Source organism: Hesperophylax consimilis, chromosome 9 (genome assembly GCF_061612785.1).
Source record: "Hesperophylax consimilis isolate HC1 chromosome 9, BYU_Hcon_1.0, whole genome shotgun sequence".
Taxonomy (NCBI): Eukaryota; Metazoa; Arthropoda; class Insecta; order Trichoptera; family Limnephilidae; genus Hesperophylax; species Hesperophylax consimilis.
This window is the reverse complement of record NC_142844.1, coordinates 11,318,437-11,462,615: the sequence shown is the minus strand read 5'-3', so window position 1 is coordinate 11,462,615 and position 144,179 is coordinate 11,318,437. Positions and strand designations below refer to the sequence as shown.

At 34.5% G+C, this 144,179-nt stretch overlaps 2 protein-coding genes and 1 pseudogene across 3 annotated transcripts; 2 read left to right on the top strand and 1 right to left on the bottom strand.

Moving 5' to 3' along the window:
- Window positions 1-11,005: 11,005 nt before the first annotated feature.
- LOC149420909 (uncharacterized) lies at window positions 11,006-11,775 on the top strand (annotated as a pseudogene).
- A 27,638-nt stretch (window positions 11,776-39,413) lies between these two features.
- LOC149420908 (uncharacterized) lies at window positions 39,414-42,202 on the bottom strand. Its single transcript, XM_089635143.1, has 2 exons — window positions 41,455-42,202; window positions 39,414-41,284 (listed from the first exon to the last, which is right to left on the bottom strand). The coding sequence occupies exons 1-2, from the start codon at window positions 42,200-42,202 to the stop codon at window positions 39,414-39,416; spliced, it is 2,619 nt and encodes an 872-aa protein (XP_089491269.1).
- Window positions 42,203-71,699: 29,497 nt separating this feature from the next.
- Window positions 71,700-119,347, top strand: LOC149420907 (facilitated trehalose transporter Tret1-like). Of its 2 annotated transcripts, XM_089635280.1 has the most exons (9): window positions 71,700-72,019; window positions 81,462-81,597; window positions 94,447-94,661; window positions 98,440-98,584; window positions 103,660-103,813; window positions 105,119-105,291; window positions 106,822-107,017; window positions 115,449-115,632; window positions 117,360-119,347. In XM_089635280.1, the coding sequence occupies exons 1-9, from the start codon at window positions 71,984-71,986 to the stop codon at window positions 117,549-117,551; spliced, it is 1,431 nt and encodes a 476-aa protein (XP_089491406.1). In that variant the 5' UTR covers window positions 71,700-71,983; the 3' UTR covers window positions 117,552-119,347. The 2 variants fall into 2 exon arrangements, with proteins under 2 accessions (XP_089491406.1, XP_089491407.1); XM_089635281.1 differs by lacking the exon at window positions 81,462-81,597.
- The last annotated feature ends 24,832 nt before the right edge of the window (window positions 119,348-144,179 follow it).

Below are 144,179 nucleotides of genomic sequence, written 5' to 3'. Positions count from 1 at the left end.
TCATAATTTACTTACCCCATTAAACAACGATGAGCACACTTGAGAATCGCTACATTGTGATGTGATAGTATATGTTTCTAAAACTGATCCATATAATACGGTGTGAATAAGCTTAAAATAGAGTAAAATAATGCTTACTTATGGAATGTAATACGACAATTGGGTTTATTCTCTTTTTCACATCTATTTTTACAAGTTTTCATATCACAAGTCAACATTTTGCCGTGTTATTTCGTAAAATGAACCGATGATGCCTCGACCATAGTTCGCACAAGAATGATGACGTCACGTTTTCAAATTTCACTTGAGGCCATACGCGAGCCCAGCCGGCTCCAATGGAACCGGTATGGGGAGTGGGGATAATACGCTTTTAATCACTTAGGGCAGGTCTACTAATATTCATATGTCTATGGTTTTATACTATTTAGAGATTTATTAAATTATTTTATGCCAAAACTTTTCATCTCTACCATGGGAGTATATTAATAATGTAAACGTTAGAATCGTTCGTGTTCATCCCAGGGTTAAGGTAAAAAAATACCCACGTAAATCAAATACAATATTTTAAACTAAAGACCAAAATAAAAGAACGTTTGTACTTTATTCCAGGTATTATTTTGTTTTTATTCCCATCGCTCACAGTCAATAATTTTTTTCTGAGAAATTCCACGGTTTTGTTTATTCGTATCAGTCTCAATTCTCTTCCCGACAAAGATGGATACACAAGGCTTCCTCCTCCAGATATTTGTTTATTTAACTTGTTTCACCAGCCTTCCTCGACTTATTGTTTTTCCCGCTGCTCCCGGGAGAGTACAGACATACCGGAGGAATGTCCCCTACAAACAATGGAAGATATTATTACACAAAATGTACATACCGGGCTATGTACATTGGAACTACGTATTTCTTGTTTGATCAAGGTATTTATCCAAAAATTTCAACGATTTTCGGTTGTATCTTCTGTAACATTGTTGATATTTTTATTGTATTTTGCGAAAGAGAATAAAATACTCCGCTATATTATCAAATGTTTTATAAAACGAAAGCTAGTTTATCTAAATATATCAAAATCACACATCACTGTACTCGCACACGTTTATCTCCGAAACTGCCAAACCGATTTCGATAAAAGTTTGTGAATGTGTTTGGTTGATTCCAATTTTAAATAAAGGATAGTTTCGGACCCAAAAAGAAATGAAAAAAATTCTCGTCAAAAATATATGCAACCACAAATTTTAACTTCCCTACCTAGAAGGCGTTGTCTGTGAGAGGACAAAGTCTTATCTTATAAAATTCATTCCAAATGATTGAGTTAAATTCCAGCTGGTTTTTAATCTTAGTAAATAAAAATTCAGCCTGCTTATGTTTGTGCTTGGAAAACTAGAAAAGTGTTTGACCGATATCACTGAAAATTTCAAAGTTTGTTGTTATTGGTGCCAAGAGTGTTTAGAGATATTTAAATGGTAGAAGAGGTTGGTTGAATACTTATGCTAATATCTGTGCACCGTAATGAAATACGGAGTCGATGTAATGTAGTTTTTTAACAGTAACATTGTGGTATACATTACTGAATGGTGGTAGAAGTCGGAGGCGCCCGAAGAAGACATTAGTAAAAATATATAAATATATATGAATGAATGTTTGTGTGTTTGTCCCCTTTAGAGTTAAAAATTACTTTTCCAATTGTCGCTAAAATATCAAAGATTGTTCTTATTTTAATTGTTGTGTATATTTTTTTAGTTTTTAATCCAGCAGGACTAGAAAGAGAGTGCGATCCCAGTCTGCCTGTAATAACATATATAATATATTTATTGCTATGCAAGAAAGAAATAAGAATAATTACATGAATAAGATACATTATCAAGGAGGTCGCCGCATCAATCGCTCATTAAGTGGAGAGCTGAGCTACTCGGAAGCAGCCTCGACAATGACGTTTGTTGATTTTCGTGTCCTGCCCCAGAAGCTAGCTAGTCGGTCGAAGTAATGAGTGCACTGCAGAACCTTGGTAGTTGGATAATTTGCCTGTATGCGTTGTTGTAGCACATCCTCAGCTTGTCCTATTAAACTACTGGATATTTTGTCCACAGTTCTGACGTGTATAGGTCAGTGCAGTACCTCTTAAAGAGCAATTCTCTAACATCTCCGTTACAGTGGTAGAAACGCCTTGAGAGCAATCCGGCACTTATACTGATGCTCTCATTTATCGTTCGATTTATTCTATATCCTTCATGTCTTCTCTGTAGATATGTCCCAGATATTTAACCCTAGAGCTTGAGTACTCTACGCATATTTGCACAAGTCGTCTCATCGCTTTAATCGAAGATGCCAGCAGCACCATGTCATCTGCGTAGTTAATATTATTACAAGATTATCCGCATATATAGCAACCAATTCGTGAATCGTTGAGCTCCTGTAAGTGAAAATTTATGTAAACATTAAATAGAGTGGGAGACACCTCCTTGCCTGACTCCGCTTTTAGGGAACGTGTGTCTTATAGAAGCTCCTGCCCATTTAATGCGGTTATTCACCAAGGAAAATAAAAATTTAAATAGCCAGGACAACTGCTGCTGGGAAATCTCTCTGTATGAGTTTTTCCCATAGTAAGTGGTGGGAAATACGATCAAAGGCCTTGCTTAGGTCGAGAAAACACCCACAAACGTTGGTAGTAGGCTATTGTTTGTTTGACTCCATAAATTGCCACATAGGTTGATGATGCGCTATTGAATCTGAATTTATTATCCAGTAGTTATTAAATTTATTTCCTAATATCGATACATCCAGTTTATAGAATTCCAGGATTGGCATGATAACAGTTTGAGTCGTGAGTCTAGGGCGGCTAGAACATTAGCCGATCAATATAATAATAATATATTTTAAATATGTGCTCAGTACTTAATATTTTAATATTTTATTATCTTATTTTATTGTTACAAGAACAGATATCTAAAAATTTAATTCATTCATTTAACCTCAAATAATAGAGGCCGCCAAACCTTATCATAGCTATTACATACGCTATTTAGAACTGGCGAAACAATAACTAATAACTAATATCAGCTCAAAAAAATGTATTTAAGTGTTCCTGTTAATATTAACAACATTTTTCATAAAGCCTACTAGCGAGATCATCAAAATTACAATTGTTATGATCTTTCACGTGAAATTTGACGAGGTGTGTAAGTATCCCCCGTAAGTGTGCTAAATATGGCCAATAACTGCCAACCCACAGTATTGCCTACCGCCTACTTCCTACCGAGGCCTACCAGGGCCGCAGAAAGAAGGGGAGGTGTCGATAATATCGTAGCTACTAGTATCCATCGTTAAATGTTACGGCGGGATAAATATCGTAACAATCGATATTTATCCCGGGATATTACCCGGCCTACGGCACTTTAGCAGTCTTGTACGAGTTGCTGCGCCGGATAGCTACGGGCAATAAAGATCCCCGCAAACTACATTTAATACAACAAATGCTAACTGTATTGACAAGCAGATGTGAACTTGTCGCTTGTAATCCCACTACAAAGCGTGTCGCAGAATAACCTTTGTTTACATTCTCCTGACTTCAATAACAAATAGGATTGGTTATTGAGTATAATACTAAGCTGCCTTCGTATCACACTAAACTGATATATTTTTATGTCAATGTCAGTATTTAAACTGCGTTTAGTGAAATTTTTTATCGTTGTAATCATTCAAATTTATAAATCCATGAAACGTATTTGAATTCAAGATGATCACGGGTCCTCGCTGTGTAAAAACATATTTACTTTTCATAATGTGCTCCAACAAAAGTACTTGTTTATGCATGTACCAAAGTGTAATGACATACATCGACTGTGGTTTGGTAAAACCCTTCAAGCCACAAAATGAAAACTTTACAAGAGACAGTAAAAATGAATATTTACGAATATGTAAAACTAATTAAAAATCTTGTATCTTATATGAAAGTGGTTATTTGTTTTCTTAAATTTTATTGATAATATTGGGAAATTTGAGGTTTTTATAATTTAAATTACCTTAAAAAATACTTATAAATTAAATTTTAAGTATATAAAATGCCTTCATCGTCAAAAATTACTTTACCATGTTGTACTTAGAACTATTCTATGCGAAACCACTGAAAAGTGATATTCCCAAAAATATGGTTTGAAGGGTTTTACCAATACACATCCGATATAATAATATAATATCTTAACTTTACAAAAAAAACTGTTTGTCTAAAAAAAGAAATTTTAAAACCATTATTTTCAGCTCGAAAAGTCCATTCTATTGAAAAACATTTAGATTTACATATTAATTTCAGTGTAAAAAAAAGTATGATCCCATCAGAGGTATTAAAATAAAGGGTTACATGACTACTTTACATATCCGTGAATTGCAGGTACCAATCATTACAGAATTAAATACGGGTGGAATAACATATGGACGAAATTATACATACCATAATATTTGGCTGACTTATTTAGCGCCGGTATCGAGAAAAATCACCTCAAGGGCCATGTAGAGAATTACACATACTTAAATTACATAAGTCAAAAGAAACCTAACTTGAGCACATTAAAAGTTATTTTTTTATGAATACAGCACATGATTCCCAACCGTCTGGAGCCAGTGCGACTATGGCATTCCCAATTGGGGCATGTTGTGAGACTGAAGGTTATGAGGAGAGGAAATCGACGGGAAAGAGGAAAGTTATGGAATACCTGGCCATTTGTGGTATGGTGGGGGAGTATCTGGTCACCAAACACGGCTAAAGCCATTTCAAGCAACGTTTTAATTCTGAATGGTGGTCTTGCACCAGGGCAATACTCAGAATATTTTTCACTCAGGAGCGTTCCGCAAGTATACTTTATATTTATTTTAAATGAATAAATTGTGAAATAAAAAATTAATCTAATAAAATTTATTTGATCCCGTGACCTTCGGCTTGCTAGTCGAGAGCTTTACCCTTCGTCCACTGCCGCCGTCGTTATAACTTAAGTTAAAAGTAATTGTAATAATTCCATCGGATATAATTCTTTCCATGTATAATGCCGTTCGTGTCTAATTGTGGTAATATTGGTACGTGAAATTCACGCCTGTGCAATTTCGTTCTGACACCATAAAAATGGTAAGTTTTCCTGTTTTGTTTTTATATAATATTATTTTCTTGAACAGATTAAATGCTACCATTTACAGATGATCAAACTCATATTAATATTATATTTTTAAAATGAGATTTATATTTTTGATAACGCTGAATAGTTTAGCCAAGAGTTTTTTCCCTTGTTAACTAAGGTTACTCATATTAAAGTTAGGTGTATTTTGACATCTAAACATTTAACCCGAATTTACTTCTTCAACATTTAAAATAAAACTCTTCTGTCTTTCTTGGATGTGGTACCTAGATAAATTATTTGAATTCTCTCTGCAAAAGTCTCCGTAAGAAAATTTGTATAGAGTAGGTAAAATTTATATATTCGTAAAAGTATTAATTAACAAAAGGAAAGAAAACATATTTTTTTCCCTCATAAAAATGTATACGAAAACAAAAACATCGAAGAATTCCAATAAATTTTCTAAATGTAGGAACATTTGAGTGAACTAGGCCAGTAGAAAATTTCTGAGACTATATTGAAAGTTCTCCGTTTTCCAATGTACAGAGTAAAGTCGATCTCGTCAGAGGAGATTTCTTTCAAACTTTCATACGGGAATATCGAGACTTCCGAACATATATTCCGTCTGGCGTGTTTTTCTATTGTTTCCCCAATTTATTTCATGTATACGGATTTACAGATAAATTTGATGTGACTTACATCATGGAAATATTGAAGCATATCATGGGCTGTGCGTCTTTGAGAACGATACATAAATTTTTCTGATGGTGACTTCATGAGAAAACAGTATTTCAGAAATCTGTAAATTCAATCATTTTCACACAGTAATTTGAGCGCTGTTACGTTACGATAATGATGATTGATAAAAACAAGTAATCCAATTTTTTTTAGAATGGTTAAACGCATGTCAATATCAATCAGTATTTGTATGAATCAGTGTTCCGCCGTCCTCATAAAATATTAGCTTTTAACTGATACTTTGTTGGAAACCCGGTCAGTTAATTTTTTAAAGGCCTGCAGTCCCGTTTTTAACTTTCAATAAATTTTAGGATTTTTTTTAATAAATGATTTGTTGTTTACATGTTTATATGTTTTACGTATTGTATTGTATCGTTTTAATTCTTAAGTGTGCTAGTTTAAAACATTTTCTTTTTTATTTTCCTGAAAAATAAGTTTATTTCAATTTTTTTTGTAATTAAAAGGACTGTATAGATAAAATTTTAAATTTTGTATTAGCACCGCACAAGATTCCCAACTATTCTTAACCAATTGGTATATGTTGTGAGGCTAAAAGTAGTTGAAGAAGAGAAAGGTGGGAAAGTACCTGGCTATTCATATTGAATTTATTCATGACTTTGGAATGTTTTCCGCTCACTAAATACAAAATTACAGGCATTACATATCACTAATTTATATACCGCACATTCGACTCATCCTGAAAAGATTTTTTTTTAAGATTGTGAATAATATAATGCACTTCATGTTGAGACCTAAGTTTCTTATTAAGATTGCAAATTGTAAAATAATGTAAATCATTATATAAATTGTTACAAGTACTGTATTACAATTATTCCAGGAACTTTTAAAACGTTTTAAATGTAAGTAACTATCTTTGTGCTATAAATCATTAGTTAAATTGACACAAGTTACAAGTACTGTGTCACAATTATTACAATAACTGTTTAAATCGTTTTAAATATAAGTAAATATCTTTGTGCTATAAATCATTAGTTAAATTGTTACAAGTACTGTGTTACAATTATTGCAAGAAGTGTTTAAATCGTTTTAAATATAAGTAATTAGCTTTGTGCTATAAATCATTAGTTAAATTTTTACAAGTACTGTGTTACAATTATTGCAAGAACTGTTTAAATCGTTTTAAATATAAGTAACTATCTTTGTGCTATAATTTTTTTTTTCTTTCCTTTTTTCGTAAAATATATTTGCACACAGTTTTTTACATGCTCTTCGACTAACACATGTGTAGTTAAATCGTTACAAGTGCTGTGTTACAATTATTGCAAGAACTGTTTAAATCGTTTTAAATATTAGTAACTGTCTTTGTGCCATAAATTATTATTTTATTTGTTAAAAGTACTGTATTGAAATTATTGCATAAACTGTTTAAATCATTTTAAATATAAGTAACTGTCTTTGTGCCATAAATTATTAGTTTAGTTGTTAAAAGTACTGTATTGCAATTATTGCATGAACTGTTTAAATCTTTTTAAATATAAGTAACTGTCTTTGTGCATTAATTATTAGTTTAGTTGTTAAAAATACTGTATTCCAATTATTGCATGAATTGTTTAAATCGTTTTAAATATAAGTAACTATATTTGTGCTATAAATCAGTAGATCTGGAAATACCGAACCTTTTCGACAGCAAGAAAATATCGGCGATTACTTCCTTTTCAACTTTGGAAAAAAAATAACTTCCTGGCAATTCGTTTTATTGCCGTGTCATTACTCATAGCAGCAGGAAATACGCACTATCACTCTCGGCTTCCGCCCCAGGGGAGGATGCAATATTTTCTTCTGTTTTACCACAGACATGCCAGAGATTATATTGTGTTATTATATCTACAAAAATTTCGCAGGATTGGTTTTCAAGACAAATATAATTTCGACATTTTGTTGAATAAATAAAGATTTTCTATCTCTATTATTGTATTGCTTCATGGAAGTGGTTTTTTGGTTTATTTCTGTGCAAATTTATAACGTTCCCACTTATTCGTCGGTTGTTCCAGTACTTCATAGGTGATCCAACATGAAGAAAACTACCAGATTGAAATGAGATGTCTATATGAAGAAAGAGAAGCTTTCATATTATATAGACGTAAAATGAGTGCATAAGGGTATGAGTGTAAGTTACACAAGACAAAATATTATTGGAACGACAGAGATTTGAATTTAGTATACATCACTCTTTGAGCTCTACTCAGTCCTCCCTTCAACTCTCAGACTAATCGTATTTCTCCACTGCAAGTTTTGCAGATTTGCTCGGAACTCACAGCACCTGCCTACATTTGATATCTTAAAAAATTCTCCTAGCGCACTAAATATATAAAACATAAATTGTATTCACTGGGCATGAATATAATGTATGTTACTATTCTAGCTGATTGTTTTGTCACTTAAAACAACTGTTTTTTTCTCAAAGCGCGTCGGAAATGGCTTATTAAATATTATAATTATTCATTTCAAAAATTCATAGGTAGTTCTATTTCTGATTCTCATATTTCTTATTTATTAACGGAAAATGTTTATTTTTCTGGAAAATATCTATTAATTTGTTTAATACCAACGGTATAAATATACCGCATACAATAATTACATTGTAAACAGAGACATACAAATTGTAAATTTACCCTAGACGCATATAAAATTATGAGAAACACTTACATGCAAAACTAATAGGTAGACATACATACCTACATCGATATATCACGAATATTTTTGTGTTTGTTTATGATATAAGAGAGAAAAAAACGCAATTCTCTTAATATGAACACATTACCCAGTGAGACTGTACAATTTACAAAAACATCATTTTGAAAAAAAAAGTAAGTTTTTATGAAAATAGTATCCGCCGGCGCACGGAGGGCCGCTCGGCATTTTAGCACGCTCTCTAAGGGTTAATCACAAAATGGTGTCGGGAAATACTTTCTCATTTGTTCGGAAAATTATGTATTTTTGAGTGATTTATAATCATTCCATTTGTTTTCAAAATACATATTATGACGTGATCTATATTTATAGTTTTACACATAAATGGTTAGATTCGCTTGTAGCTTAGTCCAGGGTGCGAGGGTTCCAGAAGATCAGAATACAGCAGAATATGGCAGAAACGAGAAGATTGGAATACTTCGTAGCTGGAGCCGTGACCCTCGCCAGACCGGACAAATACCCCATTCGCATTTTCTAGTTTGGCGCCCTCTGTTTTACGGCGCCCGGAGCGGCCGCGCGAGATAATCACTATAGTCGGTCCGCGCTTTATTAGAATGACAATGCGCCACTTGGACCCCGGCCAAACAATATCCGCAAAGTGTCACAGTAATTTACAAAATCGGACGGAGCACACAGCCCCTTATCCGGCGGTTGTCTCCCATTACCGGAATCAGCCGTGTATCCGTCGTAATGATGTAAGCTGAGCTAAGCACATATTTACCACTCACGTGCTGGTACATAAAACATGGCCCCCACCAATCACCATATCCCCATACCGCCGCTTAAGACGGGGTTTAATGTTTAAATTCTGAACAGGAGTCTTAAAGGCTAATGAAATGATATCATATTGCACACTAACACAGCCAGACACAACTATCATATATATATGGCCGGATTGGATTCACTCCTAATTGACTGGTGTGAAGAGCTTGCCGTTGTAACGTCTGTCAAAATAGAAACACAACCAAGAAACAGAATTTTATATCACAGCAGAGCTTTCAGTAGTATAATAACGGTTTTGTCCGATTCGCGATACAGCGGGCGTCTTCAGACTAGTCTAAATGTATACAGCTGTTTTCTCCGTTGCAACGTCTCTTTCTCTTTTTCGTAAACGTTGCATGCAACAAAGAAGGGGTTACAATGTTGTTCTCTCGATAAGATGATCTTGTTGCCAATAAAATTGAACCATGATAGCCACCATGGTAGCCACAATAGATTTGAATTACTTGTAAATCTAAAATAATTTTCCACCAAAAATACCTGCAAAGTGATAGAATTGTTGAATTAAAAGCCATTTATAGTTTTAATTGAAATTGTTAAGAAATCGAGCGATTTTCATAAAATTTTATAAATGTAAAATATAAAAAAGACGATTAAGAATTTAACATTTCATCGCATCGAGAAAACTCTCAAACTCAGGAAAGATGTTTTAACGAGGGGAATTTATTCTCAATTGCCATTATAAAGCAATATTTGAATTCAAAGCAGGTAGGTGCATTAATATTCAATTAGATAAATTGCTGATCAATATTCAAGGGTGGTTTCTGTTTGGCGTCGGGTAAAGAGAAATAATATCACTTTAGCTGGGGGCTGGTCAACAAGGGGCTGTGATTGTGCTCAATATTAGCCAGTAATTGAATTTTATCTTCAGGCAAACAAATATGCAACGCATTTTTCCAGTCTTGGAATTAACGTAAGTTTAGTCAAACTGAGATAATGATTGGGAAAAGATTGGTTGGAAAGTAATGGTCGCTTATAAAACAGGTGAAATGGGCTAACTGATAAGACAAGTCTGGAAAATGTGGAAAGCCTATGTCCAAAGACGAGACAGGAGAGAATGACCCCAGAAGGCTCACGAAGATAAAAAATGGACTTGAAGTTTTCCATATTCACTACTGTATCACTATGTACATATGATTATGAATATAAATGATTCGGTTAAAAACTGTCGTGTAGGCTATACTTTTATAAATTGATATACTTTTTATTATATTTTATTTTATGTATTTATTTTACGCCTATTGAGGCTTTTACATGCATATAAAACAATATTCAACAAAATTATACTCGTAAATAGTGCAGGAAATGACTATTTAAAACACATGTATAAATAAAAATATTGTTGAATTTGATCCACACAGTATGTAGGTAGAAAATATAAAAACAAAAAATCCAAAATTATTTTTTTCTAAAAAAATATCCCCCTAAATTTAAATACTGTCATTTTAAGGGGTTATATATAGTTAGAATTTTCAAAAAGACGATTTTTATTTTATTTTTTTCGTAATTAACATTTATTTAAGTACACACAGAAATTTTCAAGTCAATCCGGGTATTATTTTCGAAGTTGCACGCATATTTGTAAAGACGTGTCAGAGCGGAGACGGGGACTCCAAAACGTATTCGGGGGTTTTAAAAGTTGCACCTTACGGCGATCAAGAAGTTATGAAGAAAGAATGTATTGGACACGTACAGAAGAGAATGTCCACGCGACACCGAGATTTTGTGAGTAAAACTGTGGAAACAGTTGATAATAAAAATGAAAAAAACTCTTGGTGGAAAAGGCAAAATTAATGGTAAAATTATCAACAAATTGACAGTTTATTATAGCTTAACAATTAGGAGAAATGTGATTCCGTCGAAAAAAATGCATAATGCTATCTGGGCCACATATTATCATTATTGCTCAACGGACAAAAACCTCAACACGAGAAGTGCCCGACCGGACCATAGTCATGGTGCAGTTGGCATCGGGCAGTAGCTGCCAATGAATTACCCACTTTCAAGCATGATCATTCGTCATTACCACAAGATTTTGCTGAGGTTATACTTCCCATTCATACAGATCTCAGCAATGAGAAATTATTAGAAAGATGTGTGGGTGGTTTCACCCAAAACAACAACGAGAGCTACAATCAACTGATATGGAAAATCTCTCCAAAAATAGTTCAGGCCGGTTCCAAAACTTTAGAAACGGCTTCATACATAGCTGCTGGCATATTTAATGAAGGTACAACATCATTATTATATTACATGAATGCAATAGGGATTTTCATTCATACGCCGAAAGAGAGGATAAACAGCGCGTGGCCGTCTCCGACCGCAGAGCACATGATAGCACACGAGAGGGAAGAATGGTCCACAGACAACACCAACCCGAGCTATTAGAAGCTGCCGATAGGCAGAGGGGGTATTATATGGCCCTGGAATAGACGACTCGATGTAAATGGAAAAAAATATTTTTTTTACTCTATGTAAAGTGCCTTTCAAACTTTAAACGCGTTTTTCTCAAAACTGTGTTTTTAAAGTCGGTGACCAAGATTACTCGAAAACGGCTCAACCGATCAGTCTTAATTTTTCACACAAGCATTTTAAGTATATTTTAAAGTTATTAATCGAAGGCCTGTTCCCACTGATAAATACATTTATTTTTATAAACAATATAAGGCCAAAATTTTGATAAAAACTTGATTTTTTTTGTGAAGCCGCCATTTTGTCAAAAAAAATTATTTTGCTCTGTCCTTCGATAAATTAGAGAAATATTTATTATTTTAAAGAAATCCGTTTGGTTTTTTCATTTTAGATGATCCAGTGCAAAGATATGATGGTTACCGCAAGATGCCTTTTTTGAGAGGAGCTTCTGGAGATCAGCTATAGCAGATTTCAAAATTATTATTTTTACAAACAAAAATCCTTAAAATACTGTTTAAAGTTACCATAATATGTGTATGAATTTTCATTTTAATAAATTAAAAAATCTTCTCAAGAAAAATTCTTAAAAAATCCCTTTTTTGCCTCCTGACTGTATATAACCCCTTTAGTAGCTTTATCAAAATATTCCCCTACTTGTTGAATAAAACTTCAATAAGGTATGCTTATACCATAATGAAATATTATCTTATAATGAAATTGATGTAGGTACTAAATATATCAACAACATCGGAGTATTTGTTAGCTGTTGAATCCGTCGCAAAGGAGTGTAATATTGGGACGTTGATATAGAATTGCTACAATAATATGGTAGGTACTGTCTTGTAACTGACCTGCTCGGAGTACGAAAAGAGATTACACATAGTAAATCAGAGGTATCAAACATTGAATTAATGATTTTATGCAAACAGGTTAAATCAGAAATGATTCTACGATCAGATAATTTTATTAAATTTAATGAAAAAAGTACTTTTTCAAAATATAGGCATTCTTTAGGAATGCAAATTTTAAAATTTATATATCTTAAAAATTTATGTTGGATTCTTTCAATGGCATGTGAATGAACCTCATAATTTGGGGACCAAACCGTGGAATTGTATTCTACATGACTCCTTACTAGTGACATATATAATGTTTTTATAGTATTGACATTATTGAAATCACTAGATACCCTTAAAATAAATCCCATTTTAATTAATTCCAAATAACATAATCGTATTTTACTAAAAGTTTATTAGGAAACCTATCAATTCATTCGTTAAAGGCCTGAAATCCCGTGTTTTGCCGGATTACGAATAATTTGAAGAGATTCTTAATAAATTAGAAATCCTATTATATACATCCTCGGTGTATGTATTATAAAATTAATCAAAATTTCAAAAGTGAAACTAACTTATTAAATACTTTAAATATTTTTGTCAAATATATGTTGCTCATATTTTTTCATAGTACAATGAATAAGTATGTTTTTAATGTGTTCCGAGTTCTAAACAACTGTGTTCGATGAGATTTTAGCAGAATTCAACAAGAAAAAATCTATAAATATAGTACGTCTAAAATGTGTTTACCTAACCTAACCTCGATAGTTTAAGATCTAGCATTTTGCGGATGTTATTTTAAATTACTTTTACCATAAAAGTATTAAAACTACCCGAGTGTCATAAAATATAATTTATAAGGGTGATAGAACATCGTCACTCAATTTCTTAATCGGAAGGAAACAAATAAAATATTACAAACAATGTTTTCCATTATGTCAAATAATATGGGAAAATATGATTCCGTCAGCAGTTAGAAACTTGAAATGGTTAATATATGTATTTAATCGGTTATTATAGATATTTGCATCGATATTGCTTCGAGAGAGCTTCAGCCCTCAACAATTTAATTAACAATATAAAAAGTTCTTTGTTGGGTTTTTTACGTTATGCTTAAGAAATCAGGGCTGAACCAAGGAGAATATTCATAAAAATAGAGTCAGTTTAAGAACTTGTTTCGCTTTGACACGAACACTGCAATATTTCATTTATTTCAAATTGAACAACTTTTTAAATATAACAAATTAATATCATCTGGTATCTATTGAAAAAATAGCAAATAAATGACATGAAAAAAAGAATTCTATTGTACTTTTTGTATATAGATTTAATCCATCAGAGCAAGTCTCCCACAGATTTCAATTCTAGTCCACTGGCCTTAGAACATTTTGTTTACTTGTAGAAAAGATAGGAACATTGATTCGATTCAAAGGTTGTTCATAAAAATAAACGCAAGGCACCCTCGTATTGAAATTTTAAATGAAAATAAAATTTACCAAGCGTTGTTCATAAAATAAATTCTAGGTTGCCTCTATATTGAAAATTAATATAAAAAAAGAAAAATTCACTGTACATAAATTTCGAACCTTTAGGGGCTGTTAAAATTTCTACGGATACAGCACGGCGACGGCAGCGGCATTTCATTTTTTTAGTACTTGAGAGGGAGACATATGAAAATGACTACATTTTTTCATTGGGCGAAATAGACATACGTACATCCTTGTCTCATTTCCATCGGCTCTTTCTTACACACTATTATTTATTGTGTAAGATAGAGCTGCAGCACTTTTGTGATGAATAACGTACGTTATTTGTTTTCTTTGTCCAGTAGCCGTAGGAGTTATAAGAGCACCCATTGCCAAATCAAAAAATATATATACCTTTTTTCTAATTCATGTTGAAGAACTTTAGTTTTAACCTTCAACTTCTTACTTTACTTACACGGTTTGTTTTGATGAGGTGAACAAGACGTACATATTTATGACATATATAATTGACTACAATTTCTTTGTTCAAAAAAAATTAAAACAAAATATTTTTGACACTTCTCGATTAGTCGTGGCCCTTTCTGGGTATATCCCTGTTTCTGTCTCTGTCACGCCCTACGTCTTCTTTTCATCCAGCTTCCTTCCTTCTCAGTGGCGAGGCGTAATCAATCATTCCCGATAAATAAGGAAAAAGACTTGTCGTTTTGTCCCTGTTCTGTAACCCGTGAAACGGCGTGTGACGTGAATAAGATATCATGGGAACGATTGGATAAAGATTTCCCCTGGAAAATAAAGGTTTCAACTTTTAAATTGTGGATTGATTTGTGAAAAATATAACGGACATGCTTTTTATTTTGGACATGAATTTGGTTTATTTACTATTAAAGAAAATATTTTCGTTATGTATCTCTGTGAAGACGAATGAAGGCAAAATGAATAGTTAAAACTTATTCCATTATTTTAAATAGGTGAAAAAAGATAAGTATTTGGCACCCACAGGTAGGTAATTTTCCCGTCTACTGAATGTTTGTTAGGGTACCTCTAAAATAATTGATAAGAGCCCTATTACGTTTAACAAAGGGCCGAAAAATACACAACGTGAATAAGATCAACTTTAGCTTTTAATCATGAAATCAAATATAAGTTTCCAACGTGAAAGTAAATGAAGGTATCTTTAGGTTTGTTAATCTTATATGTGGTTTTATTCTTATATTTTATAAGGGAAAATTTAACACATTTTTACTCTATGTGCGTTTTCATCATTGGTTATTCATTTTCAGGGAAAGTGTCCCAAACAAAACCAATAACAAAACTAAGGGATAAATAGTATGGCTTAATATATCATCAAGATCAACAAACACAAAATTTGAATATTCCTTAAAGTTTTATATAATTATAACTAGAATTAAAAAATTGTCATTTAAAAATTATTATCACCGTACGAGACTTAAACGCCCTGTGATTGGTCGGTGAGTACAAGCGGGGTGCGGACAAAGTTGTGCCAAGTTGCACTGCGCACTGCATAGACTTGTACATGGTTACCACTGCAATATACAATCTCGCTTAATTTTTTTAAATAGGATTTGTTGATTTAATTCTAACCCAAGTGGGATTGACTGACAAAACGAGGTACTTGTGACGTTACGCGTACCCGGCCGGGTTTTTAAAGGCTTACAAAAATAATTCAAATTTAAATTTGTATCTTAAATTTGTACAGTAGAAACGTGTGCGAGTCTATTCAAATTTATGCTCACTAAGAAACTAACATTTTTGAAAAATAAAAAATGCAGTTTTTAAGTTGTGAACATTCGTATTTTTTTTAAATTATCTCGAATACCATACTGCTTTATTTCAAATTTTTAAATACATCAGTTTGTCATTTGTTAACTCAACTCTCAACTGGGTGATGCCCAGCATTACTGTTAACTAAATTAATGTTTTGACTTCGAAAATGTTTGGCTGAATGATTTTCAATTTAATATAATACCAACTATTTAAACATCAACATAAACCACTCAGACACCACATCCAAAAATCCAATTTATCTCTCTCAATATAGCCTTCTAAAGCGGCGTAATTTTCGCATTTCGCTGACTCGGATCATAATTTCCGCCATATAATTTGCACAAACACACTCGAGAATACTCTCGGGCTAATTTAGCAAAATCCACTTGTCACTTGTTCCTCTCTCGACGCTCCCAGCACAAAGCACAACAATTACTGGAAAAGAGCTCCCGAGAATAATGGGGCTGACGCCCGCGCAATAGTTCAGCCTCCTCCTCCGAGAGGCTCACAGACTCGGGCCGGAGACTCGGGTCCATTGTCGGAGATCCATTGTTGAATCGCTCAGCCAACTTTTATGTTAGCGCCGAGTTGCAATAACGTGGAATTTCTCGAGCTGGAATACGCAAAATACGTAAACAAAAACATCACGCCGCGCACCGCCAGCCAGACTTGGGGTACTGTGATTTGCGTATAAATTAGGCGCAATATGTGAGCCGATGTCTTATTTGCGCCATGGAACAGCGGGGTTCTGGGAAAATCGAAACAAATTTGAAGTTAAATCTTTCAGAAATTTATATTTGAATATTCACAGACAGTAAAAAAACGGTACAACTTTTGTAGCAAAATATGTTTTTCATTTTCTTGCTCGCCTATTAGATTATTCTGTGATTTAAACCTACGTGATATTATCCTATATCCTACGTGAATACACGATACAAATAAGAATGGTACCTATGTTTTGTTTTATTTGGTCACAAACCTGTTATCAAAATGTCAAAACATGTTAGCATGACTATCAAAAACTTGAGTTTGGTCGGGAGTCATAACATAATCCTACTTATCCTTGTCGTAAAATGCCTCTCAAAATATTATATTACGCACAGCAAAAATTGCAAGAATTTTGTCTTTAACAATTGTGATGTCAATATTTATTAAGGATAATTTTCAGTTGTAAACGAGTGCATTTTTTCTAAGGTAATAATAGTGTAAAAAAATCTATCAATGCTCCTAAATTATTTGTAAAAAATTGTATTTATTTTTTTAATTATAATATTTTTTTTATTCTTCACATTAACATATTTTCGCTCAGGACCTATGTCATCTTTGGGAATGCTGTATGGTGGATCTTTTTGGGAAGAGGTAGGAGTGGACGTGGGTCTTGAAGAATTTCATGTTGTAGGAGCGAGGAAACACAGAGGCCGGCAAATCGTTCCACAGCCAAGTTGTTGAATTCAAGAAAGAGTCGTAGAAGTGACACGTTCTCATGTGACGTGCGTTTGGCGTGTGACCCGACTATGGACCGGTGCCAAAGGGATCAATGACGCAAGCTCCTCGGAACATCTTCCATTGCAATACCGGTAGAGGTGACTGCCAATTTCAACAGTGGGGCGTACTTGTGATTTTAACAGGGTTATGTAATATTAAGAGAAAGCTACAAGCCAAAAATGTATACATTCTTGGTATATATTGTAGGTAATAGGGATTAAAATCGCTTGACAAACTAGTCTAGAAACGTTCGATTTCAAGCAAAAAATTGTTTTTTTACTTATTTTGTAAATAATTTTATAAGAAAGCAAAAAAGTTTATCAGGTGAAACTATCTCATACAATCTTAGCTATAATAATTTTTTTTTTTAAGTTGTTTCTTTTACGCGTTCATACATTTGTATTGAAAAAAATGAGTAGTTAACATTTATATTTTTTTTAATTGAGTAATTAATTATTTTATTTGTATTCTACTCAAGCGAAACGATAGGAAAACCTTTTATTTATCTAAAGCATATTTTTTGGTATTCACAATGAACACCAATTTATCAGCATCTGAGAGGCTTACTTGACTCTGGCTTCGACGAAGCCTCCTTGCCTGAGCTGGTCACTTAGAGATACACCAAGCATATCAATGGAAGGTCTTTTGGGAAAATTGCTTCCGTTGAAGGAGACTGGATTGTCATTTGGATCCCCTTTTTAACGTTATCAGACAAGATTGGGAAATTAAAACATTAAATTTGACTGGCTATTAGTCTTATAGTATGTTCACATTATATTTTTTATTAAAGAAGTACATATAAAATGGGTCTCTACATATAATGCGATTTGATTGCTACTTTTCCATGATAGCTTGAGGTTGCAAGAGGAGTGTACGGTACATTATTGTGATTATTTATCAGTAATTAATAATATTATAAGTTCATTTATTATATGCTGTAATAAGTACATTGCAGTGAAAATGTATTAAAAAATACGTGTTTATTAAGTGTGATATAAATGTAATAGTGTACTGCTACTAGTTATAACGTCAATAAAATGAAATAAGTAATAAATATATATGTATATATTTGAAGCAGTTTTTTATAAGATTGTCTGTATAATAATTTCGTGCAAATGAAGTATTTAATTTTAGGTATGGAAAAATATATTTAATTCAAATTTGGTTTTCAGTAAAAAAATAGTATTTGTCTTTTTCTTTCATTGTTTGAATTTTTGCGTTTTTAATGAATAGATATTTTAAATGAAGATACTTGAAATTCTGTGAAAAAGAGTTGAGTAATCGAAAGGTTTTTTAAAATATGATATTAATTAATATTCTGTGTAGAACTCCCACTGGGATAAAGTTAGTTTTATATGCTGATTCACAGCTATTTATAGTATATTGTGTGATGGACTCGCCCTGGGATAATTTTTTTTTATTGTTGATTTATTATGGTTAGAAAGAATTTTTCAGTTGATTTCACGAAGTAAGGGTTTACCAGATGTTGGCCTTAAAGCTGTTTTAGAAACAAGTGTTTAGATTTATTAGGGTAGAGAAAAAAATGGGAACATGCACTGTATCGTCAGAGACCTCCGGGATGTGGTTTGAATTCTTAGATTTTATTCAGTGGAGAGCGAATTTTCAAGTTTCATCCTTTGAACAAAGAGTTAGACATTTTACTGGAGAAGTAACAATTTATTGGTTTTGAAACGATTTAAAATTAATGTGACAGGTTCTAGGGCCATAATTGATGTGTTCTTTTAGTGCGTTTCTGTTTTTGAGTACACGAAATTTCGAGAATCCAAAAGAGATAAATTAGATATCGCATACGGAGAGAGGCGTCGCCACATGGGAAGGGGGGTCTGGATTTGAAAGCGCGGGGAGACGGTCGGAACAGTCAGCGTTGAAGATCGGAAGGAGGAAGTCGATAGTCGGTGGTTAGAAAAAGCGGTTCAAGACAGTGAGCGTTGAAGATCGGAAGGAGGAAGTCGAGAGTCGTGATTAAGGAGCCCGGGCGGATAGACAGTCAGCGTTGAAGAACGGAAGAAGAAAGTCGATAGTCGAGGGTGAAAAAAGCGGTTCAAGAGAGTCAGGTTTTGAAAACGTTGGGAGGCGGGAAATAGAGTCAAGGGGGTCAGAGTTTCAAGGTCTGGGAGACGGTCAGGAATAATCAGGATCGGTCAGCGTTTTAAGATAGTCGAGTTAGTAAAAACTAGGAAGCGCGTCAACAAGAATTAATCGTCGGGACGCGAACACGGCTAAAATCATTTAGTGTAGAAGGTGCGGTTTTCTAACAGCATGAGTATTTTACTGCATGTGACTGTGTTTGTTTTTTTATAATTATTTGGATTGTTGACACTAAGATGTATCGGTAAGTCTATTATAATCTAATTATTAACACTTATTTCCCTAATGTAAACCAAATAATCCAATTGTATTTTGAAGTAAGGGTATTTAACTTGAGTACTATAGGTAATTATGTTGAAGTCTTGAACGGAAGAACTTGGGACAATGGTCCGGACCTGTTAGCAAGGGAGGCCATAAATCACCTATTGCATTGAAGTGACCGGGTCTTGGCTATTAAAAAAGGGACGAAGAGCGGTTACCCTGAAGCCGCTTTAGATCATTCGACAATAGACATTGTTTATGAGTTAGACAATTTTTTTTCTGCAATTTAAAATGATTTAAAAATTCTCCAGTAATAATATTTAGCGATTAGGTTATACGGAATTTATAAAATATATTTTATTAAATATAACTTATTCAAACATCACTCTTTTCATTCATTTTTCAATCGGGATAACGCAGCGGATTGAAACTAGCCGCCGAGAGAATGCATCTGTCTGGCATTCCTATTCTATCAAGTGAGATTTTCATCTTTCATAAGTTTGGCGGGGACGAGGTGTACGAATTTTCCGTAGGCTGTCCTATCTTATCAAAGCGACAAAAGCGAAGGGAACGAAATTTGTAATTGGCTTGCCTAATAGGGACTTTTGTGTTAGCAAAGTCGATAACCCTGGATACCGAGATAAAGTCTATTTTAGTATAGCAGCGCCGGCTTTTTCCCCTGCTATTGGTGTGGTTGAGTTATTCCCGTAAAAAGCACCGGTTTCTGTCGAAGGTGTTGGCGGACCAGCCTTAGATAGTCACCCTGAATAGACCCCTGTTTCGAGTATTTTCAGCTGGTGAGAGGACGCTTTCACGGAGTTCAAATCGAAGGGAACGAAAATTGCTAATGGGCTTTCCTACTTGAGTTAGCTGGTAGACGAAGGAACGAAGCGGATAAGGGCTATGCTATTCTTGCCTGGCGTGTGGGGAGGATTTTCTCGCTGACAGAACGAAGGGATCGTGACGAATATGAAGTTGTTTCGGCGCTTTCTGACGTCCTTCCTGTCAAATTCAATAAGTACTTACCCCACTATAGGAGGAGAAGTCATCCAGAATTAGGTTGGAAATTGACTCCGACTGAAACCGTTTGAGCTGACGAAGATCGGATGATTTCAGATTCACGACCTGATGATTCCAGTATCCCTGATCCTTAGCGCCGGAAGTCGAGGATATCACTTTCTACCATTCTTTGATATTTGAAGCGAGCGGAGGGTGACAAACGATAGAGCGAGTGACCATGACTTTGAAGTGGGGTAAAATCTCCCGTCTAGGAAACATTCGTTATGTCGGATGGACGCCCTCATCCAAATTAAATATTGACATGACTATTTTGAGTGTGGACGAAAGACTTGAAGTATGTTCTGTATTGTACATATGATAAATATGTGTCATTACCTCTACTGGAACGAGAAGCTGTATAGACTGGAGCCAGGAGCTATTTGGAGTAGCGTGACTGCAGAGGCGAAGTCGAACAAACTGAAGCTGAATTCATCATTATCCTTACGAGCGTAGACCAGAGGGGTGTTCACGGGACTCCCGAACTCCTGACGTTGCTGATGCAAACCACTTCAGTATATGTTTATGTTTGAGGTTAGTAGAGTGGACTCCTAACTTTCGGCATGCTGGCGAAGCTTAACTCATCATCGATTTGGGGGAGGTTGACGCGACCTAGACCTCGCGCTACCCACGTGACCCAAATGGTTCCTGACACCAGGCAATCATGCCACCGGACCGGAGCAGCCCCTTGTACCTAACGGTATAAGATGAATCTTCATCATTCATCATCAACATCAACATCAACAGTTACCACCAAGGACCCACATTCCACCTTCATCACCCTCCGGCAGGAGGCAAAACATGTCATTATTTCATCTGTCGCTGAGCGATATTCAATTCATTTCTGGAGGTGTTGGGATTGGACCATCAACTTGGCTGCTCTCGAGCTGGTCACGTTGATGGATGGGATTTGGACGGAGACCAATCGAAAGCAACACATGTTTTGTCTCTAGCTATTCCCGAAAATACCTACTCATAGAAATAACTCACAAACTAACAATCCCTAGTCAAATCATTAACTTAGAATTTTGTGAATCTTGAATTGAATTATCTATAGCGAATTTCATGTACTTGTAATTAATTGTCTCATTATATTAGCACTTTATCGACTGCAGCAACCGGAAACGTTTGGGCGAGCAAACAAGGTAGGAAAAGGTAGTTAAAATCAGGGTAGTCGGTCATTGTTTTATTTTCAAACCATACAGAATGTAACACGCCTCATCTAAAAAGAACCAAAGTTACCACAACCAATTAAAAGGATCCTTCAATGAATTAATCCCTGTCGAAACAAAAAATTGACACAACGTGACATATTAATTCGTTAAGATTGAAGGGTTGATAAACCGCGAGAAGTTGCAAATCAAACGTAACAAAATATTAATGCGTTAACAAGAAGCGAGGGGAGCCGGGAAGAACACTACAATTGTAAACATGATTCAACCAAAAATAAGATCTCTGTAACTGTGTGTTATCATAGATAGTCTGATGATGTAAAATAATAAAAAAAAAACAGATTAAATTGTTGATATAATTGTGAATAGTTGAGCAATATTTGATAATTTTACTTGCCAATATAATATTATATAAATCTCTCCTTATTGCAAATAAGGCATTGATGCAGGGTAGTGTGTGGAACTCTTATATAACGGGGGTGAAAGGGAGTAAGGAGTAGAATGGGGAGACAAGGCCCGCAGCCGTAATGTGAAAAATCACAGTCGTTCTGGTGATAACACAGCATGACGACGTTAAATAATGACTTACAATATTTCAGTTATAGATGGCGGTAAATACCACGGTTCGGGTCTCGGATTGAACGTTTCTATAGTTTTTCACTGAATATTGAAAAGATGATACCAATTATTGTTTTGGCTTACATTTAATGTGGTATTTGTTATCATATTGTATTATTAAGATATGTAATACATGACATTTAAGTTTATTTATTTATTTATACGCCCGTTTGGCTTTTACATACATAGTTCATAAAAAAATATTCTGAAGATTGTAAGTTCACAATAGTAACGGTAATAATACATATTAACCATTTCCATTTGACATTTTATAACAGCAAGTAAATAGTAAATGCATACAATAATTATTTGTAGGTATAAACCTGTTGTACAAAAATAAGAATATGTATAATAAAATATAGAGCGTTTGACTGGTTATCGTGGCCTGTTAAATCGAGGGCGTTCGGTCTGCCATTTTACATAAATATTTTAAATAGTCTATATAAAAAAAATATTGTGAAGATTATAAGTATAGAATAGTAAAAGCAATAATATAACCTTCACCATTTGACATATAAAAGCAAGCAAAAAGCAAATGGAAACATGATAGTTTGTAGGTATAAGCCCGTTTTAAGAAAATAAGAATACGCCTACTACTAAGGTATAAAGACGAAAATTGTTTATAAGAATGTTAAGTTTAGTAATACTAGGTAGTAGTTATATTAACAAAATATGTATGCGACACATAAAAGCTAGTGTATATATTTATTCATTCATTCAATTATCTATTCACGAACTAGCGGGCTCCATAATCCATCCAGTTCGTAAATTGTTGAATAAATACATAAAAAACATTTTTACTAAATGATTACAGTAATTACATGTGAAATAATAATGCATTTGTAGTAATTGCAAGAAAACTACACCTATAATTGTGTCAATCTTGAGGAAATAATTGCACATTAACAAAAAAACAATATCTTTTAAGGCGGCCAGAAGCGAAATTAAGGACGTTTTTTTAATATTCAGATTATCAAAATAAATTAATTGCATTGTGGAATATTTTATGGTTTAAATGTATATTTACGTTTAATGTAACTAATAATAAATATAAATTATATTTCGTTAAATTTTTTAATGTTCAATGAAAATATTCTATTTAATGGCAGCATCGTTTTTCCGAGCGGTATTACCTTGACTATTATGAAATTTCTTTATTATTATTATAACTTCTTTGCATCTCGGAACCACAAAACTCCTGTGCCTGCCTTGTGCCTGCATGCTCTTGTGAAGTTGTCAGGAACATAAAATACATTTTTTTAATAGCATCAAGAATACAAACATGACCGTTCAGAAGATTATGTGCTCTTATGAGCAAGGCAGTTTTTCTTCTATTGACGAGGCTATTTATACCCAGTATACTGGACAAAAAGACTGATGGATATAACCAGGGATAATAACCGAAGTCTCTAAGATATAAATATCTCAGAAACTTATATATTTTATCTCTCATTTTTATAGCGCGGCCTTATTAAGAATGTCAGTTCAAGGGAGCATCTATTTTTGAAAATTTGAAAATGTTATCGGATTTCTCATTTTTGTATTTAGTGAATACCGCACAAGAGTCCCAACTGCTTCTAATAATCTCGAGCCTGTGAGAAAATGGCATCCCCCTATTTGGATGTGTTGTTAGGTTAAACGTAGTTGGGAGGGAAAGGAGATGGGGATGAGGAAGGTGGGGAATTACCTATTCAGTTCTAGTCTCTGAACACGGCTAAAACCATTTAGGCAAAGTTTCAATTTAAAATGGTGGTATTTCACCGAGACGATACTGAGATTACCTTTCACTCTGGAACCTATCACAAATATACTATGTTTTATTTTGAATAAATAGATTATAAAATAGTACAAATTAAACAAATAGAATCCGAACCCGCGACCTTCAAATTGCTAGTCGGGAGCTATACTCTAATTCATTAGCAATACTGGCATTAGAGTTGCAACAATAAAGGTTAAAAAAAAATTTCAAAATTTATAATCCTCAACACAAATAATAATTCTGATACAATCCATAACAATACCTTACAATTTTTTTCTTTTCAGAAACACTGTTAGTTACAAATTAAGGGTAAACTTAAAACAATTCATAATCTGCTCTTTCATAGATGGCGTTAATATTTGGCCTATTTAAATAGCGCCGTTTTCGTGAGAAATCACCTCAAGGGCGCTGAAATATTTTTAAGTATAATTACTGTCTTATTATAAGTATGATTATTCAAGGTAAAAGCATTTTTTGCAAGGAACGCTCTAAAAAATTAAGATAAATTAATTGTTTGCGCTCGTACATACAGGGCCGGCCCTGTGAGGGCGCAATTGGAGCAGTCCGCTCCGGGCGCCGAATTATCAAGGCCCTAATAATACCTATCACCTAACATCGCCCTTGAGATTATTTTTCATGAAAACGGCGCTACACAAAAATATAAAACATCTGAATATTATTGATTGTAGTGATCACCTAGGTCTACTGGTTTTGACAAGCGGCGCCCAAATTTTACTAATTTACCAAACCTTAGCCGTTTGGCGAAGGGCCGGCCCTGCGTACATACGCATTATGAATATAAATAAATAGTTAATTTATACATACCTTCTTATAATATTACCGATTGAGTGAAATAAAAGTTATTCATTAAAGTAAATACTTTAAAAATATTACATTTTATTACAATCTTCAGATAATATATTGTTTTATAAAACTGCAAAGTTATCTTTGTCAAGCTATAGTATACAAGAATATAACAAAAAGTTACAAGCAATGCGAACGTCATATCATTGAGAAGAGATTTATTCGAAATTCAAAAGCATTTCCTTGTTAAACCTCTCCTCACTGACATGAAGTATTGAAGGTTTCATGTCACTGAGGAAAGGATTTAGATTTAGCGAGAGCGATTCTCTTCAGCAACCGTACACCCACAACAATATACAACTTAGAACCCGAAACCAGAAATGTTTTAAATATAAGTATGTGTAATTGAGATGGTATGTATGCAGGATGAATCAGAATCTACTTGACAAACACCAGTGATTACGGATCTTATTTAGAGTTAAACAAACGGTATCCGCTAAATTGTCCTAACTGCTAAATTAACGGTGTCCACAACTGACTACAAATATTCAACCACCAATATTTGCCGCGGAACATTCACGCAAAGACAGTTATGTACAATTATTTGGAGGAGTGTTTTTAGTGAAATAATTTTACACAAAAATAGTCAATTTTAAAAATAGATAATAAAAAAAACAGTGAGGTTAGGTGAAGTTAACTTATGTTAGGTTAGTTGGTTAGGTTATGTTATCATATTACAAACAGTCTTTGGCGCCATTCATACATTTTATCAGAGTGTTAAGGGACGTACTTGACTTACTTTAACAGGTGATTAGTGACAATATTTGGAGTAAATATTGCGAATAAAACTCAGGTGATGTATATTTTTTTTCTATCGAGTAGGCCCTGATGCACCATGTATATTATTTTTTTCTTTATCAGCTTTGTAACTTTTGCGTTAGACGAATGTTTATTTTTTGTTGTTTTTACTGATTGTGTTTGCCATAGGATATTGCTGAAAACTTAGAATCTTTAAAGTATAACGCAAAACATCTGTGTGCCGAACATCAACAAAGGTGAGTTTTTGCATCAAGAGATACAAACTGATTTTCCTATCCGCAATGTATTGATCAACTAAACTTTATTCAACTTGAAACCTCGTTTCCATCTTGATGAAATCTGCTATGGAGTTCTCTACATGGATAAAATTAATATTAAATATTGGTGATTTATTAAAAACCTGGTCAAATTATTCGTATTTATGTAAAAAATGGGACTGCAAGCCTTAAACGAATAAATTGAAAGATTTCCTAACCAACTATCAGTAAATAACGATTGTGTTGGATCTCGGAACACGTGTTCATAAACATTCTAATATTAGATTTTAAATTAAACAACTCTTGCACTTTGTTCCACTTATTTATTTTCACCAGGACCGGTTTCATCCTACTACGGACATTTTCAGACTGGTAGTTGAAATTCTTATGCTACGGAATTTATACAAACTTAGGCAGGGGTACACAACATTGTCTGTATATAATGAATGATTATATTTTTTGTTAATTTAAGGTATTATAAGCTATTTTGTTAATTTAATGTACATATAGGTAATTGTAACATTTATTATTAAAATTATGAATGATGTTACATAGTAGATAGATATTTTTATTTCGCATGAGAATAAATGAATTTATATCATTGAAAAGGTTTGTGATTACTGATATTTTACTCAGCTAATGTTGAGATATTCCCTCCTCCCTGTTGCTTAGGGCTTTATTTACCAGTATTGATAATACTATGATAATTATTGTTGTAAGGGTTCTGCATATATTTGGGTTATTATGTTTTCATTTACATACTTAAATTACAACAATGTTATCGGAATTAAAATTATTCTGAGTGAATTTGAAGATTATGATGGATATATTAATGGTGATTAAGCGTTATGTTCTCACTGTTTATTCATGACATATTTACGATCAATTTTCTTCGTTAGGCGATTAGTTTCTAGTGATTCTAATCTATCTAATTTTTATCTTTTGTTGTTGTTTGCAAAAGTTGTTTAAATTTCAAATCCAATTCAATGGAATTCCACCATGAAAAATTCTTGCAAAATTCCTCCAAAAACTAGACTCATTTTAATATTGTTGCATTTTATCATTATATTTATCAGGATAAGCGCAACTTCATGAACATATTGCGTTCCAATACATTCTGAATTTACTAATAATAAATCAGACATGCACATTTTTCGCCTGTTTTGTTGTTAAAAATAAATCCAAATGCCAATTTTTTTCTCTTAGAAAAACATCGACGAAGAATGGGTATCGAAATCTCAGACGCAACCGAGATTTTTAAGGTAATAACGATGATAGATACTGAGAATTTTTTCACTGTGAGAAATATCTCCCCAAGGGCATAAAGATGACTATAAAAGCTGATATAAAAATATTTGCCTCTTATAGCAAGATTAAAGAACAAAGTCTTTCACAAGTAATATTAGTAAGTGTAGACATATTTAAAGAAAGATTCACCTGAAAACATGAAATAATGATTTTCTGTAGGTCTTGAGTTAATTTATTGTGACTCGGTCGAGAACTTGATTGAATTTTCCAGAAAATAAATGAAATATCTTCAAGATGTTGACTTTCTTTTTACTTTTAATCAAAATAAAGTCACGTACTAACTTGACAAAGAAAATAATCTCATATGTTTCTTCATGTTTGTGTAAAGTGCCCTCTAGCGCTAGAGTGCTAGCGATTTAAAAATATGTTTTTGTATTATAGTTTTAGGTTGTAGTAGTTTGGTTATTTTATGAAGCACTTTGTGACAATACTTGGTTATTTTTGATAGTGAATTATCAGCAACTCTGGCAATGTTAATGGTGAAACAAATGATTATATAATTTTTTTTACATTTATCAAAATACTAGGATAGATGCAGGAGACTATAAGTGCAGAAAAATTGATTTGTGTGCAATAAAAAAATTGCATTAAATACTGCACAAAAGTCCCAACTGATCACGTGCAATTGGAGCCAGTGGGACTCTGGCAGCCCCATTTTGAGCATCTTGCGGGGAGTTGGGAATGGATGAAAAGAGGATAAATCGGTTGGAAAGTGCCTGCCTATGAAGACATTTCAAGCGACTGCAAAGTATTGTCTCTGAAATGTTGTCTTTCATCAGGGCGATACTGACAGTATCTAGCATCCTGGAACGCGTCACAAATATACCATAAATGTATATATTTTAAATATGTGATATAATATTACATTACACAAAAAACTACGTGCTAAGCAGAGTTTTTTTGATAATTTGTTATAAGAATGACGTGAATAAATGTGAAATATTGAGTAGCGCCTGGCCTCTGCAATATTTATGCAATGCTGGCCGCTCAAGATTGCCTTAAGATATTGCGGATTTCAGGCGCGACTGATTATGTTACGCTGAATCGTAGATAACAGATATAATTTGTATGTTTGTTTGAATGGTACAAACGTTTTGGGTACGACTACTTACTCAACAATTATTTAGGAAATATACCAATTCAAAAAATTTTCAACAATTCCAAAAAACTTTATTCATCTGAAGTGTTGAAAACTCATATTTAACACTCGAATCTAAAATAAAAATTCATTGAAAGCATTTTGGTGTTTGTTTCTTCCCCTTTATAAACCCCAAACGAAGTGAACAGCAAAGCCTACATCCAGATGAGAGACTATATTTTTACAATTTTTTCCTAAAAACTAACTTACAATATATTTATCATTTCATTTAAGGCAAAAGTTGGGTATGAAATAAGCCGCCAACGGTCATAAAACCCGTTATTAGGAAATATTGAACAGCATTACTCGTTCTACGTAAAGTGAAAATACTATACCATTTTCTAAATCAGTTTTTGTTATTTTCATTTAAAATATTAATTTTGGGAGACCGTAGCCTAAATTTTTGAGAAAGATAATATTATAATCTTTTATTACATATAAATTAATTGCATACAAACATTATGTATGTACCAACAAAAATTCAATTTGTTGGTACATGCATATGCTTTCTATTGTAATCCTCATACATAACTCAGTAAATTATTAGAAAATGGTGTTTGGAAAAAAGGCTTCGTTTTGAAAACAAAAAAAGGAATGTGTGCATACATCAAAAATTAATTCAATGAAGAGGGTGAACCATCCACTCTGAAATGATGGTGTGGGTTAGTAGGGGTTGGGGTTGGGGGCGTGTTGGTGTTCCTATATCGGGTCAGGATTCATAATCTGCTTTTGCTTCGGCTTTGTAAACAAACAGTGTCGTTTCTGTTTCCGCGGTTTATTGCTTCTTTCTGTTGATTTGTAGCCACTGCAGCAAGGGAGTACTGCTGATGGAATAGTTAGTTCAGAGGATATGTTACACAGTTACGCGATGTGACAAAGAAGAGAGAGAAAATAACAACAATAATCAGTGACTAACCATCATGCCAGATTGATAGCAATATTAAGAATGCTTGGATTTCAAAAAAAGGCAATTTGCTGTAGGATCATGTTTTTTTTCTTACAATAGTTTAAGCACTAGTCGCCAAATGGGCCTCTAGCACGAAAATATAAATTAAAGTTTTATCAACAATTTTAGTTGGTAACCTCGATTCAGGCTTAGTCCTAGTGAGGTTGATTTTTATGAGGAATAACATATCTTCATACAGTGAGATGCAATAAATAAATATTTTTCAACATTACCAAGGATGGATGTAGATCGCTGACGATCAGTTCACGTGAACTAAATCTACTTAGTTTAGTAGACGTAACTATTGTTTCTTAAAAACCAATATCAATGTACGAGTGCCAGGTGCTGTGAAAGTATTAATCGACTATCCTTCTAGCACCATAACATACGAGTACGTGTATTTAAAGTATAATTTAAAAAACAATCAGTCTTTCGCAAAATGTAAATAATTAAGTAAATTAAAAAATAAATAAAACGGGATCTATTTTAAGAAAATATTTCATTCTAGTTTTTATGCTCATCGTGTAGACAATTCTGATTTAATCATTTTTAAAAGATTACTTGAAATTTTGTTGACAAATAAGATAAGTTTTACATGAGATGGTGATGTCTATTTTTATTATATATGGCGCCAAGTGGAATTAAATACTAAGGCATGAAGGGCACAACTAAAGATCTTATCAGATTTACTAACCATTCAGTACTTTCATTTCTTTTGTTCAGTTTGCAATATTTTTTGTGTATTTCAAACGTGCTATATATATATATATTTATATATATATATTTTATTTTTTAATTTTCCCTAAAAATAAATACTGTTTTAGTAACCAGATAAAATTATTTTTCCGGCAAATGCATGTAAAATAAAAATAAATTTTTAGAAATAGTAAAATTTTTATCACACGTGAAAAATTTTGTCGAAAACGTTAACCACATTCTCAATTTTAAGAAAAATACTTCAAACGTAAAAAAATTAGAGATATCGAAATTTCGAAAACACGTTCGTTTTGTTTGAAATTTTTTTAAGAAAACTGTAACTTCAGTTTTAGCTCGTTCATATAATAAAAATTAAGAAACAATTTTTTAAGTCAAACAGATTTTTACGATAGCGACGCAAAATATGAATTATTCATTTTGGCTATTTTTAGGATTTTATTAATGGCATCCAGTATTAATATTTGCGACAATCTGGAAAGAATTATAATTTTTCTTTCTAACATAAAAAAATTACACATTCCCGCATGATAGAAAAAAAAAGATAAAAATACTTTTATATAACATGGACGCCCGGTCACATATGACCCTAAAACGCTGGAGGGCAAGTCGAGCTCATTATTAACATTTAATTCTTCCCGCACATTTATATTATCTGAGGGGAGTACGGCCCGAGCTACATACATAGAACACAATTTCCTTTCTTGAGTCGCCCATGAATGCGGTAGTCGAGGGTTGATTTTGAATTATGTATTAAACAGAATGAGAACGCCTACGGGGGCTTAGCTACAATTTAATGTCCAGCTCACGGAAACGCCATACCAAAATACATACTACGAAAAATAAAACAAGCAGTTAAAAATCATCTGCATTGTATCTCTTGACATTAATTTTATTACAAAATTGAAGTTAGTGCTAATTATAAATTTCTTCAAACATCGATTAGATTAAATTAACTACATAAAATCAGCAAGGTAATAATTAATAAAAAATAAAAGTCAAAATATTTCACCAACAAATCTAGTTATAATATGTCTCGACGCCATCTACTGGGAAATTTAGCACTTATAAAGCCTTTCCTACAATATAATGTTGGTTGTTTACAGATGGGAAAAAATATAATAAGCAGTAATTGTTGATTGAAGTACTAGTACATATTGAATTATTTGGCGTTGGAAATAAGCCGACGTAGCTCAGTGGTCTCATAGCGCCTGACCGGATATCAGAAGGCACGGGTTCAATTCCCGTCGGCGGCATTTATTTTTACTAGGGAGATATTTTCAATTTGTATGGATATTTCAAGCGACTAATTATTGCTTATAATAATTTGTTAACAATAATTATGTTGTAAAAAATATAGATATTACTTCCATAGTATTAATTATTTATAAAATTATTTGAAATCTTCAATCTTTGTTCTTCTAAATGTTTCGATATCGCAACTATTCAGACTTTTAATGCGAGTATCTGCCGCACAAGAGCCCCAACTGCTCACAACTGTCTGAATACAGTGAGTCTATGGCTTCCCTAATTAGGGTTGTTATGGTGAGGGGATGGATATGAGGAAGGGGAGGTGAAGAAGTGCCTAGCTATTCAGATCAGGTCGCAAAAGACGGATAAAGCCATTTCAAGCAATGTTTCAATTGAATTGTTTTCTTTCACCATTGCTATACCGAATGTATCTTCCAATTTGGAAAGTGTCCCAAATATACTAGTTATTATTTGTACACAGTCATCTTTACCATCTCTTTCTTATTGCCCTAAGAAACCAGTATCAGTTATACCATTAGCAACAAAACAAGTTTCAGAAAGTAGATTGCTTCTGCTGTCAAAAGACAAAAGAAAATAAACAAGTTTGAGCTTGAATTAAAAATGTTATCACAGAGCTCTATTGAAAAAAATTACATGTATTTGCTGATAATGATACTCCTCTCGTGTATCATAGTTTTTGTACAATTCATATTATTATGGGTATTGTTGAGATCAATCCATACCTCGACTAACGGTTCCATAGATTTTGTTACGAGCAAAGAGCAGATATAATATAATATAGGGGAGGGACTTTCAAAACTAACCTTTCGCCTGTACAAAAGGTTCAGAGGTTAATTTTGAAAGTCATCCTAAGAAAACCATTGATATTTCCAACCACGCAGCTGTTTAACTCTTGGGCTATTAACTTAAACAAAATTTTCAAAAAGAATGCACAGTATGAACAATTTCTACAAAAATAAGTAACCTATCAAGATCACGTGGTAACTTAGAAATCCCATTGAGATATTATAACTCAATGTGCGGTACCATTATTATGTTATTATTATTATTATCAACAACGATAATTAATGTACATAATGCTATACAAGCAGATTATCATTTAAAAATTAACCGTGTTTTCATTTTGACACTCACCCCAAAATATCCGTAATAAATGATACACCTATCAATTGTACGCTATGATTATCACTATCAATAATTTTCTAAAATATAAATTATTACAGGTGCCTAAATAATGATTCAACTCTATCAACACTAAAATAACAACAATGAAATTTAAAAAAGAACATTATTTTCATCGGTTTAATGTCAAATGTTTAAAAAAATGTAGGTCATAGATATATTACTAGTGTACTGGACGGGAGTCCGCACAAGACTGTAGATTTGGGCGCCGGTTCCAAACTGTGTCTTCAACCGATGAGAATGCTCCTTTACGGCCGATGATGATGATAGTTGTGTAAATTGATGATGAAATCTGCATCCCGCACCTAGGCTTGATGAATGTTGGGCACTGGGTGTGCTGTCGTCTCTGCTCGCTTCTGGCGTTGGCGGTTTTCCAGAGGAGGGCCGGCTTGTCTTGAGGAGGTAACACCAGAAGGTTTTGGAGCAGAAGACTTGGCAAGGTGAGGCAGATGTTGGGCAGGAGTCACTTGTAGATAATAAAACGCTTGGTTTCGGTTGTAAATATGAACTAATTTTTATTTTATTATGTGGCTTCTTATATGCAATAAGCATGACTCGCACCCGACATTGGGCTGTGAGTAGAAAAGTGGTGGGGGATTCTATCCACGCCAGTAATGTGTTTATATGCCCCGGCAAAATGTTGCATATTCATTTTGCCGGTAGCATAGTCGAAGGCAATCGCTTGAATTTGCGAGTTAGAAAAGATTTTGAAGGCTTACATGAATAACAATTACATAGTTTAAATGCATAGTAGTTATAAGAATGTGTATCTTGACAACTAGATTTTTTGTTTGTCAAGATACTACAAAAAATAAGAAAAAAATTGTAAATAAAAGTGTAAAAATTATTTTGAGCGATCAAATTTGTAAAATATTGTTAAGTTAGCATTTTTCCCAGGTTCCCCGTAACATAGCGCTTAGAAAGAGATAAGATTCACTATGCTACGAGGTTCCTGGATTTTTGTACACGCAAAAAAGGTAAAAAATATTGTTCAAAAATGGTTATACATTTATGTGAAAAACAGCTTTTTTTAGTATCTCCTCAGCGGTAATACATAGCAAATAGTGTTTATTTAACTACCGCCGAGGGGATGTACAAGTAAAATACAGACATTTGCAACATTTAAAAATTGATTTTTCCTAGTAAATTTTACTTAGAAAAAATGGAACATCGATTCGCTCGGCAATGGTAGACGCGTGATGCGGTATCGATGCCGTTCGGGGTCAAAGTTTTCAGGCCGCATGGGCCGAAAGATATTGATTGATAGGAGAGTTTTTGTGGTTTGTGACACAACCACAAAAGCGTTTTTGTCTGGCTTGTGTACTCAGCCAGGCCCCGCTACTTTTGCCGGCCGGAGGAATCCCGCCGGCCCACCGAGCAGGCGCCCGCGCCCACCCAACTGCCTTTACCAAGGCAATCTTTCACGCAAAGTATTACTCAACACAAAAAATCCACGCTGGCCCCTACAAACCGCCCGCAAGTTCCCGAGACGTGCTCTCTTTTTAAGAGGAGTCACCGCTCACAACAAGTGAAGATGTTCCCGACGAGGATGCTCCCCGCTGACCACGAGGACTCCCCGGTCGTGGTACCGCCCGGCGCTCACCAAATTGCGCATCGCACTAAGACCGGGACCGTGCGCCTTACGATCCCCGCACCACAGCCCCGCCCCGAGGACCCAAGGACCCGGAGACCATCCACCACCACGGCTTCCACGACGCCCGACGCCACCGAGATGACAGAGCCCGCAGCAGGCCCCTCTTGGGCAACAGGACCCAGTCCTGCCCCCACGCGCCCCCCGATAGGGCCCAGCGTCGGCCTACGTGGCGCCCCCGAGACCGCAGCAGCCGATGGAGACGGCTGCCCCTCAGGATGGAGGCTGGACGAGGCCGTCCAACCCCGTGAAGAGGCCCATGTCCCCACGGGGACCACAACCGCTCCAATGTGGCAACCGATTTGAAGAGTTGCCCGAGGTAAGCGAAGGCGCCGGCGCGGCGCGTATCAAGCGTGCCAACACTAATTCATCTTTCTCCTCCGTAGGTACCGGCAGGAGAGACCGCGTTCCCCCGGTTGTGATGACCCTGGGGAACATGACACACGCGCAGATCACAGCTGCGGTCCAAGGACATCTGGGGGCTGGTAAGCTCTTTACCTTTAAATACAACAGGGGCGGCACGGCTAACATCTTCGTGCGCACGATGGAGGACCACCGCGCCCTTACCAACGGGCTGCGAGCGGAGGCTCGCGGCTTCCACACGTTCACGGCCGAAGCGGAAAAAATGAAAAAGGCCGTCATCAAGGGCCTGCCGCTCGTTGAAGTGGAAGAAATCAAGGCAGATCTGGAATCACAAGGATTCCCAGCAGTGAAAGTGGTTAAGATGACCGCCTCAATTGAGTATCCCTTATACTTAGCACACTTCAATAAGGAAGTCAACATGGGACAGCTGCGTGCGGCCGTCAAATACCTGTGTCACTGCCGCATTCGACTCCAGAAGCACAGGAGCAATCACCTTCAGCACGGCACCCAGTGCTACAGATGTCAAGACTTCGGGCATGGGTCCCGAAACTGCTCGCACACAGCAAGGTGCGTAAAATGCTTACTGGAGCATGCTTCGGCAGAATGCCCCAAGAAGACGAGATATGAGCCCGCCGCATGCTGCAACTGCTCAGGCCCGCATCCCGCCAACTACAGAGGCTGCCCCAAGCGGGTAGCGTACGTCGCCTCCATACAGCAGCGACCTGCCAGAAGGGGCCGCCAGTACCGCCAGGTACCCGCCAGTACCGCCAGTACTGACCTGCCAGTAACGCCCACCGGCAGAACAGAACCCGAGCAGGCCACCTCCTCAGCCGAGGACGGATGGACGCACATGGGCCAACATAGCCGGAGGCACCGCCCCCGCCCAACAGCAGCGCGAGCCCGTGCCGCCTCCACAGCCCCGCCCCCAGCCCCGCCCACAGCAGGAGCACGTGCGCGCGCCCGACTCCTCAGAAGACAACCTGAATTTGATGGACCTGCTCCAAGGACTCCTGAGGATGCGATCACAGCTCGCCCACTGCACAACAAGAGCAGACAAGCTCGTCATCCTGATATAGCTTCTAGACACCCTCGATGCCTAATACCGAGATGGTAAAAGTCCTCGTATGGAACGCATTTAGCGTGCGCTACAAGACAGACGAACTGCTCGCTTTGGCAAACGAACTAAACACCGACATTATTCTCTTATCAGAATCCCACTTGAATCCAAGTGTACCGCTGAGAGTGCAAGGCTTCGAGATTTATCGAGACGATCGAAAGGAAAGATCAGGCGGAGGAACCGCAATATTCGTACGGCAATCTATGACGTCCACAAGAATCCCCACTCCGAAGTTGAAGTACGCCGAAGCCACGATTATCGAAGTCACCATAGAGGGTAGAGCGAACACCATCATCTCCGTATACTGCACCCAACGTAACCTAGTGAGAGAAGATCTCAATAAATTGCTCAATCTGGGACCGATTGTTGTGATGGGAGGCGATTTGAACGCCAAACACAACTATTGGAATAACTACAGAGGAAATGCGAACGGAAATACGCTCTTTACACACATGCAGACAAATACCTATTCGATAATGGCGCCCGACAGACCTACGTACTACTCGCAACTATCTAGATATCCGAGTACATTGGATATAGTACTCGAGAAAAATGTTAAGACAATATCTCCAGTGCGCACATTAGACGAGCTGTCATCGGACCACCTGCCCGTGAGATTTACTATAGGCGGCACAACTTCAAGGACCCTCAGAAAACAGCGCAATTACAAGGATGCGAACTGGGAAGGATTCAAAAAAGAAGTCAACGAACGAATTCATCTCACTTCGGGAACTCTGCGCTCGCCACAAGAAATCGACGCAGCTACAAGCACTCTCACAGAGATTCTTCAAACAGCACAAGATACACACATTCCTCTAAAAGAAATACACCCATACACGATCAAGCTTCCCGAGTACGTTCTATCGCTCATCAAGGAGAAAAATCGCCTGCGACGCATGTTTCACCGCACACGCGACGAATATTTCAAGACAGCGTACAACAGCCTGCAGAGGGAAATCAAGACCGAAATCGCAGAACTCAAGCGCGAACTTTGGGACAAAAAAGTCGCATCACTCACGCCGAAGGATAATTCCCTATGGAAAATGGCCAGCGCGCTTAGACATAAAGATTTCACAATCCCCCCGCTACAGAAATTGAACGGCCCCGGGACGGCGCTTTCGCTACAAGAAAAAGCTGAAACACTCGCCGACGGGTTCGAGAGAGCCTACGCCGCTACAGACGGCTTTTCCGACCCGGCTACAGACCGGATCGTAGCTGACTCTCTACGAGACTTGAGGGAAGCAGAGCAGACAAACGCTGAAGATATTCACTTTGCTACGCCAAGCGAAATTGCTGTCACAATCAGGCGATTGAGAACAAACAAGGCGCCAGGAAGCGATCAAATTCACATCATTTTACTCAAACATCTCCCTCAAAAAGCCATCATCTACACAACAAAATTGTTCAATGCCTGCCTCATAACCAGGCATTTTCCCCAGATTTGGAAATTGGCGACCGTCCTGCCTTTCGCAAAGCCGAATAAAGATAGAACGCAGCCGACAAGTTACCGGCCGATTAGCCTATTATCTACGCTGAGCAAGGTATTTGAACAAATTATACTCAACAGGCTTGTACCACACCACGACGACAACAAAACGTTGCCAGACGAGCAGTTCGGCTTCAGAAAGTGGCACTCCACGACCCATCAACTCACCAGAGTAGCGGAATACATCGCAAGAAAATTTAACGAACATCGCTTCACCGCTGCTGCGCTCATCGACCTAGAGAAGGCATTCGACACCGTATGGATAGACGGGCTCGTGCATAAGCTGCACCGCACTAACACGCCCATATACCTAACGAGACTGATACAGGTATACCTAAAGAATAGATCGTTCAGAGTGTTCATAAGGAACGTGCTATCTTCAATGCGTGAGATTCCAAAAGGCGTGCCGCAAGGAAGTTTACTTGGACCATTTCTCTTCATTCTGTTCACCTTCGACATCCCCCGAGACGAGAGATGCAATCTGTCTATCTACGCAGATGACGTCAAACTATACGTTTCCTCGCTGAAAGCGAATATGGCCGCTATTTACCTACAGAGGGCGCTCGACGCGCTCGTAGAGTACTACAAAAATGGCGCCTGAAACTGAACGAGGCGAAAACTGAAGCCATCATGTTCACGAGAAAACGTGTAAACAGAACACCTGACTTTAACATCGAAATGGGAGGACACAGCATAGAATGGAAAGATGAAGTGACATATCTGGGCCTGACCATGGACTCCCGCCTCAACTGGAAATCTCACCAAGCGAAGATGCACACGCGCACGCGACAAGCGATCGGCATGATGAAGCCAATTTTCAATAGACGGAGTCCGCTACTTCCCAAAACCAAACTCCTCGTCTACTACTCGCTCATTCGTCCGGTACTCTCTTATGCGATTCCCGTATGGAGCAGCATCTCACACACAGACCACAAGAATCTACAGACACTTCAAAATCTCTACATTAAAATCACATACAACACGAGACTCAGAACAAACTTGAAGAGATTACACGAACGAGAACAAATTCCAACTCTATACAAATTCACACACAGACTGACTGAACGCTTTTACAAATCACTCACACTTAGTAAAAATCCACTAATACGAGACATAGGACAATACAATGCTCCGAGCGACCTGACATTCAGATACACACATAGACTACCTAAACACATCCTCATGGACCATGACCACATATGGCACATACCAGAACTAGACGCGGACGAATAGCGAGCAGTAGGTATTTCCTAAACTCCCGACTTTCTTCCTAAATATATAATTTTTATATATCTATTTATATATTTATATAATATTTTATAATTTGTATGTATATGTATGTTTATTTTCTATCTTCCCATAAGTATATATTAACATAAAAACAGACACACACACACATCTCAAAAATGCAGGACATCATATACCGATGTTACTGAAGGCCGCAAACGTTTCAAGTTGACGTTCGGCCGCTCCTTCCTGGGTAAGGTTTTCTGCGATTTTCCTTACTCCCAACGGCAAATGCGGAAGGACTCCAACAAAAGGGCGCAGCCGAAATTTCCTCCCCCCCATTCCCAACACAACACAAACAGACACGTATGTAGTATATGGCCGCTGTAGGTCGCCGCTGGTGCTGATGCTGGATGATGACACATGCAATTTTAGTAGGGTTTTTAGGTAACAAATTTTTTCCCTACCGAGAAAATACAAGGCCTCTAAGTCTATAAAAGCCAGGTAATATTTAAATAAACCCATATGAGGTAAAAATTGTGAGGCGCATATGACGCCGTTCTATTTGTATAGAGAACATTAACTTTAAATTCAGTAAATTTAAATGATTCACCACTTCATGGAATATAAGAATCTAGAAAAAAAAAAAAAAAAAAAAAGCATGGGCCGAAAATTGGAACAAAATGACCAGTGGCGGGGAGTGGTGATTTTGCCAGTGGCGTGGGGTAGGTATATTTTATAAATGTAAAACATTTTGTTATGAAATAAAATAATGTGGCCAACTACGTCCGTTACACTCCTCCCGTTTAGCTATGCTGAACTAAAAAATAGGACGTTTGTTGGGACAGCGCAGTCCGCGGCGGCCAGTCCCTCTGGGATGGTGTTGGGCTGGTGGTACAGTTGAGGTTGCATCGGTAGGTGGGGCCGGCAAGATTACAGCGAGCTTCACAGTGGGGCGGACGTAAATTCCGGTGCTCGTCTGGATCCTGGCGGTCCTCACTTGGCCGTCTGCAGCAGGGGTGGCATCAAGGACTAGACCGCGTGGCCAGCTGTTGCGGGGCATAGCGGGGTCCATGATGATCACGAGGTCATCCTTCTTGATGGGGATGACTGGCTGTTGCCATTTTTGGCGAGCAGCCAGGGTGGGGAGATATTCGCGGAGCCACCGTCTCCAGAACATATCAGCGAGTTGTTGACTGATACGCCACTGGCGACGGAGGCATACCTCCTCATCCTGCCTGTCGTATAGTGACAGATGAGGCCGGTTTCCGGCTCTTCCCAGCAAAAAGTGGTTGGGGGTGAGAGGCTCTTCGTCCCTGGGATCAACCGAGACGTGTGTGAGGGGGCAGTTGTTTACGGTCCACTCGGCCTCGGCAAACGCTGTACTCAAGGTCTCTTCGCGTGGAGCTCGTTCCAGCAAGATGGCCTTCAGGGGGTTTTTTACTGATTGCACCAGGCGCTCCCAAGCTCCCTCCATATGAGGAGACATTGGAGAGATGAAGTTCCATTCGATCCCCTTTGTTGTCAAATGATCCCTCATCCGGGTATCATTTTTGAGTGATTCGATGGCATCCTTCAGCTCGTTTTCAGCACCGTGGAAGTTCGTACCATTGTCTGAGTACAGAGCTTTTGGTTGGCCTCGGCGCGCCGTCATGCGTTGTAAAGCCATGATGGCGGAGTCCGTGGTCAGTGAAGTTGTCAGCTCAAGGTGAATGGCACGAGTAGATAGACATGTGAAGATTGCTCCATATATTTTCTCCCGATGTCTGCATACCGTGACTTCTATCGGCCCAAAGTAATCGAGTCCACAGTTTGTGAATGGAGGAACATGGTGGGCTAGTCTTGATGGCGGCAAGGGCCCCATCAGTGGGGGGACTGGCTTGCTCCTACTCATCTTGCAGGTGGGGCAGTTGTGGGCGATCATCCGAATATTTGTTCGCAGTCGCAGCACAAGGTAGCTGCCTCGCACCTCAGCCATCGTTCTCTCCGTACTTGGGTGATCGGCTTCCTGGTGATGATGTCTCACCAGAATTCGTGTATAGGCGTGATCACCATCTAATATAATAGGTGTCCGCACTGCTTGGGGCACTTTACTGAGGGCTTGTAATCTGGAGTTCATCCTCAGTAGGCCATCAGGTCCAAGGAAGGGGCTCAAGGCTTTGAGCCGACTGTCACTTGGTAGTGGATCTTCTTTCTGGACTGCATTTATGTCACGATAAAATGTTTCTTCTTGACATATTCTTGCCCATCGGGCCTCTGCTTTCTTGATTTCATCGCTTCTTAAATGTTTATTAGGTTGTTCGTGGCGTTTTCCACGACACCTTTTAATAAAACGGTGTATCCAGCAGGTAGTTTGAATAAGTCGACGCCATAAGGAAAATCTGTTGATGTCGGGCAGTGTCTCTGCTACAGTTGTTTTGATGCCAACATATTGAGGCCTCACTTCTAGGGTGCCATCATTAGGTTGAGGCAGTTTGCACCGTTCGCGCGGCCATTCTGCCTCGTCTGAGGTCAGGAAGGCTGGTCCACTGAACCATCGTCCAGAGTGCGAGAGGTCAGGAGTGTTGACGTCTCGGGTGCCGATGTCTGCCGGGTTCAGTTTGGTAGGGACCCATCTCCATTCTGCAATGTGGGTGAGCTCGTCGATCTCGCCGAGTCTGTTGGCCACAAAGGCGGAGTAGGTGCGTGGATCTGTGCGCAGCCAGCACAACACTGTTGTCGAGTCTGTCCAGAATACTGTTCGCGCAATGTTGCTGCGACATTCTTTCTTCAGTGTTGCTGCCAGTCTGGCCGCCATGAGCGTGGTTTGTGCTCAAGGCGGGGTATTGATAGAGGTTTCAGAGGAGCCACTTTGCATTTGCTGGCCAAAAAGGTGGGTGTGGTGTTTCCATCAACCTCCTCGGTATGGTAGGCGACCGCACAGCATGCCTGTTCTGACGCATCACAGAAGAGGTGGAGGGTGACGAAGCTCTCTTTGTTTTGTAAGCAGCGCCGAGGTATGGCAACTTTGCAGTCTTGCAGAAGTCCCAGCCAGTCCATCCACCTTTCGTTGTGTTCAAGTGTGATGATGAAGTCCCATCCGATGTTGGATCGCCAGACAGCTTGTAGTAGAATCTTCAATCGGACCGTGAGGCAAGCGACAAAGCCCACAGGGTCGAAAATTTTCATAACAATGCTGAGCAGCTGGCGTTTGGTAGGCCTGCTGATCAGTTCAGGATCGGCAGCATCGCGAAATGCGTATAAAAATCGATCGGTGACAGGATCCCACAGAACTCCTAGGATTCTCTCGGTATCTGCTTCTCCGCTGCTTATAGTGATGGCTGACCTGGCTCGGTCTATAAGCGGGATAGTAGCCATCACTGAAGTGTCGTTGGAGGCCCAGTTGGTTAGGTGGAACCTTCCATTTGACAGCACCTTGGAAACAGTAGTGATGAGTGCTGTAGCCTCGGTTTTAGTGTCGACCGCATCCAAATAGTCATCCATATAAAACTTCGTTTGGATGGCAGCTGCGGCAGCAGAGAATAATGTTGAATTCTCCTGGGCCACTTTGTTTTGAACGTACTGGGCGCTGCTTGGTGAACAGGTAGCGCCAAACATCATCAATGACATCGTGTAAGTACGTGGTTCTTGTTGAGGTGTAGATCTCCATAAAAACAACTGTGACTGTTGATCTTCACTTTTGACTTTTACTTGTAAAAACATCTCCTTGATGTCGGCGGCGAGAGCTATTTTTCCCTCTCAAAACCGGAGTATGTTTCCTAACAATGAAGTCAGCAGGTCAGGCCCAGTCAGCAACTGATCATTGAAGGAGGTCCCTCGGCAGCGGCTGGCAGCATCAAACACCACACGGATCTTATTTGGTTTGTTGGGATTCACTACGGCAAAATGCGGTAGGTACCATTTACGGGCAGAGGGTTTTTCTACCTCTCGATCCGTAAGTTCACGTGCGTGGCCTTGTGTTAGCAGTCCGTTGATTTTGGCTGCATAGGCGGTTGCCAAGTCCTTTTCCTTCAATAATTTTCTCTCTTTAATGCACATTGCCGATTGTTAGGCAGTGTGATATTATTCTCCTTCCATAAAAGGCCGGTTTCCCATCGGCCGGTTGTCAGATGATGGGTTGTATCTTCTATCAGCTGATTTGCACGCACTATGTGTGCGGTTACACGAGAGGCGGACGTGATCCCCAATGAGTAAATCGCAAAATTGTGTTTCATGAGATCACTCATGAGGTCGTCTCTGTGGCTCTCCTCACGCAGGGCCAGTGTTGTAGCCTCATCCTCGTGTTCAGGGATCCCTCCGCCATGGGTGACCCACCCCAATATTAATATGAATATTGTCACGTCCGTGACAATATTCGCGTAGAGTCACGAACGTCACGCACTTCCCTCGAGACAATAAGGTGTACATTGTCTTGCCCGATGAGAAGTGTGGGGGTGATGTAGCGGCCGTAGACCCTCTGTTCAGGTAGGCTGAGCTGCTGGACGGTGTTGGCTTTGATGACATACTCATCAGAGATTCCGGCGCCGCGTAGAGTGATTGGCACGCGGCGGGACGTCATGTCTGATGAGCACATGTTTTTTGCTCCGTGCAGCCGTAGCTCACGGGTAGGTCCGGTTGTGCCAATTTTCTGTGCTGTGGTGGCGTCAATAAGGGTGACAGTTGAGCCCTCGTCCAGAAGCGCAAAAGTTTTAATCTGCCGCTTCGGGCCCGACAATATGACTCCCACCACTTTTAACACGGCAATTTCGGTGTGGCGTCACATATTGTGAACATCTGCCACTGTATTGTTATTATCACGATAGTTCGGGTTGTGAAGAAGTCGGTGGTGGGGGTATCTGCACTCCCCCACGCCGCACCAGTCACTAACTTTGCAATATTTAGTAAAATATTTGCCATTGAGGCATACTCGGCACAATCCGGCACTTTTCACTGTCACAAAACGTGAATTTATGTCTTTTGCGGTGAAAGTGCGACATTCGCTAAGTTGGTGGCCATTTTCACCGCACTGGATACACCCGGCGCGGTTATCGAACTCGCGAACTTCACCGTAACTGTTTTGCACTTTTTCCCGGCTTAGATTATTTTCTCGATTATTACCAGACAAAATTTGGGGCATTCGATTATTACCAGACAAAATTTGGGGCTTTCGATTAATTTTCGCGAAATGTTGTTTTTCACTAGAATCATTGTTATAAGTATTGTTTTTCCGCGAGAAAAACCGTTCTGACGCGGCAGACGTGTTTAAACTGCTGTCACAAGTGTCACTTTTGTTCGAATTGTTTTTTCGCGAAAACTTTTCTGACTCGGCAGACGTATTTATGAAACTGTCACAGGTATCACGTTTCCAAGCACTGTTTTTTCGTGAAAACTGTTCCGTTGTTGCGAGCGTATGTTCACGGCGTGGGCGGGACCTCGCGGGGTCAACCGAACCGGACTTTGGGATGGCGTTCGCGACGGTTTTCAGGAAGGCGGAAAACTGGCAAATGGTAGCGGAGGCCTCGCCAACCGCAAGGTGGGCGGCATCTTCCCCACGATGTCACTGAGCTACGCTGGATTTGTCAGATAGCCATTATTGTTGAGGGAGCGGAGTGATGCCACCAGGTTTTGAACTGTGCCAGAGAAGTCTGTGATATCCTCCAGAGAGGCCTCAATTGTGAGGTGGGGCAGCTTCTTCACTTTGTCCAACATCAGAGCAGCGAGTGAAGTAGTCCTTCCAAATCACTGCTCCAGGACTGCCAGGATCTCCGAAACCTGAGCAGGGTCCATCAGAAGGGGGCCGACGGCTTCTCGGGCTTTCCCCTTGAGGGCCCGCTGTGGGCGGATCAAGTTTTCGCTGGAAGTCATCCGACATGTGGAGGTGGACTGGGTGAACTGTGCCCTCCAGGTGGGCCACTCCAGTGGATCTCCAGAGAAGGGAGGCAGGTCTTTGGCCATTGATTGTCTGGCAATAAGGGCCGCCATTTGTGGATCGTCTTCAATTGTGGGACGGGGCCTGTCCTGTGCCCTTGAAGCTCTGATGGCTTCTGTCAGGGCGGAGGCCAGCTGAGCCATGGGACTGCCATCATGCTGAACCCAGGCTCTGGTATGTTGGGCCGTCTCATCCGCCGTTTGTTTGGGCGGGAATATCGGCATGGAGCTGTTACTGGCTGTGGGCTGGCCATCTGGCCGTGCCGGCACGCCATACTCCTGTTCGCGCAGTGGTACGGGCGGCACAGTGTTATGTTTGCACATAGCTTGCAAGAGCTAACTGCGCAGTTATGTATGTCCACACGATTGCAGGAAACGAACCACGCACTGATGGCGTGTTAGATCACCAATACATACACGTACACCCGCGACGTCTCTGCATGACACGGGTCACGCGAGCTATCAACCAATCGGATATCGTAGAATACCCCTTCCACTTGCGCCCGAAGCAGGTCAAGTACTCGCGGCCAGCTGCCCACGCGCCAGTTCCCTGGGAGACGCGTAGAACGCAACATGCTGTAAGAGTCGGAGTTAACATTTGCCGCCAAATTGGTGTCACCGTAAATATGGACCGGCGTGCATTCGTTTTATAATGTGCCGCGTCTCTAGATTCAGTTTATCAATGTCAGGGCAATCTTCAGCCGACCACACCATCATGGATATGATTGTGTCATATCCCTGGGCCGCGGCCGTGCACCCGCTGCCGCCCACGGGGTTCAAACCCAGGCCGCCCACCACCGCTCGAGGCCGCTTTGTTGCCGCCCTCGCCCTGGGCAAAAGCCGCCGCCTTTCGCCCAGCATTCGTCCAGGCTGCTTCTGCGCCGCCCTGTAGGAGTCGTATTCCCGCCCTGCATCAGCCTAGGCATTCCGCTTACGGCATCAGCACCATCGTTCACCGCATCCGCCGCAAACTACACGTGAGCTAATAATGTACTTGTGTCCTTCAGAGCCTATAGATTCAATAGATTACCTAGTAACAAGTTAGGCCTTAAAAAGCTATGTACCTTTTGTAGATCTGTTTGATAACCTGTATTACCTGTACAATAAACATATTGTATCACCGACACATGTTTTATTGGGAGACTGACTATAATCCACACCCTGATTGGAGTATCAAGCTCTGCCGCCTGCCTTGTGCGGCGATGACTATTTGTGTAACTCACCTATAGTATATTGTATGGCTATAAACGCTAATATAACAACATGTCCAGATGGTACAGATGGTCCAGGCTGTGTCCATGGCACGTCTCACTGCTCCAGCAGTCCGGCAGGTGATCTCTGCATCGGCGCTGGGTACCCCGGGTGGGGCAGAGGTACGGGCAGCACAGGGCCATGAAGTCCAGGCTGCACCAGTACTGGGCATCCCTGAATGGTCCAGGGTGCTGGTTGCGCAGGGCCTGCTGGCTCTTGCTGCGCACGTAATGCGTACCTCTGGTCCACCAGAGGTACAGGTCCAGCTGGCACTTCACGTACGGCTTGCCTCTGTTCTATAAGAGGGGCGGGCGGTACGGGGCCAGAGGGTCCAGGCTGCATCATGTTTGGCCACCCTGCACTGGGCCAGGGTGACGAGGGCAGGGGACCGGCTGGCCTTGGCTGCACCGCTGCTGAGTACCTCTGGTCCACCAGAGGCACCGGGCTAGGTTGGCCGGGCTGCACCTATCCAGGGCTGTACCCTTGGAAGCGCCAGGGGCCTCCTTGGGCAGGATACCCTTCCAGAAGTACGGGTCTAGATCGGGCAGGCACTGCTGCTGCTGGTTCCTTGTACTTCTGGTCCACCAGAGGCACCGGGCTCGATTGGCCGGGCTGCGTCCATGCTGGTGGTGACCTTTCCGGGAGTTTCGAAGGTCCAGGAGGGGCAGGGGCTGCTGCTGTTGGAGCTGATTGAAGAGCTGCTTTGAGTCTCTCAATGTGCTCGGTTTGACTGCGAAGCTGTTGTCGCAATGACTCCATCGCATCCTCTTGAGATATGGAGGGCGGTGAGTCATGATGTGCAGGTGGTGCCATGTCAGAAGTAGTGCTGGGCGTGGGCATGGGGGTTACGTCAGGCGTGACGTGAACCACAGCCGTGGCCTGAGACCCAGCGTCCAGGGCATCTGCAGATGGTGTTGAGGATCCATCGTCTTGGATCCGGCTCGACCGTAAAGTTGGAGACATCCTGGTTGAAGGCGTGTGAGAATCCGGCTCGAAGGACCACTTGTACTGGACGGAAGCCCGCACAAGACTGTAGATTTGGGCGCCGGTTCCAAACCGTGTCTTCAACCGATGAGAATGCTCCTTTACGGCCGATGATGATGATAGTTGTGTAAATTGATGATGAAATCTGCCTCCCGCACCCAGGTTTGATGAATGTTGGGCACTGGGTGTGCTGTCGTCTCTGCTCGGCGTTGGCGGTTTTCCAGAGGAGGGCCGGCTTGTCTTGAGGAGGTAACACCAGAAGGTTTTGGTGCAGAAGACTTGGCGAGGTGAGGCAGATGTTGGGCAGGAGTCACTTGTAGATAATAAAACGCTTGGTTTCGGTGGTAAAGATGAACTAATTTTTATTTTATTATGTGGCTGCTTATATGCAATAAGCATGACTCGCACCCGACATTGGGCTGTGAGTAGAAAAGTGGTGGGGGATTCTATCCGCGCCAGTAATGTGTTTATATGCCCCGGCAAAATGTTGCATATTCATTTTGCCGGTAGCATAGTCGAAGGCAGTTGCTTGAATTTGCGAGTTAGAAAAGATTTTGAAGGCTTACATGAATAAAAATTACATAGTTTAAATGCATAGTAGTTATAAGAATGTGTATCTTGACAACTAGATTTTTTGTTTGTCAAGATACTACAAACAATAAGAAAAAATTTGTAAATAAAAGTGTAAAAATGATTTTGAGCGATCAAATTTGTAAAATATTGTTAAGTTAGCATTTTTCCCAGGTCCCCCGTAACATAGCGCTCAGAAAGAGATAAGATTCACTATGCTACGAGGTTCCTGGATTTTTGTACACGCAAAAAAGGTAAAAAATATTGTTCAAAAATGGTCATACATTTATGTGAAAAACAGCTTTTTTATATTCAGAATATTTTTTGATCCATATTTTTTTTTCACTGGAGTTCTTTCTTACTTCGTGTACCTATCTTATACCAATGTGGCGAAAAGAATTTTTGATTACGTTAAAATCGAATATACATATTCAACATATTATATAATATTGATTTTCTAAAATATTAATCATAATATCTCATGTCTTATGTTTAAACAGGAGAAATTCTATGACTTGCGTAATAGTAGCTCCTTTATGATAATGTGATTTTATGTTACTTAAAATATACTAAATCTTTTGATAAACATTTTATGAAAAATATTTTATTGGTTTTTACTGAGATACATTATATTGATAAAGACATCAAGATAGAAAGAATAGATGTAAACATAAAAAACGTCATCTCGGGTTCATGGACGCTATTCCAGAATTCCAGATGGAAGAAACCATTAAAGCTGTTAACGGGGGAAATTGCTTTACGGCGTGGCTAAACAATTTCACATGTCTCTTAGTACACTTCAAGGCGATCTTACGAGTGGTTCTGCTGATAACAGAAATAAAACGTAGTTTTTACAACCACTTAAGAAGTTGCATTAAATAATTATATAATACGAGTATATAATTTTGTGAATACCGCACATTGGTCCCCAACCGTTAGGAGTGTGTTGAGATGCTGATGGTATTATGGAAGGAAATGGGATGGGAAACAGGAAAAGAAAGGTGGTAAAATAATGTTTATTTTTTTTTTCTAATTTATATTAATGACCTATGTAATATTAGTATTCCGGGAAAACTTTTCTCGTATGCTGATGATACTGCAATCACAGTTCATGGTAAATCCTGGGACGAGGTCTCTAAAAATGCAAATAAGTGCACAATTATTGTCAAAGAATGGCTCAATCAAAACCTTCTAACTCTGAACTGTGAAAAAACTATATATATTCCTTTTTATAATACCAAAAAAGCGGCACCCTTAACTCATCTAAGTATAAGGTTTCACAAAAATACTTGCAATCCTGTCTTATGCACTAACTGTACAGAAATGAAATCGGGGAATACAGTTAAATATTTAGGAATTATAATAGACAGCCAACTCAAATGGACAAATCATGTAGAAAAGCTTGTAAATAAACTTAGATATTTAACTTATATTTTTAAACGTTTAAATAACATAGTAGATATCAAAAGAATCAAATTGGTGTATCATGCATTGGTGCAATCATCAGTATCTTATGGAATAATTGCATGGGGGGGATTTATAACACCCATATTAAGCCACTAGAAATAACACAAAAACTAATACTAAAAATAATGTTGCATAAAGATATGACCTACCCCTCCTTGCAATTATTCGAAGAGGCTAAATTGTTAGAGATAAGAAAAATTTACTGTACACAATGTTTAAAATATATATTTGCTCGAAATTTTCTTTTTATAAAAAATGAAAATCGGTCTAGTAATAGGGTAAATAATGTATTTAAAGTTCCACTGTGCAAAACAAGGCTTGCGCAAAGACATGCTTATTTTATTACACCAAAAATTTATAATGCACTCTATACCAATACAGAAATCAAATGTGAAAATATATCATCCTACAGGAAACATAAAAATGTAATAAAGTCTTGGATAAATACCATAGATATTAATATTTACCTGCTGTAACATCTGATCTTAATCTCTATTAACTTTTAACAAATCCTTATTAACTTTTATTTTTCATATTTAATCCCGTAAATACAGTAAATAATGATTTTACTATAAATATTTTCATTCTTTTCTTTTCAATTTTCTACAAAGATAAAATATGTATATTTAGAGTAATTTTAACTGAACTGCCTTAAAACACAAGTATACCCACGAACTGGCGATGCCTATGTGGGATTTTTTTGCTATCATACATTTATGCATATTATTATTTTTATGTATATGCTGTTTATGAACTCGTGTGTGTGTACGTGTATTGTGTGTGTATGTTATGTATGGTGTGTAATACACTATATATGTATACATATGTGCATGTGTACATATACTTTTCTGTAATTCGCATTGTTTCTTTCTTTTTTTAATATGTATGTAAAAAACATAATTTGTATTTTAAAACCATGTATGTAACAAAAAAAAAAAATAAAAAAAAAAAAAAAAAAAAAAAAAAAGAAATATATCTTCACCATTCAGGCACAATTCACTAAGCCCTAACGCATTTTTTAAAGATACCTAACACAATTTGTAAATAAAGATATTTTCTGTAATTTGTGAAAGATTGCGTTTTGTGGGTACATTTTTAAGCATTACCTGCTTTTTTAAAATTTGTTTTTGGGGTGTTATGCCGTGTTTCGCTAACTCCTTCTTTAGCCAACGTTTCGGACAGCATTGCAGTGTCCATCATCAGGGCAGATGTGTTATTTGAGGTTGTGTTAAAGTGTGAGCTTATGTATGAGGTTGTGATACCGTGTTGGCAGCTCCAACCCTCTGAGCAAACATAAACGTATCATTTTTTATAGGTGCAGATGTAGAGTGAAAAGGTCCCGAGATACTCCATCCAGCTCGCCTCGCACATTGTGGATCCTCTCCCTTAATAGCGCAGCCTCCGCTCTTTGGAATACTCTATCTGCTTTCCGGGATGTGATGTGTCTTTTTATTTCGATGTGTACTGGTACAATCGATTCTTCTTTACACCTCTTGAGAAAAGCAAGGCTGCCCAATAGATGGTTCCTTCTCTTTCTCAGATCCTCCAATCGTCGCACCAGTGTGTGAACTTCCTCCCCATAGAGGTTCGTCAAATATGATTTAAGATTTCAAAAGATATTTTTGTTATTTGTTTTTGGGGTATTATGCCGTGTTGCGCTAACTCCTAACCCAAAAACAAATAACAAAAATACTTTTGGCCGTGAAAATCTTAAATCATTGCCTGCTTGTTTAAACTTGTTTAGTAACATAAAAAGTATGTATTCAAACATGCAGCTAGTGCAAATACAAAAATTAGTGTTTATTTTTAACTATCTGTACCCCACCACGCGTTGCTGTGGGTCAGTCTGTCTGTGCAGATAGGTAAACAATTGCTCGTGTTGCTTTTGCGTCCAACAGATGGCGCTATTAAGGAAGTTGTTTTTTTCCTTCCAAAGCGCTCTAGAGGTGATTATTTATAATGATGTTTTTATCAGTGTTAAACTCCAGGGTAGCATTTGGACTTCTCTACAAAATATTCTCAAAACTGTCATAAAATAGGTATCTATTATTATTTATTTTGCTGATTCATTTTTTATTCATTTTCTTCATAAAACGGCTATGCACCAATGTATTACGGAGAAAATTATAAATTTGAGGTCATTGGGTCAGATTTACTATTTTGTGACATGCGACAAAAGATATTTGCTAAACTGTTTGTAAGTGAAGTTAAAATTTCGATGGTCAATGCAGAACCCTTATGCAGCTGACTCTATTGATTGGCAAATTCTGATAGGCCGGAGTCTTCGGAGCATAAAGTGTATATTTGTTAGGCACATATGAGTTAACCTCTTTCAGCTTAAGTGGATTAAGTATAGTTTCAGAGATTAGTTAAAAAAAATATTTGCCTAAAAAAAATTTCGGCGTGCTTCTAAGTTGTTAGAATCGAGCATTCCTGTCAAGAAGATACAGGAATGGATAATACTTATATTCGCTTATATATATGTATTATGACCGGTCAGTGGCTGAATTGGCATCACGTTTGGGTCCCACCTAGGCGTAGTGTGTTGAATTCATCTCCGTCACAACACAAGCAATATTTTCCGCTTACTGTGGTAGTAGGAGATTTCCAAATATTGTCAGGTTATTCTTAACCCGGAAATGTTATTTTTTTTCTAGGATATGGGTTTAGTCAGAAAGGGCCCAAAATAATGGAACTATATTCCAGGATACTTCGTATATTCTCCATATTACGATACAAATCCAAGCACAATGTTGGCGTGAGAGACGGTGCCAGATATTTATAACAGAGATTTGCTTCTAAAATCACGCCACGGTCTCAAATCTCATTTTCGCTTGTTAATATATCTTTTTATTAATATGGAAAGGGAACAAGAATGTGTCATTGGATCTTGTAAATGTGACGACACTGTATTTCTAGATGCTGAAAGGTAAGTTGTTCTGTTCTGATCATTTAATAAGTAAATCAAGATCATTCTGCAGAAGATTTTTTTATTTATTTTTATTTTTTTTTATTTATTCAGTGAATTTTATGAATTACAATTTTAGTGTACTTAATAACTCCCACACTAGGCTTATGCCCGTGTTGTGGTAGTCATAATTCTATAAATTACAATAAAACCATATGTTGTAGTCATAAAAAATAAAACATAATATAGAAGGAAAAAAAATAAACATATTTAAGGAAAATATAAAACAAAATATATGTTTTTTATACATGCAAACATACATACATACACATATATAGATGCTCATATATATATACAAATACATACATACATAGACATACATACATGCATACATAAATACATTCATATACAAAAATATATATACATAAAAAAAATATATATATACATATATATATATATATATATATATATATATATATATATATACACATTCATATACACACATACATGCATGCATATATAAATACATTCATACACATCTATATATGAACACACACAAACGTAATGTGTATTCACATATTACATACATAAATATACAGATACATGGTTAATTTTATTATAATGGTTAGGAACTCATGTATTCTTTAAAAAAGGCTCGTCCCCTTTCAAATATCCAGTTTTGGACACGTATAATAAAAAGGGATATAGTATTAGTTGATTTTATGTCCCTGTCCAACGCGTTGTAGAATGGAATAGGTGTGTGATTTTAAGTTTTATATCATCAGCGATCATATTACAGTATGACAAATGCATTGTCCAATCAGACTGGTTGCAAAAACTAAATAAAAATAATAATCGCATATTTTCACCAGTTCTTCAGCATCGTCCCTTCATTATTAATTAAAAGATTTATCTAGCAAGATTTGCCTTAGCAACTGAAGCGGCAAATACGGCTCAGTAAGCGGGGTATTGGAATGATGCTGCTTCCAACAGCTGTTTCATTATTTCGACTTATTTGTACGGAAAACTATGATATCGGTTGTGAGCATAGATCTATGAATCCTACTTGCCGAGAGTTATTAGTTCTCTTCTCAAACACTGCCAGGGCATTAGTTAGATTGGTCATTTTATTATTTGCATCAATGCTCATCATTGATAAACTTTGTGATTTTCCTATTTGTAGTTGATGGGTGGAGTTTACCTAACAACAAGTCATTTATTATTTTTTTTTTATTTTTTTTTTTTTTATTTGTGAACTCGTCAAACAGATTAGGAAATGTAATTATATATTAATAAGACTTAGAAATATTCTTAGACTGGAAAACCTAAAAAGAGTGTACTATGCGATTGTTCAATCTATATTACAATATGGTATTATTGGTTGGGGAGGAACATATAATAAAATTTTGTAATCAAAGTAATTTTGAAAAAACCATCAAAATTTTCTACCGAAATTCTTTTTACAATTTTCAAAGTATCTAGGTACAATAGACAAAAATGTATCAAAAATATTCAATACTTCAAATTTACAAAGAAATGCAGTCAAATACTCATAACTTGCAATTCAATACATCAGCAAGATACCAGAAAACTATTAAAATCCCAAAATTTAACACTAAGCTCATTCAAAATACCTATCTTTATCTAGGCATAATTTATTTTAATAACCTTTCATTAAATTTAAAAAATATCGAAAACATTAAGGAATTTCACCTTAAATTAAAAAATTACCTTAAACTATTATAAGTCCAAAATACGTTTACTACTTACATGTAGAAGTAATATTGTTTAAATCTTGTGTTGTTTCTTTATAAATTATTTACCTTAATACTAACATGTACATAATTGAACTAGAATTCCCTCATCAAATACAAGAGCATTGTCTCTTTATGGTGAGGAAAGGATAATTTAATTTCTATTGTTTTATATCCTTTTTTATCCTGTATACTTATCTATGTAAAAATATATGTTTTCAAATATTAAATAAAAAAAAAATATTAAAAAAAAATTTATCTCTTATACTAATTATCTATTTCCTAAGAAATACAATTTACCATTCATATATTCACCATCGTATTTTGTTTGTACCATGTTTAAATTGTCGATAGAATAAAAACAAAAATCTGTGGGTTTAATTAGTTATTTTTTTACAGTATACATCACTTATTGTCATTATCAATCTTAGTCACTATCAACGGGTTTAATAAGTTAATTTTTACGTCATTAATCATTAATCGTCTTTCTCAGTCTAAATCTATGGGTTTAATAAGTTAATTTTTACGTCATTCATCATTAATCGTCATTATCAATCTTAATCATATCTATGGGCTTAAAAACTTTATTCATCGTCGTTCTCAATCTTATTCATGTTATTACATTATATATGGATTTAGTAAGTTAATTTTTGTGTGTATTTCATCGTCATTTTCAGTCTTATTCATATTGTGTTAATAAGTTAATTTCAAATGGGGTTAATAAGTTAATTTGTAAGGTGATTTCGTCGTAATTCTCAATCTTAGTCGTATTATGTTATATGTGGGTTAAATAAGTTAATTTTCATGTGGTTTTCATCGTCATTTACAATCTTCATCATAAACAATCTTCGATTCCCTCAAGCCAAAAATCGTACCTAATTTAAAACTTTTCAGGAGAGCAAAAAAAACTATTTAAATATTGTGGAATCATTATGGCGTTTTCATCAACTTTGTAAGGAAATGCAAAAACATCCACTTCACTGAAAAAAATTTTATGTGAGAAATAGTTCTCTGTAGGTGTAACTTATATTTTTGTATAAATTAACTCTCATACTCTATTTCTCTCCTAGTCCCTTTGCAATAACGTGACAAATTTCAAGTTCCGAATAAAATAAATCACCTCACAAAAATATTTATATCTTTTCATTTGAATGGAAGTGAAAAACATGTTCTCTGGGTCAATTAATTTGCAAAAAATTGATCGAGCTTCGAGCATATGGCCTGGTTTCCACATGTTAAATATTTTTATGTTGAATATTATTTATTTTAAACGGAAAAATTGATGGAATTATGTTTTTTTTTACTGAAATTAGAAAATATGTAGATAGTTATAATACAATAATTTGTGTATAGGTGTTTACTTTATTAACGATATTATATTCTATCAAATTTAAGAATTTCAAATAAAATATAAGTTGCTACTTACCTAAATTTATTCCATATAAAACTAGCTGCAACACTTTTTGAGAATGCTCTATAATAAGAAAGTCAAAAAAACTCGTTCAAGTGCCTAATCAATGTCAAAAATAGCGGAAGTAATCAAAAAAATAATCATATTATATGATTTAGGAAAATTCGAAAACCATCAAATCACTTTTAAAAGGTAGGTAAGTTCTTCTCAAAATAATAAGTCGTAATAATTATTAGGATAAACTGATAAACTTTATTGTAATACTTTATTATTGAAAATAATATTAAAAGGATAGCGTTGTGAAAATTTCCCCCCCCCCCACTGTTATATTCTATTTTTATACATTGATTTGACAATTATAATTTTGTTCAATGATTTAATATTACAAGAGGTTTAAAACCTCCTTGTAAAATTAAATAATAAGAATCCTAATAATTGATTAACATCAAAAAACATATTATATATTTACCCTTGGTTAAAAAATGTAACAATTTAATATAATTTTGTTTTTAATAAAAAATAAAAAATATTCTCGACTTGTATATAAGTCAAAAGATTTTCCATGTATTTAACAATCAGATTGTGAGATCTTTGCAATCATTCCAACAGCAGTCCATAAAAAATAATGAAATAAAAACATTTTTGTATTAATTTATAAGTGATAAATAGTTACAATGAAGTCATTGAGGACAATTGATGACAATTGTGTTTAAATTGAAATCAAATAAAAATGAATTTGTTTCGGTTAGACTTAAGGATCTGAGCTGAAGTCCGAGTTGCGACGGTATTTTCAGTGCCTTACTCTTTTTAATGAGTTTTTAATATGATTTTCAATGATTTAAATCGTAATTTCATTTTGAATAATTCACTATATCGTACTTCTAATCCTTCACAAATCGACAATCTTAATTGCCTCCCTGTAGCAGAACTTATCTACTGCTGTAAAACGTATCATTACAGTGAAACAGAAGAAGATACAAAATTGGTATACTTGGGAGATCTTTCTTATTTTATTTGGTGAGCTCCTTTTAAATTGGATCGGCTTGATAAGAGACGACGAGACGTCGAACCGAAGCGATAGGGAGGAGAGCACCTACTCTGTTGGCGTACTATCTACTCGTAGTACCTACGGGCGAGGGAGAGACGATCGACTGTAATTACTTGTCTAATGAGCGCGGGATCCGAAGGTTTTATTTAGTCGCAGGGCCACACGGAGGAACTAAAATCTTTTAAATAAATCACTGCCCTTAATTAACAAACTTAATATTTTGTTTTAAGGCTTACCTACCGTTGTTAGTATTTTAGACCTCTGTAATTTTGAAAGTAGTAATTTAATAACGTTTTTAAAGCAAAAAAAAATCTTGTGCTTTCTTCACGAGGAGTACTCGTAACCATTATTATTATTATTTTATCCATAAAATTATGTTAAAAAAATAGAGTGACCTCTCTGCCCGGAGCCAATAGGTCGATGTAATCGCCGATAATTTCAAATAAACCCCATTTTTTTCTAAAAGGAGTGGGAAAGGGAAGGAGATGAGGAAGACGAAGGTTGGGAAGAACCTGGTTTTTTCAGATTTGGTCACCAAACACGGTTAAAGCAACTTTGTAAGCACCCGATTGATTATTATATTACAAAATTTTGGCTATGGTCTAAAGATACTTTAAGGAGGATAAATTTGGATATATAAAAAATATTCATGAATTATATTTAATTGGTAAATATGTTCTAGTCTCCCGGCATTTCGTTTTCATTCAATATTATCAGTTCAGTACAAGTATTTCTTTATCCACGAACTGCGGTGGGTTTGTCGGGATCATCTTTTCGTCTTCATTGTAGTTAAACATTATCTACCTCAAATGTCGCTAGTGATATCTTTTTTTTATTATTCTTAACCAAGGACGCCTTCAGATTATATGGAATGCAATCAATGATCATCCGTTAGCCTTGCCATACGGAAACAATATTAACAAGTGATAGTGTGTCAATTTCCTAGTAAAATATTATTAATTCAAAATATATCGAGAACACGTGTTTTTTTCCTAATAAAATCTTGACGGAATGCGACAATATCAGTATATCTATGTACACGTGTTACGCCATCCTCATAAAGCATTCGTTTTTAACTGATACTTTGTTGGGTTCTCTACCAATGCATTCGTTGAAGGCCTGCAATCCGATTTTTAAATTGACCAGATTTTTAATAAATTAACAGTACTTCATATCAGTTTCTTTGCACGCCCCTCGAATACAAATAATTATAATAACTGTAATGTCTTAACCTTTTGTATTAAAGGTTTTACATATTAGATTATAGTGGTCGCACTATTGTACCGCATCTCTCATACAAGAATTCAGTCGCACGTTCATAACAATTACCAATCAAAAAACTGTGTATAAACTACGAGTATAAACAAATATCCTATAAAATCTCATGTTTCTGTTTATTAGTTGATTCAATATCTAAAAAAATCAATAAATACAATATAAATAGCCTTTTAAAGAAAGCCTGAATCCGGATATGTTGTTATAGGATATTGTTCGGCGCAGTGTCAAATATACTGAATGACGCGCGGTTTCCTCTTAGGATGCTGTTAATCTCTTGGAGTGTTTATCTCGCTCGACTGAACGAAACTTATTAGGAACTCAATTGTTCCCAAAAACGGCGCACTCCCAAATATCTCCAGATCTCTAGGAAGAAGTGAGAAAAGTATTTAGGGACGTGATGATTTTCGGTTAGGGAATTTCAGCATTGTTGGAGGATATCTTTTTACAGGAAACTCAATTACTACTTGTTGAAATAAGATTTTGATTATTCTTCTTTCGTATGATTCTGAAACCAATCGATACAATAAGAGTTTGAGAAGATTTTTATTTGTTGATAACCCACTTATTTCGTATATCTATTAAGATCAAGTTTAGTATCGCACATAAGTCCGTCGGTCAGACAAGCTATCACCTGCTGCCACAAACAAGTCGCTCTAGTGTTTTTTCGTGAAAAAATGCCTTCTTGTGTCTTAACGATGTGCACACATCATTCTCGAGAAAAAAATCTGATAGAGGTTCTTACCATTTGCATATACTCAAAAATAACTTATTATTTTAATAAATACAATTATTCACAAAGCTTTTAGCTACCCAAAAACGTTAAATGTCAAATAAAATAAAATGAGACCGCGAACGCAGATATAATGAATGTAGGACAACACAGTGACAGTATATACGCCGTATTCCACTACTCTGTTCGATCTTTTGCTGTGTGAGTCTGAACAGGATGTCATGCGATTTTTTCTTTGGACATACAAAAATTTTCTTTGCTCGCCTGTGACGTCATTTTTGCCGCAAACATGCTCGCCGAGATATTGCGTCATGCGTGTGGCAAGGAACACATAGAAACGATGGGAGTTCATAATAATATAGCTGTTTCACCCGTTCACATATTATTTAAATGGTTATCGCTTTCTAATGCGTTCCATTCTATTTAGCTATGAATACATGTAGCCATTTCATTCATTCACACATATTCGTTGCTACTATTATTTTTTATGCGTTTCGTTAGTCGATTTCAATCTAGAAACATGAACATGGCATCTTTTTTTTTGTTAATATGAACATAACGCATCTTTGTATTTATGTCAATGACCTACACTTTTTATATGATCTTTTGTACGACTTCAGTAGCTACAATTATATTATTCAATAGAATCATCATTAGGTCACAAAGAATTAAATATTTACTGACAAATCAAACTAAACGCTTTAGGTTAGGAGTCCACAATTATACTTCATAATACACTTTCATTTCGATATTGTCAAATGATGTGAATATCTCATTTAACATTTTAGTTAAATAATTTTTTTTCTCAAAAATTAAAGAAATATGTCATAAAATAAAAGTCTAAAACCCTACAAGTAGAGCAGCGCTGATTTTTAAACGCTTTGATCGTGAATAGGCATACCTGTGAATGTATAGTTAATTATTGGTCCATGCTTTACAATAATTCCCACGAGGTTTGTCATGAACACTGGTGACTTCTGAATGGTGACGGTCCCAGGATGCGTAACGTCAGCAGTGGCGCTATTGAAATCCCTGAAGAGGATGAGAATTTAGAGTAATTGCTCATTAGTATTAAATTGCTTGATTTGAATGAATTTACATGTATCGCTTGAAGAGATTGATTGAAATTATCCTTTTGATCACAATTCTGTAATCATCCAATAAGTGTTATAGAAGGTCAAATCCATTGTGTTTCAGAAAGATAAACCGAAAACATAGATCAAAAAATACAAAAAAAATTAATTTAGCTAAGTACGGAATAAATGAGAAGCGTTCCAAATTAAAACTAAAAAATCACATCAAACGATCAATATAAACGAAAAGATACTTTTTTTATTTGAGTTTATTAATTTGACATTTATTTTAAACAATCTGTACCTCGCCGCGCGTTGCCACGGCTCAGTCTCTCTGTGCAGATAGAGAATTGATAGCGAGTTATGCGTTTACTTTGCTTTTGATGGCGCTGTTTTTCCTGTCACATGTGAAATCAATATAATATATAAAAACCACAGACATAGGAATTAATAGACGAGAAGATAATGGCGAGGGGTAAAATCAACTGTTGAAGAACGAAGGGGGTAAGGCTGACTGTGATTCGTCAATAAATCAATCTGACAGTAAATAGGCATCTCGCATTATAATATCACCATTTAGTTCTTAAAAGTAAAATCTGCTTTTGAATGAATAGACATTTTTACATGGGAGCGCAAATTACTCGCCACGTTATGAACTAATTTGCGAAGTCCAAATTCGGCAAAGTAAGGCAGCTTCTATTTTCAGAGTCGTAGTTAGTTTCAGAGTATTTAGTTAAGACACTTTTACAAATGTTTCATAATTTACTTATCCCAGTAAACAACGATGAGCACACTTGAGAATCGTTACATTGTGATGTGATAGTATATGTTTCTAAAACTGATCCATATAATACGGTGTGAATAAGCTTAAAATAAAGTAAAATAATGCTTACTTATGGAATGTAATACGACAATTGGGTTTATTCTCTTTTTCACATCTATTTTTACAAGTTTTCATGTCACAAGTCAACATTTTGCAGTGTTATTTCGCCAAATGAACCGATGATGCCTCGACCATAGTTCGCACAAGAATGATGACGTCACGTTTTCAAATTTCACTTGAGGCCATACGCGAGCCCAGCCGGCTCCAATGGAACCGGTATGGGGAGTGGGGATAATACGCTTTTAATCACTTAGGGCAGGTCTACTAATATTCATATGTCTATGATAAAAACACACGTGTATTTGAATGCAACGTTGTGTTAAAATTTCAAAGCAATCGGTGAAGAACTTTCAGAAATTTAAGATTTTGAACAAACGAACATATTATATGCATTTTTATTTATATAGATTTGTTCTAAATAAACTAACTAACCATCACGCCGTTTCTCCGCAGGAGTAGGAAGAGAGGACGGACCGCTAAACAACTCGGTCATAACACACACTCCTTGGCTCATTCACATTCACGTAATTAAACTTCTATTACTCTGACTCTTGACATGGCCAGACTCAAGTATCTGATTCACTTGGTCGTGCCATGTCTTCCTCGGGCGTCCCCGACTACCTGCTACTACCTGCTACCATTCACATTTGATTCATATAATCTCCTTACACTGCTTTCTTCTATTAGCACATATTTATTCAAATAAATACATCCATAAAATGACTGCATGAGAAAACCTCTTGTTCTTTGAAGCTGAACATGTACTTATTAATTTAGTGGAACAGTAAACAATAGTAAAATGTTGTGTTATTGAAGTGAAACTTCTTTACGCGCGTCATGCAATTTCGAGGACCGGAGTAAAACCGACTCATGACCGTCACGAAAAACCGTGATCATTTCAATATTTTGAAAAACTACAGATATGACTTCACACTGCCGATATATCTTCGATTCGACCCTATATAAAGCGTTAACGAGACGTTATGTGATATTATTCATTTGCCGTGTTTGAAAACGAATTTGCGCGGGACAAGTCAACTGAGGAGAACACGTTGTATACGCGGTTCTCGTACCTCTCCTCGCGGTCTAGAGGCAGAGCGTTCGACACTCGTTATGCAGGACCCGGGTTCGAATCCCACATTTTTATAACTTTTAATTTTTTTATCACATGCTACTTATAAATATGTCAATAGACAGAAAAAAAGAGAGAATGAAATGAAAAGAGAGAGAGAAGAATACTAAAAGTTTCACTTCCGTCGTGCGTTGGCTTGCCACACACTGTATTTTTATTATCTAAAACCCGTACAGAAGAAAAGTATTATGCTCACCTGAATTGTAATTATTACTGAGATATGTTATTATAGCCGTCTTGTAATTATATTCCATGTAGTTCAACACATCTACAATATCTGTGAAATTGTTGCCAACTGCATGCAATCTAATTATAAGTAGAGTATACAATCTAATGCAACAGTTCTGATATTATTGTTAACTCCTCAGACTAATTTGTTCCGTTTTGAGAACAAACATCTACTTTCCGTAGGGTTAATTTGTTCGACTTTTTCATATCATAGAAAGCGTTGTTTCCTTTACCGTCATTGTTAGAAATATGAACAAAACGGTGTTAAAAAGAAAAAAATCCAGGCTTCTGGTTCGAGTATACAATTACTTAATTATTATTTATTATTAATCAAGTATAGAATGATTAAGAACTAATGTTTATAAGACAAGGTTTTATGCGTAGCATAAAGGATAACAAATAATTATTGATTATAATTATTTGTTATCAAGTATAAAGTTAATCACAGAATAATTAAAATTTACACCTTTATGAAACCAAACGTTCCGAACTCAATTTGAGATTTTGATTTTTTTGTCAATTATTTTTATATGAAATGAGAATATTATACAATTTTTTTTACAATGTTTAGAAGACATCTGTATATTAAAATATATGTTTTTTATCCGTAATTTTTGTTCAGTGCAAAAACGTAAGGCAAGCCATTTTTAATACTTTTGTATAAAATTTGCATTCAAAATTTTAATATTTCAAAAATTTTGTGTTTATTTAATTGAAACGAAATTAAAAATGTTTTATTTGGTCATTGTTTTATTTATAATAATAAAATTTGAAAGAATATTTTATCACCTCTCAAAAACAATTTTTAGTTTTCGAATACGTTCGGAAATATTCGATTTATTTGGATTTTATTGAAAAGCGGAAATACACACACGAAATATAAGTCAATATGATAAAGGACTGAAGGGTTAACAAAACTATCGAGAAAATACTCCATTTTACCGCCTCAGGAGGCAGTCAGTATATAACACCAGACAGCTCTGTGCACACACATTTATTATTCAAATTATTTTTTCCGACTTTATGTCCGTGTTAAATCTTCCCCGTAGGAAAAACTAAACCCTTCCACACACATTTCCACAAATGATCACCTAGTCAATCCACATTATGCAAGTACCATTTAATTATGCCAAATGAGTACATTAATAGAGGTATTGCCCAAGTATTTATTGCTTTTACTTAATTTTTAGCAGATAGATTGCATTTTTAAACTTTCCTGATTCTAGTTTGAAATTTAATCCTACTATCATTTTTAATACAAGTATGGTCTAATCTATTTGATTGTAGGTATCCTAAAAACCTCATCCCTTTTCACACTAGTAATTTGGAAATTTCTAAATATACTCTAGTCCCCATCTACAATTTTGTCTTTCTCTATATGGAACGTTCTACATTTATCTAAGCCAAAATTCATTTTGATATCATCTGAAAAGTTTTTAACTACCTCGATCATCTTCTCGAAATTTTGTTCAGAATCCGAAAATAATTTTATATCATCCATAAATAATAAATGCGAAATTGTATTATTCTCCCTTGTATATTACCCTTAATTTTTATTTCAAACTTGCTTTAAATTAACATTTAAGATTCGATTTAGGATCAAATTCTAAGCAAAACCAAATAAGACTCAGTGAGTCTCCTTGAAAAAAACCCCTTTTAATTGAAATGCCAGGTATTACTATTTTTTTTTATTTTTTTTATTTATTCTTTAATATATTTGTTAAACAATGGTATAGTATATTGTCCTCCACGCTAGGAGTTCACCTGTGTTTAAATTGATAAGTAAATTGGTATTCCAAAAGGACATAATATTTTCCAAAAAGCTAATAATAATGGGGTAAATTTTATATATTTTGAATACTTTGATCAGCCACGAGTGCGGGACACAATCGAAAGATGAAATTAAAATATATTATTATTATTATTATATCTTTTCCGACTTTATTTCCGGGTTAAATCTTCCCCATAGGAAAAACTAAACCCTTCCACACACTTTTCTACAAATGATCATCTAGTCAATCAACATTATGCAAGTGCATTATATAAGCAAAATAAATACCAAACAATACAAGAACAACACGTCAACTCACCAGAGATCAAATGGGAAAATAATTCACCGACTCCAGATATTTTCATATCAGAGGGTTTGGCTCGGTAGAACTCCTAAAATGGCCTATAAATCCTACTGATCCCCGAACATAAATATATTATATATTATTACTTCTGTTATTTTCATTGCGAGTGATGGGGCTTAGAAAAAAAATGAACTAAACGCCATACTGTTTGCTACATATATTTCAATTATTCAAAAAGAAATATGTATTTCTAAAAAGGTGCAATTTTTTTCTTTTTAACTTATTCTTACCATCAATGTTATATATCAATGAAAAAGAAGATAGTTCTAATAAATCTAAATGAAATATTAATGATTTTGAAATATGAGATCAACAAATATGACGTTTAATAAGTAGGTACCAATGGTCAAGTTGGTTAAGACACCTGTCCCGGTAAAACATGAGATCGTGGGTTCGATTCCTGGTTGTGACCGTTATCTTTTTATTCCTCTGTGTCTTGTTCTATTTCATGTTTCGATTAGATTTATTAGTATTATCTTCTTCTTGCGCGATATATTTCTAAAAAGGTTTACCGGTGTGTTAATAAAAACTCTGGCTTACCAGAGTATTAACTAATAAATACTCTGTTTCGATTCCAAAGTCACTGAGAAAAAAAACTTTTGTTTTAATAAAACAGCTGCTCCAGAGTACATTTTCATTCTCAATTTAATCGACTTTTCTCCAAAATAGTTCAAGGATTACTTTTATAGATTGTACTCCGCTTAGTTCATCTGGCGGAGAATAAAGGAAGGATGATACTTTTTTAATTAAACACAGAGCTATTTGAAATTATTGCCTGACTTATTTGAGGAAGAGTTGTTTAAACCTTCGTTTTCTTTGAAGAATCTACTGACCCAGGCTTTAATATAGAAGCCAATTGTTTGATCTATTGGTTTGATGCGGCCAAATTAAAAATGTCTTTAATTTCGGTTGAATTTGCCAAACTCCGCTCGATTAGACAAGTCGTTATGTCAACTGACTGGAGACGTCAAGCTATTTTCATTTTAGAGGATTTGGTATAAATGTTATTTATATTAAGAGAATTTTAATTTTATAGATGGATATCTTAAAATAATTATTTGAAAAGAGTTGTTTTGACATTTTTATTTTTGTCTTTAAAAATATATAAAAATTCAATTTTACTATTTCATCTGTAAAAAGGCATTTTACAGTAAGTTATAGGGTAGGATGTCTTCATTGTTTTTTTTAAGATTTATCAAATATTTTTTGTTTTTGCGTGAAAAACTTTTTAAATATTAGTTTAGTATTTTGGCTTCCGAAATTTGACTTTCTGTATACTTGTTTGGTTGTCCGGACGTCTGTCGTCGGGTTTTCAGATAGTGCACCTAAACCCTATAAGGATAAGCGTTTTATGAAATACCTACCTACTAAATTTTATATTATTATTATTTTTTAATGAGCATTCAGCATTTTGCTAATGCGATCAAATCTGATTTTACAGTAAGTTTAACAATAAATGTGTTTTTTTGTAATTTATAATAAGTAAATCATTTCTTATCTCCAAATAACAATTCTATCAAGCTTTAAATGAGTTCATATTAGAAAAATCGTTGACATTTGTGAAAGTTTGTTCCGTGCCTCAAATACTCTATTTGCAAGGAAGTGCTTGTTAGGATTGTGCGCACAAGGTGTTTTATTAAAAAAATATATATATTTTTGTTGGTGATGAAGATTTTTTGTATTCCAGAATGTCCAGATACAACTTTTGAAAGTCTCAATCAAGTCACCCCTTTCTCTTCAGTATATATAACAAAATTGGATAAAAGTAGCACCTATCCAGCTACCTGCAAAGATTTCAAAGTTATTTTAAATACATAATATTTATAACAATAATAAGAAGAATCCAAGAAACTTTTTTAATAAACTTAGAATCTTCCTTAGATTCCAAGAAACGTCTTTAATAAACTTGTAAAACTAATTTACGCTCAATTTTAACACTAGGTTAAAAAGTATTTTTTTATTATTATTTATAATGCTTAAAAGATAAATAATGTTTACAACAATAATAATATGTATATCTATTTACTTTCAAGAAAGAAAGAATGGTCCTTAAATTAAATTTACTTTAACAATTAGAAATCAATAAAAGAACCAATGACCCTAATACAACATTTAATTAATAAAGTAAGGAAAATTATTTATACCCCGCTTCTAAGTATGTTCACAAAACCTAAACAATAAAACACATTTAAATAAATTAACAACTTTACTGCTACATCATTATTAAAAAATTAAGAAAACACTAATGTGGGGAAAAAAGACTTCTAAATACCCCCACACAATATGAAATCTATTGTCACAATTATTTTATCAGTAAATTGGTTCAACCGGTAATAAATCATTTTAAATTGGGAGGGGGTAAAACTGAATCATATTAATAAGTCGTCTAAACGTGGCTAAAACCACAGTTTGAAAACGGCCTTTAAAATCCGAAACAGCTGTAACAATAACAAAAACCAAAAAATACTTGCAGAACTTAACAATTATATTATTAACTTTGATTTTAAATAAATTTAAAAAAAAAATAATAAGATCTTTAATAAACTTGTAAAACTAATTTACACTTAATTTTAACACAAGGTTAAGAAGCTTTTTTATTATTATTTATAATGCTTATAATTGTTCTCGAGCTCTGGGTAAGAAAGCAATAAAATAAAACTTATATTTATATTATATACTTTCACTCGCAGCATTTTTTTGTTTGCAAATACACAATACACCCCATAAAACAAATACATCATTAAAAAATCAACACATACATTTTTTTCCATATGTTGTTTCATAACTAAATCTACAGATTGATCGACAATTAAAACTGATCATTCTAACAAAATTGGATACAATTAGTACCTACCCAGCTATCTGTAAATATTTAAAAGCTATTTATAAATACATAATATTTATAAAAATAATAAGAAGATTCCAAGGAACGTCTTTAGTAAAACTAATTTACACTCAATTTTAACACTTGGTTAAGAAGATATTTTTATTATTATTATTTATAATGCTTATAATCGCAGCATTTTTCTGATTGCAAATACACCCCATAAAACAAATACATCATAAAAAAATCAACACATAATATTTTTCCATATGTTGTTGTATAACTAAATCTACAGAACGACAGACAATTAAAGCTAATCATTATTGCGTTTTGAAATGTAGTTACTACTGATTGTATTATTTTACAGCAGGTGGGCACGCTAGTGGAATGCAATATCGGATCTGCAAATTGGCCTGAAATTATGATAGTCGTGGGTTGATACCGCAATTCACACTGCAAACATGATTACCTGCTGGTTATTTTGTTGTCCTTAGCCCATGCAATTAACCACAGTAAAGTCCGCTAAATTTCGGAGCAAGGTACCTCCTAGCCTTCCCGCACTCGCGGTATTTGCCATTTAATACATTAGGCAAATCATTATTCTGTATACACGGGGGAATATCATGCAATACCTTGTTAAATGTGTCTGTAGGAAGTTTAAATATATCACACATCAGTTGGTCATTTATTATGAAATTGATGGCTTCCTGTAATTATTACTGAATTGACCTGTACCTATACCAGTTACGTGTGATAGTGCCCTCAATTTGATGTGAGATAGAATTATACTTAGATATAGATTAATATATTGATATTACATAAGGATATCCCACTTGCTAAAAAACTTGTTTAAAATTTTACACAACTGATAAACATTTACGGTGGTCAAACACCATAATATATTAAATTATTATGTATAAGGCTCTTAATGTAAGTATTTGGTAATATTTTTATGGGTAATTCAAATAAATGATAAAAATTCAATAATTATTATTTCGTGCAGCAACTAAGCACTAAGCCGTGATTAAAATTTTATGTATAGGGTTTTCCAATTAGAGGTGTTATTTTGATATTCAATCGTAAAAGATCAATGGTTTCATTGCTTGTTTGGCACGTAGCGCCGTTTTGTTGAAAGTAAACGTTATTCAAATCAATACCATCCAATTCCGGTCATAAAAAATCATTAATCATCTCTCGATAGCGCAATCCATTCACCGTAACTGTTGCTCCAGCCTCATTTTCGAAGAAGTAAGGTCCAATGACTCCGCCGGACCATAAACCACACCAAACTGTCACACGTTGAGGATAGAAAGGCTTTTCAACAATAATTCTTGGGTTTTCCGAGCCGCAAATGCGACAATTTCGCTTGTTGACGAAGCCACTGATGTGGAAATAAGCCTCTAATAATTTTAATGCGTTGTTGAAGCCTGTATCGTTCCATTTTTATTAATAACGTAGTTTTTAATTGTCAAAGGTCAAAAAATGGCAGCTCCAAAAGTAAAATCAACTGAAATAGCGGGCTATTCAAAATAACACCTCTTATTGGAAAACCCTGTATATATATATATTTGGTTTTCGATGGGTCCGTTTGTGAAAAAAAAGTCAATTTGACATCATTCCCGAGTAGTTCGTTGTCGGTGTTCCCTATAATTTATATTTATTTCATTGTGTAGGTGAAAACAAAATGTTCTTTTAGATCGTCTTTTTCCTTTTATATATTTTTTCCATACACTTTGTATCTTAATAATACCACGGCCGCATGTGAAAAAATGATCAAGTTCAGTATAATTAGGGTAGCGCCATGTACAGAAACTAGTATTGAGGCGAGGCCATACGTAGTAATGCAAAAGCATGTGTATTTGGTTTGAAAATTTTGTCGCCTATAAATGTTTCAGATGCCTTAATTAAATACTGCGAGTAGAACATATCTTGGCCTTTGAAACAATCGAGTATTTTTTAGATAAGTCTTTTTATAAGCCCAGAAAAAAATAATGTATAAGGCCTATGAAAACTGTTTTAAAGTTCAAAATCTCCTACTTACGAACCCATTTTCGGTTATGATTTTATTGTATAATGTGGAAAATTAAGTTATTTATAAAATGATCAAAAAAAAATTAAATATTTATGCCTGAACATCCACGAAATAAAATAAAAGGCAATTTTTGGCCATGTTTTTTTCTTGCATAAATCAAAACAGGCGGATGGTGTTAAGGGTTGTTATTGATAGCGACTCAATTTAAAATATTACACGACGTAGTGCATCGCCTTAAAGAGTAGCACATAAGGCGACTTGTAGTTGCATCATAGTCTCTAACTAAACTAACTAACTAACCATCACGCCGTTTCCCCGCAGGGATTGGCAGAGAGGACGGACCGCCAAACAACTCGGTCTTGGCACACACTTCTTGCCTCATTCACATTCATACATCGTCTCATACATACTCTTCTATTATTCTGACTCTTGACATGCCCGACTCGAGTATCTGATTCACTTGATCGTGCCATGTCTTCCTCGGACGTCCCCAACTTCTGCTACCATTTGCATTTGCATCATATATCCTCCTTACACTTCTATCTTCGCTCATTCTCTATACATGCCCAAACCATCTAAGCGTCCCTTTCTTAATCTTACTCATTACGCTTAAATCAGCCTTGCACTCTTTGCGGATCTCCACATTCTTCACACGATCATATACGCGCCAGAGATCTCATTTCAACAGCATTCAATCTACTTTCATCCTTTCTTTGCCAGTTCCATGCCCCACTTCCATACATCAAGGTAGGTACCAGCACTCCGTTGTGGACTGCTAACTTCGCTTCTTTGGACAATTTTTTGCTAGCGCCAACTGCGTTCAGTCCTCCATTAAGAGTTACCTTCATTTACCCTTCATTCGATAACTCTGTCAGCCTTCCCATCTCTCATAAACATACTTCCTAAATACACAAACTCATCCACCTGCTCCAAGTATTCCTCATTCACAATATAGTCAGCATAGTTAGCATAGCATAGTCACGTGGCTTGTAAATATCATTTGCAGGAAGGCATCACTTTCAGGTTAGCGCATCATTCCAGAAACATTTAGGCAATTATGATTAAAATCTTTGTGTTAAAATACGCCGCGGGCACAAATTACTTTCATTATTTTCTAAGGGTTGAATGCCCTCCTTGTTTGGAGCTATTTAAACGCCCCAGCTTAGACGGTTGTATGACAGTTGTGCTCAATTTAAAACACGTTTATTAGTAAGATCCTTAATGTATCCTCGGTCGGTGGCTGAGTTGACATCGCGCTTGGGTCCCACTCAGGCGTAGTGTGTTCAATTCCTCGGCTGGCTAAGTCCTCGATCACAACACAAGCAACATTTTCAACTTTCTGTGGTGGTAGTAGGAGATTTTTAAATATTGCCAGGTTATTCGTAACCCGGGAATGTTTGTCTTTCTTTTTTTTTAATTTTAAAAAAGTACCTGATAATATTGTTATGGGTCATTCAATGAACAATAAAAATTACATAATTATTATTTCGCATGGCAACTAACACTAAGCAGTGATTAAATTCAGTCTTAATTTTTTTTAAATGAGTGCAAAAGAATATTTTTTTCGGTTTTTTTTTTTTAATAAAAATTTTTTTTTAAAGAATTTTTTTCATTTTTTATTTTAAATTTGTGTTAAAATAAATTAACAGCTTATACTGTATGATAAAATACGTTTATTTATTCAAAAAATAATAATTCACCGATATTAGTCATTCCAGGAGAAAAAAACTCAATATTTTTCAATTCGCAAAAGTTAGGCAAATTATTCATATCACGAAATAGGTTGTTACATTATATTACTCAATGTTTATTGGGTATTTTAAATAACAGTATGTTTTAGAAAGGAGAGGAACAAATAGGTAACTACCAAATTCAGGTCCAGTCATGTAATTCAATAGAATCCAGATTATGCAATACATCTCGTGCTCAGCGTGATAAAATACTTTCACTTTGACACCGACAGACTCGGATGAGAGAGTCTTCGGAATTAATTCTGGAACGAGAGAGTCTTCGGAATTAATTCCAATACATAAATTGACATTCTGAAAATATGAATAAAATTGATTTTGTTTTGATGATTTGGCTATGATATTATAATTGTTTTTATTTGATGAAATGCTTCATACTCTTATTAAGTGATCCTGACTTTTAAAAGATGTACTAAATAAGTAAGAAATTAATAATATTTTAAATAATCAATTATTTCGATTTTTTTAATTTCAAGAAATCATTATTTTCGTAGTTTTTCTTTCAATATTTTTTTCGTTTTTTCTGTTGAGGCATAAAATAATACATTTACTGAATTATTAAAACGTGTATGAAAAATTACCTACTAATTAAGCGCTTATTAAACTATTTGCACAATTTTTGCAGTGATCATCATCATAAGAAATTCTTGGCTTCGCTATCAAAGCACATATAATACATTTTAAATGTTATTTGTAATAAATCCACTGAATCGGTATACTGCTGAATTCAGCTTCACGCTTTACGCAATTAAAAAAATAGTACCTACATTACTGCAAGAGACTACTATTATTCATGTCGGAGAGATGGTAAAAGATGCATTAAAGTTTTTTTCAATCAAAGTTCAAAATTTCACGTTTATTGACAGTTTTGACTGTAGTATATTTTCTTCTTTGTATGATCTGATGCCTGTAATTGGTTGACTTTGAAGGTTGCGAAATATGCCATCCATCTCTCCCGACGTAAATAGACGTTTCTTGTAGTAATTAAGTTGAACCGTTATTTAAATAATTTGTCTGGATGCAAGTAATCGAATTCTGCATTTTTGCTGCTTAATCAATGCAATGAAGAAGAGTGTAAGATGGGTGCTCTCATTATAGCCCTGTTGTAAGACCACCATTCACAATTGAAACGTTTCTTGAAATGTCTTTACCCGCATGGAAAAGGAGTAATGATGATTTATTAAAAATCTCTTTAAATTATTTGTAATACTTTTATAAACGGGACTGCAAGCCGCTGCCTGATAAAGTGTCAGTAATTTCATAATATTTCCGAAAAACATGTTCATCCACCTGCGTTTGTCTTATATCACGGCGAAATGCTAAAATATTAGGATTTTAATGAACACGTGTTCGGTTAACTTAAAGTTTATCAGGATACCTATCAATTCATTAGTTAATGGCCTACAATCCCGTTTTAAACACGAATACGAATAACTTAAAGAGATTCTAAATAAATTAGCAATATTTTTAACTACTCCGTGCCCGTTTGGTGACAAGATCTGAATATACAATTACTTTCCCACCTGAAATACCATTCGTGAAAAAAACGGTTATTTGTATATTATTATTACCCGGGCCGCAGGAACGACGAGTAGGTAGGCAACCAAATCTAAATCATAACCTGCTGAATGCTGATCTGACTACCGACACCGGCCCCTTGCTCCGCGCGGGGGACATACATAGTATAATGGCCGTGAATATAATATTTTCGCATTCGTAAACACAGTTCTGCATTGACCGGCGAGCGGTGGTACATCTCCGTATCCACACTCCGCGCTGAAATTACAATTACCACCGGCAAACCAAACAAGTTTCATAGAATAATAGTTAAATGCTATTTTACTGGCGGTGCATTAGGATCTTTCTGACGATCGTCGCGGCGGATTTTAAACTGATATTTTAACCCGATATACTGATGTTTTCAGTGCGAACATACCGGCGCGAACTTTAACAACATTAACCTAAATTCGCTTCATTATCGAAGTGTCATTCAATTTAACTGAATTGAGTTCTACAAATTTTTAAACATGGTGAATTTGATGACATCGTCTATCGCTAGACAGGTAAGATATTATAAGTATTTATTTATTTTAATTTGCTATTTTAAGCCACAAACAAACAAAAATAACGCACATCTTGTTTATCTAACGCTGTTTGAGTCATACAATTATTTAAGAAACGAGTATGTTTTGAAGTGAGATATACACTTAATAGACGCTAAAAAATTATTCCTTGAATTAACAAATAGTTTTTGATATATTTATATTTCTACGCTTTTAATATTTTTATATTTCTACGCTCGTCGCGTATTTACAAATGTCCAACTTCATTGACAACCACGACTTTCACCAATCATACATTTATACAACCTACGAAATAAAAATACATCTCACTTTATATCCAAAACGCTAGCAACGAAATGAGTATAGATAGATACTATAATATCAGATCTATTGAATGCAATATATTAAATAAATCATTAATTTACACTAAAAATATTTTTTTCAAAATGAACTGCTTTATTTTATCCTTTCCACTTCTACTTTAAACAATTATTATTTCTTTTTATGTAATATTTTCAGTAATTGACAGCCCTAAACTATATAATATATACTTATACTTAAATTCTTTTCATATATCTCGCAAATAAACATCGTTACAATTTCCAGCGTATTATTGCGACAGCTCCAACACGGAATCACAATTGAATACTCCCGTTTGCCGTATACAGAAATTAAGTGATTATAATGGATGTTGTTTACTTATTTAACGTATCAATCACTTAATATAAACAATTCCTAATAGAATTAATTTCAGCAAGCAGAATAAAAAATCTTATTGAACAAACTGCCTAGCTCTACTTTGACATTTTATTTATTTATTGTGCGACTGATACCTGTATATTTATGTAAACATACTGAAGTATTTTAGTACACTGAAGATTTTCTATCGACTTATTTATTTAATGGTGTTATCGCCAGTAATTTTTCAGAATCCTATTATCACATCAACTATTTTAAAAGTATTTTCATTTTATGTTTTCGTGCATTAGATGTTAAAAATGTCGTTAAAAAAACAAACATGTATCTAATACCCAGTTGGGCGTGAAAAAATCAAAGAAAATCCTCTTTCAGTTGTATTTTTTTATTACATTAACCCCACACAGGAAGCCTGAGGAAAAATATTTTCCCTCATGGTGTATGTCATATTTGCCATATGCTGTATGGAGGGTATTTTTTTACGGAAAGGAGCAAAAAGAAGTTCTGGGAAGGAAAAAGGTATGAGGGGTGGGTAGGAATCTAGGAATCAGTGAGTCCAGGAGTGAGAGGCCAGTTGGAGAGGTCAAAGGGCCTCCCCAAACCAGCCATTTCCAATCTGGCATGCCATGCCGCTGGTGGGCAGGGGAATCTTGACCACACCTCACCCGATGAACCTGTGCACTCCTGCTAAGTCACCAAACGTAACAAACCACTTAGGATGATCTATGGCAGAGGTGTTGTTTATCCAATAAATGTTTCCCGGGCGGCGGTACCCAAGCCCGTCTCTCATTCTAAAAAAGACACTTCTGCATCTAGATTCCAAACAAAGTAAATTATTTACAACACCGGCCATACATTATTCATTTAAATCACAAAACGTGATTTTTAGGCATTTGTCGTAGGTAATTAAATATGAATATTCTGCTAAATTCACATTCTTCCGCAAATGGCGTATACATACCTAAAAGCAATAATATTTTATTCCATCGTTTCATTTTATAGGTTTCGTGCGCAGCGCTAAAGTTGAACTATACTTTGCTTCACATTAATTAGGATTATCACAGGCCCGCAAAAAATCACGGGATATTATAATTGTAGGATTAGTGAAGCTGAGAGTATTGATGAAAAAATATTTGATCCAGTATTTTGTTGTTTCAGTAACGTATCGTCAGTCTTTTAGTTTATTTAAGCATCTCTCGAGCATTTGAACAAAATAGATACGCATTGATATATTTAGAACATCAATTTCAATATATAAGCATACATTATTGAAGTTTTTTTCATCAAGTACGGTAATATTTTGATAAAGCTATTTAAATTGATTAACACATTTACAGTATTTTGTCGGCTATAAGAAAAAAAATATTTTTAATTTTTTTTATATTTTGTACTTTATATTTATTTTTGTGCAAGTGTTTTAAACAGTCATTTCCTGTACTATTTGCGAGTATTGATTCGTAAATATTGTTATTTATATGTAAAAACCTTAATAGGCGTAAAATAAATAAATAAATAAATTTCGAATGAAGAATTATAAAACATAAAGAATGTACTTTATCGCTCGTCTAATATGAAAATTGGTTCCAATTTTTAAAATAAAAGTGACAAGTCAAAAATTTTACGCTTTACTCGGTAATATTTCACATTACTTACTTACCCATGCACCAACAGCCAAAATTAGTACGTTAATTTTACTAACAAAAATTGGAAGTGTTTACAATTTAGACTTTGTATTACATAGGTGTAAGGTGTAGGTACGTGGTGACCGGATAAATCATTAAAATGATAATTCATCACATCTTTAAACAGTTATATAAAGTGATGAAACAAAAACATTATTAACTGGTTAAGTAGGTTAGGTTAGGTTAAATCAAAAAAAAAGATTTTTCATCGTTTTTAATGACTTTATATCACTTTTTAAAAGTGTGTTGAATAGTCACTGTGTTGAGTTAGCATGAAACCGATAAACCCTTCAACGCTTATTTGGGATTTATGTAGATTATATTTTGAGGTTTTACACTACGCTATATTATATAGACAATCTTCCTCAGGAGAGAGGATCAGATCAATTTGGGAACTGCCGTAGAATATCATGGCTTTGTATGTCATCTGTCACCTTGACAGATTGACAGCCGGGTGATCACGGCGCTCCGTAAATTGATCTGACCTCAGGAGAGAGGATCGCATCACTTTTAAATGGTGACAGGATAAATCATCACAATGATAATTCATCACATCTTTGAAAGGGTATATAAAGTCATGGAAAGTGACCAAAACCAAAACTTTATTATCTGGATTAAGAAGTATATAGATTAAGAAGTATATAGATACTTCCCCACCTTCCTCTTTCCCTTCCCCACTTACCTTCAGCCTCACAACATCCCCCAATTGGGGATGCCATAGTCTCACTGGCTCCAGACGGGAGCAGTTGGGACTCTTGTGAGGTATTCACTATAAAAAAAGAAGGTTAGGTTAAAAAAAAATTTATCGTTTTTAATGACTTTTCATCACTTTTTAAAAGTGTGTTGAATTGTCACTGATTTGAGTTATCGTGGAACCCATTTAGATGCACTATTGTACCTAGAATGCATGCAGTTGTAAATTCCTTCGCAGAAATTTTAGATGTATTAACTGCACGGAATAAAGTTACAAGAAGGCTATAACAACGTACTTCGATAATAATAATAAGCGTAAACTATAAAATTTATCGTTTTTAATGACTTTTCATCACTTTTTGAAAATGTGTTGAATTGTTACTGTGTTGAGTTATCATGGAACTGACACATGAGTACAAACAAGATCCAATATGTGTTCTTTTTAACACATTTCAACCTTATTTGAGAATACGATAAATATATTTAGCATACTTTGTTAAACCATCGAATAGTAAAATACATCGAATGATAACAATACTTTTAACATTAACATCGCACAGGAGGCCCTTAAAAAAATGATTCTAAGGCCTATGTCATCTTTTGAGACGCTTCAAAAGTTCAGGGAAGGTAAAATGTATGAGAGTTGGTCAGGACCAGAGATGTGCTTTATTTCAAATAAATCCATTTCAAATGGAAATGCAAAATGCAAAATGGGTATTTTCCATTTTGCATTTTAAATGCTTTTCTCAGTGCATTTTCCATTTTAAATGCTTTTTTGCAACATTCTTCCTACTATCTCCACTCATCTTTTTTTCATAAGCCCCAAATATCAGTCGGTCCTCAACCTCGCTATGAGAGATAATTTACATTTGTCAAGTTGCTCCCTGGTAGGAGCCCTGGCAATTGAGTGATACCATTAAAAAAAATACTGATTCAAATACTGAACATGGGGCCATGACGCTGTAATATTAAATGTTAGATAGCAGTTTCTATGTTTTTACGTTGGCAACATTAGTCCCGCGCAATTTTTTTGTGGTTTCATAATCTGTAGTTGTGGTGTTTTTGGATTTACCATCATGTAATATGTTTGTTCTACATTGATGTCCATTATTAAATGACAAAATTGTTTAAAAATTCTATAATTATTTTAATTGTTTGACCTGAGAAACCATTTTGCATTTTAAAAACAGGTATTTTGCATTTTGCATTTGAAATGCTTTTCTAAAAACCATTTTGCATTTTCAAATGGAAAAGTTTTGACCCATTTCCATTTTGCATTTCAAATGGTTTTGGGTACCCATTTTGCACATCTCTGGTCAGGACATATGATTATATACCTCCGACTGCACGGCAATGGGTTGAGAGACCAGTGGAGAGGTCAAAGGGTCTCCCCAAACCAGACTCTGAATCTAGCATGCCACGAAGCCGATGGGCAGGTGGATCCTGAACACACCTTACCCGATGAACCCGGTCACCCCTGCTAAATCACCAATCATAGCGAACCACGAACCTATGACAGAGTTAAAGGTTATCCAATAAATGGTTTGATTGAAGATTTAATACCTCCCATGTCTACATTGGTCCTAGCCTTACAACCTAGTGACAACTGATTCAATCATTTTGAGTACTTCTACTATTTCCACATATGTGTTGACCTTCACACTTCGTTTATGTACACTATACTTAACACTAATTTGAAAGAAGATTTAATAAAACTACACGCTAAGTATGAAAGGTAATATTGAAAACATATCCCTGCTAATTTTTACTATAACACTAACTGACGTGTACCCGGCGTTGTTCGGGGACTTATAAATGGTTTGGGGTAAAGTTTTGAGGTTGTGAATTCTAGGTTCTTGATACCTGAGTGCATTTTTAAGGTGAAAATAATATTTTTGTGTTGTAATAAGATTTGATTCACTTGGTCTTACCATGCCTCACTCGGGCGTCCTCGACCACTTCAACCATTCACTTCCAAGTCATACATTCTGCTTACACCTCTTTCTTCGTTCATCACTTACTTCTCATTTTCCAGAGTGGAAGATACTACCAGTATCACCCTGGTGTAAGACCACCATTCAGAATTGAAACGTTGCTCCAAATGGCTTTAGCCGTGTTTAGTGACTAGATCTGAATAGCCAGGTACTTCCCCACCTTCCTCTTTCCCTTCCCCACTTACCTTCAGCCTCACAACATCCCCCAATTGGGGATGCCATAGTCTCACTGGCTCCAGACGGGAGCAGTTGGGACTCTTGTGAGGTATTCACTATAAAAAAAAAATAAAATAAAAAATTTTACGACAAATAATTATCTCGTCTTCCTCGGGAATCCCCGACTTTTTCTTCCATTCACTTCACGTAGTATCATGAAATCCACATTGTTTAATAAAACTAAATTACGTCGACGATAATGCGTCTCGTCGGGCGTCCCCGATCTTTTCTGCCATTCTCTACTGTATTACATATAGTTACATAGTATTAAAAAAACTGCGTTATGTATTTCGACACCGGATCTCATTATAGTGCAGAGATAATGTGTTCAGTATTCCTAGGACGTCCCCGACTTGTTCTACCATTCGCACAAATCTCCAAACTCTTAACACTTCAGTCTTTGAGTTAATACGGGACAAACAAACAAACCAACTATATAAATAGTAGTGTGTATAGATTATGTACCTACACTGTTTCAGTACTTGATATTGCATCGTTTTGGCTTAAACTATTAACTGTTTAGTCATTTAACTATTTCTAAAAACTGCGTTCTATTTCATAAAATCCTTGTAAATTGTATAAAGTTCATATTTCAATGATTTTAAATATCCATTCTGATTATATCTTTCAATTTATGGAAAAAAGTAATCTACATATTTTACAATAAGAAATAAATTCCTGTGGGAAATGGGTCACCAGAAAAAATACTAATAAATATCAAATTATTTTTATGATAATTTACATGCGTACATACCCTGAAAAATTCAAAGCACTTTAGTTTAGTTTGTTGTCGGAAAACAAAAAATAATGATGGTATATAATCTACTTATAGGAATTCGCTTTGATGTATCAATGAATGCACTTTTATGTAAGGTTTACTTCCGTTTGATTTGTCACAGTTGCTCTAAGGCTAAGGTAACCTAAAATAAGGGTGTTACATCATGATTTCCTCACTTTGTACATCATCATTTTTATGATTTCCTCATCTTCATGTTTAGTTGGTGATATTTTGTTGTGGTTTTTAAACTTTTTTGTCTCCATTGTGTTTTTAAATTCATTTTGAAGTGTACTATGTAGTTTTGTAGCATGGAAATAATGGTTTTTCTGGCTAAAAAATGAATTTAATTTTGGGATGTTCAGTAGATTTGCGGTTTTTGTCCTTGTAGCGTAGGTGTGTTTGTCAGTAGGGTATTATTTTTTTTCATTTGAATTTAAGTAGAGCATATTTTGCATAGAGTTTTAAAATACTCAAAAAATTAAAGTTTTTAAAAATAGCTTTTGATAAAGTTTTATGTTTTCAGGATTATGTTTATTGTAGCTTTTGTGTTTTAACGAGCTGCTTCATGTGTTACCGATGGCGTATCTAACATTTTCTGCAAGTCTTAAATCAAAACTCCGGTATTCTGTTTTTCTGCTACCGAGACTTTATCCTTTTTCTTGGTTAGATCCAGAATCTGCCATAATCTTATGACTAATACAGTCAATTTACAAAAATCATTTTCTGATTGCACTGCACCTTGCATAGTGTAGTTGTGTTTCTGCTTGCACTGCACCTTGCATAGTATAGTTGTGTTTCTGCTTGCACTGCACCTTGCATAGTGTATTTGTGTTTCTGCTTGCACTGCACCTTGCATAGTATAGTTGTGTTTCTGATTGCACTGCACCTTGCATAGTGTAGTTGTGTTTCTGCTTGCACTGCACCTTGCATAGTATAGTTGTGTTTCTGCTTGCACTGCACCTTGCATAGTGTATTTGTGTTTCTGCTTGCACTGCACCTTGCATAGTATAGTTGTGTTTCTGATTGCACTGCACCTTGCATAGTGTAGTTGTGTTTCTGCTTGCACTGCACCTTGCATAGTATAGTTGTGTTTCTGCTTGCACTGCACCTTGCATAGTGTATTTGTGTTTCTGCTTGCACTGCACCTTGCATAGTATAGTTGTGTTTCTGATTGCACTGCACCTTGCATAGTGTAGTTGTGTTTCTGCTTGCACTGCACCTTGCATAGTGTAGTTGTGTTTAAGGCAAAACTATGGCTTGTTTTATAAGTATCAAGCTTAGTTTGATAGAAATTGTATCCTGTTTCCATAAAAACAATTTAAAAATCGTAAGTCCAAATTTAGCACTGGTTTCGTTTACTTATTTTTGATTTTGTGCAGTTGTTTTGAAAAAATTGTCAAATATTTGCTTTTGCTCTCGAGGAGAATACAAAACGAGGCATTTTTTCTAACCAATGAATTGGTTTAAGAAATTTACTTGCCGGGTAACATACTACCTTCCTTGGTACTTAAATTATTGTTGAACCTCTGGTAAAGACGCTTCAAGCGATATAATGTAATTCCCTTCAAATACACTGATTGTTTCGCTTATCAATAAAATGATTTTGTGAAAGGTAAATACCTGGTACAATCATATAAGCTTCATCCGATGACTCTGAAGCCCGTAAGGGTGCATATAAACAGGACAAATTTTCCATGAGTCGAGGCACGAATTACAGGAAAGGAAAAATGCTACCGCAAGCTGCGTTTCGCGTAAATATGTAAATAAATGGAGTCAAGTTGTACTGACATAGTGTGTCAAATAAAATTGAGGTGATTAACAAAATAAAATAACGCAAAAAAAATAAATAATAAGAACCATCTTTTTTTTGTTAGGGTCTTGCTATTCAAATCCCCTTTCGCCAATTCCATTATCTGCTTAGTCCGGTTTGAATAAATATTTTTATATTCACATCTTTACTTAATAATAACTGACGGTTCTGTTGTTCTGTACGATTTTCACACTGTTTCAAGTTTCCAATGAAAAAGGTGTGTTGCCAAAAGTTGATATATATGTTTATTTTTGTGTTTGTGTGATGGCAACAACTATAAGTAACATATCATGTTTTGACCACTTAACCTTTTTAAGAATTTGACATATCAAGTTAAGTCAAACGAAAATATCTTATGAAAGGATATTGATAGAGAAATGAAGTTCTGCCACCACATTCTAAGGACTGTTTTCTACGAAATCTGAGAATAAACTAAATGCGTTAAAACGGACAAATCAACTTTTGCCATGATGCCACAGAAATGTTCTACTAATAACAGACAAAACGCTTTTAAGATCAGAGTGTGCAACTTCAGAATTTTGATGATATAGACATTGTGAAATTCAAGATCATTTAAATATATATATCTCGACTAACATTGAAAAATTTATAAATTTTAATAACATAATGCAAGTTATCATGTTGTTGCTATGAATCCTGTTCAGTTGCATGCCATTCATTTTAAACACATTTGTTTAGTCTAGTTGTAGGTATATATTAGTGATTGTTGCTATTCTAAGTGTAGTAAGGATATTTTTTTTATATATGTTGTAATTTATTTGTGTTCTTATATCTTATTTTACTATTTATATAAAACATTAAATTTTGAATTTTTGTTAATATTTTAGCCCACGGGTACTGGACCTTAGTTTTTGTTATAATTTGATGGGTATGTGAAAATCTGTCATTAGATTTTATTTGCATTTTTTTATAAATTCACTATCTACAGATGTAAAAAAAATCTGTTGGTTTTCCTAAATAATTAAATAAACTAGAGCTGAAAAATGGTTAAATACGGTTTTTATTTAAAAAAAAAAAAAAAATAACCAAAAAGTACATACATTCATACTTCATTGTGACCACTTACCTATAAATATTTGAGGGATAATTTCATATTATTAGATTTTTTTATAAATTTTCAGTTTCCAGTATACATTCGAACAAAAAAGCTAAAAAGTAAACAACTTCTTTTGGAAATGGATGCTAACTCAGGTTGTCATGTGTTAAAAAAAATCAATTTCAAAGATCCATTAAATTCTCCTTTGATGTTAAAATTTTTGTTTTTAACCCAATTTCCAGGAATCAGAAGAACTCTATTATCGAAAAAAAAGATTTTCAGAAGAGCGATTTGAAGAATGAATTATTTTTTTCTTTCTTAGATTCAAATGAACTGAAATATACTATTATGTTTGCGTACCTGGAATACTCAAAAATTTTAATTAAAATTTAAAGGCATCTGGAATTCATGAGGATGGTGATGAGAATTTGCGACAAGTATTGGTGCTTTAAAGATGAATATTTTTAGAACACTTTATATTTAAATTTTATCACAAAATAACAATATTTTTTCCAGACAGCACTGACTTTGGCAGCATCCTTGGCCTATCTCAGCATAGGCCTGGTGAGGGGGTATTCATCATCAGCTATTCCCTCCATCAAGGATACGGATCCAGAACTACTGCCGGATGTGGAGACTGTATCATGGATGGGTAACACTTTATTTTATTCATTCAAGAATATGTTTATAGAAAGGAAATACTATTCGTTTTAACAGTAGGCCAAAGGCAGATCGATTTTGCAATTCAATAAATAATAATAGACTATTCAATAATACGAGTTATTAAAGAATGTAATTAACTTACTTTAACCAACGATTCCTGACATTATTAAGAGTAAAAAAAAAAATAGTGAAATTTGAGTATCCGGTGAAATTTTAGATGTTTTTTTTTATTCCAAATTTTTTTTTGAATATCATTAGGAATTGGACAGTTGAGGTAGATTTTTGGGGTTGGGCGGTACTCAGCTGAGCGACCAACGAGGACATGTGAAAGAATTTAAAAAGAAAAAATGTTTATACTAAAAATATATTTAAAAATTTTTGAAAACAAATTATCAAAAAATGTCTCCGAAGACCATAATTTCGTTCACATTTTAAATAATAATGTCAGGAATCACTGGTTTAAAGTAAGTCAAGTGCGTCCTTTAACACCCTGTACATTAAAAAACACCTTTCGATTTTAAAATATGTACCTACTTTTTTTCAGGAAGCATAGTATAATCATAAAACAGATTTCTGCTTTCTACCGATTTCCAACATAAAAAAGGTTGCAAAAGCAAGCCGCCCAAAATGATTACTCGCTCATTAGAATTTTTTGCTGGACTTTAATGATACAAGCTTTGCAATTGCAGCATTAACATTTTGAAGGGTATCACTTTATTGTATGATATAATAATTATAAAAGAAGTTTTCAGTTATATCAGTGGGTAATTATGTTATTTTAAAGTTGCCATATTCGATTGATATTCAAATTTTCACTGTCACCGCTGAAGAGCTTTCGACAAATCGTTGGAGTGTAATAACATTTATGTGGCCGTATTTTAGTCTGTAAATTTTCCAATCAAAATAAAATACTCGTAAATCAAGTGCACCACTGAATAATTATATTTACTACAATAATTGCTTCGTGGAAAAGCTATAATAGCTTTGGTTCTGGGCTGAGGTATTGTGAGGTACTCAATTTTGTTTTACGCATTTATTAACAATTCCTTTTGTTTCCCGTAATCTCACAATATGTGGTTTATATATTTATGAAGGTTCTTTGAAATCGAATACTTGGTTTTTCTGAGTAGTTAATTTCTTCAAGGCTCCGGAGCGGTAATTGGATTATTGACTTTCTCTCTTCTTCTTCTACAAAACAGACTTTTTTCAAAATCCTGTTTTACTTATCCTTTCCCAAAGTCCTTCACGTTTCGTTTCGACCGAAGTTTCAATTTTACGTGGAACTAACTAGCCTACATTCACCTACATCTTCGAAAGAGTGTGTAAAGAGTATTTAAGAACATACTTCTTGCTTCATTCACGTTCATACTTATACCACTTGTCGTTTCAACTTGAACAAAATTTGACCAAAAAACTCATGCGCCATGTCTACCTCTGTCAATTACACCAAAGGTATAACTTGCACACCAATAATAAGTATAGGTATGTAATATTGTCGATCGGCGTGCAACACCATCTGTCTACAATAATTACGCTTAAAATGAGATTCATGGATAATGTTTCCTATTCCTTACTGTCTGACCCTTATTCATACCATGCGCATTCAACCAACAAAAAATCGAGTGATTGAAAGAATTGCACAACCGCCGATCATCATCTTTGTAAAGGTAAGCATTCACTCGTAACCGTCCATCGAAAGGATTGCATCTAATGGATTTGTTAGGCGTAGTGCGTTATACATAATACGTCCACTGTATTCGGATTGCCGATGCGACGGCCATTTATAATCGGATTTTCTACATTAAGCGTTCGGATTTTCGAAGCGTGCGGATGAACTGTATGTGCGAACCGAATGCAAAAGACGTCCGAGTGGGTGGGTGCATCCACTGAATCGGCAAACCGTAGAACGTATCGGAATAGTTGCTCCTGAATTTGCATTACCGACGATGCGTGCGATCCGTCCGATGCGGACATGTATGAAAAAGAACTCTTAAATCCGTTTGATGCGATCCGTCCGATGATAACCTGTGGACGCTTACTTTTACTAATTTATTTTTATTTAAGCGCCTATCTACAGATTGAAGAGTGTCGTATGATATCGAGGCGTTGCGATGACGGCTTGTGATTGAAGGAGCAATTTTATAATCATTTCTTATAAATTAAAACAACCATCAATGAAGAAAAACTTTGCAATTTTATTCATTGATTGTAATTAGTTAAAAAGCCGTCCTACAATTTATTTCACTCTCTTTAGTCTCACATTAATATTGATAATAAAAATGATCTAAAATGTAAGTGAAACAGCTGTAACTCAAAAAAAACGCGAATGAGCCAGATATTAGTCTGTACTTTCTTATTTGCAAACATTTCTAAAGTAGATGTTTGTGTTAGTATCGCAGCGAACATGATGCAATATAATTACCCATGATGATGATAAACTTTAGCTTTAGCTACAAACATATTATATTTTATAAATAATATTAAAAAAAATATGATATATAATAAACAAAATCTACTATTTTGCTTACCAAACCAGTAAGATAAACCAGTTTTGTATAAGTTTAGGCAAACAAATTAGCCAGTTGTGCATCCTCAGTGCCGAGTAATGAATATTTTTACCGTTTTAAATAATCATTCATGACTTGTTAAAAACGCGTTAGTAATCATTTTTATTTTCGGCAAATTATTAGGTACTTGAATGGTAAATGCCTGGTGGTGGATAGATTGCACGACACCTATTGGTTTTTTTATAAATCTAAACACTATTTATTTTTCGGAATAACTTTATTGAGTAAAACCTCAAATTGTAATATTTAAATATTGAAGACAATATTAGTGATTTCTAAACGAAAATCTGAAACAGAAAAATCAAAAAAGGAAACGGTCACATCTGGGACTCGAACCCAGGACCCTTGTTTTTCCGTGACAGTGCTCTACCAACTGAGCTAATGGGACCCTATTCCCCTCGGTCACTTTTAACTGTATCATACTTCGAATAAGAACCACTAACATTGTCTTCATTTTTTCACCGCACATTTTTATTGGCAACTATCTTTATGTATGATCGCAAGATTCAACCCGAACTAAATGCAATCCAGACAGCGTCTTTGTCGATAAACCTATCTTATTTTTTTATTTTTAATGTGCAACATCTGTTGACTTTTCTGCAAGTCTAGAATGAATATTTATTTTTCGGAATAACTTTATTGAGTAAAACCTCAAATTGTAATATTTAAATATTGAAGACAATATTAGTGATTTCTAAACGAAAATCTGAAACAGACAAATCAGAAAAGGAAACGGTCACATCTGGGACTCGAACCCAGGACCCTTGTCTTTCCGTGAGAGTGCTCTACCAACTGAGCTAATGGGACCCTATTCCCCTCGGTCACTTTTAACTGTATCATACTTCGAATAAGAATGTTAGTGGTTCTTATTCGAAGTATGATACAGTTAAAAGTGACCGAGGGGAATAGGGTCCCATTAGCTCAGTTGGTAGAGCACTGTCACGGAAAGACAAGGGTCCTGGGTTCGAGTCCCAGATGTGACCGTTTCCTTTTCTGATTTTTCTGTTTCAGATTTTCGTTTAGAAATCACTAATATTGTCTTCAATATTTAAATCTAAACACATTTGGAAGTTAATTATTCTAAATGTACCTCTATCTAACACCTACATGTTTTTATTCTGACTTTAGTATCCAGGAATAATATGACAAATAATAATAGCTTGGTAATTTTTAAAAAAATGTGAAACCGCACAAGAGTCCCAACTACTCCCAACCATCTGGAACCAGTGAGACTATGGCATCCCCAATAGGTGTATGTTGTGAAGCTAAAGATAGTGAGAAGAGGAAGGAGATAGGGAAATACCCGGCTATTCAGATCTGGTCACCAAACACGGCCAAAGCCATTTCAAACATCGTTTCAATTCTGAATGGTGGCCTGACACCAGGGCAATATTGATAGTATATACCACTCTGGAACGTGTCGCAAATATACTATGTTATTTTCAATGAGTAATTTGTAAAATAACACAAATTATTAAAATAAAATTTACGCTGGGATTTGAAACCGTGACCTCCAGCTTTACTAGTCGAGAACTTTGCCCCTTGACCACGGAGGTAACCATCAACGCAGCATTAAAATCTTGTTCATGACTTTTCAAGATGCGATTGCTGATTATTTTATTTTTCATTAATCGCTTCAAGTAATTGTTTAACTCAACCTTTGAAGCTACTGGTAGAGGTAAGGCATCGCTACAATAAAAAAAGTTAAACTTCTGTCTTTGTTGCTTTGAATAAGGTGGGGTATTATTCATGTGATTGCATTGAAATCACAACTGCACGGATTAAGTGTGATGTGGCGATACCAAATGGGGTATGCAGTAAGGCTAAAGAGAGTACGGAGAGCAAGAAGATAGGAAAAAGGCGGAAAGTATAAGATAGGATAGTACATGGCAATCGATAACTGGTCAACAAATATATCTAAAGCCATTTCACATATCTATTCGGAAATTATTTGTTTCATTCTAGGTATTCGGTATGAAAAAAATTCATTATAATTAGCAATTGTTAAAAGACCTTGTATAGACTGTGTATTATAATATTCCATACCTCATTAAGGAAAATTGATGCCAGGAAGACAACGTCACACTTTTTTTTCCACAGCTAAAATACACCAACATTAGACATGACTACATTGTTAGCTAAGGCTACCAGGCATGAAAATAATGGCTTCGTACATAATTCTGTCAACTCCGTTGATAAAAATCTGTTATTCATTTCAGAATCAGAAAATAAGAATGAAGAGTAACCGATATAGATGCTTATTAAGATGAATACCATGTTTTTCCGCGTTAAAAAACATTTGTAAATCCTATTATTTTTGAAGCATAGGCAATGAGGAAAATCCACTCTGGTAATAGGTCATTTTCTAACATTTATAATAGCACCTAATGCCTTTATAATCTGACTTTTTTTCGACACAACTAGCAATCTTTTAACATTATCTATCTTGTCCTTACAGAGAAAACATACGAAGTTAGATTAATCTAATGATTTGCGTTATATCGAGATACGTTTCGAAATAAACGATACACCATAAAAAAAGTGAAATTAAATGTTTTAATTTTTTTTCGATTGCAGCATGTGCAAACAAATGTACACATTACAATATTTTTTCTTTTAACCACAAAAAAGGTTTTTCACAGAATATGTTACTATGTTACTAATTTACGTTGCTACTATTAGTTATATTTACTTTTCTGTACTTTTAATACTTTTGTTCAGTTTGCAATGTTTTCTGTGTATTTCAAATGCGCTATATAATCCTATGTTTTTTTTATTTTCCGTAAAAACAAATACTGTTTTAGAAACTAGTTTAAATTATCATTCTGGCATATGCATTTAAAATAAACATTATGTTTTACAAATAATAAAATTTTAATATCAAACCTCAGAAATATTGTCAAAAACGCTCACTCATTTTTACTTAAGAACTCGGCATTTCGAAAATACAATAGTTTTGTTTGGGGAATTCGTAAGAATAATGTTACTTCACTTTTATCTTGTTCATATAATTAAAAATAAATTTAAATTTTAGCGGACTGTTACGATAGTATCGAGGACATCTAATATAAATATTTTACACAAACTGGAAAGAAACATTATTTCACTTTTAAACGAAAAAAAAATTACGTTTTTTTGCATGATAGGAAAAAATATAAAAATACTTTTTTTAAACATAAACGCCCGGTCATAAATGGCCCTAAAACGCTGGAAAAAGAATGCAGATATTTTCAAGTCCTTTAAAGCAATCTTTATGAGATTTTTCAAATAAATCTAAATTTTATACAAATAAAAATATGAATAAGAAATGCTACAAAAAACTATCCAGAAGATTCCCAAATCAAACGAATCTATGACTGCAGGGATACTTGCTGCTAAATATTCAAAATTCATTCCAAGCAGCACTAAGCCATAAAAGTTAATAGAAATATTGTGTCCATCTCCTTCTTCGTAAGTTACAGGAGGGGAAACGAGTCATAAAAATCTCCGAACGATTAATTTGAAACATTTTTCGATTATTTCAGTGACTGACGCTATCGATTATGTTCACACTAGAGATTTCCATAAGTCATACGCTAATGAATGTTGTGCTTTGTGAAATCCACCGTGCAACGGTACGGCACGGTGCTCTAATCATTCATTTGACACCACAATGAGGAAGTAATTCTTTACTTCTGTAAGTGCTTAAACCATCCATGATCAAATAGCTTACCTCCTCCTTATTTTTTACTCGTTATAGATAAACGAAAACATATTGATAATAATATTGAACACAATCTGTATATATTCGCTATATTAATTTTTCACTACGAAAGAATGACAAACACTTCGGACTCAATGTTAAAAAAAAAAGTTAAAAATTATAAAAACTTCTTTCCAACTTGTCTCATATCACGAAAATTAAAATTAAGTGTTGAACATAAACATGTTGTCTTATAGATAATACCGACAAAAAATAAACTTGCACACAAACAATGATATGCATTAAACAATTTATATTAATTATGTTTATATTTTAATCACAATGTTTAATATTTTTAATTTTTATTTGTATATTTCTAAATATACATATAATTTTTTCTTTATTTTCCAGTTAACTATTAATTTTAATATATTTGTTTTTAGTTTTACTTTTCATTAAATTTGTTTTTTTTTTCTTTTTCATTACTTCTTTCTTATTTTTTTATTTTTATTTTTTTAACAAAAGAAAGACAAACATTCCCGGGTTACGAATAACCCAACAATGTTTGAAAATATCCTACTACCACCACAGAAAGCCGAAAATGTTGCTTGTGTTGTGATGGAGGACTTAGCCAGCCGAGGAATCGAACACGCGACGCTCGGGTGAGACCCAAGCGCTATGCCCACTCAACCACTGACCGGTCTATGTTTCTATAAAATAGTATTTTTTAGTTCTTCTAAGTTATTTTTATTATTACTTCATGTATGATTCATTCTTACATACTTATGTTTCTATAAAATAGTATTTTTAGTTCTTTTATGTCATTGTTATTATTATTTCATGTATAACTACCACAGCACGGGCATTAGCCTAGTATGGTAGTTAAAAAAATGTAACATGTAAACATTTGTTAAGTAATAAAAAATAAAAAAAATGTTATATGATTACGCCACTATTAAATTCCATGTGACAACTAGGAATACAAGACAAACATAACATTCTTCTGCAATACATACACAACCAACTATCAGACAAACGCACTGACCAATATGATGCATGATCTGGGCAACAAGTATGGGGGTACTATTGATATATTTATTGACTCATTTATAGAATTAAGCATAATCTATACCAGCACTTTGTTGAATGCTACAAATTAGGGTAGCGTTGTAACGTAGTTTTAGTGTATTGTCTTATATGTAGTGTTATTCTAAATTCCTTTTTATTTAATTTTACTCTTACGTTTTACTAATATTGTTTTATATAAGTATATATTTTTTTAATATATTCCCATTATACTTGAAATTATGGCTCGCAGATCTAGATGTCCCCCTCTGACCCCCCACCATACGAAAGAAGAAGAAGATACTTGAAATCACAATTTTACATTTGATCCATTTTTAACCTACTTTATAATGGATTACATCTATGTACTGTTAGTATTTTCTATATAATACAGCTATTCTGCTATGTACACTGCAAAATATATCACTTTTATGTGAAAGCCTTTTTAGGCGTATAAATTTATTTATTTATTTTTATGTATGTTGTGAAGATGAATGATATACGCTACGGTTTACTGAGTTACGTGTAATTTTTAATTCAGTAATTTAACGAAGTAAATAGATCAATAAACGATCATTATTATATCAAACGGTAACTTCACTTTGGTTGAAGGGAAACATATATTATTTTGGGAAAGGCCTTGCTTCCTTTCCACATACATTAGACTAACGAGACTAAACGATTATTTCGACGGGAATTACAATACAGCAAGTTGTATTTCGGTGTTTATGGTGTTCTTCCTGTTACCAATACCCTGACTTGTTACCAAATTCAATTCAATACAATAATCGTATATAATAGCTTTCTGTTTGCTTTCAAATTCTCATTGAGCTCGGACTAAACTTACAGCTATAAAATATTGTTCATTTATTAAAAATCTGATCAAATTATTCGTTTTGCTGTTAAAAACTAGACTTCAGGCATTTAACGATTGAATTGACTGAGTTCCTAACAACGTATCAGTAAAAAGCGAATGTTTTGTGAGGACAGCGGAACACGTGTTAATAAGAAATACTGGTATTGATATTGACATACTGATATTGTAGCATTCAGTCATGGTAATTATTATGAAAAGAAAACGTGTTCTCGATATATTTGACTATTTGAAAAGGACATTTAAATTATTTATTATTCTAGAAAGTCTTTAAACCAAGTAAAACTTCAAACAATTTCTATTGGTACTTAGAAGAAAACTTTGCTACAGCCCTAATTCGAGTACCCACTAATTGTAAAATGTCCATGAAACTACATTTTCTTTCGTAAATACAATTTGGAACAAATGGCTGGCAGTGATGGTACCTAGATACAGCAATCTCAGAAAGTGATCTCTCTCTCCCTTCTTGAGTAGAGACTTTAATTTTAAAATTAAATATAGGTTATTATTTGACCCAGAGCCTAGAGCAGTGAATGTTGAATTAATTGCGATTAGAATTTGAAAACTCTATACAGACACGCGAAGGGGAGATCATATAAAGAGTACGCTCTCTTAGAACTAGAAATCTAGGTGAATTAATTGGCTTTAAACCACGGTAAGCATCAGTTACTTTCATTTTCATATTTCGATGAATGATATTAATTAAATTAAATGGTAAATGTAAATATTATGAATCATTAACAACTTAATTGATAGTCCTGCCATCGTTGCCACTACTGAACTCCATGTGCCGACTAGGAATATACAAGACAAATTATAACATTCTTCTGCAATACATACACGACCAACTATCAGACACACTCACTGACCAATATGATGCATGATCTGGGCAACAAGTATGGGGGCTCTATTGATTTATTTATTGACTTCATTTATAGAATTAAGCACAATCTATACCAACACTTTGTCGAATCCTACAAATTAGAGTAGAGTTGGTAAATTAGTTTTAATGATTTGTCTTATATGTAGTGTTGTTGTAATTTATTTTTTACTTTATGTTACTCTTACGTTTTACTAATATTGCTGTTTATTTAATATTTTTTTATTTAGTTTTCCTTTTTTTTAAAATCATTTCTTAATATATTCTCATTATACTTGTAATCACAATTTTACATTTGATCTATTTTGTACCTACTTTACAATGGATTACATCTATTTACCGTCAGTATCTCCTGTATAATACAGATATTCTCCTATGTACACTGCATCATGTATCATTTTTATGTAAAACCTTTTTAGGCGTTTATATAAAAAAATAAACAACCAATTTATCCAGTATGTAGATACTGTGTTTTTGTGGCACTTAAAGCACCGTATTTGTTTTATTTGTTAAAACATTGTACTATCGTTTAATTTGCACATGTTTAATATAAGGCAATTTTATTTCCATACAATATGAACAGGTCTATGAAAAGACGTTTTAAGCTTGGTACCTAGTTTTAAGACAAGGGTACTTGCAGATGCCATTCTGCTTAGATTGAATTATCTAGCTAGAAACAGGTTTTATCCTCCCCGAGTATGCAATAGCTTTCTCGTTTTTCAATTAACATAAACCTCAGATGCAAATCTTGCGGTTGGCAAAGCCGGTCGCTTTATTTGTACGGTACTTGTCGTAGAATTTACTCAACGCATTGCAGCTTCAATCACTCGGGATAATAAATAACATACAGTGTTATATATGTTCAACTCTGGACACAATGGAGAACTCAGACGTAGGCCGTTTCCCGGTAGTAGGTTTAAATGTATTACCACCGGTGTTACTAACAACTAAACCATTACCCAGCTAGCGTGAATGATCCATACGAGGAGATGTGAATAATCATACCACACAAATCTCATACAGGACGCATTTGGTGTTCAACGCTCATATGTATGTACGAGCATCAAATATTTGTTAAAATTGTTTTATTGTTTTGTGGCGAAGAGCCGTTTTGGCTGTATGTCCATTACTATTATTTTAACTTTCTCTAACTTTTCTACAACTAACAAAGTAACTACCCATCACGTCTTTGCCCCGCATAGGCAGAGAAGACCGACCGCCAAACTCACATTCATACATACTCTTCTATTATTATATCTCCAACTTTCCACTGGTATAAACAAAAATGCCAACAAGAAAAAATCTAAATTCTTGTTTGATTTAGGTACCTACGTGGAATTTGCGTTGTTTAAAATTTTTTTCTCAATTTTTTTGCAATTTTTGTAACGCGCATCAAACTTTTTAACCAACGTTAAAGTATAAGTTTTTCTGTGCTTAAAAATTAATTTCAAGATGATAAAATACGTTTTCACTGGGCTTAAAACAAACCAGCGACGCCCCAAAAAAATATAAAAGCACTACTAATCATGATGTTTCGGAAGTAGTCTTACTTCACTCGAATAATATTTTAATTTATTGGTTCAATTCCAATTTACTGAATTATTTGTTTTATACCGCGACTTTAATTTATAAAATTTGTAGGCACTGAGTTGGGTGGGTACGTACTGAAATCATATTTACTATCCTTCGTCAAGTAAATATTTAGAAATACGTACACGAATATCCACTTTGCATTATTATTTAAATAAACATTTTTTTCTGTTACTCGAATCGGGGATTCTATGAGTGCTATACTGCTGTACTTACACAGGTAATCATAAGCATTCATTAGAATTTGAATTGGTACTTATTCCCGTCACTCGTTCAAATTTGCGGACCTTGAAGCTTTGCGCAGAGAAATAATAGCTCAATTTACCAGTTACGTTATCAATCATGATGGTCTACAAAGACTAGCTTGAACATAAGAATTTCAATTGATTCGGTGCTTACGTCTACATAACAAAAATTAAATAATCGTGATTATTCTTTTGTCGTAATAATATAACTTTATCTCTGGACTTGAACTGAAGCGGCATTAAAACCTGACAAAACTACGGTCCTCCAAAAACCTACCTCCAAAAATCGAGCAAATCGGTCGTCACTTTCGATTGTTCGTAAGCACAGCATACAAAGTTAGTTCATGAAAAACGGTAATGTTAAAATTTTTCAAATATCACTGTGATTTGGTTCAACATTTATTAAAAGTTTAATTTAAGATTTAATGAGATTTTAAATTCACGAAATACAGTAAACTGGTGTTTTTTTAGTAGGTATCTGATTTCAATTTGTTGTTTTTACAATAATGATGGGTCTCCAATTTAACTTACGGGTGAAATTTGGTTTAAACTATTCGGTTAGTTGGAAAATCATTATTCTTGCTTTTTGATGATATCTAAAAATGGTAATTATTTGTTTATCTAAGGCAATCGATACATAGACACATGTAGTCAAAATACACACAGTGAGTATTATCACGATGTCGGAACACGTTTTTATAAAAATCGTAGTATTTTCGCATTTCGTCACTATATATTATCAAGGCAGATGTATGAATAAGTTTTCCGATATATTAGGAATGAACTAAAAGTTTATCAAGAAACGGCCTTCATCCGAATAATCTGAAGAGATTATTAATTAATTAGCTTTACTCATTTTTCTCCGTGTAATAAAAAGAAAAAAATGACTGGCCACTGCAACCAATGAGGAAATAAATACCCGGTTGGCATCAAATATTAATAAATTATGACAAAATATATCATATTATGTACCTACATCAAAATGATTCTGTTTATTTCATAAATATTTGAGTCTCTCGTCATTTCGTTACTGTTTCTTCCAAACATATTATGTCTCATAAATAGACAGTATTTAGGGAAATAATTTCTTCTTTTAGATTCTCGGGACTAGAAATAAATGACATCAAATCAAAATCAAAAGAAAAACATTTTACTTGTATATAAAGCAATTAATATAGGCGAATACCAGTGAAAAAATAAATTACTTCTCTGAATTAAGACCATGATTTTTAAAAGATCATCTATGGAATGGAAAATCTATTAAATCAGAATATAATAATCTTAACTGTTGTAGCAGAATATCTCAAAGTATCAAAAAAAACTCTCGATATGTGACCACTGGCGTCGTGAAATTTGGACAGATCTTTGCGTGAGGGGTTTCTGTTTCACAGAATTGGAAAAAATAATCAAATTTCACTGATTGTTCTGTGAAAGTTATATTCAAGCTCTCTTATGATATTATTATTGGCCAGTTGTTTAACAAAACTTAAATAATAACAAAACCTGAATATAACCTTCAGAGAACTTGAAAATCAATTTTGAAATTTGATGAATTGTTCAAATTCTGTGAAACAACCCGTTCTAAGTGAACGCAATTTGTGCCAGCAGACTACGTCATTTCTATAGTGTTCCAGATATTGATGTAGTAACTAACTATAAAATAATATTAAAAATTTACTCCTTCGTGATTGTCTTGTACGATTTTTTTGGATATTTTCAAAACGAAATAAAAAATCTCGCCAAATTAATGTTTAAAATGTGTAGAAATGTAGATTTCTCCAACCAGATAAAACCGAACAGTCACAAAACAGAACTTGATAAAAGAATAGGTAGGGTAGGGTTTGTTTGATTTTTGTCTTCACTTCCCTGTAATGTTCTTTTTTTGCCATGGAATCGTGGGTATCATACATACCGATAATTAAGTACTTTTTTCAGGTGCAATTCCTCCCGTGGGTGCTCTTATAGGCAGCCTTGTGTCTGGACCATTAATGCAAGTGTTGGGGAGAAGGAAAACAGTGCTGGTAGCATCTCCTCTTTGGGCAGCCAGCTGGACTGTGCTAGCCACCGCGCAGAACTACGCCGTGGTTCTGACGGGGAGGATCTGTACCGGATTCTGTGTGGGACTTGTGCTTCCAGCCACTCAGGTTTATGTAAGTAAGAATGCTAAATGTGTGAAATCTGCAGAAGAGTTGGTATGAGTCGTATTGTAATTCTAGTTTAAAAAAATTCTACCATATATTCGTACTTATTTAAATACTATCTTATATATTAAGATACATATGAAAACTGCTGGAACACCATAATGTTCAATGTATTAAAAACCCCAGTTTTATTCTTTTTTTATTGATACGTTAGAAGTTTTTTTACAAAATATCATTCGGTAGTGTTAACCTCTTGCTTTACCCGGCCACCATTTTACAATTTTATGTGACATGTGTGTACTTAAATAAAATGGTCTGTATTTGAATTATGTTAATTAAACGAATTTAAATGAAGTATTAAGAAATAAAATAATTAAGGCAGTTTTAAAAACTAACAATATGTATTTTTGTTGTTTGTTTTTTGGGGTGTTATGCCGTTTTGCGCTCAACTCAACTCAACTCCTATTTTAGCCAACGTTTCGGACAACGTTATCTACAACACGTTGCAACACGGCATAACACCCAAAAAAATAACCAAAATACTTTTGGCCGTGAAAATCTTAAATTATATTTAAAAATATGTATTCAATTATTGGTCCGGTTCTATATAATATTTGTAATATGTTTTGTTTGTGAACTGTTTTTTCCCTCATTTTTTGTACCGTTAGTAAAATTGTTGAATAAATTTGTTGCCTGGTATTTGCGGTGTCTTTGTCCAAAGCTTGTGTTTATCCACGGAATTTTATTTTTGTATGTACGCTCGTTTCACTGGTCTATTATAGTTAGTTTTTTTTGTTTAAAATTGGTAATTTTGTCAAAAATGTACTTTAGTGGGGTCTAGTACTTCAAACATGTTGAATATTTGGTCAGTATCAGTCATTCTATATTTTTAAGTATTATCTTTCTGATAGTTTTCTGTGTAATTTCCAAATAACTGATCGTTGAGTTTGTTGCTTCTTCCTAAGCAATTATAATACAAGTTTGTCATAATTGAATATTCCATAAGTCAAGAAATAACAATATTGAAACACGCTCAGTGCGTAAAACTGCGATGAAATGGGTATTGGGTATAATTATAAGGCATGAAGGTGACACGACATGTGGTAAGCTATCCCCTCTAAACATGTAAAATCAAATTAAAAGACATTAATATTTGACTTTGACATGGGTATGCAAAACTTTTGCCTTTGACGCTTTTCCTGGGTACTGTTTTGTTTAAGGGGTTAGGGGTACTCAACGGCGCAAAAAAATAGTGTTTTTTTAAATATATATTTTTGGCATTAGTTTAATTTATTTAAAAAAAATTATTTTTAAGTAATTTTATAATGTTTGAACTTTATTTTATTAAAAAATGTATATCTTAATATTTAAAAATCACATATCACTGTGTTCGTTCACCGATTTCAATGAAATTTTGTGAATTGAGTATGATTGGTTCCAGCTTAAAACATAGGATGGTTAATACCCGATAGGTGACGCTGTTGTCCAGATTTAATAATTAAAAAAAAAAAAAATAACGAATTTTATTTTTTTTTGTGCTTTATTATCCAAAAATACATCCAACCCCCTCCCCCTTCAATATTTTGGATGATATTTTAAGGATTTTTTATAGGAAAATAGGATCGCACTACAATAATACAATTTAAAACAACAATAGTGTTTAGACTCAGGAATCAATCTTTATTTACCTAATTTTTTATTACACTTAAATAAGAGATGAATCGAAAAATGTATGTAGAAAGTGTTTTCTATGAATTGTATTCGTTCGGCAATCTGTCACACTGTTAAAGACATATACCTCAAGGCAGTTTTAAGAGTATATAGCGGTACTGGTCGCATTTTTACCTATTTTCTGTCGTGATAAATATTAACAATCTGCTAAAATTATTGATATCAAATGAAACGTCAAAACAATATCTACGATGGATGTGATTTTAGCTTGTATTCTATGTATGTCAAATGCATAAAATATCCGACAACAGCGACAACAGGTAAATGCGGTCCACATAAAATGACGTATGTCTGTGACAGGACAACGTCTGCCCGGGCCCACTAGTATTTATATATATACTAGTCCACAATATATAAATTACATTATATTGGTATATGTACATATTGTTGAATTTCCAATTTATCGCCATATTTGCCAAATAAAGTTAAAGCATAATTTAAATTTTTTATTTATTTAAAATATTCATTATTTTCACTGCCGCTGACTATCCCTTCTACTTCAACTTCTTAGACCCGCCGCGATCCTTGACTGGAAATTTAAGCACTATCGAAGAAAATTTCGGGCTACTTGATCGCGTAAACCGCCTAACCACAAGTAGGTATAGCTCGCCAAAAACATATCAGAAACATATCGAGGGAGCATTTTATTGCCAAACCTAAATACAGCCCTGATTTTTTGGTACTAAATAGATTAATTCTAGAATGCTTATTATATATTTTAATCAATGGTTACAAATAAATTTTTGTGAACGAGCAGGCTGATAATAAGAATCTTTTTAACATTGTTTTATTTGAATCAAAATAACTGTTATACGTGTGTTTGTACCGACGCGACGTGTAGATGTATGTGGTTGATAAATGCCTGACGTTGTATTCCTACATCATTAAAAAGTAATATTTGAATAACATTGGTTACCGTGTAATTAGTTATTAACATTCATATCTTGAAATCCTATTAAATGTACATTACTTGATTTACGTACAACGGACAAATACATTTTTGAAAAAAAAACTATTTTACCATTCAAAGTCGTATTTTTATATATGTATATATACGTATATAAAATATATAATAATTTTGAAAAACACTATTGCAGAAGAATTTCTTAGAAAAATTATAAAATATAACACTTACAAAACAAAAATAAAAGCTAAAATTGATGTTTATTTACAAGATAGGTTATTATAGCTTTCTTATAACTAAATTTCACGCAGTTTAATATATCTACTATTTCTGAGAATATACTGCCAACTCCAAGCAATCTATGTTCAATTCAGTATTAAAATGAGTCAGTCATAATATTATTATAATTAAAAAAAAAATTGATTAAGTATTTCTGAATGTTACATGGAACTTAATAAGGCTAATTAAATCATGGCTGTCTATCATTGACATAAAATTGAATAAAAAATATGAAATGTTCCTGTTTCAAGATTAAAATCGAATAAGGAAAGCAGGAAAAAAGAATAGCCACAACTAATTTGTATGAATTAATGAAATTGCTACAAATAACATCATACATAGCTAAATGAACGGAACGCATTAAAAAGAGATAGACATTCAAAGGATATATGTACGGGTGAAACGGCTATATTATTATGCCCCTCGATTCTTTTGTCTCCCCGCGACACCAGCATCGAGCAAACGCAGTAACGCATTTCATGGGTGGTTTATTTATGGACGGGCTGTTAACACACACTCTTTGAATTGCTATCCCTTTTCATTCGTCTCGTTTCTCGCTTGATACTAACAAAGAGATGCGCGCGCCGTTGAATTGCCATTTCATCAGTCCACACATATTCTCTGAATTGCCATCTTTTTCTTATTCGTTGCTATGAAAGATACAGCATGAACGTGAAATATTTTTTGTTCGATTAGTATGACTATAAACTATCTTTATATATACATATATTTAGTCCATGTACTACGGGTCAGATTTTTTTACAATAATTTTCTTTATCGTTTAGGTTAAATATTGCTCGCTCTTTCCTGGAAATTTGAGAAACTACACTATACTTATTAGTATTTTAAAATAATAATGTTCTTCTTCTATAGGTGAGTGAATGCTGTTCTCCTGGTGTACGTGGCCGATTAGGTTCCATTCCAGGACTATCCATGTCCTTGGGCATTTTGTTATCATACGTTCTGGGCTACTGGCTGAAGTGGCAAACCCTGGCATGGTGTTCAGCAGCTATGGCATGTAAAGTACAAACTACTTCATACAAAACTCAATCCAATCTTAATTATGTTACCTAACCAAACTTTACTTCACCCTATTTACCTAAATAAACCTTTATAGGAAATTATAATCTGATAGTATTATTGTCCTAGCGTCTGGACGATGTAGGCCCTCTGATTGGTCAAATTAAAATTGTCTGTTTCGGGTAAATTCAGCTAACTTGAAAATTAAGACACGATTTCATACTAAAATAGGATCGACTCATAATAATACGAGATTTCTTCAAAAGCATCGTTTCTGCTCATATAATTTTTGGATAGTATCGAAGAAAATATGATTTAGAAAGTTCATAATCCATTGGATTAATTACATTACAGTGAAAATTATCCACAGTTCCGTGATTATGTTTGACGTTTATAAAAAAATCATGCGTTTCTTCAATGGCCGATACGCACGGCTATAGATTAGATGGCCGACAGATCGTACCTCTGGCGGTATAAAAACGAACCAAATGAATGGCGCGAATATTTAAATATGCAGCTCACAATATTTGACTACTTACGATTAACAAGGGTTTAATAAGAAGATTTCTTCTGGAAGCTTATCACTTTGTAATGGCATTTTTCATTATTATTTATATTTTTTTGTTTATTAATTATATCTGATTTTATATTGACATGTTTTCTAATTTCTAAAATTTCAAAATTATTTATTTGCGATGCTTTATATCCTGAGTGAAGTATTTTAAGACCTGAATTTTTTATCGAAAGTGTGATCATTAATCAAAAGATGATTTGCAAACTCAGATTCACTATTTCCATTTAGAGCCCTGCGATATTCTTTAGTTCTGACTTCAAAATTTCTATTGGTTCTACCTTTGTAAAAGAAATTACAATCATCCCAGTTGAGTTTTTAAACTCCTGATTTTTTTGTTTGAATTTTGCTATCTTTAATATTAAGAATATATTTCTTCATTGTTATTAGTGTAAAACGCCAGTTGAATAGTACCAGGATTGTTTTTATATATAATTTTAGAAGTATCGTTATCCACAAACAGAATTCTACGCCATTGTTTATTTCTATCTTAAGAAAGACCGTTTGAAGAGAATATGTTTAATTTTTTTTATTTAGTATTTCAACTATCAATTTATTAGAATAACCGTTATTAAATGCTATTTGTTTTATGGATATATTGTTTTATGGTTATATGCTATTTGTTTTTTTCAGGTCTTAAAATACTTCACAATAAATAATTTTGAAATTTTAGAAACGAGGAAACATGTTAATATAAAAGCAGATATAATTAACAAGATTTTTTTTATAAACTCTCTTTTAAATATTTTCCCACTCAACTGGTCTTTCCCGTCTTTTTTTTTTTATTTTTTTTTTTTAGTTAATACCTCACAAGAGTCCCAACTGCTCCCGCCTGGAGCCAGTGAGACTATGGCATCCCCAATTGGGGGATGTTGTGAGGCTGAAAGTAAGTGGGGAAGGGAAAGAGGAAGGTGGGGAAGTACCTGGCTATTCAGATCTAGTCACTAAACACGGCTAAAGCCATTTGGAGCAACGTTTCAATTCTGAATGGTGGTCTTACACCAGGTATACTGGTAGTATCTTCCACTCTGGAACGTGCCGCAAATATACTATATATTATATATTATTTTAATTAATTAATTGTGAAAATAACACAAATCAATCAAATAAAATTTATTTGCGCACGCCGGGTTCGAACCCGCGACCTTCGGAATGGCAGTCCAATGCGTTACCACTGGACTATGCCGGCAGTCAAATGATATTGTAATACCTAATTATTATAAACCCAGCCTACTCTTACCCCTCCCCCCTCCTTCCACTTCTTCTTTCCCAATTGCAATCTATATTTAATTTTTGACTTCGGTGTATACACAATAAAATGTAAACATTATATTTATTCATTTATTGGACAATTTTCATATCGCCGCTTTTGTGAGATATCACCTCAGGGGCGCTATATTGTAATAATCTACCTTTATATATAGATTTTTACTCTCCTGATGATGTTGTTTATATAATCTAACTTTAAACTTTATTAGATACAGTTACAGTTGTAGGTAAAGAATTACCACCAGTTGGAGTAAAATTAACACCTTTTAATTAAACCGACTGCTAATCTCATCGCAAAATTACCCTCCTTTTATTCATAAACACGGGTGCAATTAATCAATATGTAATAATCTATTATTTAAGTCAACTTTGTTATAACTATCTTTAATTGTGACAAACTAAACGATATTGATTCAACTTATAGACATTGACGGTTGTAACACATATTTAAGCACTGCAAGTCTCCTATGAGCTAATTATATTAGGTACTTACCTAAGATAACAGTTAATATCAGTTGTAGACATGTAGTCAATAATAGTGTTTCATTTGAAATAATCCATCACAAATACGTAAAATTTCATTTATTCAAACAACTGTCATTCTTATTATGCGTAAATTTAGCTTGTTATTATTAATTAACTCATTCCTGTTCCGTGTTTTAACAATATATATACTCACACTCTCTCTGTGAATGTCCTTATATCTATCTATTAAATGTAACTGTTGTTAGTATAACTTAAAATGGGCGAAGCGCAAACAAGAGCCGCCCGCAGGGCCTAGCAGAAAAAAACCCGCGGAGCGGGTTTTTAACTGCTAGTATTGCACTATTCTGTTAACTTCTCCGATCTCCAAAAGTTTTTTTTTTCTGAGCAATCTTCACAACTGCAAGCTTACACTCTTCAAAAAAGCTACGAAACTGCATTCTGCATTGTAAATGAATATAAGTTTATTTATGTACATAAAACTTTATTGTACTTCTGTTGGAATTCTAAGAATATTATTTCTAGTAAGATTGTTTTTAGTTGATATGTAATTGACATAATTTACATACACTTTCAATAAACGGTTAAAGAAATCAGAGGCTTGATAACTTGACTATTACCTTGATGATATATAATGATGATTATATTGATCATAAATGCAATAGGTTTAAGAGGAAGCTACAAGCCAAAAAATGTGTATATTCTTGGAATACCTTATAATTGTAGGTAATAGGCATTAAAATCTCTTGACAAACGGAGTCTAGAAACGTTAGATTTCAAGCACAAAACTGGTTTTAATTTATTTTGTACATAATTTTATAAGAAAGCAAAAAAGTGAATAAAGTGAAACTGTCACAGATAATCTTAGCTATAATACTGTATTTTTCAAAATTAGTCAAATTATATTTTTTAATGAGTAATTTATTTTTTTATTTGTATTCTACTCAAGCGAAACGATAGGAGAACCTTCAATTTATCTAAAGAATATTTTTTGGTATTCACAATGTACACCAACTCGTTTTAAAATTAATCAAAATAGTGATTTAGTCTTAAGCTTCTCCTTGAATGCATATTTTAAAATAATCATGCCGGAAATCAACGTTTCTAAATCTTAAAAAAATATACAGGAACCTATCATCGAAACTTGGAAAAAATCAAGCGAACAATTATAGTGGTACTTACATAGTGCTAATAATTACGTATTTAAAAAGTATGTTGGAAGATCACGGAGGATTTGAAGGTTTTTAGTGATAGTTTGGTTCTAAGAGGTATGAAGCAGTCACCATGTTGGCGGATAATCCCAGTATTCAAACATTGATATACTATATTTATATGACGTGAAGCGAACAAATAGGTTCCGATTTTTTACCTCCAACTGACCTTCAACTCTCTTAACGTTCTAACTAAAACTACCAAATCCGGTCTACGCGCACCGTTCAACGCGTTCTAATAGTGGAACAAGTTTCGACGAGATATTAATACGCAGTAGCGCCTTTAAATGTAGCTCTATGTATTCGAATGGGTTGCGTCTTATATCATATTTTCTCTTTCTTACGAAGTGGTAATTTACGTACACGAAGAAAGTGGATTTATAAAAATATGATTTTGCCAGATATGTGAGAGACTAAAGATGTGAAAGCTTTTTTATGATGTTTTCATACAAAGTAATCACTTTGTGATTTGACATGTTATTGAATGAAACACGGTTTTTAAGCATCATCATGGAAAATTATAAATTGAAACTGTTAGGAAATTTTACCCTGATTACTTGTGCCAAATGAACCCGGTTGGCGAATAAATTTAAATAAATTAGTGATTAAAAACCAAAAGTTTGTGACACTTAGTTAAATTTTTTTTTTTTTTTTTGGAATAACTTAGTGAATAAAACTCAAATTGTAATATTTAATTATTGAAGACAATATTTGCGATTCCTAAACAAAAATCCGAAACAGAAAAATCAGAAAAAGATACGGTCACATCTAGAACTCGAACCCAGGAACCTTGCCTTGCCAGGGCACCGCTCTACCAACTGAGCTAGTGGGACCATATCTCATTCGGTCATATTTAACTGTATTATACTTCGAATAAGAACTACCGACATTGTGTTAATTTTTTATATTTAACTATTTCTATTTATAGTCATTAATGTTTAGAAAATTATAGAAAGTATAAATCTCAAAGAAAATCAGGAATACCATAAATTTGTGAGAAATGAAAACCAATTTATAATACTTTATTATAAAACAACCCAAAGTTAAAACCATTAAATTTACAGAGCTATAACAAATTACAATAATCTCCCTACTTATTGCGCTATACGCAATACATTTTTTAATACACTATATAAAGCTAATAATATATTTAATATGTTTGTTTAATCAGAAGTAATAAATAAAATTAAACACTTTAAAAAAAATTACTTGTATGAAAAAAAATTATACGATACATTTACATATAAATCAGTGGCAGACTTGCCATCGCATCTGGGTCACAACCAGGCGTCACGAGTTCAATTCCAGGGCTGACCTTAAGTCCTCCAACACGACACAAGTAACATTTTTCGCTTACTGTGGTGGTAGTAAGATATTTTCGAATATATTCATGTTATTCATAACCCGGGAATGATTGTCTTTGTATAAAAAAAAATATATAAAAACACTTTTCTTGACAGAACGCCCTCAAATGTTATATTTTGTATATTTTTTTAATGCAAAAGCGTTCAAAAAATCAATTACAATTGCTATTTTCAGGTCTTATTTTCATTTTCCTGTTCCCGCTGCCCGAGTCTCCGATCTGGTTTAGTGTGAAAGGAAAGTACACCGAGGCTGAGAGATCTCTCAAGTGGCTTAAATTGCCAATCACGCATGAGTCCATTTATCTCGGCGAGAAACCATCTGATGGAAGGTAAACTTTATTTAATATTAATCATATTTTGGTTTGAAGTGACACTAAACATTATTGATGTAACTTCAAACTGATTTTTTGTTTGAAGTGACATTAAACATTATTGATATCACATCAAACTGAGTTTGGTCATCAGTGATTAAAAAAATAATATTTTAATTGTGATTTGTAAATTAATGTGTTTCAATTGCAATTTGTAAAATAATTAAACAAATCGAATACTTTGTTAGGCCACTCAAATATTTTATTTTATTTTATTTTGAAGAGTTATCCATAACCAACTGTTAACGGTTAACCAACTATTAACCGTTATGAATACATCTTAAAAATCACCATTGTGAGGACAGAATAAGGAAAATAACGATCTAAAGGGTTCGCAAGGGCAGCAATAGGAATAGATCAATTTACTAGGAACATTTTTCAAGAAACTATTAGAAAGCGATACATTTGTGCAATTTCTCATTCCAAAAATGCTTTAAAATAATATAATATTTCGTTCTAAATTGTAAGCAATTGTTTTATTCAATCGATTTATGACCGATCGACTTTTTTGTTCGTTACGAAAGTGAAATATTAAAAAAAATAATAACTTTGCAAAACTGCATGTAGATAACTACTTCCATTTTCTTGTGTGAACTCCAAACAAAATAATGATATTTATTTAATAGATAATACACTGTAGAAATGCCTTGCATTCATATTTGAATGTAACGAATGTTACCACACTGACTTATTACCTTTTGATTCTAGCCCATTTAGTACTCGCTATGTCTGTGTTACACTTGATGTCATCGTTCAATTTTATATATATCTACCTAACCATTGTTACTTTGCGTAATATTTTTTTCGGGAAAATTGGTTTTTAAGGTCATGGGTATTATTGAAATTTAATTAAAATTAAATTTTAATTTAATTTAATTTCATTAAGTGGTAATTCAATATTATGAGGTGTTAACATCAACTTTTTTTTGTTTTAAATTTACTTATACGAGCTCTATAAATTTGTCATAGTTTTTTTATAAGTAAAGAACTTCTTTGAAGGGGTGTGACTTTGCATTTATTTTATGTTTTCATATTATCTTTTGAAAATTTATTTTATTGCGTATTATTTTTATTACTTTTTTTATATGAATGACAGTTATCGGTACACAATTTTATTTAGTATTATATTCTTTCTTGACGTAAGATGGTGCTTGTGCTTTAGAAAAGACCGATCGGTCAGACTAAATGAAACAGACTTCTTTATTCTATGCTGGTATATGACATAACTGAAAATAAAATCAGTTTCCTTCGTGCCGTTTTCAGTGGACAGCTTACTGCGAAGCCGGAGGAAGAGAAAAGCCTCTTTCACCGCGAAGTGTTCTTCAGTGCAGGGGTGCTCAAGCCGCTGGGGGTGGGTCTCTCCCTTTTGGCGTTTCAGCAGATCAGCGGAATAGACGCCGTCATTTTCTTTACAGTGGATATCTTTAAGAGCTCAGGTAGATATTCCTTTCATATAATAACTTTTGTTACCTTACCGTTGCCAACAGTAGTGTCAAATACTCTAAAACCACTATCCTCCTTGTTTAATTTTAAATAGAAACCTTATAGTTAAGGCATTGTTTGCAATCCTACAAAACCTGTAAACTCTTTTTTTTTCACGTTTCAGGTAGTATTTTTTGTTACATATTTTATACAAACAATCGTTTTTGCAATATACGATATTGTGCAATATATTACTCATTCCCAATATAAGCTGGTGCTTGTTTTTAATAAACAGTGATCGTTAGTATATTTTTTAATCCGTCCAGTGAAAACAAATTTAAAATGGGAAACAATCATCTATAGAAAAATTAGTATTAACCGCTTGTGCTCCAGCCTTGCTTATCGCACATATACTTTCATTTGTAAGATTTTGAAAAGATGCTCCTAGCATATTAATAAAATATTTTTAATAATGCATAATCTACCATTAAAAAAAACTTAAGTACACGATGAAAAAAGTTTTTTCTATCGGTAAATAGGGGTGATTACTCACACTGCAACCATAACAACAGCAGTAGCTGATGCGCACAATCCCACTCGCTCGCGCTATTACCAAAACTGCGTGAGGGGGAAAAGTACTAAAGCAGATATTAAATTTAATTTAATTTTGACTTTTTTTTTAGTTATATGTCAGTACAACCCCGGCAATCTGCCGGAGGCGTCGTTCGTTGATGAATGAAGAGTTTTGTTTTAAATCAAACTAACTAATATATTATGAATATTATTTCATTAAAAAACAGAACGTTTTTGAGCCACAAGAATAATTGGCAACCAAATTTATGAAAAAAATTGTATAAAAATTATAAAATGCATGGCGTAACTGTGTCACCACTATGGCGCATGAATTTCGTTTTGCGTATTAGAATGCCAAAAGTTAAAGTAAATATTACTCAATAATCGCAATTACTCCCAATACTGGCTATTCACATATGGTCACCAAACACAGCTAAAGCCACTCAAGCAATGATTTAATTCCGAATGGTGCTCTTTCACCAGAGTATCTTAATATTTTGCTGTAACGGTCGCAAATTTACTCCATATATAACTACGCTTTTAAACGTTGAAAATTTTAGTTACAGTGAGTTAGTAATATCTAACCTAAAAAATTACCTTTAAAGCGATGCTCCAGGTGAGCTCTAGAGTTAATAAATTTAAAAGTAAAGTCTCTTGGTGAAAGTAACTATTTACAGCATCGGAAATAATTTTCATCGTGAGATATGTATGGAGCTTCGAAATATTCATTAAATTGTAAAACATAATATTATATCAAATTTTGTTCAGAAAACAGATTTTGAAAGCCCGGTAGAGTACCTAGCAGGATTACAAATAAACGATTTTGCGAAAAAATTTAACGTTATTCTACAATAAAACACATTTTTACTCTGATTTCTTGGCATTAACTCCATTTACAACATACATAAATCATGAAAAACGCTTGGTGGGTGAAATATTTTTAATATCAATAATACTTTATCACTTTCCAGGCAGCACCCTTAACGACCATGTTGCCACCATAATAGTTGGTCTAGTGCAGCTTCTTTCCAACAGTGCCTCTCTTCTCGTGGTGGACAGGGCGGGGAGAAAGCCCCTCCTCATCACGTCGGGAGCTATCACCTGCGTCGCCATGGCAGCCATGGGGGTCTCGTTCTCACTAGATCTCACGCAGCATCCTGCTTTGGGGTAAAACATTAATTCTTATTCAATGTATCGTACCAACGATTGGTACTAGACGAATGAACTGCATTTTTAACGAAAAAGAAAGAATCAAATGATCGTATTCGCGTTATCACAAAGAAAATTAAGAGTGAGGAAAAGGAGGCTGATTTGAGGCTTGTAATGGACCTGTTTGGGGTAAAAGAACGTAAAGAATTTTTTTTTATAAATTAAAATACGTTCAGAGAATAGGGAGAAACGAACACACTATGGACATCTTTGGGACATCCTAGAAGCTTTATTATAGAAACCTACGTCGGTAATAGGTGTTAACCACGTAATAATTGAAAAGGGGCGCGTTGGGTTTCAACGAATCAGACCATTCTCAAAATCAATTAAATAATTTTTCGCCAATCACGGAGACTAAGGGCGGTCTAAAGACACGAAACACTCTAGGTTGATTTACTGTTGAGCTAACCTTGGGATCCGGTCTCACGATGCGTGCAAAGGCACTTGGAATTCGACGATAAATTTGCATTCTAAGGCAGAAACGAAGCGATACCCAACCATCGATAACGAAAAAAGGGGGTGACGGTTTGGTGAAAGAAGATGGTGTTTTAGGATGTTTTGGTCCAGAAGACATATTACGAGTTGATCCTCGTAGAGAGAATTGTTTACGTTCGCTGAACTTCTGAGTGCTCTTTCAAGTGGCCACAGTGAACACAAATTTTAACTTAAGATAGGACGTTTGGCCGAAATTGCCTAATCATATTAACACGGGGGAGATGCAAGGTGGGTAATTAAGAAAAGACATAAAAGTTAATGGGTCACGAAGTCTTTGATTAACGATCAAAATTTTACGACCTTTTTTGCGCGTAAACAAAGTTACGAGGATAATATATTGAAATTCTTAGATGAAGCGAGAAAAGAGTATATGGGTTGGGCTAAAACTAAACGCAAAAAACTGTAAAAACAGGGATGTACTGGGCGTAGATCACCGAAAAGAAAGGACCAGGAATCGAAAAGAAACCCGAAAGGTAGTTTAGCTCATGATGGAAGAGGTTTCAACGACTCGGGTAGTGGACAGCGATGGGTTACGAAAGATTACCGGAAGATATGCGGCGGATATCACGAAAAGAGTCAAAACAGGTAGGCGAAATTACAAAAACGTGTCGAATCAAATTTTGGAACGAATGCCTACGTATGTCATCACCGAGAGGAAGGTGTATGTGTCCTGGGATCACCCACGGATCGTGTAGACGCCAATCAAATGCTAGAAGGCAGCACACAAGGAAGGATACTGTATTGCGCAAGCGCTGGACATAATAGGTGGAAAGCTTCCGTTAGTTAGGATAATTTATCGATTATATTATTGATATCAATAGCGAATTCCTCGGAAAGATTTCAAAGACAACGATATAGAAATGAGCTACACCTAGTCTATAGGCCGGAAATCAACCAATATTACGGACACAGCACGTGTACGAGAAAAAATAATCAAATAATTTTACGCAATAATCTACATCGCCGTATATCATTTACTCCCGTAGGTCAGACCACCGAGTACGCGCCTGCACCCGCTTCGGCAGGTTGGGAGGTGTCTACCTCAAATCGGAAGGCGGGAACCAAAAACCCTGAAACGGGATTATGCAATTCTAAACTTAACGGGAAGTGAAACCTCGAATTCATAAAGGCGAAAGTCGCACAAATTTTAAGTCGATTTATTCGAAAAAACATTATTAAATAGCGTTGTTTGGAGGAAATCGGGGCTTTTTTCGTTTTAACTTGGTTGGAGTCGGTCTTCGAGAACTTTACGTCGCGACAGTTTTGTGTGCTATCTTTAAACTAAACTGATAGAGTTTTAAATATAGTGAAGTTGTGGCTTTAATACTAATTGAAATAATTGAAGTGTTTTAAAATTTAATTAGATTCAACCAAAAAAAAAAAAGGGTAAACTCATAATTAGACGATACTAAATTCACGGGTTGGAGTCTCTTGGTTTAGACTAATATAAAACGATGAAACCCGACTGCAGTAATGTTTAATAATAACGCGCGTGCCATTAGAGGAGGAAAAAATAGAGAACCATAATAATTATCAAATGACCAGACGAAAACGGCTAAGTCAAAGTTCCAAATTTATTGTGAAATTGAAGAGACAGTGTTTTTCCTTGCGAGCACGGGAAGGATTTTAACGGTTTACACGATATAATAATTTAGTGAAAAAATCAAAGTGAACGTGGCAAATAATATATGAAAGGTTCTAGGGAGGGGGAGGGGGTCGGTGACCCTCCATAGGAGATCGGCGCTGTACAAATTATCGATAGTTCGCAATGAAACACGGCTGAAGTTACTCCCGTGTTTTACACGCTCATACTCAAAGGGGTAACGAAAGACTAGCTAATAACCTTCGAGAGTTGCTTACGGGAAATAAAAACAGGGTAGATCTCGGCAAATACTTACTTAGATACTCTGGGATAGTCGATAGGGAGAGACATCTAGACTAGGTACAGTGGAGGCCAACAAATACCTATGCATGTCAACTATCAATTCACAGTTAGAAAAGGAAGAGACCTTCTATTGAAAGAAAAAACGCTTAAACATTCCGAAATCTAGTATCCGGTAATTTATGTGCTATCCACGGGGCGGCGTATGGAAGTAGGGATTTTAGCTAGAAAAATTAGATTCAATATGGTTATAGTTTCTACTGGCGAGTAGACGGGTGACATAGAAAATCGGTTTCGAATTTAATACGAACCCTTAATGGTTTAGGGGCTTTTACCCATTCCTACCTCATGAGTACCTGGACGTGGATTAATGTACATGTCGTCGATATCCCGACTGGACTGGTAATATTACGATTTTGGGTAAGTGATCTTGCATGAATATATATTTCCAGAACGTTAAAATTGCGACGAAGATGGGGCTGCAACCAGCAGCTCGGACAGAGCTGCGATACTGATAAAATAGTATCACATTTAGAACTGTTTGCTTGCTTCTAACAGCTGTGTTTAGCACGAGGCCAATGACCTACTTATTTGTAAACAGTTAGTGGCGACACACGACCCAAAAGGAAGAAAAGGGACCCCCATAAATCACTTGACATCCGTGTCTGACGACGAAAGTCGTACACTCTACCGAGTTGGCAGCCGCGCAGAGGCACCTCAAATCAACATGGAAGCGACTAGCTGCAACCAACTCATGCTCAAAACAAATAAAAAAATAAAATTAATAATATTTGTATAACCGTATATGTTCACTAACAAATTCCTAAATACCTTTGGCCTCGGCTTAGAACTCGCCGTTGGAGTATGTTGTCCGTAAGCTGTCTTGGGAAAGCGCACAACTTCCTCGGCTCAGAAGATTTTCTACTTTCCTCGTCACGCGATTTCGGGGCGTCAACGTTGTATGGAGAATCACGAAGAGTTCGGAAGGTCATCCCTTTTCGCGGAGCCGGGTCGGGTGAGAGGACACGAGAGGCAGTATGAAAATTAATGTCGAGTTGGAATGTTTGGGCCTTGGTTCGCTGCGAAGGCGTTTAATTGAACGGGCTCCAAGTCTTTCAAAATCGCGTGGAGGGGACGTCGGCGTGATGAACGAGGGTTCAAAATCGGAGGACGAACACATACTAAAGCGGGGTTTACCCGGAGGTTGATGCAACTCGACTGGAAATCCCTCGAGATCCTTTTCAGCAGCCTTCGTGAGGTGGATAGTAGGCCTGGCGGCTAGTGGACGTTAAAAGCCCCACCAGAACAAACCTACTTGAAACATGCACGCGTTTAGCATCATGACAAGGGACGCAATGAAATCCCCCTTTTACAGTCAGTAACGTAGTCCGTCGGAGGAAGCGGGGCGGGGTGATTTGGGATATTCCAACAGGTGCATTACCTCTCCCTCTGACGTGAGCGGTCCGGAGGTGTCAGGGCGACTATAAGAAGAAGTTAGGCCAGACCTTGGGGAAAGCCAGACACGTATTGGTTCTTGGGGTTTTGCATTTGGAAGAATAGCGACCATTTCATTTGGGGCAGTGAGGTGCCGACCCAGTTTGCAAAAAAACCTTTTCTCGCCATTCAATCCGTTCCCATCTCCTTTCTCTCTCGTTTCCACTTCCATCCGCAACACCCAAAGTTTACTAACCACAGCTAAATCCATATATCTAGTTTCAGTACACCATTACAGAGGTCGACGAGGGAGTCCCAGTACTTATGCGGAAACAACACACCATTCAACGAAGGGTTTAGTAGCACGTACACAAAGGGGGGGGGGGGTACGGTTCTATGTCACAATCTAGAATTTATAAACACGGGGACATTAGAGATAAGGGCGGGGATACAAGGCAATTGTAGGGATATGATAGAAACTGTTAGGTCGATTAGTAATAGAGTCCAGTATTCGAAAGTTAGGTGAGACACGTACTCGTTTCTTGTAAAACTCGCTGAGGGTCGATGGACGTTTTCCCCACACTTTGGCTAAAAATAACCGGGAGTTACCATGGAAAGGAGACATTAAATACCTACCACCCCATAACGGTGGGCTTCGAATTAACAAATCACACAACGTGAAGTTAAGGGATTTATTGTAGATCAACCCCAAAGCGAAGGCCTTATTTTACTGTGTGCAATATCACAGGGGCGGGGGATATTCAGAGTTAGCTAGGCTCAGCACGATATCATTTTGCAAAAGCAAAACTGAACGCTGGGGAGAAAGAGGTATAAAAACCTCATTCAAGCGAGTTAGGACAATTAGGAGGTCGAGTCAACACAGGCTGAAGTTCTGGTGATTTCTGGAAGGTTCAGTGGGCAATATTATAGGCTCATAGATGTACATCTAATAACTACCGTTGTTTCCACAACATGGACAGTTTTTTTTATCACCACACGACAACATTTAATGTATTTAACTTAGGGATGATAATAATTTACACTTTCTTACGTCGTGACTATCAATGACAACGAATATTCGAAGAAAAAACAAAATAATTCGTTTTTCTTCGTTTCTAAAATTTTCTTTTTTATTTCTTCCAAGTAAAACTTTTAAGAATGTAACAAATAAAGCGAGAAGGTAATTCAGGTAGGAACTGGAATGTGGAATCATCATGAAATTGATTCAATATTAAACACTTAAAAAGTTCGAATTCGGAACAAGACTCCCAACTGCTACCTAACCGGCTGGTTTCAGTGAGACCATGCCATCCCCAATTGGGGAATGTTATGAGAATGAAGGGAGTGGGGTGGGGAAGGAAATAAGCAAGAGGAAGGTGGGGAAGGACACGGTTAACAAATAAAACTTAAGCCGTTTCAAGCACTGTTTCGATTCTGAATTGTGATGTTTCACCGAGATAATTATGTTGAATGTATTCAATAATAACAATGATTCAGACATATTATAAAGATAGTGTTACGAAAAAGGATGATTGAAGTATCATGAAAAGGAGAAAGAGAGAATAAGTAAGAGTAATAATTTTTGATAAAATCTACATTATAGTTTTATAATGCCCTAAACTAGGGCAAAAGGTTATTATCAGAATTGAATATAATATAACTTCTCCGAATTACGTTGGACTCAAAAGTAGGTACACCATAAAGAGATACATGATTATTGACACAATTTTTTTAATTCATCTATGTAAATAATAATAAATATTTAGGTCGAAGAAACTATTTATATCATGCTCCACTTATATTTAATATTCTTCTGGATTATATTCAATCTACCACAGACATATGAATTTATGTCTATGGAATTTACCAATTTATTGGCTAAATATAAAAAGATGTTTTGATTTTGTGTTGACACATTTTTTCACTCTTTCCTTCCACTATTCAAATATTGTTCATTGATGTAATAAGATTATCTTGGTCAATGGTTACAATCCATTCTCATATTATCCATCTGTCAGTTATGTAACACATTTTTTTTCTTTCTTCTTTTAATACGTAGATAGTGATATGTAGTATCAAATGTTTAGATTGTTAACTACGATTCAGGCTTAGTCCAAGTGAGGTTGATTTTTTTATGAAAAATTATGATTTGTGTATGGTGAGAATCAATAAATAAATAAATATTCATATATTATGCTAACTATTTTATTTTTTGTTTGTTTTACGCCCAGTCGGGCTTTTAGGTGGATTTTATGAACAAAATATATATTTTTTTTTATAGTGAATACCTCACAAGAGTCCCAACTGCTCCCGTCTGGAGCCAGTGAGACTATGGCATCCCCAATTGGGGGATGTTGTGAGGCTGAAGGTAAGTGGGGAAGGGAAAGAGGAAGGTGGGGAAGTACCTGGCTATTCAGATCTAGTCACTAAACACGGCTAAAGCCATTTTTTTTTTTTTTTTTTTTTTACAGTATTACCGCACAAGAGTCCCAACTGCTCCCGTCTGGAGCCAGTGAGACTATGGCATCCCCAATTGGGGTATGTTGTGAGGCTGAGGGTATTGGGGAGGGGAGGGAGATGGGGGAGAGGAAGGTGGGGAAGTACCTGGCTATTCAGATCTGGTCACCAAACACGGCTAAAGCCATTTCAAGCAACGTTTCAATTCTGAATGGTGGTCTTACACCAGGGCGATACTGGTAGTATCTTCCACTCTGGAACGTGCCGCAAATATACTATATATTATTTTAATTAATTAATTGTGAAATAACACAAATCAATCAAATAAAATTTATTTGCGCACGCCGGGTTCGAACCCGCGACCTTCGGATCTGTAGTCAAAAGCGTATACCACTAGACCACGCCGGCCGCCATTTGGAGCAACGTTTCAATTCTGAATGGTGGTCTTACACCAGGGCGATACTGGTAGTATCTTCCACTCTATACCAAGTGAACCATCGAAAATTAAATTGTGATAAAACAGTAAACTTATAAACTGAATATCCAACATTATTAGTGAAACATGTAACAATAACATAAAAAAATATCGAAATTAGAACATTACTACATATAAGACAAATTAATAAAACTTAATTACAAAAATAACTCTTGTTTGTAATTAGATTAAAGTAGTTCAAATTAAAATATATTTTACAAATTTAACATTAACTATTATGTACCCAAAATGTATTAAATGTTTTTTTTAATGGAAGAGCGAAAGTCTCTAGACTGTGTAAAAATGTGTAAATGTATTATTTTAATGCCTGCGTGTTGTAAAAACATTCATAAAATCTAGTGTTTTATGATGTTAATTTCATTCCTTTACAAACAGAAATGTCCACATAATAAATTGCGAGGAGGCCATTATTCACAAGGGAAGACATGAATACCCACAATTATTATTCTAATGGAATATTAAAACGATGTTTCGTTAGATAAATGATTGTGTGCCGCAAAATAAGACCGCTTCTTTGCAGTTACTACTGAAATATTAGTAAAAATGGGAAAAGAAACTAATGAATAACTGAGGGAATCTGAGCCAATATCTCTTCCTCGCTGGGCGGATGGTTTAACAATACTCGTTAATTGTCTATCCTTTATTTGTAAAATTATTTTTTTTTATTTGGTACAATATTTTACATTGCTTATTACAATTTAGTAATGTTGGCCTCATTGGGTGGTTTACACGTGGCGGCGGATGCGTTGTCTCACTTACTAAGTGGCCGTCTGGATCGGGAGATACTGGTTGAGGGGGACCTTTTGACCTCTCCTGCTGGATTCTCTCGGCCCATCGTAGGGGGAGAGATGAATTCATACGACCCGTCACTCCTTGACCCACTAGCAGCCTCTTAGATTCCTACTTACCCCTTATACTTTTTTCCTTCCTTGAACTTCTTATCCTTCCTTTCCCTGAAAAGATCCTCCACATAGCTTCCCCAGAGATGACATAGGGCCCGAGGGAAATTATTGTCCTCAGAGCCTTCCTGTTTTGAGCTACTGTAAAAGAGATTTTTTTTATTTGCCATTGTGGATCATTCTGAAAAATGTTCTTCAAATAACATTATTACGTACACTAGACTTTTCTCTTACTTCTAAACTTCAAACAATCTTAATCGTGTTTCTTGATCCCACTCTTATTATTTTATTCTTTCAATGCCTAATCGATCTCTTAACTTGTTAAGAACACTCTAAATAATAAAGACGATCCTTTTAACAAAATTCACACCATTATTCTATTAAAATCATCTTCGGGCATTCTGTTTACTCCAATCGCCATTATCACGGATTCCCAATTTAAGTTAGTCATTTTTAGACACACTGACCCCCAGATTCCAACCCATCTTTAAGCATTCTGTCCAATCACCACTCTCACAGATTTTCAAATTGGACGTTCATAACTTTTTGCCGATTTTGTTTTTCATTTATAAATATCAAAGTAACTCAACAGTATCAAGTGGTTCGATACGTTTGTTGATTTAGCAGGGGTGCGCGGGTTCATCGGGTAAGATGTGTTCAGGGCCTCCTGTGTGAGGTTAATGTAATGAAGATATTAATAAATTATTATATTTTGTTTTGTTTCAGATACCTGCCACTGACAAGTCTCATCGTATTTATGATTGGTTTCTCGCTTGGGTTCGGTTGCATCCCATTCCTTCTGTTGGGAGAACTCTTTTCCACCAAACATCGCGGAGCCTTGAGCGCCATAGCGGGGTCCTTCAACTTGGCTGTTATGTTTTCGGTCATTAAGTCATACCATGCCTTGAATGTAAGACTTAAAATATTAGTAAAAGAACATAAGTTTTCATCTTAGTTATTAAGTTATTAAGTTATTTGTTATCGATGGGTCACGGGTATTCATGTGATAGGTAGTGCAGAAGATTCTCGAGTGCTTGGTACCAATGGAACTTAAGCAGTGGTGGTCTGTGACTTTTCAGTGATCCAGTCTAATTCTCTTCATAAAATAATTGAAATTTTGAAAAAAAACAATATTTTTTACCACTCTAGCTCACAAAGTCTCAAACCACCCCTGAATTTGAGCTATCCTAGTGTGGCATCCACATCTGGGGAATATTTACACTTTTAATATTTTTGGAGAAGAAAAATTTTGAGGTAATTACAGTACCTCCAATAAACTTATCGTTTTTTGCATTAAATCCACGTAATAGGTTTGATGTAAATAATTTTCCCCAAGGCCTATCTCATCTTTAGGCATTTATTTATTTATTTTGTAAGAAACAAACAGCTTTTATATAATATGCAGCGATAGATATAAATATACAAGTTAACTGAAGTCAAGCCACATAAGTTTCTTATGTTAAAGTGCATAAGAAATGAAGTTTTAGTTTCTTAAAATTAAGTTGGTGTTAAAGGAAGGGGAGAGGAAGAGGAAAATGGGAAGAGGATAGGAAGAGGAAAATAGGAAGAGGATAGGAGATGCTGCCGATACATTCCATACTCTCATATTAATAATCGATCGTACGCATTACTTCATATCGATATTTCTTTAGGTTATTACCAAAAATGTCAATGCTGTAATTTTTTTATTATATTGTGCACATATACGAGGAATTGGGGAATTTTTTCGAATGTTTGTTCTACACGAGGGTAGATAAAATAAATCAGATTGTCGGATTGATCTAGACGGAATATGAACATTTATTAAATTGGTAAGTTCTGGTGAGTCCAGACCATTATTTAGGATTTTAAATAATAAGATTTGATCAAAAATTAGACGTCGTGTTTGGAGGGAGTTAAAATTATGAAATTTAATGGATTCTGTATAATTTGAGAAGTGTAAGTTTAGTTTATAATTAATGTGTTTTAAATTTTTTTTTGATTTTTTTCTATTTTTCGATATGGGCTTGGTATAAAGTCCACATGATGTGTGGACGCTCTTCTTAAATGAAATAAGGAGAGGAAGTTTTGGAAAGGAAAATTTTTTGAAGGGTGGGTTGGAATCTGGGGGTCAGTGTGTCCTGGAGTGACTAACTTAACTTATCCCATTGCGATGCAAGGTGTTGGGTGGAGGGAGTCCGGATAGAAAGGTCGAATGGTCTCTATTAACCGGCTTTTCTCAGTCCAGCCCACCACACAGCTATTGGGCAAACAAATCCGCGACCAGCAACCTCACTCCATGTTACCCCTGCTTAAACTACAAACATAGTTCTGAACCACTTAGGGTGACCTATGGCAGAGGTTTTCGTTATCCAATGAATGGTTCCCAGGGAGGCAGTACCCATATCCGCCTCCCAAATTGAAAAACCATTTAAATTCAGAGTGGTTGTCGCCACTCCATTCCCACAGTAATCCTTTCTGAAACTATGTCCATATACATCTATTTTACTTCATGTAAATACCACGTCAACTTATTTATTTTCTTTTTTTTCTGTTTTCACAGGTAAGTAGCTTGCTGCTCTATTACGGAATTAGTCTTTAATAAATTTCAATGCAGCTCATAATCATTTGTCATTTTATAGTTTAAATCCATTTCAGAATGTCCTGACCATCGCAGGAACGTTCTTCATGTACTCCGCATTCTGCGCTGCTAGTGTGGTGTTTGTCATATTCCTGGTACCCGAGACTAAAGGCAAAACCCTCGCTGAAATAGAACAACTCTTCACCTCTACACCACCTCCTCGGCCCAAACAAACTGTGGAAGGGATCGAAAATACAGCTTTTCAATGATCAAATGTGATACTAGAAGAATAATGATTTAACTAGCACAATAGAAGCTCTTTTCGTTAAACCACTTGTTTTCTATTCTTAAAATTATCAGTATCGTTAGATTAGTAGGTAACTAGTCAATAGATTCCTTCCGATTTTCAGCGAATATAGTTAAGTTATTTGTAGGAAGTAATGATTGCGTAGTTTTGACATCAAATTTTAAGCAAGCAATTCCTTTGTATAAACAAACACTTTTCTGAAATACAGTTTTTTTTTTTTTTTTTATTTTTTTTTTATTTATTCTTTAATATATTTGTTAAACAATGGTATAGTATATTGTCCTCCACGCTAGGAGTTCACCTGTGTTGTGGAGGACTTTTTCAATTGTAAAGTTATATAATTCTAAAACAATACAGTGGAGTTGGTTACACATAGAAACATTAAAAATTAAAATATAAAACCAGTTTTTAATATACCCAAGCTCTATCAGGACTGCATTTCATCAATTTACAAAAATAACAACATTGAGAAATTTTATATAAATGTACAAAAGAGAGTGCGACAATTGGGAGAGAACTAAATATGTTTATTATCCATAATTTACAATTCACATTATGTCAAACTCTTGAATGTTTCAACATACGAGTGTTGTTTTTGATCTCTACACTTTTTGTTTGTTGATGATGTGCAGTCCGAACTAAACAATAATATATTATTTTAATGGTAGTCGATAATTAAATATTTCATGAAAGTAGAGATCCATTCAATATCGTTGTTTTTTGAAAATGAATTAATTTTGGAGCCTTACCGAATTCTCCCGATTAGTTCAGCACACTTAAAATTTTTGGAAATTGCATGCAATATCCAAATATGTAACCATAAAAGTTTTTGCAACACTTTTTCTCCAGATGACAATGATTTTAATGACTGAAACTCGATGACAATCTTGACTTGTCGTAGGTTGCCAAAACAAACCTTACCAAGATGGAAACTTATAATTCTTAAATTTATTTTTCAAATATTTTGTTCTCAGATGAGCTAAATGAAATTTTTATACCCTTTTTAATATTTTCAACTCCCATAAGTTGGAGTTGAAATCCATTTATTAGCTTCTAAGTGGACCATTCTTAAAATTTTCATCTTCGCTTTTAACTTATTTGAAAACAAATGTGGATCAACATTCACATGGTTTTGTGCCTACTTACAATAATGCGTACTCAGTGCACTGATGGTACAGATAATGTATTTTTAATTTTTTACGCATTTCCATGAGCGTTGTATAACATCACGTTTGACATCGTTGTATAACACGGATGGCATTGAATCGCCAATTGAGTTAGCTGTGTTTGTTTTGTAGGTACATAATAACGAATTTATCTGTATAAAAATTATTGTTAAGTTTTGTAAATTTTCCACGGTTCGTATGAATTGGTAAGGACGGGTTGTATCACAGAATTTGAACAATTCATTAAATTTCAAAGTTGATTTTCAATATTTGAAGGTTCTATTCAAGTTCTATCATTAAGTTCTGTAAAATAAAAAGACCAATGATGATATAACAACAGAATTCGAAAAGAACCTTCGCAGAACTTGAAAATTAACTTTGAAATTTGATAAATTATTCAAATTCTGCGAAAAAAACCTATCCTAAGTGATTAGTGTTTATTTTTTTTAAATATTTAATCTACCACCTTCAGTTATATATAAATTTTAGTTTTGAAACTTTTATGTTGAAAATGGTACCTTTCTTGTTAAGTTTTGAATTTCTAATACAAACCATTTTAATTTATTTATATCCTAATTATCTTTGTATGTAATCCAATCACGTTATAATTTTTTTGTTTGTATCAATAATTACGATGCATAAAAAAATTATTTTAGCGATGATATTAATTTTAACTTGTTGATGTCTACGTGTACAAAGTATAAAATCCTTTTCAACATTTTTGATACTTATAAAATTAATTGTACGATGTAGAAAGGGCGTGTGTCATATTCATGATAATTTTTATGTACGAAATCTAAATATCAATGCAAAACATGAAATATAAATAATTAGGAATATTATTAGTGATTTTTTATTGTTTCTTATCAGCTTAATGAACGCTTGCAATTTAAATTTTATAATATTTTAGAAATAAACATAACTTATGAACCTACTCTTTAATTTAATAGCCTATTCATGATTCCAAAGCTCGTTTTCAGGACTCAAAAAACGCAAAAGAAAGCGAAGGCAAAGCTAACCTAATAAAGAATTATGTTACCCTTTTCCTTCGAGAGTGGCTCAGTTCAGAGCTTTTTGGTCGTTGTATGTCAGCTAAAAGCTTTCTGCAAATTAAATATTCCACCAAAACTCGACGTGGGTTCATTCTATGTTGAATTATGGCATGAATTTTGTTGTCGTGACGACACATGAAAGAAAAATTATATCACGAAGTAAGGGGTGTACTGTTACCCCGATAATGGCTGACAAAGGGAAATTGATAAGGTAAGATAAGTAGCTTTAGATGGCTAAGTCTCGTCTAGAGGAGATGTCTTTTGATGGCAATAAATACCACCTTTAGCCAATAATAGATCGAGCAGTAGGTACATAAAGTTATTAAATTAAATGCTTTATTCATTCATCTCTTTCCATAATGATTACTTATCATGTTCTTATCTAATTATTACATTCAAATATTCTATTTGTAAATGCCAATAATTATTTTGAGCATTGTAATTCAAAAAAATGAAATATTCGTTTTTTTTAATTTTAATTTTATTTAGTATATAATATTCTACCCCTTTAGTTTTAGACAAAGGTATTTTTATGAAGAAATTAAAAACTGCACCTGTTCCTTATATTTTTATTTTTACCACCTTACTAATTAGCGTGTTTTTGATTTTGTGCATTTATCAGTTGTGTAGAGTTTGAAACACGTTTATTAGTAAGGCCGAAATTCGTACGTTTTATTTTTTACTTTATATTCAAAATAACTATAATTTTTTGGTTATCATAAAACAGGCAGTTGCCTGGTATGGTGATTCAATTAATCAATGCCCTGTAAATGTCTAATAAAAACCATTATTTAAAAAATAAATAAATTGTGTGGGTAGTTATTGGCCACCATTTTACTTTTAGATCTGTTATGTTTAGTACAATATTTTTACAATACAATTATATTATTTCCACCTATAAAATGCACCCATTATTCAAGTTCAATAGAATTCATAATCTCAAAACTTTACTCCAAACCATTCATAACACCGAGCAATGCCGGGTAAACGTCAGCTAGTTAATAATAAATTCAAGCGGTAATAGCCAAACAGAAAGCCGATTTTAAAAAAATTCCACAAAATACGATCCTGAGGACTTCTAGCCATCGAAATATTAATGACATCAGCCTGCTTAATGTGATGTGTACCCCATTGAACTAATAATCCAATTAAGAATACCTAGAAACTATTTAACATATGCAAATATACTACGGGCCGATGTTAAATACCATGTACTTAGTATTTACACAGAACACAATTAATATTGGGTGATTATTACTGTTATTAAATGTCATGTCGACATACAGCTTTCCTTTTAGGACACTTTATATTAATAAACGTCATATCTCTAATCTCTAAATAGTACAAAAATAAGTCGTTATCCGCGTCTGTCTGTTTGTGCGCTTAGCTCTTCTTAACTACGCAACGTATTTTTAAAGGATTTTTACTATCATTTAGAAAATTTCTTCAAAAAGGTTGACATATATGATACATGCATATTAAATTTATAAAAAGTAGAGAAAACTCGATCTTTTATTATCAAGTCGTAAAAAAATATTTTCGGGCACTAAATTGCTAACGATTGCTAAACCTCATGAGATACATCAAAATAATGTACTACGGAATTATATATTGTAAAAAGGCCTTCAGAATAGTCCATGATGGTATATGGTTATCTTCTAAGGATAACCCCCAACAAAGCAGCCGGTATCAGCTAGTTTAATTGTAATGAAGTATGGTTTTCTAATAGATTTTTTAGGCAAAGGTTCAACAACGGGTAGCAATGAATGGATATAAATCACTGATTCCAAGTTAAAAATTTTCTCAATTCTAAGTTATTAAACTAATGACTAAATTCATAAATTTTCTTGTGAACAGATAGAATTAACCATTTTTAATAAAAATATTGCTTAATATAATTAATTTAACACTAAATTTAACGCTTCAGGGCTGTCAAAGTTAAAAAGATAAACGTTGTTATACAGAAAGTATTGCATTTCATTGTCCTGAAAGCAATACCAGATCAAATACCTTATTTTATATACAACATTTCAAATCGAAATACGCACAAAACTCCTTGCTCGGGCGTATCTGCAAATCTTATAATGCCTTAAGCGATATTAACATTTTCCACTATACCCGTAAATCGTTTAAAATCAAATTCACATTACTATGTACCTAAGTTAAAAATATTACTTCTGTATTGTTTAGTATTCTCTTTTTAATCATTTTTCACACACACTATGTACTTTATTACTTTTAATTAATTTTTAGCTTTTATAAATATTATAAATGGAACTTAACTGGTTTAAATCATGTTCTTTATTTTATGTTTCCTAAATAAACTAAAATAAAAAATTTAAAAAAAAATCGGGGACGCCCGAGGAAGGCACGATCAAGTGAAACAAATATTTGAGTCGGGCCTTGTCAAGAGTCACAGTAACGACGGAAGGGTAAGTAAGAGACGATGTCTGAATGTGTATGAAGCAAGAATTGATTTTAAAGATTGAGATGTGAATGGATCTATCCTCTCTGCTTACCCATGGCATGGTTGATGATGAATTATATAGTTTAGTAAACACAAATTACTTTGGAAGATAATAACCATAAAATTCATATAATATGATATCGTTAGGTAATCATTTTTTTGCCACAAAAAAACATTACACATTTATTTTCGTTAAATTTAAATATGAATATTTTTAAATGATTGAACTTGTATAGAAGGGTTAGTTTTCATGTAAGCTATATAATTTTACGTAGGTATTTAAAAATGATTACTTTGCTAGAATAATGTTATAATGAACCATGTGAACCCTTTGTGAGCGAAACCCAAATTCAATTAGGTAGCCCGCACACGGGAGACTTTAGTTGCGGCGACCGCGGCAGTTGGAAACATTACAAAATCCATACAAATTTAAAAAAAAGTCACTGAGCCTCCATACAAAGTAATGGATTTTGGTGCTCGCAACTATTGCAAAGCAACTGTTACCGCAACTAAAGTTTGTCGTGTGCAGGCTGCGTTATTGTGAAACAAAAATGATTGAACTGTTAAAAGTCAGAATGGAAAATAATTTTTTACGAGAGATGAACGCTAAAATAGTTATTAAAGAAGTAGGATAAGTTATTTATTAATTGATTTTTCAGGGGCTTTGATAAATAATTAATGATAATTATATATATAATCAATAATTAATTAGTAATAGTTATTATACCTAGCTAATACTCGTAGAAAGTAAATAATTATGAATAACTGAACATCTTCAGTAACAAAATTTTGAAGAGTTAAGTGATAAATTGTAAATTTCCACTCACTCGGTATAATTATTTCCCTCCATTAGTATTCTGGGCTGAGAGGAATACATATGTTAGTTAGTCACAGAATTTACGCACTGGAATAAATCCCGACTTCTGATATTAGATAGTGGAATCCGAAAACGTATCAAAGAAATATCAAGTCAATGAAAATCCTTCTGTGTAACAATTTAAACATTTTAAAGACTGTTTAGTTCAAAAAATTTGCAGGTATCCACATATTAAAACTACTAAACAATAATATATTAAAAATGTATTACCGTTGCAATGTGTAGTGCATGCCTGCATGTTTAATTTATCGTTTCGAAATGCGTGAACTTTTTATTATTACATAAACTTATCAGTGGGCCAGACCCGCAAAAAAAGCTGAGCAAACATCTCTTTCGTAGCTCAATCCTTAGCAGAGTACCCTTTGTATACACCGTTCAACAAATCAGCTCAGATATCCACCGTGCGCGGCAAAATTTTGAAATTTCGTACACCTATCATGTTCTGAAACCATATTTTGTGTATAACAATAACAAACGTGTACGAAGCTACTGAACCATATACCAATATTATTATGGCCAGAATTTACGAAACAAAAAAAATATTCCCAAAGAAGCAAATACTGGGGTGTGACATTATATATTAAATAAAAATAAAACACTTCGCTTATTTCAAGCTGCATCAGGGTAATTATATTAACTTAATATAATGGCCCTGGTGAAGACTTGGTTGGCTGTCAGTTACTAATTCAATAAAAAAGTGGTGTATTACAAAACGTGTTTTTTCATTTAATAAAAAAAAGTTAAATGAACAAAACCAAATTAAGAGAGATACCTATACCAATCGACTGAATAGTGGGAGATCGCTTCTCAAGCAATTATACAATTAACCCTGAACAATTAATTCTCCACCGCCGATAATTATTATGAACTTTGTTTTTTCATGTATCTGGATGAAGTATAGATAATTCTTCTTGAATGTTTCAACAGATGTCAATGGAATAAGAAATAAACCATATTTTTAACCCGGGATGAGGGTATATTCCGTGAAAATTTGATTTGAAACTTGGGTGCCGCTCGAACACAATACATACGCGTGCGTCAGCCGTGGGTAAAAATAACACTTACAAACAGATCGCTATAATTTAAAGCCGTGCTCAGACTGATAGTAAAAAACATTCGGTTACTTTTACTGTCAAATGATGACTACTAAAAATGTCATGCAAATGATCGTGTTGATGTCGCGAGAACAATGGCCAAATATTATAGCTATCTCCGTTCAAATGGGATGTTATGACGCTGCAGAGTAAAAATCGCACTTAGCCTCATCGGTGGAAGCCAAAATATTTTTTTAAGCAGTGAAGGTCTGGTTTTTCAACGAAAACAAAGGTCTTAGTGACATATCCATAATACTGCAACATTGGTAGCTACCAAATGAACAGTGATATCTTATAGATATCTTTCATACTAGGTGTAAAGAGTACCATAGTTAAAAATAAGTTATGAGTATACATAGTTAAAAGATTTTTCTTTAAACTTAACCAAAACCTTCAATCGGTTTAAAAATAAAAATAAATATGTATTTAATTTTTAATTTTATAACAATATAATCGAAATGATTATTTTTTTAATTTGTCATGTTTACATTTAGCATCAGAAAACACATATTTCAACATGTTTTGCAGACTTTTGAATTTGTATGTATTTGTACTGTTGAAACCGAATCAACAACTGTCGCCAGACAATGCGTTAATATTGTTTAATGTCATTCATATCATTATTAAATTGCGTTCCTGGCGTGAGAAACTGACGATTATTTAAATTTTTCACGTTTGTTTTAATAGTTAAATTAATATTTAATTCAATTATTCAGATAATCTATATCACAATGTATTCTAGGAAAGAAAATAATAAAACTCACTAACACATATTAAATTAATTTGTAAACAAACGGCAACGGTAAGATGGTGGGAAGTTTATTATTATAAACTTCACAATACTTGTCGCAGAAAATGTGAATATAAAATATTACTATTCTTCACGAATCTACGTAGGATGATGCATGTAATGATTGAACCTTACTAGTATAATTTACGTTATGGTTTCTCTCATATACTGACTTAGATCAAATGATTTAGAGTGACATAAATTTAGTTCATTGCAATATATTGCAGGGATAATGAAATAGTTGTAAATGCACAAAAAGATGTAGCAATACAACGTTTTCTTAAATTACTAACGTTCTCTTTGTCATCAATACAGTGGTAGACCTGGGCCGTATTTCTGTAGAAGTCTGTGATAAAACACACTTGGCCCAAATATCCACATCCTCCGAGGACACGACTGTACTTTGGTTCACTCCGTGTACTCCCACCTTCCTCTCGAAGTGAGTGAGAGCATCTTCACAAAAAACGTTCAAAGCGTACCTCCAATCAATGCGATCCTCGTTTTCGTGAAAGACAGGCACGATCAATGGATGAGCTAACTAGGTCAAAATCAAAGCATTTAATTTAATTTGAACACTCCGATGATATGAGTGGGACTCATTGAGGTATGATTGCAGATACTTTTTTGCAGCCTAGAATAGTCAGCATTGTTTGTAGCGTGTTATATAGTAGTTGCACGTAAAAACGCTTCATAACAATACCTTGAACTTAAAGTATTATACTTAAGCGGATGTTATACATACGCCTGGCGAAATTTCTCATCTGTCAAAACGCCTTAATTTTTAAAGTTTTTCGAAATGAACATAATTTAAATAATTTGAAGATTTATATATGTAAATACATAAATATATTATATTCTATTCATACATTCATATATACATCACATACATGTGTGTTTCAAATTTAATACCACTGACTCAAAAAAGCACTCGAAAACCCCTCAATAAACGAAACGCTACAATGTCAACAATTCTCCCACACTCAAACAAAAATGCCCACATACGTAATGCATAATTAATGCGATAAACTGTACATCGAAGTTGTATATGTGGGTTTTATTGTGTATCAGTGTTTTATTTATTATGGTAGAAAGGCTACATTAATTTATTTATTGTTTTGTTGTTTAATTCGTAGAACTCCATTTAATTTTTGATAATGGCCTCAAAAGCCGAAACAGCTGTCACATTAAAAACTGTAAAAATAACAGAAATACTTGCAGAACTTAATAATTATTATAACATTATTAAATTTGATTTATTTTAAATTTATTTAAAAAAAAAAAAAAAAAAAAAAAAAAAAAAGCTACATTAATTACCAAAAAATCAGTAGACTGAAAAACAATAGTCCAGTATTAGTTAAAAAAATCAAGTTTGGAAAAAAAGCATACGAAAGGTAGGTATAGCCATTTCAGATAGCTGTTTTATATCAAATCATGTATGGAATTATCATAATATTACTCTGATCACGGAATATAATGATTAGAGGATTTGTAAATCTGAAGGAATTTTCAAAATATTTATTAGCCTCAGGATAATTATTGCCTGTCAAAAACAATAAAATACGATCAGAAATTTACCACTCCGATGAACACAGTCAAAAAAAAAAAAAAGAAAAAAAAAAAAAAAAAAAAAAAAAAAAAAAAAAAAAAACAAAAAAATTCTTAAACTTATTAAGAAATTATTTTTAGATTTAGATCTGTCAAAAATGAAAACTAAAGAAATACATTTCTAGTTCACAATTATTTTGATTTTGATATTTTGATTTAATTATGAAATTTATACGGATTATATCTTGAATAATTTTAAGCATTAAGCAGGAAAACACAGAAATATTTCACATCACGCATGCATGCATAGACAGCCGAAATTATATGTTTAATAAATGGTCTTTAAACAGCGCCGTTTATCACTTCAAGAGCGCTTATCATAAAATTGTGTCGTAAAACAAATACAATATCAAAATAATCACGTCACATAGTTTTGTAAGTAAAGCTGATAGAATGCATCAAATATTTGTTTTGACATTCCGTGTTTACTTATGAAATAACAGTTCAATTTATTGTCTGATGCAAGTGGGCCTATGGCATCTCAAACTTATATGTTATGTTAAAAAATATGATCCGTACTTCATGGAATGCGATAAGTTATTTGTAGCAAACAATTACTGCTAGGGGTGGCACACTACATACCATACATACCACATGTTGGGACTGACGTTTTTTCTTAGCGTGTCACGGGGGATACTGCTGCCAATAACATCTCTCCTTGATATCTTACCTAGGTAAACCTATACCTTGTAGGTTTCAAGAGAAATGAAAATAATGTACCTATCTTAATTCACGTCATTCTGTTAAACTTTTATATAGAAATGACACATTAATGTAGGATTTTATATTGTATGTGTATAGTGAATGGACGGAATATTTTATAAAAATATATGTATTATCCGAGAGAGTAGTTTAAGGGGTTTCTCACTCATGTATGTGTATGGCACTAGAAAATAATTTAAGAGGTTACCCGTAGATGGCACACAGCTGTCGATAATGCGGGAATTGAGTCTTTAATAAATACTAAGATCTATTATCCTTAATTGCAACCTCAACCCCCCGCATTCCCAATTTCTACCGATTAATAAAAAGTTTCTCTTTAAGTTTTTAGGTTGAAAAAAAAAGTCTTATTTTTAAGGTAATATATATACATTTGTTATGCAGAAACGTTAACTATATGAAATTTCCTAGATAGAAAAAAATTGAGAAGTATGCTTTGAAAATTTAAAAAAAATCATGTTTTTTTCTGTTTTTTAATATGTTATCGGCATGAGAAAATTCACAGTGTATCTTTAAATGCAACCGAAGCATTTTTCGAAAGATTTTTACTCTATTTTAAACAAGTCGTGTTTTATGAATATTTTCACCATTTTCGCTTAATATTATCGTTTTTTTTAATATTAGGGCGCTCCCTCTAACAATCGAATTAACATATTTCCCTTTCAAACCTTCTTTGAACGCTTACTAATGGGCCTTAATATCGAAGTCAGAATAATTCCTACCGCATGTATCACAAATAAAATGCAAAATATTCCAAAGAGATAAGACAAAGAGTTTGTGCATGAAACCCGGAGTTACAACAATATTATACAAATGTGTTTATTTATTTTGAGGCTGAAAAAATTTGGAAAATGATCATTTAACCATGATTAAAATAAAATTCAACACAACCATTCATTCAACATTGATTAACTTCCATTGAAGTCCAGCTTCCTGGTTTAAAAAATATATGATTAAATTCGTGCGTATAAGTGCTAACATAAAACTAACACGAGGTTGTTTATGTCCAACTTCCTTAAAAAAACTTTAAGGTAGCTATAAACTCAAACCTAAGTAAATATTTAATGATTCGATAACTAATTTATTATTGTTGACCATCAATCATGTAGTAGATTTTGTTGAGGGCCAAGAGATATTGCGATCTCTGGTATGCGAAGGGGAAAGCCATGAAGATGGAGATTGCCTCATTCCCGTGGGATAAAAGATGAGAAGTGAATTTCTCCTGCAGAGAAACATATTTTTAAATCATTTTTATACGAATGAACTGCAGTGCGTCAAAATGGTTGGAAGTTTGCACCCAAATATAATGGAATACAAAGCTGTACTGAACATTCGGCATTCGGAACACAATACATAATAACTACCTTCTATTATGAATTCTATTGAATGGGAGTAATAATAGATCCATGTGACCGGTTCCTTTATGCGTTGCTGCAGTTCCGAAATGCACAACGAACTTTTGTGTTTCCTACGTATTACAGGAGCTTGGATTAAAGTGGGCTATTTGGCAAAATACCAGGGGCGTGCCGTTACTTGAACGAAAAACGGTACTCGAACGGAAAATCAAAAACTTTCAAAACCGTTTTCAGTGCAAAAATTAAATCAAATTCATAAATAATTCAACATTTTTTACAAAATAAAGGATTTGGTATGAGAAAGGATTAAAAAGATTTATTTAATGAAGAACAAATTTGATCTCATCTGTATCTTCAGAATGATTATCTACTTCTATACAAATCACCCCTATCAATATCCCCTCCTTTATTCTCAGAACTAACGAACTGCTCTTCCTTTCAACTAATTATGGATAATATTCATCACGGTCCAGAATGTGTGGTCTGAACAGCTCATGACAAAACCCAGATTTTTGGATATAAGTCTAAACGTTTTGCATAAGATTTTTGTCTGTCAGCATACACGTGAAATATTATTAAATTGTTATTTCTTCTAGCTAGAACTTAACTTGACTTAAAACGTCTATTTTCTTATGTTTATTTCTGTATTTATTTGTTACTTATTTTTTTAAATTGGACGTAAGGCTATTAATAAATAAATAAATATATATTCCAGGAGCTAGTGGGATTGTGGAATTTCGTATTTTATGAGGCTGAAGCGAGTGAGAAGGGGAACAAGATGTGAGAAAGGAAGGTTAAAATTAATCTGGCTTTTGACGTGTTGTTTTTTTTACCAGAATAATTATGTAAGAATCATATAAATTTGTGTGCAAACACCTGGTTACCAGTCCGCGTTATCTGTATCTGGAGCTAAAGGTCTAAAGCGCTCTTCCGATGAGGTTGTTAAAGATTGCCGGAGGACATTATGGCACACCCCTGTTAAATAGGTACTCCCTCTTGTTCTCTGAACACAATACTTCCTGGAAAACATTGTGAACAACTTTATGAAATGGTTGAAAATGTAGTAAGTAGAAATAATCTCTCAATAGTTCTGAAATGTAGCGTAGTAAACAGTGCTTGAAGTGGCTGACACTCGGATAACTTCTTCCAACTCTAACACAATATTTGTCAACATTTATGCTTCAAAAAGTGTTTTGAAAAGAGATATTTTGTTTTGTTTTCTAAATCTACGATATTTCAAAACCATGCATATTTCTTAATTTTGATAAGCCTTTAAATTTTAAAATACGTGTTTTCTTTCCATTTTAATTTAGGCCTACCCCAATAAAGTAAAAAATTTGCACAAATACTCGTACAACTTATTCGCACTCTCTGTATTATATAAAGTATATCATGCATGTTTTGTGCAAGTTTTTTCCTCGAGTTGTGTCCTCGGGGCACAGGAAAGAAATGAAGGGATTTGTTTTTACTTACTTTTTCACGATAGTATTAAATTAAATTTGATGTAGAAATCACCGTTTTTTAGCAGTATCTTTTACAGTTACACGGTGTCAGTAATTTACTCCACAAATCTGTATTGAATAAACCACCCATTGCAAAAGAAGTAAGCGATATTGTGGTTCATGAAAATTCAAACAAAGGTAATTTATCAATGAAGAAGAACATAGAACTAACAAGTCTGGACGAAACATGAAACAAAACAAGACACAGAAAATAAAAAGATAACGGTCATAACTGGGAATCGACTTAATTACTAAACGTCATGTTTGTCGATCTCATATTTCAAATTCCGAATCAACAATATCATCTTGCAACTGTTTTTTTTTCATAAAGTCTGTAACAGACCATGCTTTAAGCAGTCTATATTCTCTTGGCTTGGCCTATCGACATCCTATTTCGGCATATCGCTCGACATACATTCCCATTGGAATTGTATTTCGAGCGATATGCTGAAATAGGACAAGCTGTGATGCGTAGAGCGTAAGCTGTCAGCCCCATAAATGTAGGTATTTATTTTTAACAGTCGAAATTTAAGAGTGATACTGATAGCGGTTAGTAATTTAATAAGTACGTAGTGACCATGTTAACGGTTTTTCTTTAAAAGGTGAGATCTCACGTTACTTAGTGTCTGATAAACTTTTTTTTTTCATTCACACCAAAACAACCTTATTGAATTAATTGTCAGATTTTTTGGGTTTAATCGGAATATAAAAGAGCTCAATTTAACTGAAGTACGAGTGTAACAAGATCATTATAAAGTGAGATTGAGTAAGAAACAAGAGATTCAGTTGGATCATGAAATGGATTAAGAAACAGAGTTTTATAATTTGAATGGGTATAGCGTTAATAGAGCGGTTATTAGATTGCAACACGAGAAGAATGCTGTTGGTTAAATAGGACAAGAAGCCACAATTATTTTTTTATATGTCATAAGATACCTGGCTAAAGAAGGAGTTAGCGCAACACGGCATAACACCCCAAAAACAAATAACAAAGATAAAAAAGGTGTTTTCCATTTTTAATTTTTAAATGATTACTGAAGGGGTTAAGCAAAAAAAGTGAAATATTGGTATCCGGTGACATGTATAGTTTTTTTTTTTAAATTTTTTTTTTTAATTCTTCCGCATTTCGTCACTAGTAACCACCCAAACCCTTGCATTTAGCTATCGTATTGATTTTTGATATTTTTAATGATATTTTCTATGTTTTTTGTTGAAAAAAAAAACATCAAGATTAACAAAATACAACAAACAAAATATTATTTTTAATTCAATAACGTCGCTTAACACACTTGACAGAAATTTATACTTAGCTTGCTGGAAAATTTCTAATTAATTTATTTTTTAAAGACGACCAGAATACCTTACCTTTCGAACAAGAATTTAAATAACGGGCGTGTGCCTAGCTTTGTGGTCTAAACACTCCTAATAATTGTAATAACCATGTCACGAAATAAAGAATAAATAAAATTAAATCGCGATTCAGATCTAAATTGGTCAAAAAGTTATATTTTTCCAAAATTTAAACAAAATAAATATACATTTGAATTTTGAATTACTATAAAAATAAAATGATTTCGGTTATCATCACACTATTGCTTACCTAAATTTATCGGTTCTAATTTAGAAAATGATTACGAAGGAATATTTCATATTGCTCACTTACAACAGAGATTAGTAATTTTGATGTCTACGTACGAACCCAACAAAAATCATTTTTCAAATTCATTAATTTAATTTCACTATTCACACTTTTTTTTTTAAATTAACATAAAAATCATATATTAGAACAAGTCTATATATTAGATTTTAACTTCCTAGTTACTGGCAGAATCAATTAAATCAACCCATTTTATGAAAATATCCAGAACAGCGCAGCCCCTGAATGCATATAGGTTTTTTCATCTGTAAACGAATGAAAAAAAAGTTTAAAAAATAATCATAATAATATGACAGTAAAAAGAGTGACAAAGTAAAAGTAGGCGCACCCAATAGTTACTAGTAGTAAAATAAGTAAGTAATATTAATCGTGAATGGTAATTTTTGAACTTATTAAATTTTCCAATAGAATTGCAAGTAGGAAGTAAATATTTTTTAAAAAACTATTACTCAGAAGGAAGCTCGATTCCCTAAAATACAAATCCACGAACCTAGAAAATTTTAATATTCCAAACAAATTTATTCAAATTCCAACCGTATCGCTGTCTAGTTTTTTTTTTTTTTTTTTATATTTACTCCACACAGGAGGCCCTGAAGAAAATAATTTCCCTCAGGGCCTATGTCATCTTTGGGGATGCTGTGTGGAGGGTCTTTTTGTGGAGAGGAAGGAGTGAACATGGGTCTTGAAGAGTCCCATGTTGTAGGAGGGAGGAAACACAGAGGCCGGCAGTTCGTTCCACAGCCGAGCTGTTGAACTTAAGAACGAATCGTAGAAGCGACCCGTTCTCATGTGACAAGTGTCAACTGTGTACAAATGTTGTAGTAAAGCCAAGTATCTGCAAAAATATTTATCAAGGTGTTAAAGCTGTGGTCACTGAACAGAAAATTCGTAGAAGAAGCGAGGTCGCATAATACATCAACGGTCACATAATACTTTCGAAAGTCCCTCACCTATTAATCTGTTCAAGAATTTATTTATTTACATACAATTTGTCACATAAAATTGTGAAGTGGGGCATTAGCACGGGTAAGCACCGAGTGAGGCTCACATTACTGAATAATATTTTTTAACAAAAAAAATACTTCTAATGTATCAATAAAAAATAAAAATGATTTCCATTATTTGAAAATTTTGAACATTTTTTAAAAAGTAAGGAAAAAAATAAGCTTCGCCAAAACTCACTTATAAATATCGATTTTTCTCTACAGTAATTTTGATGCCTTGGCGGTGAAGATCAGTATAGAAATATGTGAATATTACTACGATGTCCATATATATAGACGATACGTCATTCATTAAAAAAAAGAATTTGACAATTTCAAAGATTCAAAGAAATTATAAATTTCAAGCATATTGGCTTTGCCGGATATGTCGATTATCCGATTATTTTATTTCCACATTATTCGTTTGTAACATTTTAATCGATTGAACAAAGTGATTTGGAGATATAATATAACGAGAAAAATACTCCCTCATTTTCCTTCTCAGAACCTCCTCTCTTTCCTTTCCAAATAGACATTCCGCACATCATCAATTTGGGGATGCCACGGTCTCACTGGTTCCAAACGGTTAGGACTCTTGTGTAGTTTCACATAAAAAAATTAAAGTCAAGGAAGACACGCCCACAACCCATTTCTATTGTTTTATCACTTCAGTGGCCACGGCGGATAAAAATATTAAGCCAGGCTACATTTATTCTTACCAGAAAGGCAGTGCAGCGGTGCAGGCAGGAAATGCATTTCATTTAATGTAGCGGTAGGAGATTTCCTTCATCGAATATCGACCAAAGTGCCGGTGCTGTACTGGATTTATATCGCCCACCATTATGGCCGAGTACTTGCATTTTATACCTATTGCCTATATGGACGGCTTGCACTTTCTTCGACTTTTACTGCAAATTTTCACCGCATTTCGCAGGGCTGCACAAATTTTAAAACCATAATTCTAAATCCAAAATTTTCAAATCACAAGTTTTTATTTGTTTTTTAAAACAACATAATTAAAGAAAATACAAATAAATATAACGTTAGCGTTCTTATTCCATCCTCTCACTAAAAGTTTGGTTTTTTGGTGAAAATCTTTTGAAAGGTTCCCGAACGAACGCAATACACCTACTCAACCCATGAGTCAAACGCATTGTTTTATAATATCTCTTTTTTGGTTACATTTTCTTTCTTCAATTTTAACAGTTCATTCATTATTCATATACATACATTTGATGATGATTTTTCCTATTTTAATTGTAGATCTTCTTTGTCACTAGTTCACATGCATGTAATTGCATACTAATTCGTGTACAGCTTCAGTATTTAACATAGAAATTGATTTTCTCAATATTTTGTGCAAAAAAATATGAGCCGTCGAAATATTAAACAAGTTAACTGTGTTGTTGATAACAAGAACTTTGGATCCCCAAATAAATAAATAAAACACATGGGTAGGCAGAGAGGATAAATCGCAGAAAAACTCGGTTTGGCATACACTCCACACACATACGCTCTACATGCAAAAACCATATAAGCGTCTGTTTCTTAATCTTACTCACTAAGCTTACATCAGCTTTGCATTCTTAGCCCTACATTTCTCACACAACCGAACATGGTTTTACAACACATACGGCTCAGGGATATCATTTATACAGCATTCTGTCTTTTTTCATCCCTCTCTGCCATGCCTCACTGTCATACATCAGGGTCGGTACCGGCACTCCATTGTGGACTGCTAGCTTCGTTTCTATGGACAAGTTTTTGTTAGCGCTAACCACGTTCAGTTCTCTATTCATGAAGTTTCCTGCATTTACCCTTCTTTCAAAGTCTCTATTAAAGCCCAGCTACACTACTCGCGAAGTTGATCGAAGTTGACCGAATACGATAGTGTGGGCACGAACTTCACTTCGCTTCGGGCAACTTCGCTTCGCTTCGCCCGACTTCCGATTGTTGTCGGTAAATGCGCCCGAGTCAAAGGACTTCAAAGGTTACTACGAAGTTGCACGAGTGTGTGGGCACGCACTTCGAACTTCGGCTAACTTCGTCGAGGACTTCGTCGAAGCGTCGAAGCGAGTAGTGTAGCTGACACTTTAGCCTTTCCATCTCACTTAAGGCGATGCCATACGTAGTAATGCAAAATCAAGTGTTTTTGGTTTCAAAATTTGGTCACCTAGAAATGTTTCAGATGCTTTAATTAAATACTGCGAGTAGAATACATCTTGGCCTTTGAAATAATCGAGTATTTTTTAGATAAGTCTTTTTATAAGCCCAGAAAAAAATAATGTATATGGCCTATGAAAACTGCTTTAAAATTCAAAATCTCCTACTTACGAACCCATTTTCGGTTATGATTTTATTGTATAATGTGGCAAATTAAGTCATTTATAAAATGATCGAAAAAAAAAAAATTTATGCCTTAAAATCCACTAAATAAAATAAAAGGCACTTTTTGGCCATGTTTTTTTCTTGCTTAAATCAAAACAGGCGGATGGTGTTTAGCGGGAATTTAAACCTTATCGCCATCTACGTTAGGGTTGTTATTGATAGCGGCTCAATTTAAAATATTACACGACGTAGTGCATCGCCTTAAATATGCTTCTCAAATAATTAATCTTATAACGTATATCGAATAATTAGTATGTTTATTATACAGTAAAGTTAATTTATTAAAGTGCACTTAAATATTATTTGACTATTTGGACTTTGATGTATGTGGCGTGCGTTTTTGCACAAGATTTTAATGACGTGGCGTGATGGCAAAGAAATAAGTTTTAATGCCAAGAAAGTATCAAACATTTACATGCAATATCAAACAAATATCATACAATTTAAATTCAGATAAACATTTTGCAAAATACTTTTCAAATTATAGCGGACACCGCAATGAGTCGCTATTGATAATGGTCCCTTTCGAGCGTCACCGACTTCTTAAAAAAATACATTATTTCGACTTTAAATTGACTCTGTGTTAAATATTTCTCGGGCGTCCCCGACTTCTAATACTCAAACTACTCTCTAAACACTCACGGCACTAATAAGAGTATGCGAACGCAGGCTTAGTTTTTGAGCGGAAATAACGAGGGCTACCTTATCATGGTAATATTATATTAATACGTTAACGAAATTGACGTATGAGGATGTGCGTGTTCACGAGCATCAATTTGTAATTTGAAGGACTTAATTATGAAACTGTTATTAACATAAAAACATTTTCAAGGAAACAAATTTAACACCCCTTATTTTCCTGATACTAAATCTGATTGGTGAGCAGAATTGGTTTAGGATGAATGAAAATAATTGATAATAAGTGATACCCATGTAAAATAAAATATATATATTTTTTTTTTTTTTTTTTTTTTTTTTTTAATAAAATATTTAATTATTGAAAAATAAAATATTTAATTATTGAAGACAATATCAACACGAAAATTTAAAACAGAAAAATCAGAAAAAATACGGTCCCTCCTATGACTTAAGCCCAGGACCCTTGCCTTTCCAGGGCGCTGTTTCAAATTTTCGTTTGAGAATCGCGAATATTGTCTTCAATAATTGAATATTACAATTTCAGGTTTTGCTCATTGAGTTTATCCAAAAATAAATATAAAATATTCAATGAATATCGTAAAGAACAAGTATGAAAACAAATTTAGTGATTTGGGTTGAATATAGGTCGGAAATTAGCATACTTAAAAACATTAAGAAAGTATTCCTTATTTTCTAGATTAGGTTGATTTAACCAGTTTTTTTTCTTTTGTTATACCTCATAAAATCACCTCTGTCCGTAAATTGTAAGGACGGGAGAACTGTATAGCAACCTGGTTGGACAGCGATTTAAGGCGAGTTACGATAGGTGCTGTAGGAAAGGATTTAATAATGAGTCCCGGATTATATATAAAAAAAGCAAAAAAGTTCCTCATGCGAGCCGATTTACAAAAAAACGAATCTAAGTAACGTCCCGTTCTCATCCAGACAATATCAACTGTGGACGGGTTTTTCTCGTGTTTGTCGAATTTTGCGTACGTTCACCGAAACAGATGGGATCAATGTTGCCAGCTCCTTTGATCAGACCCCATTTGAATACATGTAGAATAGACTTCATTATCGATCCAAGATGTGCCTACGAATATAAATTATGTGCTAAGATAAATTTTTTTAGAGTTTCATTCAGTATAAACTCGGCACGTTAATGTTGATTTATATTGTGTTTTTCATAACTGCATCGATTTCTACTAGGTTAATTCACCTAATGTTTTTTACTCTTCCCTCTTAAGGTATTCCGAAACACAGTGCACAGAAGTCTTTCACAGTAACAAAAAGACCTGCAAAAAGGAGACGGTGGTTTAATTCGCATGCGGGTGGCAAATTTAGTTAAGAAAGTTGGTTAGCAGTTGCAGCAGGGCATCAGTCCTACGCCCGCGCGGCGGGGGACGGGAGGGGGGATGAGAGATTTCAGAATGCACTGCCAGGAGCGAAGGATGTGGTGAGGGACTAGGGTGGATCTCAAATTTAAATATTCTAACCGAAAACAAGTCCTTAATCGTTGTGATGTTATAGATTGAAACGATTTATCAATATTTCCAGATATAAGAATTCCATAAGCATGGCTTGAGATAATAGTTAAGTTTCTTTTTTTTAAATTTCATTCTGATACTTTTTAGATTTGTTTAAAGTTAGGCACACTCAGGTTTCGAATAAACTGAAATAACTGGTTATTCTCAATAGTCACATTTTCAAATTTCTCAAATTAAAATATTCAATTCAAGAATGATGGGAGTAAAGCAGAAAAGAAAATCCCAAAACATTCTACAATGGTGCCAGCATAATAACGTTTTAAAACGACAGAGTAGATCGAGCCACCCTGTTGAGGGAGGACCCCAGTTCTCTAGTAAGCGGATCACGAGCATCCGCAGCCCAGACTGCGCGATTTAATGCACCAAAGAAGGCCTGTAATGCATAATAAGGATAATTGGATTTATTCAGGGAAATTTTCCATTTCGCCTGTTGTCTGGAGGAGAGTTACAAACCTCAACACTGACAGCCTTTACACCTAAGGAATTAGAATTTGTATCAGTTACAATTTTGGGAATAACGAATAAAAATAATATACGATATTCTATTCATACTCCGAGTAACGACAAATTACCAAGCAAATATTTTTTTTTTAAATTTTCTTTATTCATAAAAGTATATTAGGTGTACGAGACAATATACTGTCCGTACAATAACTGTAGATACGAAGGTAGCTGGGTACACTTTTCAGCGTTTTCAGTCTTGGTAGATGTTGTAGAGGTTTTGTGGTAGAGTTTAAAGCCACGATCAGAGAGGAATTTATTTCCAGATCTGAACTGACGAAAAGAATTTATTACTGGCAAAAACTGAATTTACTACTGAATAAAACACTTGAAAATATTTCTTGAGACTTTTGGAGACTTGGAGATGGTTCTTCAGGAGAGAGGATTCTCTTTCAGAGGTAGTTGTTGAACTGACTTTGTATGGAATTCGGTTCTCTATTTATAGAACGTTTTCAAATCGAACCCTCTCGGAGGCGTTCTATCCTCTTTCGTGAGGAGTAAAGTGGTTAGGTATTTTTCCTCTCTGCAATTATCTTGTTGAGAGGAAAGTTATATTTTTATATGATACCTTTAACCAAGTCAGTTCAATTTACCAAAATCATCTCCCGCAGTCCCGTTTATTTATTTTATAAATAATTATACAAGTTTTCATATTGGGTTTGAAGTTAAATATCTTTGGTTTGAACATTTCCCAACGGGTAATAAATATAGTTAGATATAATTATTCATGTTATTGTACTAGTATGTAATCATTTCTTGATGTTGATATTTATTTCGTAGTTATATCTTGCATCTTTTTCCCGTAAATCCAGTCTGATGATATCACAATTAATCCAATACAATTAATCCAATACATCTAGAAAAAATACTGAACGAAAGTAGACAAGATACATTAATATTCGGAGACTTTAACATTGACATATCCATATCCACACACTCTTCATTAAATTTTTGCAACATCTTACAATCTTACAATTTTTCAATACATAACAAAACATTTCCCACGAGAGTCACTGATACAAGCTGCACCTTAATAGATCACATCTTATCAAATAGGCAAAACATTCAGACTACTATATCGAATATTGATGATCCACTTAGTGACCATAATATACTTATTGTTGATTATAAGAACAACTTAAAAAAATGTTTTAATAATAGAACCAAATCCCGGATTACGAGACCTATCATCAACAGTATGTCAGTAAAATCCTATCTTCTTGATAACAATTTCACGATCAACTTAAGCAACTCAGAAGACCCTTTTAAAAGTTTCAATTATCACATTAAAAAGGCAATAGAATCAGGTACAACTACACCAAAAACAGGATTAAGAAGTCGGGTACAACTGAATACTCCGTGGTTTGATTCCAAATTAAATACATTAATCAAAGAACGAAACCAGATTCACAAGCAGTGGAAACAAGACCCTGGTAATCTTACTCTTGTAACACTTAAAAAGAGATTGAGAAATACCATTAATAATTATAGGCGAAATCTAAAACACAAATATTATGCGAACAGCTTTCAACAAAACCAAAATAACCCCACTAAAACCTGGAAAATCATAAACTCTATTCTATCAAACCGAACACATAAACCAACTAACGAAATAGAATCTCTCGTGGTAAATGACTGCGTAATTAAGGATCCGAGCCAAATAGCATCCGCATTTAATGAGTTTTTTCTCTCAATAGGAAAAAAGCTAGCAGCTACCATTCCGTCATTCCCGGATGACTGTAATACCGTATTTGTGGAACCGAAGGCTTGCCAATCCTTGTACATGGCTAGGACAAACAAAGATGAGGTACTGAGGATCATCTCTAAAACTAAGCTGAAAGCAGCACCGGGACTCGATGGAGTAACACCATCAGTTCTTAAGACTTGTAAAGAAGAATTAGCGGGTCACCTTACAGAACTTTTTAATTGGTCACTGTCCTCGGGAAAGTTTCCAAATGAATTAAAGTTAGCGAAGATAATACCTATACACAAAGGAGACTGTAAAACATGTATCTCTAACTACCGTCCTATATCACTTCTATCGGTTTTTTCAAAAGTATTTGAGACCATAATCAAAGATAGACTCCTAAAATACATATCTGCGAATAATATCCTTACACCACAACAATATGGCTTTCGGAAAAATTCTAGTACTCAATGTGCCGCCTTTGATTTTATCTCCAACCTTCAACAGTATATAGACCAGGGTGAATATGTGGCAGCCATATTTATAGATCTCAAAAAAGCCTTTGATACGGTCGATCATGAAATACTCTTAAAGAAATTGGAATATTTGGGAATTGTTGGGAAGCCCCTAAATCTCCTCCGAAGCTACTTAGATGATAGATTTTGTCTTGTTGAAGTCAAAGGTGTCTCGAGTGGCTTAGGTAAAATCACATGTGGAGTGCCACAGGGATCAATTCTTGGGCCTCTGCTTTTCTTGCTATATGTCAATGACATAACTAAATGTGGTATCTCTGGAAACCTCCAACTTTATGCGGATGACACTGTAATCTATTATCACAGTACAAGCCTGAGTGACCTGGAGTCTCAAATGAATGTAGATGTCTCAATTCTAGCTAATTGGCTGCGTATTAATAAATTGAGCCTCAATATAAAAAAAACGCACTACCTAACTTTCGGTAATAAGGATTATGTGCCAATGAATATCACACTTGGAACTGAGAAGCTCCAAAATATAGAAGTCACGAAATATTTAGGGCTATTAATAGACTCTAAACTTTCGTGGAATTCCCATGTTGAGCATGTGAAATCTAAAATATCCCCAATAACCGGCGTACTGTACCGACTCCAAGGTCTTCTCTCTACATCTCTACTAAGGGCCACATACTATGCAATGATTCACTCCCATCTGAGTTATTTAGTTAGTATCTGGGGCACTATTACTAAAAAACAAATATCTGAAATACAAGTGATTCAAAATCGAGCAATAAGGAATATCTACCGTCTACCGTGGGATATACATATCAAAGATATATATTTAAAGACAAACATACTTCCTTTTACGGTTCTACCTAAATACAATATCACTTGTACAATATTACAAATCATACATAGATCCTCACACACTAACATCAAACCAGCATTTAATTCAGACATACACCAGCACAAAACACGGTCCCAAAATCTAATACACCTAGCATCGTCTACCCACACAACAAAATTTGGTATTAACTCATTACAATATATTGCATATAGACAATACAATGCATTACCTAATGAAATAAAGCAATCAGTAACTAACAAAAAAATATTAGTTAAAACGCTTAAAGATTATTTCCTGAAAATGTTTTTAAACCAGTGAATTTTCGCTCGCTTTCATATGTTGGTTTACTATGTTTCATGTGTATAGATGTCTCTCAGTATTTCTAAAATCTCTATTCTTAACAATGTATTTTTCCTTTTTAATTTATTTTTCTTTTCCTTTTCAATATGTTGTATTTTTTTAAAAGTGTAATATCCTTGTAAAATGTATTTTATGTGTCTGTACTTCCCGTAATGAGTTTTATCTCAACTCATTGGGAATAATGTGTTACTTACCATGTTTTTTGTAATACATTATAAATAAATAAAAAAAAAAAAAAAAAAAATCACATTTGAATCTGTTATCAGTGTTTGATAAGAAAGTCAAGGTGACATGCTGGGCTGTGATTGGTTGGAGACGGCGGCCATCATGGAATTCCATCCGGGGAGTAGTGGAGGGGGTCCTACGTAAATACTGAGTAGCCTTCCTAGCCGTGGTCACTTCGTGGGTTGGTGTGTCCGAGGGAGGTGCTGAATGATTATTTTCAGATGTGTTTCAGGTTCTGCTATTATATTGCTATGTAATTATCTTGATTAATCACATATAATACATCATTTGATTGAGTTATTTTGATGTAAAGATTTCCAAATGTGTCGGCGACACGGTATCAAGCGGTTTCGGGGTTGAAGTGTTTTTGTGATTTTGGCGTAAATATGAATTCTCTTGAAATATTCTGGAGGTCTGGACACGTATGATACATTAGAATACAGGTTTTTTACATGCTTTTCGACTACCACACTAGACACATGTCCGTATTATGGTAGTCGAGTTAGTTAGAATTCCGACATATATTTACCAAGGACACAGAAGAAAATAAATACACTTCTTCTAACTCAGCAAACTTATTTTGTGGCACCATTTTAATTAAAATAAATACAGGGGAAACCTACTAACTAGTTGGAGTGCAGTTCCACTTAGTAGTTCCTGGCTGCAACCTATACAATGAAGATTGCCCTGATGATAGCCAACCTCCGATAGGAGAAGGATCTGGAGAAGAATTGAATAGTGGATTTATGATATTTATTTATTTATTTTTCATGTTCTCCGTAAAACGGTTATTCACCAATACATTATGGAGAAGATTACAAATTAGACAAAAAGTATAGCAAAACACATAAAAAGGTCAGTTTCACTACTTTGTGACATACGTCAAAAGATAATTGTTAAACTGCCTGTAGGTTACGTTAAAAATGTCGATGGTCAATGCAGACTCGTTGAGCAGTTCAGTCGCTCTGTTGACTGGGGCGTTCTGATAGGCAGAAGTCCTCGCTTTTGGAGCATAAAAAAGGGTATGGGACCTTCCACGAGTATACTTGTCTGGGACATATAAGTTAATCTCTTTCAAAATAGGTGGATTATGTATAGTTCCAGAGATTATCTTAAAAAAATGTTTTCCTAAAAATATTTTTCGGCGGGCTTCTAATGTATTAAGATCGAGCATTCCTGCTAAGAATAAGGATGGATACAGGAAAGGGTAGTACATATATTCCCTCATATATAGGTAACGCATGAATCTCTTTTGTACTTTTTCTATTTCGAGAATATGGTTTTGCTCAGAAGGGGCCCAAATAATGGAGCTATATTCCAAGATACTGCGAACAAGTGCTTCATACGTTCTTCGGATTGCGATTCCGTTGGTAAATGATCTTGAATTACGAAGAACAAATCCAAGCATTTTGTTGGCACGGGAGACAATATCAGATATATGGGATTTGAAAGAGAGATTTGCTTCAAAAATTACGCCAAGGTCTCGAATCTCATTTTTACGTGTTAATTCATGTTTATTAATGTGGTAGGGGAACAGGAATGTATCTTTGGACCTTGTAAATGTAACGACATATCATTGTGATTGTATCAGCTGAAACAGATCATTGTGCCGTTCAAATCAATTATAAGACATAATTATCACACTAACCGATAGGATGCATATGATCTTGTCAAGAAGTTTAGGGGGTAGGTACTATTGGGTTCCATGATAACTCAACACAGTGACAATTCAACACACTTTTAAAAATTGATATAAAGTCATTAAAAACGAGGTATTTTTTTAACCTAACCTAACCTAACCTAACTTAACCTACTTAACCCAGTTAATAAAGTTTTTGTTTCAAAACTTTCCATGACTTAATATAACTTTTTAAAGATGTGACGAATTATCATTGTGATGATTTATCCGGTCACCGTACTATTGATATATACGCATATAGTTACTCCATTTTCAAGTTGAAGCGTAATCTACAAATTGTTATAGCTTCTGTAATGTACTTTTAGTGATTTGTGTTAAAATGTTGTTTAACAAACTTAATTAATAAGTTTCTGAGCTCAGTTGTTAGAGCAGTGCCCTGGCAAGGTAAGTTCTAGATTCGACCGTATCTATTCCTGATTTTACTGTTTCATATTTTCGTTTAAAAATCACTAATATTGTTTTTAATAATTAAATATGACAATTTGAGATTTTACTCTTTTAGTTATTCCAAAATAATAAATAATAAGTTTTACATGAATGTAAAGTTATACACTATCTATATACAAAAATGATGTGCAAAAATTTCGAAAGCTCAATGCGGTTCTTAACATGTATGTAAAAGCCCAGCTTATTTATTTAAGGTTAAACGCGACGCTCGATATATTCTACGTGTTAATAGATGGCGCTAATTAATTTATGTTATTACAATGCAAGGTATTGCTTTACAATAGTAAGACAAGTTATTTGTTTGCGCCCGTACATACGTAATTTGAATTTGAAAAGATGATTTTTTTCGTTTAAACTCAATTCTTTCGAGAAAGACAAAAAAATAAAAAAATGTACCGATAATTCAATCCAATAATGTATTTGAATGCCTTTCTTGAAAGAATTGAGTTTTAAAACGAACAAAACTATTTATTCATAATCATATTGCGGAAGCTGTAGGTAGTGCGGGG

Bases quoted from the DNA above. Each gene is read 5' to 3' on its own strand.
- LOC149420908 (XM_089635143.1), bottom strand. From the start codon at position 42,202: ATGTCATTGATGATGTTTGGCGCTACCTGTTCACCAAGCAGCGCCCAG. The intron at 41,285-41,454 runs GCAAATGCAAAG...GGCTGCGCACAG, and splicing joins CACACCCACCTTTTTGGCCA to ATCCACGCACCTACTCCGCC.
- LOC149420907 (XM_089635280.1), top strand. From the start codon at position 71,984: ATGGTGAATTTGATGACATCGTCTATCGCTAGACAG. The intron at 103,814-105,118 runs GTAAACTTTATT...TGCCGTTTTCAG, and splicing joins GAGAAACCATCTGATGGAAG to TGGACAGCTTACTGCGAAGC. The intron at 107,018-115,448 runs GTAAAACATTAA...GTTTTGTTTCAG, and splicing joins ACGCAGCATCCTGCTTTGGG to ATACCTGCCACTGACAAGTC.